The 144179-nt window shown below is 35.7% G+C and overlaps 1 protein-coding gene across 1 annotated transcript; it reads left to right on the forward strand.

The window, feature by feature from the left end:
- Window positions 1-44017: 44017 nt before the first annotated feature.
- Clvs2 (clavesin 2) lies at window positions 44018-103936 on the forward strand. The gene is made up of 6 exons (XM_070015361.1): window positions 44018-44452; window positions 45149-46018; window positions 62112-62286; window positions 92158-92268; window positions 97937-98157; window positions 102788-103936. The coding sequence occupies exons 2-6, from the start codon at window positions 45630-45632 to the stop codon at window positions 102873-102875; spliced, it is 984 nt and encodes a 327-aa protein (XP_069871462.1). The 5' UTR covers window positions 44018-44452; window positions 45149-45629; the 3' UTR covers window positions 102876-103936.
- The last annotated feature ends 40243 nt before the right edge of the window (window positions 103937-144179 follow it).

The following is a 144179-nucleotide window of genomic DNA, read 5'->3' on the forward strand; positions in this document are numbered from 1 at the left end:
ACTTATCACTGTCTGATATTTTAATTACTTAATTATTCATGCATGTGGGTCGATTACCTCTGTTCTCTTGCTAGAATATTTTCAAGAGAGCATGAAAGTTGTTTTGTTTACTATGGTACCCTGTAAGGAAAATAAATTAGCCAATGTTTTATTCATGAAACATTTATTAGCTTTGCATGCTCCATGCTTCTATGTGCTCAATACTAGATATATGAAGATGCTCATGAGATTCTTGTGTCCTTAGAGCTCCTAAGCAACAGTTTATGTATTCATTTACAAACATTCACTGAGCTTCTGCTATGTGAAAGGCATAAATAGGGAAGACAGACTATGAAACATAAATTAGAAGATACTGACAGTTTTGATAACAAAGAAAAGCTTAGAGACAATGCCAAGGACCTGAGTTCAAGTTCCAGGACTATCATAAATGCCAAAAAAAAAAAAAGCTCCATAATTCAAAAGTTTCAGAAGACTTATCTCACACTACAAAGGGAAAATTCCATACTTGCTCCCACAAGAAAGGTCTTGGTCAAAATGCAACCACACAAAAATGTCACACAAAATCACCTTCAGTCCATGCGTTTATGAAATAGAAATAAATTTTATGTTTAGACTTGGGTTCTTTTCTTCCACAAAATACTTTGTTATTTGATTGCACATAGTTCCAAATCCTAAAAAAAAATATTCAAACTATAATACACTTCGGTTCTGCAACATTCCGGCTAAGGAAAACACAATGTAACAGGTATTGCAGAAATACAACCTGGGGCTGAGCGTGTAGCTCAGTGGTGGAAGTCTGGATTCATTCCCTAGCACTTTAAAGTTAAGTATGAAAAGGGGGAATTCATTGTAATAATAGAGTCAGGAAATTACTCGGATCGTTAAATTCATTTCAGAAATACCGTCTAGTATTCTGTCATAAAATTAGAAAATGAAGTGTGTTTATTTAGTGCTGTTCTGATGCAAGAATATATCTCCTTCCTTGTTTCCCACCAGAGAGGCCCACATTCAACAATAGAATCAGGTCAGAGAAATGAAAACTTAAGTTGATTTTTTTAAACAATAATAACCAGTTCTAAGAAATATAACTGTGTGTTTGCTCATGTCCTCATTTTTTCCCCCATGGGAAAATAAAATTCTGTAAGATATGAAATAATGATTAAACACTCTTAAATAAACCAAATGTCAAAGTTAAAAAATATTATCCTAAATAAATAGAAATGAATGCATTTAATCATCTGAAAATAACTTTAGTTAAAATTATTTATGTGCCTGATCTTGATAAAATTATTTTGCTTGCCTATGGCAAGTTTGATATTGAATGACAACATAGAATTTTTAATTCTGAGATGTATGTTAACAAAATGTCTAAAGTAGTCTTCACAAATGCTTAGTGATACTTTATTTCCTTCAGACCAACAAAATCATGAGTGAATTTTATGAAGGGCAGTTACAACAAAAGTTATTTGAAGATCATTCTGTGTTTTAGAAATTGTCCATGAACTAGAGAGCCAGAGCTAACTCATTATTGCCCTCCCCTGACCTGTTGTGAAAATACACCTTCTTTTAGAGAAGGAAGATAAATTCAATTCCAGACTTCAGACTTTACTACAGAGCTATAATGACACAAACAGCTTGGTACTGGCAAACAAAATAACACAACAAATAGTCAACAAAACAACAAAAATAGGTCTTAGGACCAGTGGAACAGAAGACCCAGAAAGAAACCCACAGATATACAGTCATCTAATATTTGATAAGGGATCCAAAAACATAGGATGAGAAGAAAAAAAAAAAAACAAAACAGCCTCTTCAACAAATGGTAATTGGAAAACTGGATGTCTACATGCAAAAAACTGACATGAGATTCCCTATCTGTCACCCTGTACTAATACCAATTTAAAATAGATTAAAGACCTCCATCCATGAAACTACTACAAGAAGAAGTAGGACAACCCTTAGAACTTTTTGGCACAGGTAGAAACTTTCTCTCTGAAGTTCCAATGGCTCAACAAGTCAAAGAGAGAATTGACCTATGGATGACATCAAATTAAGAACTTTTTACCCATCGAAGGACATAGTTCACAACCTAAAAAGACAACCTACAGAATAGAAGATCTTTGCCAACTATATGTCAGACAATGGCCTGATATCCAGAATATGCAAAGAGCTCAAGTAACCAAACCCTCAAAGAATCAACACCTCCATTAATAAAGCTAACTAGAGACTTCTCAGAAGAAGTAAAAATGGCCAATATCTCTGACCATAAAGGAAATGCAAAAACAAACAAAGAAAACACTGATATTCTATCTCAGTCCAGTTAGAATGGCCATCATCAAGAATACAAACAACAGATACAGATGTGTATGTGGAGGAAAATGAAGATTAATACAGTGTTGGTGGGAATGTAAACTTGCTCAATCACTGTGGAAAGCAGTTGAGAGATTTCTCAAAAAAAGCCTAAGCGTAAAGCTACTCTATGATCTATCAATTCCAGTCTTGGGCATTTGTTCAAAAGATTAAGATGAGGATACAGTAAAGCCACCAGCATAACCATGTTAATTCACCATAGCCAAGATTTGGAAGCAACTAAGGTACACCTCAGTGGATGAATAGATCAAGAAAATGTGATACACACACACACACACACACACACACACACACACACACACACACACAAAATGTGGTTTTACTAATCATTAGGAAGAATGATAGTACATCATTTGCAAAGAAATAGACTTGGAAAAGTCATGTTATTTGAAGTATGTCAAACCAAAGACATAGGACATATATTTCTTTCATATTGGGAAGATCTAATTTACAAGTATACAATTAAACACATGCAGAGTTGCATGCAACTGTACAAAATGTACACAGCCAAAATACTATATTTGCAGGGAAGAATTCAAATGGTGTAATTCTTTAGAAAAACGAACTCACAGTCCAGGAATGAATACCAGGAAATTGGCGTTTGAAAGGAACATGGATGGTCAAGAAGTAGAGAGGAGTAGACAAATATAGAGAGGAAAGGGTGGAGAATGCAGTGATAATATTCAGCATGCATCCTGTGAAACCAAGAAAATCAAGAGAAGAGGTTGGTTTGGGAGCGATGGGGGAGAGCGTTAAAGGGGATAACATCAATCAAGACTCATCAATCAAGACCTGATTTGTTGAATGGTAACCCCTTATCTACTTTAGATAATAAAAATATAAAAATTGTAAAAGAAGACAATGAATTCAATCTTCTCATCTTATTAAATTTAATTTCTTCTTTTCCAAGAGGCAGTATTTTCTACATCCCAACGTCTTTTTTATTTTATTATCCTTAAGTAATTGTACAAAAGAATTGCCATTTAGAAACAAAAGTTCATGAATATAGTGCATCCAATAATGTCCCCATATCCCACCTTCTTTACATGAACTTTTCCCCAAAAGTAATAAGCAGGACAGAAGCCACAGCTCTGAATCCATGCTCTCTCAGAGCCTTGCGTCTCTAAAGCAACACTGACTTTACTAACCTTAGAGGTATTCCTCATTGTTCAAAGGACAGAGTTGGGATAATTAAAATACCTTGCTGCACAAAACAGTCTTTCTATGAATGCCTGAGTCATTTTTATTGGATCCTAGTAGTTCCATTACAACTTCATGGAAAATTCACTTCCTCTATTTCATTTACCTAGGTGATACTTTTGTTGTTGGTGGTGGTAGTGGTGGTGGTCATGGGGCTTGAACTCTGGGCTTGGGCACTGTCCCTGCACTCTTCAGATCAAGGTGAGCATGCTACTGCTTAAGCCACAGCACCACTTCCAGTTTTCTAGTGGTTTATTGGAGATAAGAGTCTCAGAGTTTCCTTCCCCGGGCTGGCTTTGAACCATAATCCTCATATCTCAGCCTCCTGAGTAGCTAGGATTACAGATGTGAGTCTCCGGCGCCGGGCCTAGGTGATACTTTTTAAAAATTTTTTTATTTTTATTTATTTATTTATATTTATATTTTATTTTATTTTATTTATTTATTTATTTTTGTCCAGTTGTGGGGCCTGAACTCTGGGCCTGGGCGTTGTCCCTCAGCTCTTCAGCTCAAGGCTAGTGCTCTACCACTTGAGCCACAGTGCCAGGCTTTTTTCTTTTTTCTTATGTGGTGCTGAGGAATTGAACCTAGGGCCTCAGGCATGCAAGGCAAGCGCTCTACCACCGAGCCACCTTCCCAGCCCTACTTTTTTTTTTAAGCAGAAGAGAATAGTATTTGTTTTAGAATCATAGAATATTAGTATTAGAACCAGAAGTGAACCAGTGTTAATAAATCTAGTGATAACCATTAAAATACACGGGAACTGAGGTCCAGACGGTGAAGTGAGCCTCAAAGTGTCCTATTGGAAAATAGAAGCTGCTTCTGCAACCTCTGGTTTTCTCCCTGTGGGCAATCTGATTTGGAAAAATTATCTTCTCTCTCACGAATACTCCTCCCAGCGTCCATCATTAGGCATCTAATGCTGTTCTACTGCCCTCTGGTGACAGTGATCCTGTATTACAGAGGCAGATCTTCACCCCAGCGGGTTCCTCCTAGCAATCATTCCATCAACAAATACATATTGCAATTTGCAATATGTCAGCTACATTCTAGACATTGTTTCTGCAGTTAAAATGAAATATAACATCACAGTTCTTGTGGAAATTACATCTTTATGTAGAGAGAAGACTGTAAACAGGTGATACAATAGCGGATAGGGAGATACTCATGGGAACAACATGGCCCAAGGCATAGCAGAGAAACTTAAGATTCCCAAGTGGAGTGATAGGGGATGGGCGGGGAGGGAGAGAGGGGGAAAGAGAGACAGACAGACAGACAGAGAGACACAGACAGAGACAGAGAAAGTATGTTTATTTACCATCTATTCATAAAGCCCTATATCTAGCTAATTGTTTAAATAAGTATGCATGCTAATATTTCTTTCTACTTCTCTGTCATTGTGTGTTTATCATAAAGTCTGTTATTCATGGAAGAAAATACAAAGAAGCAGTGAGTTTGTAACTCAGTTTTGCTTCTCTACTTTCTGTCCTGAAAAGAACAATAAACTTGGTTTAAAAAATATCAGGTTCTAATTAACTTAGCATTCAATGTTTCGAAAAACCTGAACATTGATGCACTCTTTCAGTGATCAACAAGAAAAACAACAACTCTCTCTGTAAATGGCTAAGCCAGAATGAGGCATTAGCAGCCACTCTTTAAATAGAAAATGTCCCAGTACCGGCTCTCTCCATTTATTATAGATTTTATGCCTTAAATATATTTATAATGTATTACAATGTTAAAGTTCATACCTCACTTATTCATATATTTAATATCTATCCTCCCGAAGGATTGTGCATGGCTGAAGGCAAAGTTATATTTCTTCTCAATAATAATCAAATAATAAAATGTTACCCATAAAGGCAGCTCACGATGAATTTATGGCTGCAGCCAGGATGTATTTCAAGTTGCAATAATGATGCTTCCATTCCCCCTTCAGCACTGCATCTAGCACCCTTACTCTTTTGCTTTAAGATTTTGTAATAAAAAGTCATCTTTTCAGAAGTGGCATTTTCAGTTTTGATCATTAAAGTGAGAAGGGAAAAAAAACAGATATTCTGGGTAATGAATATCTTAAGGAAACCCCAAATCTCTAATTACTATGATTGAATACCGAGTGGCAAAAATGTAACTAATATAAACTCTCAGAGTTTTTCTACTAAAAAGCATATCAGCAAAATGCTTCCAAGACGTGCAAAAATAGGAGAGCTCTATAAGGAAGGATTGTAAGTCACTGGACAGAGCATGAGGCTGTTTGGGGGAACTGGGTATATTCTTTTTCTCACTTTTGGTGCTTGTTTGTGGAGGATGTTCATTTTGTGAAGTTACCTTGTCTTATGGTTTGAACTTCAAAAGAAATGCTTACTAGGAAGTGGCGCTGTGGCTCAAGCAGTAGAGCGCTCGCCTTGAGCTGAAGAGCTGAGGGACAGCGCCCAGGCTCAGAGTTCAGGCCCCACAACCCGATCCAAAAATAAATAAATAAATAAGAAAAAATTAAATTAGATTATTGAAAAAATTATAAGAAAAAATTAATTGAAAAAATGAACTCTTCAGTAGTTGAAAATTTCACTTGCATAAAATCATATATATATATATCCAATTATCTGTTGACTTAGAGAATCTGCTTATTTCTCTTTTGTTTTTATTTTATTTTATTTTATTTTACTGCTTCATGAACAAGATATATTGTACTTAGGCCCAGACAACCTCTTCTTTTATTCACTGCTTCTGGTACATTCTCTTCTGCAGCAGACCCTGCTTCTGTTGTAGCAAATTCAAGTCCATTTAGGGCTGCTGTCCAGCAAAAAGCCACGAGAGCTTTTGTTTTTTATGTAATAGCAAAGTTATTGTCATTTGAAGGCTTTTGGTAATGGCCTTGGGGATGTTGATTATTTCCTTCAATTTTTTACCTGAAATACTACTTTAGAGACAGAACATGACACACACAGAAGTTCCCCAACTCAAGATGGCTCAACTTACACAATTGTTTTCAAGCTTCTGATGAGTGAAAGTGATGCAAATTTCGTAGAAACTGCAGCTCAGATTCTGAATTTGATCTTTTCCGGGGCCAGCGATCTAGAGTGTGATGCTCTCTGGGATGCTGAGCAGAGGTAGTTAGCTTCAGCTCCCTGTGGGTCCCTCGTCTTCAGGATAATAACAATAGGGCATAGTGAATGAACCATAGTACTAATCTACAATGTTCGGTTGGTTATATGTACTAAATACATTTTGACTTGAAAGTATTCTCAAATATACTTAGAAATCATCTTATTTATGACTATTTGGATGTAACACTTTTATACATCAAGAACCATCTGTACACAATACATTATTTTACTCTATAATAATGCACACATATTATGTATGTTACGTATATATATGTGTTTGTATACTGCTTCATTCAGTAATAGGACACATAGATATGGGAAGGATTGCAAGTATTATCTACTAGTATGTCTCTGTGAAATAGTTTATTAGGTTGTGTCCTGTAATCTGACAGTTATCCAATGATCATATATAGGGATGTTAGGGCTGAGATTAAAAAGCCCAAACTTTCTCCTTTTAACTGTAATTTACAAATTCATGCAAAACACCTGGTTGCTGGTGAACGAACCTATTTTGTCCTTTCATGAGGGATTTCTATGGGAATGGATAGTAATTGGAGAGGTGAGGATGGATTTCGCTCTTTAGTTGCCTTTTGGGATTTTTGTTGTTGTTTTGAGACAGGTTTTATTGCAGTCTAGGCTGTCATTGAATCTTAATCCTTTTGCCTTGGCTTGCTGCATGCTGAGATTATAAGCATATGCTACCACATCAGGGAACTGGAGATGCTCTTTGCTTTGCCTGAACTGATACACTAGTAGGCCAATGGACTCTTTTCCAACACCCATGTTGGGTTATGCCAGGTGCCGCTGACTGCTGAACAGACAAATGATTAAACATTTCAGTCCATAAATTAACAAAAGATATGTTAGTAGTTTATATCTATTGCTTTAGATTAGGTTTCTACAAATGAATGTATCCATTTGCATTTAGGGTATTTAATCATGCATTCACATTATCATGCTTATAATGCCAATCTAAATATTGCCATACCTTCTCAAGTAGCCAAAGCAAGCATATGAACATATTATGCTAGCATAATACTTCTTCACTTGGCAAAACTGAAATTTTGAATGTAATGATGATAAATCAGTTTTAGTGCTTCCTCTATCTCCATTCTACAGTGAACATCTAAAAGTGAGTATCTGCAGAAAAAGAAAATTACAAGGTGTCTTCTGAAAATAATTTGTTCCTTAATAATAAGGCAGAGGTTAGTTGCTGTAAGAAATAAAAGGTAAACTAATTGATTATTGCTTTGAAATTTCTGGAAGCTAAAGAGAATATAAAAATGCAAGCCAGGGAGATAAGTAAATCTTGGATGTGTTTCTGGATTGTACTGGCTATCTTTTTAAAAAGGGCTCTTATGGATCCCCAGGTATTTTGCAAGAAAAATAAAATTTAGAATATTCTCATCTAACTTGTGGACACATAATAGCATTTCTGCTGACCTAAGGAGAGAAAAAGGTTTGAAGGGGGGTAAGGACAAATTGTTTGCTACTAGGTTAAGAGATATAATCCTTTAAAAGACTTGAATGATAATAGTAATTGTCATTCAGTAAGGAAACTGTAGGTTTCTATACCTTAAAAGGAACAGAATGCTAGGTTAAAAAAAAAAAGATTAGGAATCTAAATATTTGGGCCAAGATTCTACCATTTACTACTTATATGACCAAGCCTATAGCAATCTGAGCAACAGATTGTAAAATTATCATAAAGGCCAACAGATATTATAAAAGATTACGAAGCCCTTAAGAATTGTATAATTATGATTAATATAGAAATTCTAGGCACTTCCTCTGTGTTCCTGGAATAAAGGTTGAAAGTATTTTTACAAAGTGACAATTTTGAGCCATTTTTTTATGTTCTTCCTTTATTCAAGGCGAATTGAGTGGGGGGGGGCAGAGGGGGAGGATGGGAAGGGATGGGAAGGGGAAACAAAGGAGGAGGTTACAATGCTTGATCAGAAATGTACTCATTATCTTGCCCATGTAATTGTAACCCCTCTGTACACTATTTTTACAATAAAAAATAAAAAATAAAAACATTAAAAAAAAGAAAACCAAATTGCAGGAGCATTTACAAAAAAAGGAATGGATTGATTTTAAAAACTGATTACAAGGGCTGGGATGTAGCTCAGTGGCAAAGCGCTTGCCTAGCAAGTGCAACGTCCTGGGTTCGATCCCCAGTACCAAAAAAGAAAAGACAAAAAAAATACAGTTAAAAAAAACTGATTACAAGGGAAAAATATACAAGTCTGAATTTATTCTGTAGATGTTAACAAGGGGATTGGAGAGAAGGGTGAAGTGTTCTTCAGTCTTTATCTCTTTAGTGTCTATCCTGTTTTCGAATTAGCATCTATTAGAAAAGGAAAAAGTCTATTGCTCAGTGCTTTAAAAAAAAAGAGAGAGAGGACTGGGAAGGTGGCTCAGTGGTAGAATGTTTGCCTTGCATGCATGAGGACCTGAGTTCTTTTCCTCAGCACCACATAATCAGAAAAAGCTGGAAGTGACACTGTGGCTCAAGTGGTAGAGTGCTAGCTAGAGCTTCTTTTGCTCAAGGACAGAGCCCAGGCCCAGAGTGCAGGACCCATGACTGAATAAGATAAGATAAAATAAAATAATCTGACCAAAAAATCCATGTCAGCGAAGAAATCAAGTGTTGTGGCAGGGAGGAGGAGCAGAAGGTGGGTTAGGGGTGGAGGCTCCCACTAATGCTCAACTATAAAAAAAGGTTGAAGAGAGACAGATTCACCAGGATGTAAAGCAAAGCTGAATATTTCTTTCTTTCTTTTTTAAATTGGGAAGAATATTTATTTGCTTGTTTGTTTTAATAAGTTCTTTATTGTGAAAATATTGTACAGAGGGGTTACAGTTACATGAGCAAGGCAATGAGCACATTTCTTATCAAGCATTGTTGCCTCCTCCTTTGTTTTTCCCCTACCATCCCTGTCCTCCCACCTCCTCAACTACACTCTCCCCTACTCCCTGCCTAATCTGTAAAGGTCATTTTTCAACATAGTGTCTTCTACATCTCATTGTTGCAATGGGTCAACCTCTTTCCTTATTTAAACATTTTGTTTTTTCCCTTCCCCTCCCAAAATTATACCGACATCAAATACAGTGAAAATATGGGTTATACTGTGGGGGAGGACATACAAAACAACCAAAAAATCACATGGTACCTTATAAATACATTAGAAACAATAGCAAGAAAGAAAAAAACACTTGTGTCCTTATCTTGGGGTTCATTTCTCTTACTTTCATCTTATCTGCTCATATGTACAGAGTTTTTGAACTTTTCTACTTGTTCCAGACATATACTAGTTATTGCAAATAAGGGAATCTATAGGATCTATGTTTCTTTGGGCCTGGCTTACTTCACTTAATATAATTTTTTTTCCAAGTCTTTCCATTTCCTAACAAATGGGGCAATGCCATTCTTTCTGATGGAGGCATAGAATTCCATTGTATATATATACCACATTTTCTTGATCCATTCATCTACTGAGGGGCATCGGGGTTGCCTCCATATCTTAGCTGTGGTAAATAATGCTTCAATAAACATAGTTGTGCTGGTAGCTTTAGTGTGGTCTTGTTTGTAAACATTTGGGTAAATGCCCAAAAGTGGGATTGCTGGGTCATAGGGGAGCTCTATGTGGAGTCTTGAGGAACCTGCATACTACTTTCCAAAGTGGTTGAACAAGTTTACACTCCTACCAACAATGCAGTAGGGTTCCCTTCTGTCCACATCTCCTCTAGCATTTGTTGTTTATTAGAGTTCTTGATTTTAGCCATTCTAACTGGGGTGAGGTAGAATCTCAATGTTGTTTTGATTTGCATTTCTTTTATGGCTAGGGAGGTTGAACATTTCTTCATGTGTCTATTGGCCATTCTTATTTCCTCTTCAGAGAAGTTCCTCTGTAGGTCTTTAGCCCACTTATTTATTGGGCAGTTGTTTCTTTGAGGATTTGTTTTTGGGGATTTAAGTTTTTTGAATTCCAAGTCTATTTTAGATGTAACACCCTTGTCCATTGTATGGCTAGTGAAGATCTTCTCCCAATCCTTGGACTTTCTATTGATCTTGTTAGCCATGTCCTTTGCCATGCAGAAGCTCTGCAGCTTCATGCAATCGCATTTGTCTAGGCTTTCTTTGATTTGTTGTGTTTCTGGGTCCGTATTAAGAAAATTTTGGCCTGCCAATAGACACATGAAGAAAGGTTCAAGCTCTCTAGCCATAAAATAAATGCAAATCAAAACAACATTGAGATTCCACGTCACCCCAGTTAGAATGGCTATGATCAAGAACTCTAATAACAACAGATGCTGGAGGGGATGTGGCCAGAAGGGAACCTTACTGCATTGTTGGTGGGAGTGTAAACTTGTTCAACCACTTTGGAAAGTAGTATGGAGGTTCCTCAAAAGACTCCACATAGAGCTCCTCTATGACTCAGCAATCCCACTTTTGGGCATTTACCCAAATGATCATAAGCAAGACCATACTAAAGCTACAAGCACATCTATGTTTACTGCAGCATTATGTACCATAGCTAAGATATGGAACCAACCCAGATGCCCCTCAGTAGATGAATGGATCAAGAAAATTATATATATATATATATATATATATATATATATATATATATGAATTCTATGCCTTCATTAAAAAGAATGACATTGCCCCATTTGTTAGGAAATGGAAAGACTTGGAAAAAATGAAATTAAGTGAAGTAAGCCAGGCCCAACGAAACACAGGTCCCATGGTTTCCCTTATTTGCAATAACTAGTATATGTCTGAGACAAGCAGAAAAGGTCAGATAAGTTGATGTTAGGTGAAATGAACCCTAAGATAAGTTTTCAAATGATTTTGCTTTCATGCAATTGTTTCTAACATATTTATAGGATGATTTCTTTGTTGCTTTGTATGTCCCTTCCCCATGGTATAACCCTTGCTTTCACTGTATTTGATGTTGGTATAATTTGTGGAGGGGAAGGGAAAAAACAAATCATCTAACTAGGGATACAGGTGGACCTATTGCAACAATGAGATGTACAAATTGTTATGTCCAAAAACTACCTTTACAGCTTTGGTGGTAGAGGGGGGAGGCTGTGGATGGGAAGGGATAGGAAGGGGAAACAAAGGAGAAGGCAACAAAGAAATGTACTCACTATCTTGCCCATGTAATTTTAACCCCTCTGTATGGTATTTTCACAATTAAAAAAAAAAGAAAATTTCGGCCTGTGCCAAGGAGACCTAAGGTTTCTCCAATTCCATCCTGTAATGTTTTCAGGGTATCTGCTTTGACTCTGAGGTTTTCGATCCATTTGGAGTTGATTCTGGTGCAGGGTGATATATAAGGATCTAGCTTTAGTTTTCTATAGGTGATTAACCAATTTTGCCAGCACGATTTACTGAAGAGGCTGTTTTTCTTCCATTCTATTTTTTAGCTCCCATGTTGAAGGTTAGGTGGCTATAGGTCTGTGCGTTCATTTTTGTGTTTTCAGAAAAGCTGAATATTTCTTAATGCTATTTTGGGTAAGATGTAATGGAATTTATTGAAGATTTTCTGAGACTCATATCTGTCTCTAGGTGTTCTGAACCTTTTTTTCTGGATCCATACATGCTTTAATTTGGGACTTGCTATTTAAAAATGTTTCTCTATGACTTTTGTCAGAAATTCTAAATAAAAAAATCATTTCTTGCTTGTAAGGTAATATATTTGCTGCTTATCCGCACCCATCTGCTTCTTTGTCAACCTATTTAAAATACTTCACCATATTCTATAATTTTGCTGATGAAATGTTCCTTACCTGTATTTACCTTTTCCTGCTGTTGTGGTCTAGACTGTGGATCATCATGGCTGTGTGGCTGGGTGCAGTTTTTCCTCTCCATCTTATTCTCTCATCATTCTATTCCATCGTCTCCACTTCTAATTCTAAGAGGTAAACTCTTAGGTATCTTTTCTACTTCCTCTGTACTTACCATAGTAGGTACACACTCTTCTGCTTTTCATTGATTTTATTTAACTCATTTTTAGTTCCATACTATTCACATGTACAGTTGTATATAATCACAGGTACAATTAGAATGAAAGGGAGTTTCATTACTCTTCCAAAGCCCTTTGGCTCTTTCTGTAAAGTTACACCGTGATATTATTTTGAGAATATTCCACAAGTGGACCTATGCTATTCCTTTCAGAGTATGTGTGCATTTCATTCAGCATGGTATCTTTGATATGCACTCAAGTTGCTGTGTATTTTTACAGCTTTTACTTGCTACTGCTAAGTGGTGGTCCTTGGTATGTCATAGCCACCATGATTCAGGAAGCCGTCACATCTAGTCTGATGTGGTTACTTTTTCTGGTTGTAGGCAGCTGCCTCACAAAGGAATTACTAATGCCATCTATGAAGATGCCATCTTGGTGAACTCATTACTTCCCAAAGGCTCGTCTCCAAGTGCCATTGAAGGTGTTGAAAAATAAGCTACAACCTCTGAATTTGGGAAAGTATCTTAACATTCAATCTCCAGCACTGGAAGAGGACAGAAATGTTGTAGAAATTGTTAATATTTAAATCTTTACAGGGTGGCTCATTAAAAAAAAAAAGACTGGTGAAAAAGGAGACAATTTTTTGGATCCTAGCGCTGTGTGTCACCTGTGTGTGTATTCGGTCACCTAAAAGTGGGTGTCACTCCCAAGGGAATCCAGCAGGGTGCACTCAGAGGCCAGGGGAAGGGAAAGACCTGAGACTAAAGCTTGTAAAGGGGATCTGCATTGTTCCTACAGTCCTGTAGAATTTATCATGTCCCAGTGGTTTATTTCTTCTTCTTTTTTCCACACAGTGTGTTTGCTTGTAGATTTAGAGATACAGTCTATATTTCTTTGCATCTGGCTTATTTTGCGTAATAAATTTTTTTCTAAGGCTTCCCATTTGCTTACGAATGGTACATCATTCTTTCTGATGGAGAAGAATTCCCTTGTGTGTATAGATGACATTTTCTAGGCATTCACACACAGGGAGAGTGAATGAGGATCTTCTTAAGAGAGGAGCACAAAGACATAATAGCTATGTGCATCAGATCATATAAAATAAATTTGTATCACAATGAACTCTAGGAAATAGAATTAAGAAGTGTTTTCTTTGTTTTTTTTTTCTTTGTTCTTTTTCTTGTTTGTTCACTTATCTTTCTTTGGGAAGGTAAAGGGAGCACCAAAATGGTGGGACAAAGGGTGAACAACTGTGGCTGCAATAGTCGCTATGCTGAAAATGAATTTGTGGGTAGGGATGGGAGGAGAAATCTGGGAGAGAGGAGGGAAGGGGTGACATTGTTCAAAAAGAAATGCACCCATTGCCTGACTTATGCAACTGTGACCTCTCTGTACATCACCTTTATAATAACAACACATTTTTATATTGTAAAAATACTGTAGAGAGGGGTTACAGTTACATGAGTAAGGTAATGAGTACGTTCCCTATGGAGCATTATTACCTCCTCCTTTGATTTTCCCCTACCATCCCTTCCTTCCCCACTTCCCCAACTCCTCCCTCTCCCCACAAGTTGTAAAGTTTATTTTCAACAGAGAACAACATGTTTTTAAAAAATAAAGATTTATATAATTTGAAGTCGGTTGTGTCCCTCAATGCAAAATCACCAAAGTGAGGGCAAAGAGATATTGGGACAAAAGAATAGTCTGACATTACTGGGAATGCAACAGTCAAAATCTCATATTCAAGAATTTGTCAGGTACGAGATATCATTTTAAATTTCAATGTGTGCATTTTGAAAAGCTGTGCCTTTCTTCCACTTTATCACACATACAGAAGTAGATAAGCACAGTGGGCATAGCCCCCTCAAATATATTGTAAGGCTTTCTTCCCAGGATTGGCTACAGCCCAAAGGGGCTGTAGCCAGCCAGTGTTGTTTTGGGCACTGGAAGTCATATGCTAAAAGCAACTCAGTAGCCTCAAGAGCTACTATTTAGATATGTCTACATGCTAACCCAGCCATACGTTAATTCTCCTCTTCTCTGTACTCTTAACACTGAATGTTAAATCTGAGAAAAAATACAAGACTCATGTCTGAGAACAAATGCTCTTAGGAGATCAGAATCCCAGCCTAACTCAATGTTTTTAGCTTCAGAACACCCTGTGAATGGTGGGTCCGGCTCAAACTAGTTAGTTAATGTCTTGATCTGCTTCATGATAGAGAATTCAAGGTCAGCAAGAGAGAGTATTTCTTGTTTGCATTAAAAACAATTAGACCAAGGGTTTAGCATATGTAGATATACGTGTCTTGGTGCATTTAATTGTTCTTTATTTCCTGTGTCATTTTCCAGTTCCAAGAATAGAATAAAGACAACGACATAATACAATATCAAGAAACAACATAGGACTTCAATAATGTTGAAATAGGCAGTCTTGGAGAGGCTTGGGAACTACAGTCCATACCTCGAGTTCTATGAATTACATCTATAAATTATTTACTTCAATCAATGCTTGAAAAGAAACAAGTCAGACCAAACTAAGTTCATCACTTTTCTTCAAAGCTTTGGTTAACCGAGAAATAATAGGAAAAGTCAGAGGGGAGCAGTTATTTAAATTTTTTTTTCTCACTGAGGACAAATGTAATCTTCCCCATATACTGACTCATTATGTATCTCTAAGTCTGTGTAGATATGAATTTATTCCATTGATTTATTTGCCTGGTTCTCTGCCAATACTACTCTGTTTTATTTTTACTTTTTACTTATTTCAACTTGTTTGTTTTTACTTAACAAACATTTGGGTAACACCATGTACCAAAGATATTCTTAGTGATTTAGAACTACTGAATCATTTTTTTCTTCTTTATGGAGCTCTATAAAATGGGTCCTATCTTTGAATTATTTCAAAGATTAAGAGACCAATGTACTGGGAGGGGTGAATTGAACTCTAGATCCTTAAACCCAGATTTAGCAGAACTACCAGTGCTCTTAAGAGTTCCAGGAATACCAAAGGGCTCATTTCCTCATGGTAGTTCTTTGATGCAATTTTATTTTTCCTGTGAGCTTACCATTTTAATCATGTTTCACTTCACAGAGCTGTTCTCTGTTCCCTGCCTTGTGCTTAACATGCTAAGAAAAACAACCATATTTTTCATTATTGTCTCTGAAACACTTCTATTCCCAGAAGGCTTTTAATGTTATAGTCTAATGGACATCTGTTATTACATTTCCAATTTTAAGAAAGATCTTCAGCTCTCAGGGATATTCCATTGGCTGATATTTTTCTAGTTTTCCGTTCCATCTGTCTGTCTGATCTATGTATTATTTTATCACTCATCATTTTGTTTCTTTCTCTATATATTTATACACACATACATATATCCCTTCTTCATTTTCCTATCTGTACCAACCATACTCCTTTCTCTCTCTTGTTTTGTTTTTTTATTTGTTTCAAAAATCAAGTCCATAATGATAAATTTTACATACAAAGTGTTCCAACTAAGGTACTTGGGAAATGAATGAAATGGGCCTATCCTCTGGATTAGAATTATGCCCCCTGACTAAGCTGCCAAAACACTGTGAGAAATTTTAGCCTTCCCTTGGAACTGACCCCACCTTCCTCATCAGAAAGCATTGCTTGAGAATTTATATTTATGTGTAGTAAACATAAAGGTATGGACTGTGAAGACTGATTAAAAAAATCCATTGGGTATGAGGTTGTTGAGATCTTCTATTATACACCAATAGTTCTCAAACTTAGCAGCACATTAGGATCTCCTGAGAACTTTAAGAAATATTATTGTCTGCAACAGTCATAGGTATTCTGATTAAATTAGTTCAGGATTTGTCTGGCCTCCGGTGTCTTTAAAAATTTAAGCTCCTAGGTCATTCTAATATAAGCCAACTTGAGAATCATTATTATAGATGTAGAAAATAAGATCCACACACAAGATCAGAGACAGAGTTGTATCTAAATTTAGATACAATAGAGTTGTGTTTAATTGACTTTTGCTGTCTTCTATCTCTCCCTCTCTTTCTTTCTCTCCTCTCTCCCTCTCTCTCTTTCTCTCATTCTCTCTCTCTCTTTCTTTCTTTCTTTCTTTCTTTCTTTCTTTCTTTCTTTCTTTCTTTCTTTCTTTCTTTCCTTCTCCCTCTCTCTTGCTTATCTCTCTTCCCTCCTTTTCTTCTTTCCTTTTTTCTTGTCTTTTATTACTTTCGGTAAAATTCTAATAGTTTCCTAAGTCACTAAACACACCCCTTATATGTTGTCTTGGTTTGAAGTTGGCATTATAAAGTACAAGAATATATGTGCATGGCTCACTGGAGAGTCTCTTAATTTTCTATGGTGTCACTGTTGACATCTTAAAATTGATTATTTACTCTGATTTGAAGTGATAAAATAAGGTTTCTTTTATCTAGATACATAAAGAGAAGAGAAAAAAGATGTGATATTAGAAAACAGTTCTTAACATTTTGTAAAGTTGCATGTGCTAAATTATTGCATATAATGGATTATCACAAACTCATGAGTGTTAAGCTGGAAGTCTCACATGGGAAGGTGGGTTTTCTGTTCAGGGTATCACAAAGCTGGAACCACAATGTTGGCCAGATGAGAACAAAAGCTCTTACAAGCTCACTCTGACCACTGGTGAAATCCAGCAAAACAAAACTCAGTTCCTATTTGTTTTCAGATTGAAATTTCTTTTCTGATGGCTGTCAGCTGGGGGCTTTTCTAGTGATTATGCCACTTCCATCCCTTGGTATTGTTCAGTCCACTTTTAAGCCAACAATGATGTGACAGTTTGAAGTTTTGACTTTCTCCTCTGCTTTATGCCAGAGCAAGTATTCTCAAAGGACTGTTGTGACTTGGTCAGATTCATCAGATTATTTCCTTAAGGCTGACTGATTTGGAATATTAATTACAGTTGCAAACTCCTTCATAGAATTGACTAGATTACTGCATGTCTGGGTCTCATCTAAGAGATTTCTATTTAATTAGTACAAAAACTAGGTAATGAAAAAGTCACCAAATGATTCCTCCTCTAGTCCCTGCTCTCCCTCCATCTGCATGTTGTGAGTGTGAAAGTTCAAAAGTGTTTCTAATACTTTTAGATTTGTTTTTAGGAGTTACCACGTATCCCTGATTTATACAAAAGCTATTGATGAGAAACTGCATTTAAACATATTGAGGAAGTACTAAGAATAGCTTGGTAAAAGATTCTTAGTAAGAAGTCATCTAACATCAGCAGTAATTACATCTAAGATCTGATGATTGTAAAGCACATGAAGGGAGATATCTTTTTAATGTTATATATAGTGTTACATATATATAGTATCATATATATACATATATTTGTATACACATACACTAAGGTTGTGTACATACATATAAATAGACCCATAGTAGGAAGACTTCATTTACTATGTTTGTTAACAAGAGCAATAGTTTAATTATTATATGAAATATTTGTGTATTATTTCCTTTGTTCTAGTATTTGTTGATTTCACGTATTCTTCAATTATTTTTATACTTTTGTAATTCAATTTTGTATCAATTCAATTTTATGTCAAGCACACAGTTCAATAATAGTAATATAATGATAATGATCATACAAGATTATAAACATTATATTCTAGATACATTTAAATATAATGTGTTTTATCCTTAATAATCCCTAATCTCATTAAATCATTATAATAGTCCAAAGAAATAAGAACTATTACATTCCCCATTCTAAAACTAATGATGCTAGGCACCATAAAGATAGTAAGTAGTTCGCCCAAGGCTGCATAACTAGTATGTACAGAGGGCAGAGGCTAACTTGTTCCTGACTTCGTACTTTATACTATTGTACTTCATCTTTCAACACATTTTAGATCTTAGAAAAAGAAGAATGACATGCTTACTAGCATGTGAATTTACTTAATGATACACAAACATTTTTATAGAACTCTTTCTAGGCAGAGGCTCAAACATGCAATTTGTGATCTGAAGATTATGGCTCAAAAGCCAGCCCCAGCAAGAAAGGCCAGAGATTCTCATCTCCAATATCCACCAAGAAGTTGGAAGTGGAGCTGTGGCTCCAGCAGTGGAGACACATACACACATGGTATCTTTAAGTTTCTTTTGTTTGATTTATGGCTTACATGATTGTTAACCAGATGAGAACAAGGTAAATACTCTATTTGTAGAAAGATAGGAACATTTATTTTGTGTCCGGATACTATGTATCTCCACTTTTCTCTGCCTTCTAGGAATTCAATTAAAATAATAAAATGGTGCTCTCATTGTTTGCCCTGTCATGCTGATAGTAAAATATAGCAGTGCAAAATTACTTCCTTCTATCCACAGAATTGTCTGTGTGCATGTCTGTGTGAGATGCCAGTTGTATCAAGAAAGAGCATTGAACTCCCTGCATAATCTGTGGGATTGGTTTGATGTACAGCCATGTTTCAAGTTTCAACCACAAATATCTGGGAAATGCACAGAGGCACAGGAAACTGCCTTTGCTGAGGATCTTGTTACCATGGTTTCTGGGTCTGAAGGTGGAACAGTGGTGGGATGAGAGTCTCCAGAATGCAAGCCCTTATACTCAAGGCAGGATGCTGAATGCTAGCAATAATCTAAACAGCTCTCACCACACGAAGCAGGGGTAGGTTTCCCCATCTCTGGGGGTTATCTGGCTGATAACGAAATCCCTTCCTATTGTCTGGTCGATCTGTTTCTTGCCCTTCATAGAACTAGTGGATAAGCAGCGGGCAGACAGCGCTGTGGTTTGATGTGAAAACCAATCCTCGCTGAGCGTTTGAGAACTTCTGCTTTTCTAATAAAGCCTATCGGGTTCTTTGTGTTATTTGTTACATATGAACTATATTTTACATAACCGATGCATATATTTTAGCTGTTGAAACGGCTGGACTATAGAAGTAAATTGTGAAACATGGTATTAGTGATCAACTCACTAATAATCACTTCAAAAGTTTATATGTAAATTAGTTGTTTAGAGGACCTCAGAAGATTTTTCATAGAGAATAACAATTGGGTTGCTTTCTTTTTTTATTTCATTCTGTGAAAACATATTTAATCCTAGGTGTTCTTGAAGAATGTTGCAGTTTATGTTTCCTACAACCTTGAGTTTATTGTAAGAGTAGAAGAAACCAGCAGTATGAGGGAAGGGTCTATGGGTAGTAGTCAGTAGCACATTCTTCCCACAGCCTCTGTCACATTGAACTGGGCCCAGAGCACTTGCTCAGGGTTAAAGCTATCCCTCATCTCTGTTCAGGCTACCATGATACTCAGGTGAGTCTTAAGCTTTCAGAAAAACTGTATTTCCTCACTTTTGGAAACAACTTTCTGGTCTGCTTATCAATTAAAAATAAACACACACACACATAAAGAGAGATTGAGAGACAGAGAGTCAGTACAAAGAAGTGCATCAATACACATAAGGAACACATAGATTGCTTTCCTTCCTTCCTTCCTTCCTTCCTTCCTTCCTTCCTTCCTTCCTTCCTTCCTTCCTTCCTTCCTTCTTTCCTTCCTTCCTTCTCCCTCTCTCTCTCTCTCTGCCTGTCTTTCCTCTCTCTTTCTGTGCTACTGAGGTTTTGCATTTGTTAAGCTGGCACTCTTGCCACTTGAGCCATTTATCTAGTCCTTTTTACTTTACTTATTTTTCAGGTGTGATATTGTACTTTTGTATAGAGAAGACTTGGACTGAAATCCTCTCACCTCTACCTTCTTCATAGGTGGATATACTGGTATTTACCACATCTGCTTCTGTTCACACACTTTGATGTTTGCCTTGTAAGACTCAGTAATACTGTAAGAGGATACATTTATTCTGTTTTAAACCATAAATGAGTTGCAATTTGTCATAGCAAAATGGGAAACTTATGTGTCCAGTCTATTTTTCTCCTAAATGTCTTCCAGAATAAGACTACCCAAAGTTAAGAACATTTGTTTTGATATCAGACAATCCCAGAGCATGAGAGGAAAGGGGCATCCCTGGGAATCACACTCAACCATGAAATGTTACATGAAACTAGTTTCAGTCAAGGTCCATTAGTCACAAAGATCAGAACCACAACTCATACAGTTTTAATCAGAAAATGAATTTACTGACAGGATATCTAGGACATCAAATAAACCATATGGTCTGAAAAACAGATAAGAACAAGGAAATCAGGTATGAGCTGAGACCAGGCCAAAAAGCACTTCACAGCTGAGTCCTTTAAGACACCACTTTGCATAGTATTCCCCACCCTGGCTCACATGCAATCCCTCAAGTCCAGCACTGCTTTGGTCTTGTGATCTTCAAACCTCTGAAAACCCAATGGTTTTCCTAGTTTTGCTAGCTGTGTCCCTAGAATGGACTTTTCTTGGCTTGTGAATTCCTTCAGAACTTTTCATTGTTTGATTTGGGTAAGTTTGGTTGATCAACCCTGGATCATATCTGCCCATAAGTTTGCTGCAAATGAAGCTGGGAAAGGGAGCCCAGGGAGAAGTTACCCTGTTTCTCAGTATAGTGAATAAGACATTAATTTCCATATTACACAAAAGGTTTTCAAATGATGGGCTGCTTAAAAACATACAAATGATGGTAATCATTCATTGGTTAATAGTCATCTACGCCTATAGCTTGATCATTGTGATAATGATATTGTAACACTGGTTTTCAGGTGACTCTATTGTATACCCTGGAAAGGCACAGCTGAGTCATAGAGTAGTTCTAATTTTAGTGTTTTGAGGAAACTCCATGCATATTCCCAGCTGCTGAAGCAGCCGCTGTAATTTTATTTCCACCAACAGTATATGTTATTTTCTTTTTTTTCCTTGTTTTTGTGTATGTGTATGTATATATATATATATATATATATATATGTGTGTGTGTGTGTGTATGTGTATGTGTATGTATATGTGTGTGTGTGTGTGTGTGTGTGTGTGTGTGTGTGTGTGTGTGTGTGTGTATGTGCCAGTCCTGAGGCTTGAACTCAAGAGTGTGGGGTGCTGTCGATGAGCTAATGTTCTTTAAACCTAGCACTCTACCACTTCAGCCACAGCTCCACTTCTGGCTTTGTTGGTAGTTTATTAGAAATAAGCATTTTAGGGATTTTCCTGGCTGTGCTGGCAATCCTCAATTCTCAGCTGCCTGAGAAGCTAGGATCACAAGCATGAGCCACTGGCATTCTGCTCTGTTGTTATTTTCTTAATGAAGTCATTGTGACTACAAAGAGAAATCCAAAGTGGTTTTGATTTGCATTTACTTTATGGCTAAGGATGTTGATGTTGACACATTTCTTGATCAGTTCTAGACCATTTTTTCATGATTCTGCTCAGCTTATCTGACCATTAGTTAATTACTTACTTGCTTCTTTGGTATTTAAGTTTTTGAGCTCTTTACACATTTTGGATATTAATAACTCTCATATGATCAATGGATGGCATTAGCTACTAGCCATAGTTGTCTAACATGGTCTCTGTTTTTTTATTTTACTTCAGCTTTGCTTTAGATATTTCAGAGCTTTTAATGCTTTCATATAATTTTTAGTATTGATTTTTCTATTTCTATGTTTTTATGTCCAGTAGTGTTTGTTTTACGAAATGTGGTATCCTGATCTTCGGTGTGTATATGTTTACAATTATTTTATCTTGTTGACACATTGCTACTGTTATCCATATGAAGTGCCCTTAGTTTCGTTTAATCCTAGTTTGAAATCTGCTTTGTTATTTATGAGTATAGCTATTTCTGCTGGCTTTGGGGTTCCATTTGCTTGGTATTTCTTTGACCAGTCTTTCAATTAGAGTATGTGCGTGTCTTTGACAGTGATGAGCATATCTTGTAGAGAACACATGTTTGGGTCTTGTTTTTAATCTGATTTGCCAATCAATACTTTTTGGTAGGGGAATTGGGACTGTGCACATTCAGAGTTATTATTGAAAGGTAAATAATAAGTGTCTATTATTTTCTGTTTTGTTGCATCTGGTCCTCCCCTAAACCTTATTTGCGCATGTGCTTATCTAATGGGATGAATGGTTGTGTTTATTTTTCTTTTCTTTGTGTAGGATTTCTTTAAATATTTTCTGTTTTACTGGTTTAGAGGTCCTGAATTCCTTTAGTATTTTAAAAATTATTATTCTGGAAGATTTTTATTTTTCTTTAGTTGTGCTTCACTGAGTTTTAGAGACCTGCTGTTATTTTGATGGGTTTGAATTTACATGTCAGTTGGTGATTCTCTCTCCAGCTTTCAATATTCCTTTCTAGTTCTCTATACTTAATATTTTACCAGTAATATAAGGTTCAGAGTCCTTTTCTCATCTTGTCTGTTTAATGTCCTAAAAGCTTTCAGTGGCTGGATGGCCAGCTCTTTCTCAAGATTTGAAAAATTTTCTATTCTTACTTTATCATCAGAAACATGTAGCCTGTAAAATTCTAACCCTGTTACCTAAATCTAAGTTTGTCTGTTTGTTTGTTTTTACTTTTTTTGTTTTTTGTTTGGTGATCTTGAGATTCAATCTCAGGGGCTTGTAATTGCTTAGCGGATACTCTACCACTTGACCTATACTTCTGTTTTTTGTTTTGTTTTGTTTTTGCTTACTGGTTATTTTGGACAGATACTTTTGTAAACATTTCTGTTCTATTCGAGCTTTCTTTGAATTTTGAGCATTCAGATCTTAGCCTCTTGAATAGCTATGGTTACAGGCATGAGTCACCAGTGCCTAGCTCTAGTGACTTGATTTTTGTTGTTGTTGCTGGTACTGAGGCTTGAACTCCGGGCCTGAGTACTGTCCCTGAATTTCTTTTGCTCAAGGCTAGTGCTCAACCACTTTGGCATTTTTGATTTTCTGGTGATTAATTGGAGATAAGAGTTTCACAGACTTTCCTGGCTTCCCACCCAATCCTCATATCTCAGCCTCCTGAGGAGCTAGGATTATAGGTGTGAGCTACTGGTGCCAGGCTTTGATGTTTTAACTAGAAAATAAAGTATTATTTTCTTATACTAGAATTAATAATTGTGATTAATGGTTAAGGATAGAAAATTATTTCCACAATTTATTTTGGGTTTAAGTTTTCTATGTTTTCCTACTTTTTAAAACCTTATGCTGGTTTGATTTAAAATTTTAATTTGTAGCAATATTAATTTGGTTCCTGTTATGTAGAGCCACTCTCCTAGGTATTTAGAATGAAATGGTAACCAGAAAAAACACAAATTTATTCTTCTTGGCACCTCTACTCTCTTGTACTAAAAGAGCTAACAACAAAATTTAGCAATAATACCATTTTGAATCTTATGTGACTTAAATATAATTACTTCAGAGTAGCCTCATGATGTGTATGCTATTAATATGTTCATTTTTATCAGTAAAGGGAAATGACCCACAGATAGATTAAATTATTGATTCAGGTAATAGTTTCCTTTTCTTCAAGGAAGCTTAGTATGTAATGCAATTCCATTTGTGAATTCTTGCTCTTATTTCCTGTGTAATTCAAGTCCTTCTCAAAAAGTTGTAGCCAACACATATATCTTCAAATATTTTTCTTTTGATTTCCTCTAGTAGTTTAAAAGTTTCACATCTTATATCACAATCTTTGATTTTTTTAAGATTAGTTTTTGGAAAAGTTGAGAGATAGTGATCTAGTTATAGTGTTAAACATGAAGAAATCCAATTTTCCCAACACCTTTTGTTGACATATGGTGCTATTTAGTGAATAAGAGGCCAGATGGTAGACCTGGTAGGTCACAGAAGACAACTTCATTGGAAACAAAGCTCCACTCATTTGCATATTGTAAAACTGTGTAATAGAATGATTCCAGTAAAGACCAGACTGCCCAGAAAGCCTCAAATATGTACAATTGGAGTCTTTTATATAGTTTTTAAAGTTCTCTTTCATTTTACAAAAGATTTGCCATTAAACAAAGCAGTTAATGAATACAATGCATCTTGATCACTGTCACTCCTTTCAACACTCATCCACCCCTCTTCAACCCACCTCTTCCCTTGCTTTTCTTAATTTTGTAGGCTGTCCTTTGAATTTTTGGTGTTGGATTCTCCCCTTTTCTCCTCTTCTTCCTCTTTCCCTATGTCCTCACCCCTCCCCTTTCAAACATCTTCCTGGTGTTTATTTTGTTGAACTTTGATTTTGCCTTTCTAAGGAATTACACTATTTGAATTCTCCTTTGAGTCTACCATATTTCAGATAATACATTTGTATACACTTGCATACCACACAAATATATTTACTTATAAGATCATATATAGCTTCTACATATAAGGGAAACATCCTCCTTTGTTTACTTATAAGATCATATATAGCTTCTACATATAAGGGAAACATCCTCCTTTGTTTACTTATAAGATCATATATAGCTTCTACATATAAGGGAAACATCCTCCTTTGTTTTCCTAGGCCTGACTTACTTCATTTGCCATCACTTCTTCCAGGTCATTCCATTTCTTTACAAATAGTACAATATCATTATGCTATTGGGTTTTTATAGGACGAGTTTTCCAAGTTCTGCTTTACTCCCAAAATGTTTAAGCAAAGTAAAATAAAGCAACCCAATTTTAGTAATTTATCACATGCAACATAATGAGTATTTTACAGTGCATTAGATGCAGTCCATGTAAATATGTATGTAACCTACAGCTGAACATATGAAGGTACACATGCAAATATAATAACATGGATTACAAGTATATTGTATGTTATAAAATATAAACATATATTGTGTAAGTATAATATATAACTATATTGTAATGTATTTTAATGTCATACATATGGATGTGGTAGTCTATGATGACTTTTTTCTCAACTGAATCCTTAAATAGAAACTCTACTTGGTAACTTTTACTCTCTTTAACTTACCTGATGCCCAATTCCTTACTTGTCAATCTATTATAACATTATAATCCTGAATTGGGTATTAATATTAGGAATCTAGAAGACACATATGATACAAAGTAAAATGTGTGATAAAATGTAAGTCAGTAATTTCTTGCCACAATATCTATTTTCTTATGTTACAAACACATGGTCTTTTGTGAGTTGTGAGTTATCTAATACACTTTCATTCTAGTTCTGAATCAGAACTTTTTGCTTTACACTTACATGCTTCTTTTTTTTACTGGAGTGTGGGTCAGTTCTAAAAGGTGCAGATATTGATGGGTTAAAACGTAATATGGCTAATATAGCTTGAAACTCTTTAGTCTTAAACTGCTTCTATTAATTCTACGTAAAGCAGTGTAGCTTAAAAGAAGAAAAAACAGGTAGGAACGTGAAATTACTTAGAGGAAGCTAAAACCATAAAAGCAATGATGTGTTAAGTTGGATAAAGAGGGCTCTAATGTGTTCTGAAACTAAAAATCTATAGTAGAGTGATATCAGAGCTAGCTTGTCTTTTCAAGTTTATGTCACTTACTGTGTAGAAACTTTAAAATACCACAAAGATTGTCTGATAACACAGAATACGGTGGACACTATTCTTTTTAGTGTCATTTATCCAATGGCTTCACAGCTCATATAAATGATATAGCTCATAAGTAAACAAATCCTTCACAAGGGAACATGGAATACTCCACTTTATGGTATCAGCTTAAATCTATTGTAGCCCATTATCTGGCCTGGTATCCATCTGACTGATAACACCAAGAGTCTCCATGAGAAGAGATGGAAGCTAAAACCACAGCTTGCTCTAAGGAGGATACTGAATTCATCACAAATATCAACTATAAATGGTGAGCTGTAGTACCTCAAGAGACTCAGTACTTATTATTTTTAGGTATCCATTTTTACTTGACTTGAACCCAGTGGTGCAGTCAGTGTCTCCTATTGTTTTCCCTTTTCTCTTTGTTCACTTTATAGATTGTAGACTAAATACAATTGGTGGAGTTTGTAGTGGAACACTGCTCCTGGTCTTACATTTGTATCATGAATCATGAATCCTAGGTTATATACATTTATATCAATTTTTTATAATAATGAGCAATATTTCTGACAGGTATGTAAAGTTAGCATTTGTATAAAATTGAGGTTGGAGTCTTAGGGTGAGTCTTTTTTTTGTTTGTTTGTTTGGGTCCAGTCGTGGGGCCTGAACTCTGGGCCTGGGTGCTGTTCCTCAGCTCTTCAGCTCAAGGCTAGCACTCTACCACTTGAGCCATAGCGCCACTTCTGGCTTTTATCTTTTTGCTTATGTGGTGCTGAGGAATCAAACCCAGGGCCTCAGGCGTGCAAGGCAAGCACTCTACCACTGAGCCACCTTCCCAGCCCCCTAGGGTAAGTCTTGAAAAGAGCTTTGAACTGGAAACACAAGAAAAAAAGAAACATTTTATTCTGATAGTGGAATTAGATCATTATATCTTTCCTGCTGGGAATCATGTGAGATTCATTTCTATCCCCTTAGGAAGTGAGAAACTTAAAGTACTCCTCTCAGTAACTCTAAGGGGTTTGGGGAAAGAAATGATGAATCACATTATACAAGGAAGGAGAGTAAACGAATACTTATTGAGATATAAATATGCATGCCACCCTAAGAGAGGTTTTTTTTTTTAAATCATCATATTAGATAAGATATCCTACAGTGATAAGAATCCTACAATGAAGAACTGCATCTTAGAGATGAATATTTTGCTTCAGTTTATCTCATGAATAAAGAACTTTTGGTATACATACATATAGTCAAATATTATTTAATCTTAAAAATTAAGGAAATCTCATCATTTGTGACAACACAGATCATCCAGGAAAGGAGGGGGATTACTGTAAGTGAAATAAACAAGATACATGAAGGAAATTTTGAAAATGTCAAACTCATAGAAACATAGAGTAGCAGGCTTGTTACTAGAACTTGTCAGGAAAGGAAAATCGGTATATGTCAACTCAAAGAACAAACTTCAGGTTGTAGGCTTAGACTCATGATCTCACACTATAGTGTATTTTTTTCTGCTAATGACTGAGATTCTTCCATGGGAGCCATGTCTCTAGTCTAGTATTTTAGAGATGGTTAATTAGAGATGATATCTTGGTTATTTTTCTAGTTGGTCTGGCTTCAAACTTCAGACCTCCTGAGAAGGTAAGTTTACAGCCAGGGAACCGTGGCACCCAGCCTAGCTATGATATTAGGAAGTTCTAAACACCTAATACAGAGCTCAGCAGCTACAGTTGGTAACAATGAACTATATACTTGAATTTTTTTTCCCAATGATCCTGGGATGTGAACTCAGGGTCTTGTACTTGCTAGGCAGCCATAGTAACACCTGAGCTACACCTCCAAAGTGAGAATAGATCTTAGTTATTTGAATCACATAAAAACACACACACACAAAGTAGACAATTATTTGGGGTGATACTTATATTACCTTGTGGAAATCATGTCACATTATGCTTAAATAGCACATATGCATATCATGTGCATTTTGGTTTTCCATTTATGTCTCAATATAGCTGAAAAAATAATTTCAACTTGAAAACAAAATTAACGGGTTGTCTGAGTCTGAAGGATTGGGGCCATTGAGTTCAGTAGTTTCAGTCAAACAAGATGAAAATATCCTAGAGATTGTTTGCATAATTGTTTGTAATCATTAACAATACTGTACCATAAATTTACACTTCAAGTGAGTAGATTTCATGTTATATACTTGTAACTACAATCAAAAAGTTAAATTGATTTATTTCAGAATGGAAGAAGGGAGATAAAACAGATGTTCAGAAAGTAAACCATAGAATCTTTGATTCCTGTGGAACTGAGTGCATTTCAGTATCAGTGGTTACTATGTCTTGGCTTATGACTGACCAGTTTTCACTGAAAATAAAAAGAAAAAATACGGTATTATAAAATGTATGCTTATTATATTGTGCATGACATTTTTATTATCTGCTAAGTACTGTGTATATATTACATGTCAAATTCTTTGCTAAGCTACCTTGAAAACTAAAGTTCAGAGAGATTAGGCAAATTCTAACAGAGAAAGGTTTGAAAGAAAAATTCAAACGCAGACAGCACAACTTCAAGAACTGACTCCCTTAAGATATTCAAGAGAAAAACCAGAGTGTTATAAAAAAAAAAAAAAAAAACAAAACCTGGCTTAGAGTTTCTTGTGGTAATTGACAGAATCACTGTAGCAGCTTAAAAGCAATGATAAATGTTAACACTGATTTGCAGCAGCTTGTGTAATTTCTTGGAGGCTAAGGGGAGAGTGTGAAACATTAATATTAATATTTTTCAATTTAATTTTATTTTGTTGCAGAGATGATGTCCAGAGTGGTTACAATTCCATAAGTAAGCTAATGAGTACATTTCTTGTGGACCATTGTTACCTCTCTTTTGTTTTCTCCCACTATCCATCCCCGCTTATCCCCCCCCCCCGCAGTTGTAAAGTTCATTTCCAATCTACTGTCTTGTGTATCACTGTTGCATTGGTTCACCCTTTGTCCTTGTTTCACCATTTTGTTATTCTCCTTCTCTTCCCCAAATCAGATAAACATATCTACAAGACACAGGGTTATCAGAATCACAAACAGTAACTACCAGGATAAACCAAAGGGGGACGGGAAGAAAGGAAGAACTTGATACAGTACATTAACAACATCATCATCAATAACAACAGCCAAAAACTCTTGTTTCTGTATCTTGGAGTTCTTTTGTATTAGCAACATTAATAATTATAATATTTTATTCTTCCTAATGGGTCTCCAATTTGTGTGCTTCCCCTCCTCCCCTCATTGTTTGTTTAAGTGTAATATGAGTCTGGCTTATTGACAGAAAACTGTAAATCCATTTGGCCTGAGTTAATGTATCAACAGGTCAGGACTCTGTGTTTCTACTCTTTCAACTTCTACCTGCTTTGTTAGCCACCATATGTAATTACATGTTAAAGTAGTCAGTTACTCTACAGAAAGTCAGATCTGTGTCTCTTTAGAACTTTAACAAATTGCTTTGTTTGACCAATACTTACAGATTCTCTGGGACCATTTCATCTCTTGGTACTGTGTTATTTTTCTATTACTATGTGTAGAAGCAAGCCTAGTATTTCTTATTTCTAAAAAAAAAAATTCTTTGTGTTCTCAGATGGAATGCCGAGTACAGTTGCCAATCCATTTGTGTTGCATTCATCAAGAGATAGTAGTCATTTGCTCTCAAGATTTTACCACCTAGGAGTCCCAAGAGAAGCTCTCAATATTATGATTATTAAGATGAACTATTCAATTTTCTTTACAATGCCATATTAAATCTCATCATGAGCTTGCCTTTAGTCTTGTTTTAAAAATGAAAAGTCTACCATAGTACCCCCCATCTATTAGATAGAATTTGAAAATACTCTATTCAAATGGATTTTAAAATAAATTCTCCTTCAAATATATTTCACATTCATAATTCTGAAGAGAATTTCTTCTTTCAATCTTGGTTGCACTCAGGGCCTGGGCACTGTCCCTGAGCTCTTTTACTTAAGGCTAGATTTCTACCACCTTGAGACACAGCTCCACTTCCATTTTTCTGGAGATTAATTGGAAACAAGAGTCTAACTATGGACTTGCCTGCCGGGTTAGCTTGAAACTGTTGTCCTCAGATCTCAGCTTCTTGAGTAGTTAGGATTACAGATGTGAGCCACCAGTGCTGGAGAGGAATTTTAATTTTTGTCTTCTATACCTAGTTTTTTACCTTAAAGTATTGCTTTGTTTGGTTAATCTATAAAGTGTTTTCTTTCTTTTTTTCTCCTTCCTTCCTTCCTTCCTTCTTTTCTCCCCCCTTATTTCCGTTCTTCCTCCCTCCCTCCCTCCCTCCCTTCCTTCCTTCTTTCCTTCCTTCCTTCCTTCCTTCCTTCCTTCCTTCCTTCCTTCCTTCCTTCCTTCCTTCCTTCCTTCCTTCCTTCTTTTCTCCCCCCTTATTTCCGTTCTTCCTCCCTTCCTCCCTTCCTTCCTTCCTTCCTTCCTTCCTTCCTTCCTTCCTTCCTTCCTTCCTCCCTTCCTCCCTTCCTTCCTTCCTTCCTTTTCTTCCTTTCTTTAACAAAAACACTCATTTAAGTGCTTTAAAGAATATATTGTTCATTCAAATGGGATGAATTTAAGTAGAAACTCCAGGTCTGAATTTTCTTAGTTTTGGACTTTTTCCAATATTCTTTGTTGTCAGCAACCAGGAAAAACCATTTACTTGAATAATTTACCAGCTATGCTCCCAAGTGAGAGCTTCAGGAGTCTCTTTATTTGCTTTAACTTTTTATTATGGGGATTTTCATATGCACACAAAATTAGAAAGGATAACACCATAAAGCCATATATACTCATGACCAGCTCCAACTATTAGTAACATTTTTCAAACTGTTTTTAAAATTTTTACCCACTTGAGTTATCGTAGAAACAAATGCTGTGTTATTATGAAGATAAAATACATAAAGTATGGAAATTTTCTTGAAAATATTAAAAATAAAGTACATTTTATAAATGTTTGAGCATTATAAGAACCATTTGAGTGCATGTTAAATGGAACATGTATATAAAAATGAATTAGTCATTTTCTCTATGGGCCATATGAAAATTCTGAATAGCTGAATAGCTTCAACAAATATTAGCTCAATTACATTAAGTTGTAAGCAGTGTAGAAATATTAATTGAATACATAGTGTGTATAAAGTATACTATTTGAATATATATTATTTTAATCATTATCTTTATTTTTTGATATTTTAATCGTTATCTTTATTTTTATTTTTATCTTTATTTTTAATCTTTATCTAATTGATAGTCCTTTTTGTTTTTCATTTCGGTGCTTTCTTGTCTTGCAATAAGAACAAAAATGTTCTGCATACTAAAGTTTTCATTAAATGTCAGATTTTACTGATAATTTATCATGTGTGCTTGGGCTATATTGCTAACAGAGTCACTAAATAGATCTCCTTTCTTAGACTCCTATTGATATATGGTTATTCCTAATGACCTCTACAATTCTTTGCAAGCAAAATATATTTTTTTTCTAAGTGATAAAATGGCAAGATTATTTTTAGTTAGTTAAACTCCATTTGGCTTGACACAACATATTGAATTTTCTCTTTTTTGGAAGTTCATTTGTGTGTGTGTGTGTGTGTGTGTGTGTGTGTGGTCGTGAAGAATTAAAAAGGTCCTGATCAATAATAGCTATGTACATATGACCATAGGAAATAAGCAAAATGAACTCCAAGACATGGAAAAAAATATCTTTGTGTGTGTTTATGTACTGTTTGCAGTTATTTCTTTTTCTTTCATTTTTATATTTTATCTTCTGTTGTCACTGTTTTGATTTTGTTATCCTTAGTATACAAGTTTATCTGATTTGGGGAAGGGAAAGGGAATCACAGCCATAGTGAGACAAAGGACAAAAGGTGATACTCACAAGACACTGTATTGGAAATGAACTTTACAACATGAGAGGGAGGGAGGTTGGGGGTGGGGAGAGGGAAAGTGGGAGAAAATGCAGGAGGGTAATGCTGTTCAACAAGAAATTGACTCATTTCCTTGCTTATATAACTGTAACCCCTCTTTATCACCTTTATTACAATAAATTATTTTTTTAAAAAAGGCCCCAAACACTGCTCCAAACCAGTGTACTAACCCTGTCATGAAGGAAAGCATGCCAAAAAAGATCTGCTAGAAAGAAGAACATAAGAACATTACTAATGATACAAATAAATGAAGACAGAAAAAGAAGCTATTAAAATACTACTGTAATCCATTGCAGGATCAGATAGTTGTATGAAAAACAGTAAGCTAGAATGATAGAAGGCTTTTTAGTCAAAGCAGTAGTTTTCTTTATTTACATGTGGGTTACTAAACTCATACCACACAAGGATCTTTCTCAGGCACAATGTGATTACTCTTGTTTCATTGCACTGTTGTCTGTATAAACTGTAAAAGCTTCACAGCATCTAATAAATGGAGTTGGCAGGATTTAAGGCCTTCACTCTCCCCATTCTAGTGGTAGGTAACAAAGCCTGTGAAGCTCAAGAATTTCTTTATTCTGTTTTCAAAATGCCACTGGAGAATCTTTATGTGCATACTCATTAGAGGATGAGGTGTAAAATTCCCATTGGAGTGAGCAGACATCAACACACATCACTGTCAAAGCTCATATAGTATGGTTTCCCCTACATGGATTTGGCTTTAGTGTCCGGAAGCCTCTATTTTTCTTTCCTCTACCAGTTATTTCCTTTAGTAAGGACTTTTTTTTTCATGGCAAAACCATAGATCTCACCATTCCAGAGTCTCTCTACAGTTCTTCCTCTGGCCAGCTGGCAGCTAAGGACTTTTATGTAGGCTTGTGTCTGATGTTTGCTTGGATGCATATTTTTGGGTCTCTTCTTCAGCTTTCTTGAATTTCAGTACAACACTATATAATGTACAGGGTATTTACCTCTTTCAAGAAATCTTCATGGATCTATTCTTCAAGAGAGTGAGGGGAGGGTTCTCCCTCACTTATTATACAGATAGAGCCAATAAATTTCCATTCAATGTGAGTCATACTTGCTTTAATTGGTACATAATCAATGTCCATTTTACTAAGACAATCAGTCTTCTCTTATGATGAATTGCTTTAATTTTGCTCTGGCAGCTTGTGAGTAGATTCTCAAAGATGATATTACCTTGTTCATCTAAAACTGCAGATTCAAGGTAGAGTCACATGGCAATGTTCTGACCTTAAATCAGACTCATTTGAGGAATTACAATACTAACATTTTGAATGCTTACATGTCTGACTCTGTTCTGCTCTAATCAAAATTGGTTATGCATGAAAAGATGCTAATAAAACACACAGAGTCAGGGAAAAGGTCTATTCATGTGGTAGGTGAATTTCTGTTTAAAGTTGAAGCATAGTGATTAGGATTGAATTGGTAGAGTAGCTTTAAGTGGACTTCAAGGTGTCATTTATAGTTGAGACAAGTTAATTTTCACTTCCATTTTGTTTGAGGATGAAAATTTCAATTCATAGCAGAACTACAAAACAATTTATCAGAATGTTAAAGACATTTATTCAACTACTGATGTTTCAAAGATATATATTCCTACTTCTATTTTATAAACCTGAATAGATATAAATATATAACTAGTTAAAAAGCCATAAAAACATTTGATTCTTATATAGAGTCTACCTACATTCAACATCCTTATCAGATTAAAGGGTTTTAAATGTAAAAGAAATCCAAAACCACCAACCTGAGAATCATGCTTCACAAATAAAAAAATTGTTAATAGATTTTTGAGTAACCTAGCCTTGTAACATAGCATTGAGAAGACCCATTTAATATATTTTTTCTTGACTTCTACTAATACAATTTTTAATCACATAATTTATAAAGCTATTTCTTATTTTTTTAAAAACAAATGCTATTAGAATCTTTCATTTGATATACTTAGTCAAGCTTTTGAATTCTTTAAGAAATTTGGTATAGAAAATTGACTGTCTTTAAATGGGCAAGCCAAATTATGTTATTGATTAATTTAACAGATATTTATTTTTTAAAAAACCCCAAAGTAGCATTTTACAGAGCTTATAGACACTAGAAAAAGAGAGAACAGGTAAATTAGGTTGTAGATGATAAATGATGAAATAGAAAGATTTTTGTACAGTAGTTTAAGAGGGATGGATTGAAATTGGTCTGTTCACAAAATGAGTTGGACTTCAAGTTGAATTATGAGTGATTCATAGTTGTTGCCACTGTTAAGGGTTAAGGAGAACAGAGGGTAAAAGAAGCTCAGTGCCCAGGCCCAGAGTTCAAGAGCCAGACTAATAAAAAAAGGGGAGAAAGAAAACATAACAAGAAATGTAAATGAAGAAGTAAACAGAGACTCAATGATACTTGGATTTAAAACTCTAGAAAATAGAGGTTTGAGAAAATATCTCAAATAGGAGATACAATATTTGGAATTATTGCAAGGTAAAGACAAGCACTCCTGCAGCCTGGAATTCTTTTTTTTTTTTTTTTTTTGGTCATTATTTTCATGTTTAAAATTATGCAATGGCTCCCATTTTCCTTCAGTCTGATTCTAGTTTCCTTACGATTTGTGAAGACCCGCCTTTGTTTCTTCCTAAATAATGGCTGTCCTGGGATATAGTGTTCCATAATGAGAAAACTGGACTCCGGTTTATTAAACACGGTCCTTCTTGCCATGGACACTCCGCACTTCCTCTTCATCCAGTCAGCTCCTGCTTCTATTTTAGCTGCCAGCTCATGCCACTTCTTCCACAAATCCTGTTCCTCCTATATAAGATCACTAAGAGTATTTTTTAAAGATGCACACACATATCTGAGGGAAGCTAAAAGGAGGATACAGAACCAGAGGGAAACAGGGGAAAATATACAACAGAGGGGTCCACCAGCTGCACTGGACATGGATGAAAACGAACTAAGCAACTCAAGGGCAGCGATGGGAGGGAGGGAATGAGAGGAGAAGAGGGAACAGCTGACACTAAACAAAAGGAAAGAAATGTACATGTCACCCGATGTGGAAGAAATAGTTGTATTACTGTCAAAGCTCATAGAATTCACAAACATTATAGACCATGATAATGACACTTTGCCTTGTGAAGGTTAAAATGTGTTTGTGACTTTAAGTATCACTATCTCACAATACTGTGAACTTTGTGAAATTTATGTAATCATTTAATCTCAATAAAATTATTTTAAAAAGATTCTATAGTATACAGTGTTATACGAAATAGATATAATGAAGTTAACACAGAAGGCAGCAGAAGTTGTTATTACAGATTTACACATTTTCCTTCTTCTTCTTCTTCTTTTGTTTTTTCTTTTTGCTGGTGCTAGGGCTTGAACTCAGCACCTAGTCACTGTCCTTGAGCTCCTTTGGCTCAAGGCTAGCGCTCTACCATTTCAGCCACAGCATCACTTTCAGCTTTTTCTGTGATTAATTGGAGACAAGAATCTCACAGACTTTCCTGCTAGGGCAGGCTTCAAACGAGATTCTCGGATCTCAGCTTTCTGCATAGCTAGGATTACAGGTGTTAGCCATCAGTGCCTGGTCACATTTACTCTCTGTAAATTCTGCTCAGCAAACACCCATATTATGAATAAGAAGTTAGAATGGTATAAAACTGGGATAGTTGACAAATAGAAGACAGTTATAGATGTGTTCAGAGCCTGACCTGGGGAATGACAATGCCCCAGTAGAAAGATTCACAAGCTACTCCCGAGGGACAATGATGGGATATTTGTTGATCAAATAGATTTCTGATTCTTTTTTCTATTTTGTGCAATAGCGTAATCAATGTATAAGACATGGGACAAGAAGCCCAGAGGTCTTTGGTGGATGACTTTGGATTTATGTGTGCTGCATTTAGGAAATCATAGAATCTGTAAATATGTCCAAGACTGTGTAAGTCTTGAGTTTTGTAGAATAATTTGGCTAGAAATGCATAAATCATTTGTATGGGTAAGGAGAAGGCATAGAGAGTATTTTAAAAGACCTGAGAGAGGTATCAGCCTATAAGAACACAAATATTTTATGACTGGGAAAAAACCTTGAAATATATGGTGAGCTAATAATAATAGTTAACATTTATTATAGGTTTAAACCCATACTAAATCAAGGCCAAATGTATGTTATTTAATCAAATTGCTGATACAATGATGTCTGTTATATCTCTTTTTGTCACATTTTCTTTCATATTTCATAGGAATCAAAGCAATATATGCTTATACAAAATTCACAATGACATAAATACATAATTTAGGAGATAGCTACACTATATAATCCATTCCACAAGACAACTTTGGGAAATGAGTATTATGTCTTCCTCTAGCTTTGCTTACTCTTTATATACTTTGGCAGTTCTTTGGTCATCAAAATAAAGGATTGTGTTATGTTTGTACCACTTACTTTTTACAGATGGTCAAAGATGCTACACTTTATATTTTAGAGCACTTACCAGAGCATGAACTGTGTGGGTGTAAGTAGTCTAAATAAATAATGCTATAAGTAATCCTTTCAGAGAAGAAAACCAGATTTCCACCTAAAATTAGGCTTAGAACAAAATGGTCAGGCTGAAAATGGCCAATAAATAATGACAAGAGCTCAAAATAGAAAATGGAAATCATTATTGTATCATAGAAGCCTGAAGATGATAATGGAGTGTTTCACAGTATAAATGCTGCAGATTTTAAGAAAGATGTAGCAAGACTTTGTTAATTATTAATAGATGAGTACAAATTTTATTGCATCATTGAAAAGCATAAAGATGACTAAGAGAAGATGTATAATTTGCACAGCTTTTTCCAAATGGTTAAAAAAGGACAAGAAAGAGACAGGTGGTAGAAAGACTTATGGAGCTTACAATCTATATCATTTTGGTAGACATCAGGTTTCTAAAATGTAAAACCATTTTGATATCTTCTTTAAATAGACAATTGGATGAGCGTAGAAAAATCAGAGAGGATGAAGGATTATATGTCTAATCAAAATCAACACAAATCATATTAAGTAAACTTGCACTATGTACTCTAATACTATTGGTAGGTTGTCACAGTCCCTATGATTGAAGTACTGATTTCTTTTTTTCTTATGAGTTTATCATGGAATGCTTAACATATAGGAACAAAATATTATCTGGTAAATCCTCATACCCCGAATACATTAAAAAGAGAATAATATCTGCTACCAACTAACAACGGTTTATAACCAAAGGTTCATGGGCAAGAATTTTGGATGCTCGTGAGGTGGTGAAACCATGATGCAGTGAGACCAAGTAGAAGGTAATTAGGTAGGAAGAGACCACCTCCATCAGGGGGAATGCAGTTCCCATAAACTAAGGTCTGTTGACAGTAGGTGAAATGAAGTTACTTCCAGGCTCTCAGTCTCCTCTGCACTTCTGCTTCGCTGAACTGTTGTGATGCAACCAAGGAAGCCCTCATCAAATGCTAACACCATGCCTTTTGGATTTTCCAGCTGTCAGGATTATGAGTCAGTTAAATCTCTTTTCTTTACATATCACCAAGTGTTATGGATACTGTTAGAGCAACACAAACAAACCCATCAAGATTGAACAAATTATTTAATGTCCTGATACATCAATTGTAGGTATAACAATCCATTTTTATCCCCTTGCTTTTAACAGAATAGTTATGAAATTTATGAATTTGGTGAACCTGTTGCAAAAAGTTAAATTTTCTTTATTTTTGTTTAAAAAACAATTTATCAGTCATGGGGCTTGAACTCAGGGCCTTGGACACTGTCTCTGAGCTCTTTTGCTCAAGGCTATGCTATACCACTTGGAGCCACAACACCACTTCCCATTCTTGAGTATTTACTTTGAGATAAGAATCTCATGGAGACTTTTCTGCCAGGGCTGGCTTCAAACCACAATTCTCAGATCTCAGCTTAGGATTACAGGTGTGAGCCACTGGTGTCTGGTTAAAATTTTCTTTCTAAGAATACACCCTAATTTGCCACTTGTGTGGATATAAGATTGGATCTAGAACTTTATACTTATTAGGTAAACATTTCCACCATGGAAGCTACACTCCCATCCTTGTTTCTTGCTTGTCTAAAACTCAAATATATTTGTGTATTTTCTCCCCCATCAATCATGCAATCTTATTTCCAGCTAGCATTAGAAAGCTCAGGTCCTAAGGGAGCACTGAGAATTTGGCTTCTGGATATTAATCAATCTTTGTCACATTGTAGACAACATTTATTACTCTGTTATTCCATAGTGTCCAGAGTATAGAGTAATGTGTGGCACTGGCAGAATGTATATGGTGATTGTAGGGGCACAATTAATCCACTTGCATGAGGTAAGGGATATTGCAAATGTTTAAATTGCAAAACTTATTCCTGATTTTATTTTCAGGGATTTCTACAGACATACATAGTCATTATTCATTAATTAATTTTGAAGTCATGACCTTAGTGTTTTATTTCTTCTATTCTAAAATGAATATAAATCAAACTCTTTTGCTCTTCCTTTCTAACTTGAACTCCTGAAAACACAGCTATCTTTGCTGGCAGTATTTTTTTTTTTGTTCTTTAGAGGATTATAGGATTAGAAGATGGAAGTAAAATATGATTTGAAGTGATTAGTGTTCTAAAAGGAAATACCTTCGAAACACTAGTTGGAAAAATTGCTACTAACCATTTAATGATATTATTTTTGTTCTTATGCTTTCCCTTATGTGAGAACTGCTTGTGTTTTTTCCATAATTACATGATAAGCATAGGGGATAATGTTGCTGAGGTATGGGGAAATATTGAGGGTTAGTATGCCTGTTAACCTTTGCTACACAAACTCTGGAAATGGACATCTAGAAGTTCAGCCATGATGCCTTTTTACATGGCAGAATTCCTGACCTGTGATTAACTAATAGTTTTCCATCCAGTAGTCAACCCCAGATCCACTATAGTTTGTTGCAAGATAAAAAGAAACATATATAACATACAGAAAGGGTGAATTCTGACCTATTCAAGGTCTAGTCTTCTCTAAATTATAATCTTGGTGGAGTTGGAAAAAAGGTTCCTGGCTAAAGGATGAAATATTGAGCCGTGCATGCTCTCTAAGTTGCTGCTAGCCTCTACCAGTTTGTATGGAGGGGATGTAGTTTTGAGATGCAACATCAGAGGACAGACAGGGTCCTAGCCATGACCTTAGTAGCAGTAGATCTTAGGATCTGGCTGCATGTTCAGGTAGGCAGGGAGTAAACTGTTTTCAGACTGGTAGGAAAGCACTCAGAAGCACTGTGAAGAAATTTTCACCTGATGACTTATGTCTGCTTTTAGATAAAAAGCGATGTTGTAGACACAGGGTAAATGACCAACATGAAGAAAGCAGAATAGCAGATGGCTTGTCAGCCTTTAAAGGTTCTACGAAATGGGCCCACCTGTAGGTCAGTTAAGGAAGTCTGAGGTACTGTGGCTTACCAATCACACAGATACTATGCGTAAGGCTAACTTTCTGACAGTCGTGTTCCAGGGAGTTGACGGCTTAAGTGAGGTATAGGAGACTTCAGTGCAGCAATACAATTTGTACATTCAGCATCTGTACAAGTCCCTAGAATCTCATTTTTGGAATAAAAAGGGATCCGTTTTGGCAGAAAATATTAATGTTAAGGTTGCAAATTGTATGTTAAGTGAAGTAAGTCAAGCTCAGAGAGACAAAAGATTTGTGTTTCCCTTATGTGTGGAAGCTAGATTTGGCTTATACATGTATAAGCAAATACATCAGGTATTATGTAGGTGTATACACATGTGTTAACTGAAATACAAAAGATTCAAGGGAGAACTCAGTGTAATTCCTTATAAAGTCAAAGTCAAAGTCCAACAAAATAAATCCCAGCAAGTGGGTACTTGAAAGGGATAGACAAAGATGCAGTGTAGAATTCAATGTACATCCTACAGAAGTAAGAAGACTGAGGGAAAGGGCAGGCAGGGGAGGGATTGAGCATATTGAAAACTGCTTTGTTAAATGGCAACTTATGTACAGCTACATAAAGATAATAAAAAATAAATTAAAAAGAAAAAACACATGAAGAACCTGGCAGACTAGTAGATGTTTTGCTAGCCTATGCTGTGTGAAAATAAATCAGGACTCATAGACGCTGTGGATGCTTTCCAGTCTGTAGTTTCCACAATTGCCAGCATTTTCTCTGACCTACTACTGGCTGCATAACATTTTAAGAGACACTGCTAGGTCCTTCATGGCATGCAAATTTGGTGCTTTTGTTTACATATTTCTTTGATTCTGGAAGTAGAGAAGGTTTCAGGGTGGCCAACATTGGATTTGGCTATGGAGAGCTATGTCACTCAGAAGCAGGGAGAATAAGGAAGGTGCTAACACCATCAAAGAGAAACCTGTCTTCAAGAATCATCATGCAAGGGCTCTCTATGGGCTTATGGAACAAAGTTCTCACATGTACTATTATGGAAATAGTAGAGAAAATCTATTTAGAAAGGTCATGGGAAACAGATTTTAAAAGGGTTTTAAAAGATACAATTTGGTCACATAATCAATTCAAAAGCCACTATATCACTTGTAGCAGTCATTAGCTTAAAGGATTTTATTTAAATTTTTACCTATCTGACCACCTTAAACTATAAACTATAGCAGTGTAATGTTCAAATGATATTTTTAGGGAAAAACCCTGATATTTCAAATAATTTGTCTGCCATATGTTTTATAATATTAAGTTAAATAAGAAGCAGAGATGATTGGGGCTGGTAAGGTGGCTCAGTGGCAGAGCGCTTGCTTTGCATGCATGAGGCCCTGGGTCTGATTCTTCACTACCACATAAGCAGAAAAAGCCGGAAGTGGTGCTGTGGCTCAAGTGGTAGATCGCTAGCCTTGGGCTGAAGAGCTGAGGGCAGAGCCCAGGCCAAAAGTTCAGGCCACACGACCAGACCTGCCCCCCACCAAAAAAAAAAAAAAAAGAGAGAGAAGAGAGGGCTTATAGTGTGAGTTGTTGAGAAACATTTGTTGAAAGAACACATGGAGGAGCGAAGGACTGAAACTCCATTTACATTTTTTCTTTCTTTTGTTTGAGACATGTTTTCACGGTGTAGACCAAGCTGGCCTTACACTTGGAACCTTCCTGTCTCTGTCTCCCCTGTGCAGGAATTACAGCATGTGCCACCATGCAGTGATTCATAACGCAAACAAAATTCCCTCCGGGTACGTAGCTTCTATATATCTCTTTTTCAAAGGAGAGGTTCTAGTTACTTAAGTCAGGTAATGATGATTACTTTTCCTTTTGGGCAATGTCATCCTTTCCCTCGCTCTCTACAGGTTTTTTTCCTCCACTCCCACCCATACATTGCAGAGCTCATTTCAACATCGTGTCCAATGAGTCCCACTGCTGGATTTGTTCACCCTTTGTCCCTCTGTATCTGTGCCTCCCCTTAAACTCTCAAAGACAACAACAAACAAATAGAACAAAAAGGAAAGAAAACAAAAACAGTAAAAAAGAAAGGAAAGCTCTTGGTTTCAGTTTTTGGAATTCATTTTGATAAATATTATTTTGTATCATCAGAGGAATTTCTATATATACCTTAATTACAGATTTTTTAAAGATAATTTATATGCAGAGATTATGCACTCTACATTAGCGTACAGTCATGACCTAAGCCTTCATAATCAGTCAGCCCTTACTAAATGTCCTGTAACTCTATTCATGGAGAGTGCTCTACACAATTGTGTCGTTTGTTTTGTTTTGTTTTGTTTGTCAGGGAGCTTGAAGTCTGGGCCTGGGCTCTGTCTCTGAGCTCTTCAGTTCAAAGCTAGCGCTCTACCATTTGAGCCACAGCGCCACTTCCGATTTTCTGGTGGTTTATTGGAGATAAGTCTCATGGACTTTCCTCACTGGGCTGGCTTCTATCCTCAGACCTCATCGTCCTGAGTAGCTATGATTACAGGTATGATCCATCGGCATCAGGTCACAACTTTGAATTTTTTTATTGTACCTTTCTTATATTTAAATACACAAATATGTATCATTGTGTTGGTCAGCATATTTTTGTACAGTAATATATGTACAGTATATTTGCAGCCTAGGAGCAGTTGGCTATATAAGGGAACCTCCATGTGTACTGTGCTATGCCACCTGCACAGGTTTTGTCCCAGTGACAAGATCATCTCACAACATAATCCCCATATAGTATTTTTAGTAGTAAGGAGTTAATACGACATAGAGAAAAAGCTGCAGAGATAATAAATTAGTAAATAATAGAGTAGATCTAATGAAGACTCAGATTTTGAAAGGTTTTTATTTTTGTTGTTGTTTTAGTACAGAGATTTGAACTTAAAGCTTCATATTTGCTAAGAAACTTACACTACCATTTTATCCACAATTCTAGACCTGGAGATATTAAAGACTAAATTATCAAGCTTCTTACAACCTAAAGAATGTTTATCTATATGTCTCTGTATGTATCCATTACAAATATCAGAGTGAAAAAAAATCACAATAATTAAAGTTAAAAATTCAATAAAGTGAGAGCCAAAAGAGAAAACAGCATATTAGGAAGAGATGAAGAGAAATTTAATCAACTTAAAACAGGTTTGAGAGAACAAAAGATAGAAAAAGAAAATGATAGAAAATTTAGAATCATACATATTATATCAAATGGAAAGATGAATTACCAGTATATATGTATAGCTGGAATTCTAGGAGTGAAAGAAGTGGAGCAATACTGTTGAGAATCATGGATGTTCATGTGTGTGCACACTTGTGTGTGTGCATGTTTGTGACTTACTCTTTTTCTGGTCCCTACGTTATTCTGCGTCAATTTACCTTAAAAAATGGTGTAGGCCTGTCACACAACAACAGCAACAAAAGATTGTGTCTGTTATTTGAAGTTCTAACGGTCTAATGGTCGTCAGTGCATGGCAACACTCTTTCAGCTTTCCAGAGCACCCTCTTCACATAATCTAGAACTGTGCAGCACTTACCGTGGGGTGTTGACTGGAACTCAAGACCCTTTCTTTCTTACAGCTAGTCGTCTTTCAATGTTCCTTAATTCATGCTGTGCTTTAAAATAGGAAAAAAACATGTCCTTCCCCCATTTCCAGTGACCATAAATTCAGGCTCTTCTTTATTTATGGTGTTTCCAGTATATAGCTGCATAAAACTGAGAATAATATATATACATATATCTTCAGAATTGCATACTTTATTATAAGATGAGAAATGTGTCCTGCCTAATTTTCTTTTCATTTGACAATAACTTTTCTTTTGCCCTGGATCACTTGTTCATCCTCTTCCATGGGCATCCTCTTCACAGGGAGATTTATGATTGAGAAACTATTCATATAAGTTCTTCCAGAGGCTAGCTTCATCACCAACAATGTGCTGGGACCACTCTCCACTCTTGTCTAAAATTAAACATCTGTGCTTGTAACGAAGGCAGAAAGTACGACATGTTTCCGTATGTCTCCCACCTCCGACTTACCTCCTACGGAAACCAGAAAACGCATCAGTGCGAATTAGCACCGGATTCAGAGCTACTCCAGGCCACTGGGGGGGGGGGGTGTCTTGTCACACAAAGGGTGAGCGAGGGGCGTGGGGGAGGTGGAGGGGTGGGTACCCCAGCCTGGCCGCAGGAGAAGCCCCTTTCAGCAGTTTGCTGGGGGAGAATGGGGACCCAGAGCAGGCTAAACTTGGAAATTGGGATATTTGAATGCCACCAGCATTGCAACCCTGCCCCAGAGCTGCTGGGAGAGGAGGAACGGAGTGCGTGCGCGAGAGCGGGGAGCTTACGTTGCAGCGATCTGGGCTGGGATAATTAGAGGAGACTTGGGCTGCGTCGAGTCCTCTTTTAGCAGCAGCAGCAGCAGCAGCGGCAGCAGCAGCAGCAGCCGGGGAGTCGCAGCCGCAGCCCGAGGGGCGCACAGAACTCGGGAGCTCCGGAGCGCACGGGGCGGGGGAGGCCGCGCCCACCGCCCGCGCTGGGGGCGCACAAAGGCACGGGCGGCTGCTCCAGGGGCCCTCTCCATCCTGGCGTTCGGGTCCCCTCCCACCCTCTCTTCTCTCCCGAAGACGGAATGGCAGGGCCGGGAGAGGACCTGGGACGCTGGTGAGCCTAGCTCCGTGGGGCTCCCAGGCTGGATGTGAGATCAGCCCCCACCCCCACCCGCCTAGGTGCCTTCGGAGGATGTGGTCCAGGCTGCTCCCCAGCGAGTCTTCGGCCCGGGCCGCCCCTGCCGCCGCCTCTCTCGGTTGGCTCCAGCCCACCCAGCGGAGTTGATGTTGCTGTCGCCCCCGCCGCCGCCAAAGCCAGGGCTGATGGATGCCAGGGAGTGCCGCATTGCTTAGCGTCCCCGCCTCCGGGCTTGCTGGTAGGACCAGGTTGCTCTTTCTTCTTTCTTGCTTTAGGGGTTATAGAAAAGATACAGAGATTTAATTTTAATATAGCTAAATAATATGTCATTCTCCACAACTCCCTCCACCGCCCCCCCTTCTCATTTTTGATACGTACATCTCCAGAGAGCCATCCTCTCATCCCCACCCTGACGCCCACCCCCGCGACAAGTCCCTTGAAATAAAGAGATAGAGCAAGGCAGAAGTTGGGGGTGGGGGTAGGGGTGCCCACATGAGTGCCACCGACACCCCAAACCTTGCTGATGTCTTAGGAGATCAGGGTGTATCTAAGAGGGGTGAAGGGAAGGCGGACTGCCTGCAAAATCGATCCTAATTTTATCAGGAATCTTAAGTAAATCCTACAAAGATATCTTTTAAAAATAGCATCTATGAATAAATAAGAGAGAGAGAGAGAAAGGGAGGGAGGGAGAGGGATAGAATAAGCCTCTCTCTCTCTCTCTCTCTCTCTCTCTCTCTCTCTGTCTCTCTCTCTGTCTCTCTCTCTCTCTCTCTCTCTCTCTCTCTCTCTCTCTCTCTCTCTCTCTCTCTCTCTCTCTCTCTCTCTCTCTCTCTCTCTCTCTCTCTCTCTCTTTCTCAGATGCTCCCCGCCCTGGAGCTCAGCGGTGAAGAGCCACCTTATTATTAATCAGAATTCTTCTCCTTATCCTTGGCAGGCGCCTCGTTCAGCCAGGGACCGCCGCAGAACCCAAAGCGCTGGGGCTGAGATGTGCGTGGGGGTTGTTTTTGTTACATCTTGGAAGACAGAAAAAGAGGACAGAAGCAAGATCAGAGGTACCCGGGCGAGGTAGGCTTAGAGTTGTTTCGTTTGGAGAGAAAAAGGACCAGAAGAGACAAGGCTTCTTGAACCGACGAGAGATTCACATCTATTTAAAGGAAAGAGAGGAGGGAACAAACGTGGGACGCTGATTTTTAGGAGCTTGGGGTAGAAGTTTCTACCCCCTCAGTGAGACTGTGAGAAAGCACGAGCAACAGGGTACTTTGCTGGAGGTGAAGAGGAAGCATTTCTTATAAAGGACAGGGAGCAGGCAGCAAGGAGACCTGGGGCTGGAAGGTGGCCTGGCCAGGGCCAGGTTTGTAGGAGGACAGTCCAGTCCATTGGAGTTTCACAGGGAAAGGCTCAGGAAGCATAGAACAATGACTCACTTACAAGCTGGTCTCTCTCCTGAGACTCTGGAGAAAGCTCGCCTGGAACTCAATGAGAACCCAGACACATTGCACCAGGACATCCAGGAGGTGAGGGATATGGTCATCACCAGGCCGGACATTGGTTTTCTACGCACGGATGATGCTTTCATCTTACGCTTCTTGCGGGCCCGGAAGTTTCATCACTTCGAGGCCTTCCGACTCTTGGCCCAGTACTTTGAGTACAGGCAGCAGAATCTGGACATGTTCAAAAGCTTCAAGGCCACCGATCCTGGCATCAAGCAGGCTCTGAAGGATGGATTTCCTGGGGGCCTGGCCAATCTGGACCATTATGGAAGGAAGATTCTAGTCCTTTTTGCTGCCAACTGGGATCAGAGCAGGTAAATGCTGAATCTAAACTTGTGCTAATCATCTCTCTCTTCCAGGCTTTACTCTGAATATTTCCATAATTTGTGATTTTTGATGAGTTTTTTTTTCCTTTTCAATTGAGAAACCAGAAGTGAATTGGACCTCTAGGAAGAGAATGGTCTGTATCTGTACTTTAAAAAACTCTCCCTTCCCACTTAGTTGCTACTGTAGTTTTAAGTGCTTCCTGAACCACATTATTATGCTGAGTTAAAAAATAGAAAACAAAATTTCTTAACTTCTAAATAAAGATGCCCAATTTTTCACCTCCTGAGGAAGTTAATTGGTATAGCAAAATGTGTAAAGAATGGAGGCAACTTTTCTACTTTCTCTGAAAGAAAACGTTAAAGTAGGTTCATCATCATCATCATCATCATCATCATCATCATCATCACCATCACAATCATCATCATCACTCTCCTCCTCTTCCTGCTCCTCCTCTTCCTCCTTTTCCCTCACCTCCCCCCACTCCTCCTTCCATCTTTAGTACTGGTATTTTCACTGCTTAGAATAACCTAGTGCTCAATCAAGGATAAGTAGTTTTATTGCTTGGGAACTTTTCTGTTTGTGATATGTGGATGAAGGCATACTATATATGTCACTTCAGTGAGAAGGAAGAGTTGTATCTTCTGTCACCGAGCATGCCTAGCAACATTGAAAATGAAGGCTGACGTGTGCGCTTGTTCTACACCTGTCACTAATCTAAAGAGTATGTTTCTGTCTGATGTGATTTTTCATCTTTTGGAAGGAAGTAGAAAATCTTCAAATAGATCAGCTGGTAGGCTTTTAAGTTCATTTGCTGTTTAGTAGAGGAGAAATTATTTTCTCATTATTACAGAAAAATGTAGACGATGACACTTCTTCCTCAATCAGAATTATTTTCTGAGGATGAAAGACATAAGAAATTAGAAAAGGCTCTTGGGCAAAGGAAGTTAAATACACTTATTGTGACTTAAATGAATGCTACCAAGCTGAGTGTTGTAAGAACTAGTTGTTAAACATTAGTGTATTTTTAGTTCTGTTGATGGTGACTTTGGCTGCATCTGGTTAAATTATCTCTGGAGCAATTAGAAGTGACTTTTACAGTTCCTGAGAGCTCTTTATCTTCCCAGATAAGTTTCAGTTCTTATGATGTTATACATTGAATTAAAATTTTAGTTTTCTTCTTTTGATTCATTACTTTGCTCCAATAATTCAAGGTAGAGAACTGTGATTTTTTTTAAAGCTAAATATATAGACAAACTACCACCTTTCTATAATGTTAAGAAACTTGTGGAGAAAATTAACCATTGAGAGGAAAGGGAGTTTCCTTGAAAATATTTTCTTTTTTTTTTTTTAATCAGTTAGAAAAGTTCAAAGGACTATGAAATCTAGTTCACTGACCACGTTATGTATGCTCATTTTTCTTGAGAAGTACAATGAAGAGTCATGTGTACCAATGGTTGTTCATATCAAAAATTGAAAATGAAATTGGGCAAAGAACCTATTATTCCAGATAGAGTAGAACTATTTCATTATTGAACTATAAGATAGAAGAACTGTGGAGATTATAAATTAAAATATTTGTCTTGTAGTCTATTGGAGATATCCTTATTCAAGCAGATTTCATTCAGACATACACACACATAGGTCCGAACTATTTTAGTTTTCTAAAAGTGAATCAATATTCATGCTGATTTATAATCCAGATTGAGATGAAAGTCACAGATACCCTGTTAGGTGAGGTAGTTACTCAGGATATACTAAAAAAAATCAAATTTCAGTTGTATATGACATACAATTTATATAAAAGACAGGATATTATGGCTCAAAGCACATGAACACATCTAAGAATTCTGACAACAAAATTCCTGTGCTTGTTGATATATGCTCATAAAAAATGTAGAAAAACACACAGGTTACTAAAAATAAAGCACCTTTCTAGAAATCAATAATGGGGATAGTTATTGAATAGTTTATAGATTTTTTTATAAAACACAAAATTATAAATATTAAAATTTTGCACATGGAAGTGAGAATTGGAAGTGAGAATTCAGGTCCTATGGATATATGTTGTCATGACTTATAAACTAATAACTGAATTTTATTTCTATGGTGGCAAAGGAGCAATTATAATAAAAAATTATAGGACATGAGTACAAGATGAAAATGTAAGTGATTTAGAGATTGTCTAAATTTCAGTTATTTCTTCCCCTTGTATATCAAAACCATAGTTCCTTCCTTCTATCTACCTATCCCATATTCCAAATCCACAAATACCAACTGTCAAGGAGCACTGGGTGAACAATTTGGCTGCATTGGCATCCTACGTCAACCTGCACATTTATGATATGTGTATAAGAATTTCTGTGGTCTCCGCACTGAAATTAGTAAGATGGTAACTTCCATGGAAGTGCTTGTGCATCCCCTGCTCTTCTCAGAGTGAATCCTGTATTTCCACTGCCTAGTGTCAAGGTGTATCTAACTTGAGTCCTACAGAAATCTCTGTCACTTTCCTGCATTATTAATACCTTGCTATTATTGCTGTTACATATGTATGCTATCAGTTGGGTTCTCTTCTCCTTCTTTTCCTATTTGTCAAGTCTGATAATCCAACCTGCATCACCCAGTCCAAATACCCATGGGTCTCTGGAGAAAAGTCATATTCTTAGTCTTAAACAACTTTATTTACAAAGTAGAGTTGTTGCAAAAAAAAAAAAAAAAAAAAAACCACCCACAAACAGTGGGTTTAAAGCATAAGTGATTACATAAGAAAATTCCAAAAATGAAGTAGAAGAAAACATTCCTTTTTATTTGTAATAAAACTAATATACAAATTCTGAAGCATAAAAGAAAACCATGATTTGAGGACTTTTGATCAAAACAAATTAGAAAGTCCTCGGAAACAACCAATCTGTATGATGAAAAGCATGCTACAATATTTATAACAGCACTTGAGCTGGAATAGAAATTTAAGAAGAGTTTAAATTGTATTAAGAGTTATAATGTTTTGATTATTTTTGGTACTGAGATTTGAACTCCAGGTCTTTGTGCTTGCTCAGCAGATTAGGTGCTCTACCAATAGCACACATTTTTAAATGAAGCTATTGTTTCGGTAATTTCTTACATTTTTGCATTTTGTCTGGAACAGCTTCAGACCTCAATCTCAGCTCCCCTTCTATGCCTCCTGAATAACTGGATTAAAGATGTACACCACCAAATTTACTTTGTTCTTTGAGAGAGAGCCACCACTATGGCTTTGAACTAAGATCTTCTTGATCTCCATCTCTGAAGTAGCTAGAAGTATAAGCAGGCACTACTGCACCTGAACCAAAAGCTATGCAGTTGTTTTTTTTAATTCCAAGCAGGAATTGTAGGACATTTTTTCTGCTCTTCAGGACTCTGAAAACAGGAAGGTACATAAAAGTATAAATAGAAATAAAATAATACTGTAAGATTATTATAAAAATTGGGTCATTTCTATAATTTTTATGAGACACGGAATCATAGGAAGACTCAGGTAAAATTTTCAGTACATTCACTTTCTAACTAATCAAAATATGATGGTAATTCTGAAATGTCAAAATGATTTTTACTTTGGCCTATGGTTCTTTAAAAAGCATATAACACAGGCTCAAATGATTTGCTTAAAGTCATTGAGCAGGTGTAACTTGGAAAAGATTCATACAATTTTATCTTCTTCCTTTCGGGTTGCCTAACAAAATTTCTGAAAGCAGGTATAAACAGCACAAAATTATAAACAACCTGATAATCTCACTGCATGGCTGGAATGCAGTAGACATGGAGCCCATATTTCCTTCCTCCCTAATGGTTAGTCCACTTGGCTTTATTAGCAGTGTTGGGCTAATGGGCCATGTAGCTAAAAGAGAAATTGCCCCAAGTGAAAAGGAAAGTTTAGAATTAAAGGCGATAGAAGTCTAGGTCCAAGTGCAAAAAAGCAAACATTTGTGAAGTTGAAACTCACTAATACAAAATTATTGAGTGTTCATAAGTGAAAGAGTGTCAAGTGATACATAAGGATGATGTTGTATGAGAGTTGGACTCTAAATTGTCAGCCTGCTAGTAGTAGTTTATTTCTCTAGGTTTCATTAGAGTGATAAAGTTTTCTCTATAGTTTACTGTACCTTATTGGAATCACTTATTTGGAACCTGGTTAATAGTAATCAGGAAACAATAAAATGTAGCAGGAGTCAAAGAGATTCTTAATGATGTGATGATTAGGAGACCAATGACCACCCTGTCGTATCTTTGGCTTGTCATAATGAACATTGATGGTCACCTCACAGAAAGTGACAGTCTCCGTAAGAGGATGAAAACAAATCAGTTAGACACAGTGGCTGCTTGTTCCTTTTGTGTGACTTTTTCAATAAAAAGGAAATATATAAATTGGCAAGTATCTGTGGCTTCAGTTTGAATTATGATCATGCTCTGATTTAACTAAATATTGTGACCATTCTTCAGAATCAAAGATTGTAGCAAAAGCCTACCATTAAAAAAAAGAACAGACTATACAGATTTGCTTTGATGACAGCTATTTAGTTTTTTTAAAATATAAGATAGATTAAGACTGGATTAAGATAGTTAAGGGAAATTAACTAGATAATTAGGGGGAAGAATTCAAACTATGTAATCTTAAAAAAAAGGAAAAATGTTTTGTTTTGAGTGTTTTAAAAAGACATCTCAGTTTATTAAAATATACTGGAGATATTGTTAGGTGATTGATTCTATGGCTGGATTTTATGTTAAACCTAGCAATGACAAGTGCATTTATTTTGGATTTCTGTCCTAACAGAGCCTTCATAGTGCAAGGAAGCTCTTTTAACAAGTAATCTCGGAACTTTACTGTATCCCACACTCTACTCATGGGCTAGCAATAGGAAAATGAAGGGGCAAAAAGAAAAATGTCACTGAGAATTGTATAAATCTCAGAGAAATAGGACAGTATGAAAACTGGGGCAATTGTGCATTAATTAGTGAAATAATTCTGAAATAATAGCAAACAAGCAAAGAGGCAAAGACACAAATGAGGAAGACTAACCTTCAGTAAGATACCAATTAGGTCTAGCTTGACCAGGCTATTGTCATGTTTCAAACGTGCAACTTGAAGAGAATGAGGGATTTCAGCTTATGACAGTGCCCTGAAAGGTTGACTCAAAAGAAATGTTCAAAAATATTTTAAACTCTGAGACAACAGTAAACCCAGAAGTCATCCTTAATAAATTAATATACTTCCTCCATTTTGGAGAAAAAGATTAGACTTTAACAATTTCAGCCAAGGAAGTTGGTCAATGTACTTTCATAATTAGCAGCATTATTGACAATGAGGTGTGATGAGGTATCAGATACAGCTGCTATGTATTAGATCCCTTAGACATCAAATAGCCAATGGAGAACTTAATCTTTCTAAATAATTAATTAGCAAAGAAGTGACAAATGTTTGAGGAGGCTGTTGTTTATTAGAGCTTAGGTTTCAACGATGAGCTACTCAGAAGAAACATTGCTTATTTGGTTCACTTAAGTAAGTTTTTAAAAATTATTAGTCTATGTCATTCATTCATTCTAAAACACTTTTGGCTCACAACTGCAATCCTCTCAGAAGGCTGAGAGAACTGAGAATTGTGATTTGAAGCCAGCTTGGGGAGAAAAAGTCCTTAAGACTCTTTTTATAAAATTAATTTTTTATTTTATTGTAAAGATGCTGTACAGAGAGGTTATAGTTACATGAGTACATTTCTTGTTGAACATTGTTACCTACTCCTTTATTGTTCTCCCATTATCTCTTCCTTCCCCTACTCTCTGCAATGGCCAAGTTGTAAAGTTCATTTCTGACATAGTGTCTTGTGAGTATCATTGTTGCAATGGGTCATCTGCTGTCCTTCTTTCAGCATTTTGTTATTCTTCTTCCCTTCCTCAAATCAGATAAATGTATAAACAAGGTGGAGGGTACCTGAATCAAAGACAGTGATTCCCAGGGATAAACCAATGAAAAAAGAAAAATGAAATAAAATAAGAGGAAAGAACTCCCCTATGATCCAGCAATCCTACTCCTGGGCATTTATCCAAATGATCACAAGCTAAGCCACACTAAAGCTACTAGCACAACTATGTTCATTGCAACATTATTTACCATAGCTAAGATATGGAACCAACCCAGATGCCCCTCAATAGATGAATGGATCAAGAAAATGTGGTATATATCCACAACTGAATTTTATGCTTCTATCAAAAAGAATGGCATTGCCCTTTTTGTAAGGAAATGGAAAGATTTGGAAAAAATCATATTAAGTGAAGTAAGTCAGACTCAAAGAAACATAGGCTCCATGGTTTCCCTCACTTGTAGTAATTAGTATACACCTAGGATCATCCTGGCAGAGAATCATAATAGCTCAATAGCTTTGTACATATGACCATACAAAATGATGTTAATTGAAATGAACTCTAAGACATTTAACAACTGTTTTTTTTTTTGTTTTTGTTTTTTGGCGGTTAACCTTGTTGTCCTTGAGTCTCTTATCTCCAATTAACAACAACAACAAAAGTTGGAAGTGAATGTATGGCTCAAGTGATAGAGTGCTAGCCTTGAGTGAAAAGGAAAGAGAGTAGGATTCTGAGTTTAAACTCCAGTACCAGCTCAATAAATAAATAAGAATAAACACTTCAGCATCATGTGTCATATCAGTAACTATTTCTCTACTGATCATATGCTTAGTAAATGAGTCAGTCACTTGGTTTAGTGTACAGTTGCCAACCTAAATCAAAGGGAAAAGAAATATAATTATATAACAAATTAGGCCCTTATAATGAAAACATATTTGGGTTCAAATATCTTGGTTAAATATCAAATTAAAGACACGAGACAAAATTAAAGCAGGTTAGGTGTGCAGGCACACAGATACAATTCCATCACTTGGGAGGCTGATGAGCTAGCAGAATAGAAAGTTCTTATATAGCCTAGACTATATGGTGATTTTGAGACCAGCCTGGTATACACAGTAGAGAGCCTAAGTCCTTCCTTCCTTGCTTGAATTAAAATTAAGGAAGAAAGAAAAGCCAAGTTTTTTTTTTTTAAGACAGAGACTTTTGTTATCATACTTGTAGAAGATTTTGCTCTGATAACTTGTCTTCCTAGTGTGCTTACATTTTTTCTAGTACAAGTCAGCCTGTTATAGATTATTTTTATTTTTGTCAAGAATAGGTGCTCTTTTTTTGTCCATTTTTAGGTAACCTAATTTTGTTTCTAGATGTTTCATTTCCAGTGATTATCTTTTTCCCACTCACCTATGTTACCACAGCAGAGAAAGTAAAGCAAGGGGAGACAGTTCATCCATGCTCAGTGATAGAAGCCAATGAACATTTCAGTTATCATTTCCTGCAGGGTTTGTAGATGAGCTGTGTTCCACAATTACTGTCATGAATGTCTTAATGTTTTCCTTCAGCCTGTTCTGTGGTCAGGCTGAAGCATAAGTAGTACAATGTCATGGTGCCATAGTAGTTATTGATCTTCTATCTTCTGACATACATGCCACTGAGAAAATGCAGTTGAGCTATACATCTAATTCTGTTCCAGTTATGGGGAGAAGATCATAGAACTATTTGATATCAGAAAGGTTTGACTTGTAATGTAGGCTCTCTTCTTTTCTCCCATGGTGATTCAAGGCAAATTCTTTAAATTCTCCCAGACTAGATGCCCTCTGTAGAATAATAGGAACAAAGCTCATTCATCGACTCACAATTATTTCGAGATTAGAATAATACAGTTGAAATTGCTTTGAAAATCATAAACTGTTACACAAATGGAGGTATTATTATCATTACCATTCAGTAATATAAAACACCTAGGTAGGTTCATCAGCTTTAGCACTAATGATACCCTGAAGCATTACAAAGTGTAATTCTTCTCCTTTGTTTCTCCCCCAAGTACCTTTCCAACTGAAAGTGCTTTAGACATTAGAAAATGTGGTTTAATGAAAACTGAGGTTTGGGGCAGCCTTAATGAAGAATTTAATAATGGCTGATTGATTTAGTGACAAAGGGAAATGTCTGGCTTTTGTGCTCCTCATTGTAATGCCAGTGTCCCAGTGTTTCCGCTGTCCTGCTGGAAACGTTGGAAAACAATAGGATATGACCTGTTGTGATCTAAATTGATCTTTGCACTTACTGTAAGTCATGCTACAGCCTGAGAGATGAACTCCAATAGAGACACATGAGTCCGAAAGCCTCTCTCAAAATTGTATGGCTACTGGTAGGAGAAGAAGCTCCTTTGGTCTTCTTAAGTATTTTTGAAAACATATTCAACATTTCATTCATTAAAATACCTTCTTTTTAAAGAGAAATAAAGTGATCTCCTAGTTGCAGATATTTCCCGTTTACAGTAATGCATGGCAAGACCTCAGTACCTCTCTTTAGTTTACAACAATTTATCTCTGTTTGGGTGAAATAGGAAGCTTAAATGAATGATGTAACACAGGAATGATAATAAAGTATGGTACTTTGACATCCTTTGCAGGAAGGATGTGAAGAAGTAAAGCATCATCAGTTTGTATCCTTGGGAAATAATTTTATTCCAGCACATACTATTGCATAGCTAAAATGTGTACTATTGGGTAATGAAGAGAAAAAGTGATATTTAGCTAGTGAAATATGATTTATACTAAGCTTACATGTTTTTAGTTATGAAATAAACACACAAACTTAGCAGTCCTAGAATGTGAGCAAGCAGTCAGGATTGACAGAGAGCTTGTTGGAGGTGAAGGTAGTGAAGGCTAGAATTTAGAGAAAGAGAGGAGGAACTGTTAAAGAAAGAGGAGAGGAATATACTTGTTAGTTGGGGAATGGGTGTGACGAAGTCTTGGCTTGACAGACTGGAATGAGTCTATATTAGTCTTGTAAAGTAAGAGGTGTGGTTATGAAGAAAATGCAGTTTAGTCAGGATCTTGGTGAGTAGTACTATGCATAGTCTTTTAGAGTACTCATCTCATAATAGGTTAGGAAAGATTAGGAATGATTTTCAAAAGGGCAAGGAGGAGAGAAAGAAAAAGAGTAATGCAATTGTAGCAGGCAGTAAAACTGGTGAGTAAATGCAGAGAGAAAGAAAATGGTATCTCCAAAAGTGAGTCTTTGTTAATTGAATAATGAAGGCAGTCCCAGAGGAATATTTCAGGAAACAAAGATTTAGTAAAGTCCTAATAGTTACATAATAGCTGTAAAAATGAGAATATTGCTTAGGAAGGACATTGGATCTGGGCATGCAGATGGTTCATTCACCAGTGTATTGGCTATAGGTGCTGTATAGGAACACAGTCACAAGAAACAGAGAAGCCACATTTTGAGAGGTTGAATTGAGACTATTTACTGGACAGCTGGCATCTGCAGATGGACTCTTGTCACAAAGACCTGCAGCCTCTTGAATATATTTAACACTGTTAGAAAACTGAGCCATGAGAACAAGAGAGGAAGAAAGAGTAGACCAACTCCAGCAGAACACCATGGTGACCAAAGGAGAGCCAGGAGCCAGGAGACAAAGAACATGAGGCATGGTGCAGTGTCACCTGAGCTGACCAGGGCCTAAATAGTGTCAGGGTAGGGGTGCGGGTACGGTCACAGGAAACTCAAGAGTCTCCCAAATTCAAGGCACAGGATTGAGAGGTCCAGTAACCTATCATCCAAGTATCCACCTCTGCCTCTAGGAATTCAGGCACGCCCATCATATGGGAGTCAACTTTCCCAGCCTCTATCATGAAGACAAGATGGCACCAGTTAAACTCAATTGTCTATCACCACCATGTGGCCAAGATGGCACCGGTTAGACCCAGTATCGTTATTTCAAAGGGTTGAGTCATGACTAGAGGTCACTGGGATTCTATGTGAAGAAAACAGCAGAACAAATCAACTTCTATATTTATGTGATTGGAAGAATGAAGAGCAACAAGAGTAAAAAAAAAATTGAGTGTTCAGAAAATAAGAAATAACTCAATGTGGAAAGTTCAGCATGGCATCTGGGAATCAGATACACTAAAGAGTTTCAATAGTAATGATCCTAGCAAATATGTTTGCAGGATCTACTCTAATCTAAAACTATTTAAAACTTTGCATGCATTATTTTTTAGATCATTTCCATTTTTATCTTTACAACAATCTTGTGAAGTTAAGAACACATGTTTGAAACATATAAAAAATAAGAATAGCATATATGATGGTAGGAGGAAGAAAAGTCATATAACTTCAGCAATCTATTAAGTCAGCATTTGAAGTGTTTCCTGTGTGCTAGGCATTGGACTAAATATTTCACATTGTAGTCCATGAGGAAACTATTACCCGAACTTTTTAAAGAGAAAATAGAGATTTAGCAAAGTTCATTATCTTCTTTCAAGTGTAAATGGGATATATATATATGTATATAGATATATACATATAAATATACATATACATATATATATATATATATATATATATATATATATAGTTCCCTTTGTGTTTGTGTCTGGTATTGCTCTAAGTTTTACATTAAAAATACATTTTTATCAGGTTCAATAAAAATGCCCCAAATGATTAATTCATGAGCATACAATCTACTTTGCAAGGAAGGATGATTTTATAACTGACAAATTTCAGAAGGGATTAGATGTTTTCCTCTTGATTATACAGTGAATCAGTAGGAGCCATGTTGTCAACATTTTCTCCACCAAATTTTTCCATAACAGCAGCTCTGATTTCTTTCAAAACAAATCATCTATCTGGCCTGGTATCAGTTGTAAAATGATCTGTTGGTGTTGTGATTCCTCCTTCCTATGGGTTGTGCATCATTCTTTCCACAAATTCAAGCTTTAGTTAATGTTATTTTGGGAAGCATAATCAAGAGTCAAGAGCTGCAAAAATATGCTAGTTTTTTTTATTGTGAGAATATCGTACAGAGGAGTTACAATTACATGGGCAAGATAATGGGTACCTTTCTTATCAAACATTGTTGCCTCCTTTTTGTTTCCCCCTCCCCACCTCCCCCCACCCGAATCTCCTGCCCCCCCCCACCAAAGTTGTAACATTCGTTTTTCAACATAACATCTTGTACATCTCATTGTTGCAGTGGGTCCACCTGTATCCCTAGTTAAACGATTTGTTTTTGCTCTTCCCCTCCACAAATTATACCAACATCAAATACAGTGAAAGCAGGGGTTGTATTTATGACTTTCTTCCAATGTGCCAAGGAAGAATAGCAATGGAGGAGCTCATCCAGCATGAGTACAAATCCCAAACAGGAACATGTGAAATATCTTACATATTATAGTGACCCCCAACTTGTAAGTTATAGCCTTTGAAAATAACTTACAAGAAGAAAATGATAGTAGGCTTCTTCAAGAGATAAAGTCATAGATACAACATTTCTTTGGGAGGTATGTTTTATAGACTTTGGTAAAAGCTTCTATTAATAATGTTCTCCTAAGGAGTAGCTTGCTGAGCTGCTAATGGTAATAATATGACGTGTTTGACAACAGGTCCACGGGAAGTCAGAATGCCCTTTGAATGCAGCTAGCTGGATTTTTAAAAAATGTTTCTTTTCTTAAATGAACTTGATTTTTTAGAAGACCATTTAGTTCTGTTCTTGTAGAAAGACACTAAAATTTTAAAACTAGTTGGACTTACTCTTGATAGCTTTGCAAAACTGCTTTCATTTATTTTGTTTCCTTTAAAGTAATGATGCAACACCCCCATATACATGTCTACACACATACACACAAATACATTTAAATAGAATTGATCATAATTACAATGTATAGTACATATGTGTGCATATATGTGTGCAGGCATGTATATATGGATATTTTTTCTTGATTTTCATAAGTTAGAATGTGTTATTTAAAGCAAATTGCATCATTTAACATGTATGTTGATCCACACTCTCCAAGAAAAGTCAGAAGCAAAACATTGAATTTCTCTTGCATTCTATCCTTACTGGTCCCATAAGTTTCTCCTCTATATACAAAAGCATTTTTCCTCTAAAGTTAGTTTCAAATTCAAGTTATATTTTTATTTTATGAATTGTATTGGATAGTCTCATGATTAACAAAAGGATAAGTAGCTCTTATAATGAGGGAACATTTTGGGTTAGACTTTTTGTCATGATATTATTGTGAATTTTAGAAAATAAAATGACTGGGATTTACCTAATTCTAACCAGAAATATAGACTTCCCACCCCAATTTCCCTGCATTTAGCATGATGTTTCAGGTCACAATACTAAGTGAAGCTGTTATACTTACAATGAGAATGGACCAGCCATGATGTGATATTAAAGACATTCAAACATGTGTATTTTACAAATCATAAAAACAAATAAATCTACAAAAGTTTTCTAATGCTGTATATTCAGACAATATTCCTATATCATGTCTGTAGGCCTGTAATTGTCTACACATCTCCAAAATGGGTTAAAAATAATCATTTGGTCTATTTTTCAATATTAATAGCTTATCCCAAAAATGATCATTACTTTTTCAGGAAAATACTCTTTAATTCTGATAACACCTATTCAAGTATACTATATCTAGGGCTCCCATTGCAACAAAATTTAGAGTCTACATATCTAGAATTGTGTGCATGCTCTCACTAGAATCATTTCTTTGACTCTCAACTTCCCCTTTCTCCACCAAATGTGAGATCAAAGAGATGGCTACAGTTACTACTGTTTTCTTTTTGATAAAGGTACCTAATTTCACAATTACAAATCAATGACATACCAAGGACCACAGGTAATGAGGGGGAAGGGCAGAGATTCCATCTGGCTGTCTGACATCACGCATATGCTTGGGTGATGCTAGAATCCTAAAGGATATTCTGTCCCAAACTATAGGTTTTACAGAGGGGAAAATGAGGTCTTGAGAAGGTGAGAAATCACTTGAAGTTCCAGTATTCATTAAGTTTTCTACTCTGAATTACTATGTTTTGCTCATTTGCCTTCAAATGTTTTTAGAAGTAAAAATAGAACTCCTCCCTCTTAAGCGGTCATTGTATCATTCCTATATAATCCACTTATTCTGCATTCCACTTTTTCCCTGAGGCCCAGATCTCTTTCTGGCTTTTCCTAGGCATTTCAACCCAAATGTCTCAAGACAAGAAATATGACATGTTGGCTGTATGAAAATTGATATTATAAACATCCTCCATTAATTTGCTGATTCTACTAAAAATCTAGGCATTCCTACAGATTTTCTCACTGTTCTCTCAGCTCTGACTACATTGCCTCATTCATTTCCTGGGAGTTAGGCCCTATGTGGTTCTGACTGAAGAATTTCCATTTTTGAGCTCTCTCGGGAGTATAGTTATCTTTGCAGGTATACTGCACATACCTCAACTACAATAGGTTCTAGCTTCATTTGCAGACATTGTCAATGGTATCTTTTCTCAGCACTGCTGATTTCAATGAAAGACTTTATCACTTTCTCAGTCTCTGAAGCTGAAATTCGCACCAGCCTTCCTTTTTTAAAAAATAATATCTTTGAGTTGAATTAAATATCAAATTTTTAATCATTTTACTTCTAAAATGGCTCTCATATTGATGTTATTTTTGTTTTTTTTTCTTTCTTTCTTTCTTTTTTTGGGGGGGTGGTCCGGTCATGGGGCCTGAACTCGGGGCCGGGCACTGTCCCTCAGCATTTCAGCTCAAGGCTAGCGCTCTATCACTTGAGCCACAGTGCCACTTCTGGCTTTTTTTTTTTCCTGCTTATGTGGTGCTGAGGAATTGAATCCAGGGCCTCATGCATTCAAGGCAAGCACTCTACCACAGAGCCACCTTGCCAGCCCCTTTTTCTGTCTTTCTTGAGGAAGTAAGTAAGTTAAAGCCAGTGTTGACACTCTAATCTGGGCCCATGTTTATAGGAACAGGTAGAATTATTTGGTTTTTAGAATGCTAAGGAACAGTAAAAGAAAAGTATCCAATCTCTAATTTTGGAGGGATTGTACTACAATAGATAGGTAAAGTTTTATGACTTCCCCCCTTTGGTTACATTTATATTTCACTCATTCTATACCTCTAACTTGTCTTCTTTCATCTTATTGATACAAACTACATAAACGTCATTTGATTTTGGTCTACGTTCTTGTTCACTCTTAAGACTCCTTCAAACCTCATTCTCAAAAATTTCCAACATAGTTGTCTTAGATGCTTAAGTTCCTTATATAAAATGGCAAACAATTTGCATACTATTTGCATACTCCTATATACTTTAAATATTCTCTACTTAAATATCTCTTGATTAGTCATAATGCATAATATAGTAAAAATGCAATGTTTTTGTACTGCTTTTGTTAAATAGTATACATTCTGTACATATATGTGCATTTTAAAATACTCCTATTTTTACTGTATTTGATGTTGGTATAATTTGGGGAGGGGAAGGGAAAAAAACCAATTGTTTAAATAGGGATACAGGTGGACCCATTGCAACAATGAGATGTACAAGATGTTATGTCGAAAAACGAACTTTACAACTTTGTGCAGGGGGAGGGGGTATGTGGGGAGGGGTAGAGGAGGAGGCCACAATGCTTGATAAGAAATGTACTCATTACCTTGCTCATGTAATTGTAACCCCTCTGTACCGTATTTTCACAATTTAAAAAAAGTAAAAAATAAAATAAAAAATAAAATATTTTGAATTCTCCCTGGCTTGAATGTACAGATTTAATCCTCTTAGACATAGAAAGACAACAGAATCAAGAAGCATAGTATCAGTTTTACTGAAGGCATTCTTAAATCACTTAAAAGTGCAATGCCAACTTTTGAGGGTAGTTGAAGTGAGATTTTTGAAAAATCACAGGATGTCCTAAGAGAAAATTAAATGATTATAAAATTTGAAACAAAATGTACTTTTGAAAGCCTTGCTATTAATTGGAGTGAAAGATATTAAGAAATTAAAATTCTAAGATATTAAATTCTAATATGTCCCAGAGTCCACATAAGGTAAACGTCTTTTTTTTTTAATTTAATTTTATTTTATTTGAGAACATACTGTACAGAGGGGCTACAATTACATGGGCAGGATAATGCATACATTTCTTACCAAGCATTGCAGCCTCCTCCTTTGTTTACCCTTCACCTCCCCTCCCAGCCTCCCCCCTCCCCCCACCCAATTATACCCCCCTCCCCCCCCACACCGACATTGTAAAGTTGGTTTTGACATGACATTTTGTACTTCTCATTGTTGCAACAGGTCCACCTGACTCCTTAAACGACTTGTTTGTCCCCATCTCCTCCACATGTTATACTGACATCAAATATAGTGAAAGCAGGGGTTACACTGTGGGGGAGGGACATACATAGCAACAAAGAAATAATCTTATAAATGCGTTAGAAACACATGCATGAAAGAAACGAAAAAATTAAAATACATATTTAAGGGTTCATTTTCCTAACATCACATTATCTGACCTTTTCCGCTTGACTCATACCTATACTAGATATTGCAAATAAGGGAAACCATGGGACCTATGCTTCTTTGGGCCTGGCTTACTTCACTTAATATAATTTTTTCCAAACCTTTCCATTTCCTAACAAATGGGGAAATGTCATTCTTTCTGATGGAGGCATAGAATTCCATTGTGTATATATACCACATTTTCTTGATCCATTCATCTACTGAGGGGCATCTGGGTTGGTTCCATATCTTAGCTATGGTAAATAATGCTGCAATAAACATAGTTGTGCTGGTAGCTTTAGTGTGGTCTTGTTTGTAAACATTTGGGTAAATGCCCAAAAGTGGGATTGCTGGATCATAGGGGAGATCTATGTGAAGTCTTTTGAGGAACCTCCATACTGCTTTCCAAAGTGGTTGAACAAGTTTACATTCCCACCAACAATGAAGTAAGGTTCCTTTCTGTCACTCCAGTTAGAACAGCAAAAATCAAGAACTCTAACAAGGTAAACGTCTTTAAAACAGTTTTTCACACAGGTATCTTTTCTTCATTATTTCTGAAATATTTTAAAGGTAATCAATGTGCTAAAAAAGAAATGGAAACTTTTGTATGGTTTCTACAAAAGTAGTTTTCAAGTTTAATTCAGAACTTCTCTGTTGCTGTTAGGTACACATTGGTGGATATTTTGCGTGCCATCTTACTTTCTTTAGAAGCTATGATTGAAGATCCCGAGCTTCAAGTAAATGGGTTTGTTTTGATCATAGACTGGAGTAACTTCACCTTCAAGCAAGCCTCTAAACTTACACCCAGCATGTTGCGACTAGCCATTGAAGGCTTACAGGTAAGAATACATGGATTGCTATTTTTAGATTTCTACTGTATGTGTCATAATACAGAATGTCCCATAGAATAACAAAATACAAGAAATTATAGTTTTGAGCACAAATTCTAAAACACTACATCAACAAAGATTTGTATAAAGCTGACTTTTATGTGGACATGACACATGAAACATTTTTTTAGATTTGCATTATGAGCTATTTGTTTTTGTCTTCTTATTTCTATATTTATTGACTAAATATTTGTTTCATTACTCCATTTAACCTAGTAAACTTGGTATGTATGGATCAGTAATATATTCACATTGCCTAACGCTAATCAATATGTTTTTCTTTTTTGCTCTCTAGGGTATAAAAGTCACTGTTTTGAATTATTGACTTGTTTCTTCACACTTAATTGGGGTGTTTCATTTTGTCACATAGAATTCATATATAGTGCATTTTCTAGGGAATGATAACTAACTGCTTGGGAATATTACAAAGAATAAAAAAAGTATTATGTGTCATGTCATATTCCTGCTACGGTGAAGTTCTTGTATAACTTTTAGAATGTGCTTCTGCTTTCTCTATACTACATGCTACTTTGTTTTTAATGCTTAAGGGATTGATTTTGAGTTCCTAGAAAGATTTGCAAGTTTACCTGAGTGATAGTATTGTTCATGGGGCCTGAACTCTGGGCCTGGGCGCTGTCCCTTAGCTCTTCTGCTCAAGGCTAGTGCTCTACCACTTGAACTACAGTGACACTTCTGGCTTTTTCTGCTTATGTGGTGCTGAGGAATCAAACCCAGGGTCTCATGCATGCAAGGCAAGCACTCTACCACTGAGCCACCTTCCCAGCCCCACTTGAATATTTTATTATAAAACAAATTAAATTACTGTGTCAGGTATTTTTAACAATGAATAATCCAGTTCTCCACTCCAGAGTAATTTCTAACCAAGTTAAAATTGAGGACTGCTGACCCTCTAATAGTGAGTCACTCCTCCTGATGAAAGAACATCTCAGACAAATCAAATGCAGTTTGAGTTTTGCCTGTGGACTAAGATTCACAGATCTTTCTTTTCCACATAGGCTTTATTTGATTCAAGAGTTCTGACTTGCTCTTGGTGAATCAACCTCACTCCTGTCTTAAACATTTTTTTTATTAACTCCAGAGACAATTACTAAGGATTGAGAGAGGGTAAATATGTATATAATCTATGTAGCTTATTTGCCGCAATTTTTCATAAGGCATATTTGTCTAGATGTACATTGTTTCTTTATAATGGGTGACCACCTACTATGTGATGAATTATAGTTGATTGACTTTGGGAGTCTGAATGCTCGTATTCTAGATTTGTCCATTGTATTTATTTCCTATCACATCTCTATGGTTAAATAAAGTCTAGATATTTACACACTGGATTCTGAAGAAAATATGCTGTCACTTTGGAAACTAGAGATAAAAGGAGATTGCTTCTTTGCTAACATTTAATATTAGTTTTTTTTGAAAGAAGCTCCAGACCTAGCTGGAAAGGTGGTGGTGGTAAAGATGTCGTGGGCTTTGAGAACTGAATCAAAGTTTGCTTGCTGCGGGAACAAGTGCAGGAAGAGGCTTCAGACATGGGGATTTGGGGAATACTTTGGGCAAATACAGGACTATAGGAGGTTGGGAACACATCATGAGTCTGCTTTGTCATGGCTACCATGAAGAATGAATCCAAGGAAATAAACAGAGATGAGTCTGGGAGGCCAGCCTCAGATCTCAGTGTATGAGATGGAAGATTGCTTGTTGCACACTCTGGCTGTGGTCTTCAGGCATAGGAAAGAAAGTTCAGGACAGGATGGTGTAATGACTACTCTCCCGTTTTGGAAAAAAAAATCTTTTGATAAAATAATGGACTTGTTCAAGGGAGGAAAAGTTGGACCTAGTGAATTCCAAAACTACCATTAACTATATCAATTTCAGAGTTTAAGATACTTAGCCAAGTTTTCCCAGTACATGGTAAGGTTTGAGTCTGGGTTGTCTGACTCCAAAGACCAGCGTATTTCATGAATGTTGTTTTGGTTGATTCCTGGTCTGTCCCTAAGGAAAGATGGCTAAGCTCCATTTATCTCTCAATCCTCATAAAGGTCATTTCCCTATTTGGATGAGCAGTGCATATTAAACTAAAAAATCATGGTAGCTGGCCTGTGGCTGTACACTGTTGACAGCAAAGGTCCCCCTATTGTGAGCAGCCTCTTTGGTACCCTGCTTCCTAGTTCTCTGGGGTCAAAGAGAAGATTTTTTTTTTGCAGGTAGCTGAAAAGATCTATGTAAACACAAGTATGAACTGATAATCTACTGTTACTTTTGATCCAAGGCAATTCTATGCCTCCTCAGTGCAGAATCTACAAATATTTTCAAAACATGAAAGGTACCAGCTATTTTAACAAACTTAACATATTTATTGATGGGTAAAAAGTAATATCAGATGCTTTGTTGTAAAAAGAAAATACTTCAACTTCATTGGAGAAGGAGAAAATTGTCTTTATACTTACAAGAAGTTAATTGATGAGGGTCGTCATAGAAACAGGAAGCTTCTTACAAAATCAATATAAGATTAACTGAATGTGACTTGTCAACTGTAAGATGTCTGCCCGGGAAGCATGAGTGTTCGGAAATACCTGAAACACAGTTGAGACTGTAAATTTTTGGGGGTTAAGTTGTATACTTTTGATAATTTTGGTTTCTTTGCTGTATTTTTTCTATTGTTTTCTTGTAAAATATCTTGGAAACTTCTTGAAATATGGAAACTACATTTTTCAGAAGGTAGAATCTCCCAATTTGTAAATTTTGAAAGTTTATGCCAGTTTTACCTGGGTTGTTTGTTGCTGTTCTTTGTCTTAGTGTGGTCCTGATGGGTATTTGTGCTTTTGCTTTCAGTTTCACAGGCATCCCCTAACTCCATCTGCTCAGCAGTGTAATCCTGCCAAGACACGGCTTGCTAGCGAAGGCTTTGGCTGTGACAAGGGGTTGAATAGATCTTTGAATTGCTACATAAAACTCAGATGTAGGGCCATTGTGAAGTGCCTAACATCATGCCAGATATTCTAAGAGCCCTTACTAAGTAAGACTTGCGAAAGAATAAAGAATATGTAATCAATTCCCTGGCCCTTTCATTTGACTCAAGGGCCCAGTGTTACCAACAGCATTACAATCTGCTGGTTCTGAGAGCTTGGGGCATTCATGTGGATGGAAAAAAAAAAGTGCTGCAGCCACAAATTCTGGCTCTGACTCTTTGAAAGGCCAGTTCTAGTTTGGGAATCTTGCCAAAACAGAGGACATGGTAATGGCTTGTATCATCACTGTTTAAGGCTAGTAAGTAAGTAGCTGAATTACCTTCAGTCTAGCCTTAGCTTATTCAGTTTTCCAAATCTGACTTGTGATTTCTAGCAGCTCTGTAATTGTACATGTGTTTGTGAGCATATAAGGTGGTTATGGAAGAGTATAAAAAGAAACTTAGTGAGATATGACTAAATTAGAGATTCATAATAAAACTAAAGAAGTGTGTGCTTGGAGGCTGTTTTTAAAGATATATAGATAGATCTTTATACATCTCTATCTATCTATCTATCTATCTATCTGTCTATCTATCTATCTATCTATCTATCTATCTATCTATCTATCTATCTATCTATCTATCTATCTATCTATCTATCTAGCTATCTAGCTATCTAGCTATCTAGCTATCTAGCTATCGTTGTTAATCTGACAATTATTTTCAGGCTTAGAATGGTTTATGGAAGAGCAGAAACCTCTTGCTTACAAGCTACCTTTTAAACTTAAGGCATCATGGGTAAAGGTCTTGACTTGATATCTATTTTGAAAATGAGCACAACAAATTCATGATCTGTGTTCACTCACACAGCCTAGAGATGGAAATATCTATTTCCGCATTTTATATGCACAGAGAGAGCTGTGTTGAGAAACAGTGACAAGAGCAGTGTGTAAAGAAAGTGACATTTTGCTCATCACATGCGTATGTGTTTGAGCTAAGTGTGTATTCTGTCAGTTGTTCCTTAACCTAAAACAAAATGAATGAAAACCTAAAGCTGCATTATTTTATGGTGTGAAAGTGGTTTGACTGAGGGGTTTAGTAGTTCTCAAAAGTAGAACATTGTCTTTCTTAAAAAAAAACTGACACTATGTAGGCAAAAAATATTATAATATTCAGCTTAGCAAGCTGGTAAAGGCTTGTGCAGGTTTTTGTAATCAGCTAGGTCAGCTCTGTATGTAATGATTGCATTTTTTTTCTTTCCTTAAAAGTGTTATCTGTTTTCTTCAATTTGCAGGAAATGTGTTGAAACTGCCCAGTTGCTGAAGTAGGTGTTAAACTTAAAATCATTAAGAAATGTATGCTCTAAGTGATTTCATACATATTTACTAAATTAAAGACATTTAGTAGTTATCAAAAACATGTAATACTTTTACGTATTTTTGCTACTGACAAGAATATTGCTACCATTTGACCTAAGATAACAAAATAATTAAAAGCACAAAAGGAAAGAAGTGAATAGCACTTTTTTGTTTTGGATAGTGATGCATGGGTAGAAAACAATGATCTATAATAGGAAGCTGGGCCATATGAGCTATTCTGTATTAATTTTATTGGCTTTGTTTAGATATATCCTGAACTAGAGAACAGAGAGGTGTCTAGGTGTAAATATATCTTCCTTTTTATTCAATACTAATATGAATGCATCTTGATAGATACACCTTCCCCAGAGGATGCTATTTTATCAGATTTCAAATAAACACTGAAAACTGTGAACATGCATTTAAATTTTAGTTTAAACACTTGGTTTAAAATTTTAGTTTAAGACTTAAGAGCTGTCAGTTTTGGTCATAGATATTAATAAAATTGGTGTGTGATAGTCATTTCCCTTCCTAAGTGTCTTCTCATGAATCTTTAATTCAAACCTCTGGAAATAGCATTTAACATTTTTTTTGTTTTTGTTTTTGTTTGTAATGCAAAATTCAAGTAGTCTTCATATTGCTAGAGTCTTAGAGGAAAGGGATTCAATGGTCTCATCTATTATTTTCTCAATATTGTTCTGGAAATTAAAATACTATTTATCTTTCATTATAAGTATTATGAGGAGCTTTATACTTTGGGCCTGGTTTTCTCACCTCTGTAACTGGAGAAACCATAATAGTAATGCCTACTTAGACTTTATTCCTAGGCCATTTAATGAATAAGTAATACTTATATGTTTCTATCATCTCAACTGACCAGCATTTTGAAAGCTTTCAATCAATTAGAATGCTAATATGTGGATAGGCTAGCTTGCTGTGTTATTAAATACTTGTAATCCTAGTACTCAGGAGGCAGTAGGAAGATCAAAGTCCAAGTCCAGCCCAGATACAAAGTGAGATCTCAAAAAAATTATAGGCCTGTGTGTCCATGCGTGCATATGTAGATATTAGATAGATATTAATGAGAAACAGAAGAGCCTATGGTAAGTTATGGTTTAAATTCAGATTTGAAGGAAGGAAAAGACCCAGTGTTAACAGCTCAGGGGAAGAGAGATGGAGAGAAAGCAAAGAAATAGAGAATAAGAGACAGAGAAGGAGAGAGAAAGAGAATCGGGGGTTGCTTTACTGCCTATTAATTCTACTCTTAATCTTTTCCAGAGACATCCTCCCAGTCACCAAAAAGAATGTTTAGTAAAATATCAGGACACTCAAGATGACACATTAACTGTTATACTAACTATAGAGAGATTGCTGCTGCTTTGCCTTGATTTTAAGAGTAATTTGACTTGAGAATTTAATTTTCATAAAAATGAAAGCAAGAGAAAATAAGGTACCCTAACTTGAAAAACATCCACAAATGATTAATAAGTTCTACAACATATTCTTGGGTCACAACATTGGAATAATATTCTAAGAAATATTTTGTGAAAAATTTTCATACTGGAGTGAGCCTCAGAGTACATTTTCAATCCTAAAGTGTTATATAATGGTTGATTAAAATACCATTGTTCAGTGCACAAATAGTTTTGTTATTGTTCATAACACAATTGTACAAAATAGTTTGATGATCAAGTATTATTGCATGGGCAGAGATAATAGAATAACTGTCAAGATTAAAAGTGTAGGATCTGAAGGATGCACTTAATTGCCAGTGTTTATCAATTGCTTAAAAAAGTTTTTCTTTAACCATTTTTCTATATGATAAAAACATGCAGAAATCACTATATTTTAACCAATGTAAAAATGAATAAATCAATAAAGGAATTACATTATTTTTGCCTAGTTTTGTGATTATGCTGTGTACTTCAAGGAATTCATTTTCCTTGTGGAGGTATCCTAGTAACTCTCTTTATGTTATGGTCTATTTCCTCTTATTTATTAGATACATTTAGAGCTGTCACCATATTTTTTTAATTATTTTACCTTTGTGTTAGAATAACACTTTCATAGATTTTAGAGGCTTCACATATGGGATTCTTTTGTTGTTACATTTCTGTTGTTTCTTTTAAATCTGAAAGAGTATAGGGAAGGTAAAATTATAGATTGTGTTGATTCTGCTTCCATATTTGTTTGAACTTTGCTAAATAGAGAGATACCAAATAAATTTCCTTTAGTACTTTAAAATGATTATTTTGTAGTTGTTAGGCATTTTTTAAAACAGAATCTTGGGGCTTCAAGCAAATTCTTGTTATTTTGTAGGCACCTGCAATTTTCTGTAAACATTTTAGGACTTTACTTAATGTCAATAGTTACAAGCATACATCTGGGAATATAGCGTTCATGTGCTCAATACATATACTAAATGAAATCTTCAATAAGTAAAGGAAGTATTTTTTCTTCTCCATTTGTATTACTCCTGTATTGCTATAGCCCTGCTTTTCATACTGTAGTACTAGATCCTCTAGAACCCAAAGCTTTGATCATGATTTTGCTTCCTGATTGCATGTACTTTCAATAAACTTTTAAAAGATCTCATGAAAATTGCAGAAATAAAAAGATTTATATAAACTCTTCTTTTATAGTAACAACTTACAAAATGATTGTATAATATCCCTAAAAGAATATGAACTTGACACAACAAGAAAGCCTTACCTTCTTAGCCTTTACTGACATCACCCTGCTAAGAGAGGAGTATACATACATCATTATAATTCAATGAGGGCACAACTTTAGATTCTTCTTTCAAGTTTTGCGGGGTATGTGGGAAGGTCAGACCACATTTCCCCTGTATCACTGGTTAGACTAGAGAAGATATTACCTAAAATTTTGAATGCTTTAGAAACATACACTTTGCTAGTCTTTGACAAGGGAGAATACGTTTGGTTGAACTTTTATGTATAGACTCTTAAGTCTGGGAGCTTAGCATCATGCCAGTCCTTGGGTAATAAGGCTTCTAAGTAGCTTGTTTCATATGTAATATTCAGATTTTTAGTTATTCTTAGTGGGAGGAATAGCCAAAAGTATTAACTACCACGTATTCTTAGGAACAGAAATTAAAGTTACACATAGATTTCATGTTTCATAATTTTGTTAATACATGATATACTAATGTTATTATTCAGATCTGACTTTCTGTAATTGCTGAAATTTTATTTTAAGTATACTCTTCTGTGTCTTTGAAACTTGTGGAGAAAAGTAAAAAACTGCTACACATTGACTTGAAGTGCCTTAATGCCTTAAAATCAATCTTTAGTTAATTTTGATCACAAAATGATAGGGATGAAGGCCAAAGCCATATTTTTTACATTATAATGGGGGATAGAATACTGTTTTCTTCTACATGGAAATAGCTGGATGATGATGATGATGATGATGATGATGATGATGATGATGATGATGATGATGATGATGATGATGATGATGATGATGATGTGGATGATGATAGTGATAGCACAGTGGTGGTGGTGGTGAGGATGATGTGTTATGATGAGTTCCCCTGATATAAATCCTTAGAATTAATTTTTTCCTAGGGGGAACTATTGAATATACTTATTCACAAGTTCACAATTCCAAGAGACACACTCATGATTTTTGGTAACTTGGTATGGGCATACCTGATGTAAGACTGTAAGGTTTATGAAAACATTTATTTATAACTAAATAGGGTTTCAGGCAGATGCAAAACATTATTACCTGGTTTCAAAAGATAACATGAGAATGATGCCTTTGGCTATTGCATCATGTCTCCTTCTGCCTCATTTGGACATCGATAGATTTTTATAGTACATTTGGTAGTGACTTAGGGGCAGATATCTCACCATAGTAGAATACTTCTATATTGCTAAACTTTGGGAGGTAATTTAATTGTGAAAGGGAAATAAACACATTCACCTGAAAACAAAAGAGAGCTATGCTGTGTTAGAGTTTCATGAATATGGAGAACTACAAAGGATGTTAAACAAGAGTTAAAGTGACTCCACTGCTTCATGGAAACCATCAAAGTTTTAGGCTAACTTGAGCAGCACCGAGGACAGCTCCCATGAATTTCAGTTGGTTGTGCTGTTCTGTGTTGTGAGTCTGTTTTTGTTTTGCTTTGTTTTGTTTTTCCTCTTGCTATCATTGGTTTTAAAATCAATATCCCTAACTCTTAAAAGAGGCCGAGGTCACAGCAAATATAGTGGTTTTCTTCATTATCCCTGAATCTCACAGGTGAAGCATTTGAGTCATGGCTAGTTTCAAGTAGTCATAGTTTTCCTAATTAGACATTTTTTTAAAACTTCATTCCTGTCATTGGTATTGTCATATTTGTTACTAGAAACTTACATATTGAAATTGAAAATACAATTAACACCCTTATTCCTTCCACCTGGAGAATTGCCATAGTGTTATTTATTACTTAATTTTTCAAACATAGAACATTGTGCACTGAGAACAGGAGGAGAAGTTATGTACTGTGATTTATGTGTTATGCCCAAGACAACCTCTAGAAATATCATGTTTTACTTACTTGTTTTTTTCATGAAACAATTATAAGGCTATATTTAATAAAAATTACACTTTCTAATAACTTCTAGAATAGACCAGCCTTAATAATCAATCAATTCTGGACTTGACTTTGATTCCATAACATCCAGGTTTGGAAATTGAATGCTTAGCTACATCAGTCTTTTTAGTCACATATAAACATTGAAGTTATTGCCTTCCATGTGGTTTTACTATGAAAATTAAACAATATATCATATGTGAAAGATGGGCATAATACCTAGGCAGAGAAGGGTGAACTTACTTCTACCCTTCCCTGTGCTCAAGAAGCTATTGTAAGTACACTTATGTAACAAAAATACTGACCTTGAAAATAGAAATCCAATTATTTTCCAATATAATCAACTAGTTAAAGTTCATATAAAACTCATCAATTGAAGGTTGATGTGAAATATTCCCTATTATTTCATATTCCATAAATAATGCACCTTTCTGAAAAAGCATAAGCATTGCTCTTTTCTTTTTTCTGCTTATGTGGTGCTGAGGAATCGAACCCAGGGCCTCATGCATGCAAGGCAAGCGCTCTACCACTGAGCCACCTCCCAGACCCAGAACTATTCCTTAACAAATTTATAATCCTTGCCTCCTGCAGATAGTAAGACAATGATTAAAGATGATTATAGTAGTAATTTGTTACTTAAAACACATGGAACTTATTTGTTTTTCCCTGGAATATAAGATGGGACTATCACAAATATTGTCTGCTAAAACCACATGAAGACATTCAAGGAGCTATGCCTGCATCTCTCTCCTCATATTTTACATCTAGAAGGTGGGTTCTTTGTGGAAAGAACAAGACTCAGTGTTGTTCTGTAGCTCAGCAGCTGCTGAAAAGAAGGATCATACACTGTTTTTGTGTGGACTAAAGGCATATTTTAGAGATGTGATTCTTAAAACCTGCTAGGGAATAAACCAGGCTCCGGTGGCTCTTGCTTGCATTCCTAGCTACTCCACAGGCTGAGATTGAAGCCATTCCTGGACAGGAAAGTCTTTGAGACCCTTAACTCAAATTAACTACTTAGAAAAGCCAGAAATGGCCCTATGGCTCAGGCTGTAGCAAAGGAAGCTCGAGGTCAGCATCCAGCTCCCCCCCCCCAAAAAAAAACTTGATAGGGAATAAGATGGGATTATGTTAAGAAATTATAAAAAACAATGGAATAAAGTGTTCAACATTTCAGCCTTTTGGAAGAGGAAGAGTAACCACAAAAGGTTATGTGATAATTTACATGGTAAAAAAATTCTTGAGCAATGAAAGTGGAGATGGTAGCTTTTAAACATCTGAAGTATGCTGAGTAAAATCACTCTAAGAAATGGTCCAGTAGGCTTACAGTACTAACACTGAGGGACCTATGGTCATTATTTTAAACTGTGTTTCATTGAGAAAGATAAGTGGGAGGATATAAAGTATTACTTTAAACGCATTCAGTCAAAAAGAAATTAAGGACTGGGAATGTAGCTTAGTGGTAGAGTGCTTGCCTATCATGCATGAAACTCTGGGTTTGATTCCTCAGTACCACATAAACAGAAAAAGCTGTTAGTGATGCTGTGGTTCAAGTGATAGAGTGCTAGCTTTGAGTAAAAGAAGCTCAGGCCTTGAGTTCAAGCCCCAGGACAGGCAAAAGAAAAAGGAAGAAAAGGAAAAAAAGAAATTAAAAGGATTAGAGCAGTTTTCTCAGCAAAAGTTAGTCTCATCCAGTTTCTTGCTCTAAGTTGTCCAACACAAAGGAACTTAAAATCTATTAACTAAAAGCGTTTCTTGCTCTACGTTGTCCAACACAAATGAACTTAAAATCTATTAACTAAAACATGTACATCCCCAAGATGGAGAACCCTACAATGTTATAGTCCACATTTCAGGAGTTTGTCTTCTTTTTGGTCATTCTGAGGTTGGAACAGAGGGATTTACAATCGCCAGGTAGGTGTTCTACGGGCAGCCCTTTTACTCCGGTTCTTTTTGAATTAGAGCTCTGCTTTTTGCTCTGGACAGTTTGGACCATGATCCTCCTATTTATGCTTTCTGCAGTAGTTGTGATGACAGGTGTGTGCTAAGATGGCCAGCTTTTTCTGCTGAAATATAGTTTAAAAATTCTTTTCCCAGGATGACTTGGAATTACTAATCCACCCAATCTCAGATTTGTGTGTATCTGGAATGATTGGTACGTATGTGTCCCTAAACTAATAACTATATTAGCTGAGATGGAGTCTCAACAAACATTTTGTTTGGGTTGGTTTTGAGTCACAGTCCTCCTGACCTCAGACTCCTTAACAGCTAGGGTTATAGGAATGAATCCTTGCAATTTGCTCAGAAGGGACCCCCAGCCATGTGCTTGGATAACTGAGCACCTGAGTAAGGAAGTTATTCAGCCATTTAAAGGGCTGTTGGACACCAGGATCAAGCTGATATTAATATCTGGCAGCTTGAAGCATCATTCCTTTTTTTTTTTTTTTTTTTTAGTCATGGGGCTTGAACTCTAGGCCTGGGCGCTGTCCCTGAGCTCTTCAGCTCAAGGTGAGCGCTCTACCACTTGAGCCACAGCACCACTTCCAGCTTTTCCTGTTTATGTGATGTTGAGGAATAGAACCCAGGGCCTCATGCATACGAAGCAAGCACTCTACCACGGAGTCACCTTCCCCGCCCTGAAGCGTCATACTTATATTCTCCCTCATCCTTTGAGTGAGAGCAACAAAATAAGTGAGTGGGGATTCTAGATGAGATTAGACTAAAAAGTAGGTCCATTGGTTGGGTTCATTTCCCTGGGCTGGGGGAAAAAATCAAAATAAGAAGGTAATGCTTTAAGACTCGTAGTTGGAGTGAGAACTGAGATGTATGATGCGCCTTTTCTGTTCTTAAATTTCCACAGTGAAATAAACCTGTGGTTTATTTTGGAAGTGGTTGTTGGTTGGATGATCTTGAAACCAGGGGAGACAAGCAGAGCAAGGAGGTGAACTGTGATGGACGGTATTGTGTGCCAGCCAAAGCCTTTTTTTGTGTGTACGTGATAACTGTTCTCCCAAGGGCTAGTTGCTTTAGCTATTGACTTACTAAGCCAAGTTCCTCACCAGGATTGCCATTGTTAATGATGACTACTTTGCCAGTGGGTTTTGCCTCTAGGGAGCATATATAAGCATAAGTGACCAGGCCAATGAAGAGGTAGAAATTTAGTGTCTCTTTGACTCCATTCTAAACAAACCAAAATGGCCACCGCATGTCCAGATCATCTTGTGGAATCAACTATGACCTTGTGGTGACTGCATTGCATATGAATGTTTCCTCCTGTCTCACTTCAGTTTCTCATGAGATTTTTTTTTCCTGACAGCACACCTTGATGAGAGTTCTGTAAGTATCTCTTGGTTTCGCAGTCTGTTATTCAAGCAACCTAACTTAAAACACAGAAATATTTATAGTGCTTATTAAACTTTGTGACATATGTTATAATAACTTTATGATGCTACGAGATGGTGGTCCATATATCAGTGTCAGGAAATAAACAGTAGGGTGACAGATTTCTATGATAGTTCTTGTTTCCATATTAGCAATAACTTTTGCAAAGGGGTTGTAAATAACATTGGAAGGTCTCTTATTTTGAACACTTGAAGACATCTGATATATCTCATTTATGTAATTTTCTTCTCCAAATGTATTTGGTTGCTTCCTCTATTTCTCTCAAGATATGGTTTCTACATAGTGCATTCTAGTTGTCTAGTTGTCTTCTTAAAAATTCATATTATGGCCATTCATTAACTAAAGGATTTATTCTCCTAAAGTTCACATGTCAAAATCTTAATATCTTAATTATATTTGGAAATAAGACCTTTAAAAGGTCATTGGGTTATCAGGATGAAACCATCATGATGGATCTGACTCTGGAAGAAGAGGTAAAAGATAACTTCCTTTGTTTTGTCTTTCCCTCTCTCCCTCCCTCCATCTCCCCTCTTCCTTTCCTTCCCTTCCTTCCTTCCTTTCTTCTCTCTCTCTCTCTCTCTCTCTCTCTTTCTTTCTTTCTTTCTTTCTTTCTTTCTTTCTCTCTTTCTTTCTCTCTTTCTTTTTTCTATCTCTTTCTTTCTCTCCTTCCTTCTTTTTTTTCTTCTCTTTCTTTTATCTTTCTTTCTCCCTTTCTTTGTTCCTTCCTTACCTCCCTTCCTCTTTCTCTGTTTCTTTTTTCTCTCTCTCCCTTCTTTCCTTTCTTACCTCATTCCCTCCCTCCTTCTTTCTCTCTTTCTTTCTCTCTCTCTATCTTTCTTTCTTTCTTTCTTCCTTCCTTCCTTCCTTCCTTCCTTCCTTCCTTCCTTCCTTCCTTTCTTCCTTTCTTTCTTTCTTTCTTTCTTTCTTTCTTTCTTTCTTTCTTTCTTTCTTTCTTTCCTTCCTTCCTTCCTTCCTTCCTTCCTTCCTTCCTTCCTTTCTTCCTTCCTTCCTTCCTTCCTTCTTGCTTGCTTTCTTGCTTTCCTTAGAGAAGACATTCACTTAATCATACTTATGCCATAATTTTGAATTTTCCAGCTCTAGAACTGTGAGAAATAAATGCTTAAGCCAACTAGTTTATAGTATTCTTGTTATAGTATCCAAAATCTAAGACACTGAGAAAGAAATAAAACTATTCTTTTTTGATCATCATAGAAAATTTTTTCATTACTAGAAAAGTATATCCTTATATATTTCATTGCTATGTTAATTTTAATTTCAAAACACTTTTTAAGTAAAGCTGGGCACCAGTAACTCATACCTATAGTCTTAGTTTCTCAGGAGGCTGAGATTTGAGGATTATGTTTCAAAGCCAGCTTGAGCGGGAAAGTCCATGGTACTCTTATCTCCAATAAACTTAACTACTAAAAAAAAAGCTAGAGATGGACCTGTAGCTCAAGTGATAGAGTGTTAAACCTTGAGCAAAAGAAGCTGAGGGACAGTACCAAGGCACTGAGTTCAAGCCCCCAAGATTGGTACACAAAAAATAACAGTAAGACATTGAAGAAGCAGAAAGGAAAAGAAAATGATATCTTACTTTGAGAAAGGACTAAGAAAAAAATATCATTGGAGGCTCTTGAAGGAATTTGAAAGGAAATAAATGCACTGTTAGAAGCATTCGGTGCTGAATGATTGCTGGTGTTGTAGACAGGAAGGATACAATTTGCTATCAGCTAAGAGGTTAATGTGGTTGTGTTCATTCAGTGCATTCCTAACGAAGAGAAGCAGAAAATAAGTTTGCAAAACTTGATGAGAACAAATAGTAGAAGGATATGAATACCACTCTAAAACACTTGAATTTTCTCTCTAAGTTTTGACTTGACAGGATGCGTATAGGTAAATAGCTTTAGGAGCTATTGATTCACCTTAAACATGTCATCAAGCATTTATGTTACCAAGATTGAATAATAGAATTCATAGTAAGGATCTTGCTTATTAAAACACAGATATACCTCTTGTCCGTATCTAACTTGTATCTGTTTGGGGCAGGGTAAGGGGAAGCACAAAAATGGTGGCATAAAGGTTAAACAAATGAATTAGTGACACTAGAATTGTTGAAAATAAACTATACAACTTGTGGGGGTAGTATGTTGACAGTGACAAACTCGGAGAAAATGAGGAAAGAGGTAACGCTATCAAAAAGAAATTTCCTCATTACCTGACTTATGTAACATTAAACCCTCTGTATATCACCTTTACATTAACGACTTAAAAAACCCACAGGCATATGAAGCAATTTTGTTAAAAGCACTGTGTGACTAGCTCTTGTGGATATCCAACATGAAGAATTGCTGTTAGATTTGAAGCAATATGCTTCACACAATATGCTGTCACTTAGTGTAATCTTATAACCTTTGTGCACTGGCTATTCACAAAGCCAAATGGAGATGAAAGTTGAAGTAGAGTAAATGTTACTGTCAAAAAATAAAGATTGAGGGAGTACAGTTTATCGCTATTACCGATTATCTTTCAATATTCTTGTTTCTCTTTTACACCATTTACCTTATGGCTTTGTAAATACAATGTGTGAATTTAGTTCTTTTTTGTTTACTTCTGCCAGTGCTTGATCTTTGATCTCCTCTCTAGCCTATTGGAGCCATTATCAGAACAGATAAGAGACTGGGTTCTCCAACTGTGTCATGTTTAATCTTCAGTAGAATCCCAGTTATGCAAAAACTTCATCTAATGTTCTTTTTTTAATGTGGTTGGCGCTTTAGCAGTGTGAAACAGGAATGAGTCATTTAGAAGTCAAACTTCCTGCCACATAAAACTATATGTTGTTTAGATTCATATATCATTACTTGCTTAGAGAATTGCTCATGCTCTGCTGGCAAAGCATAAAGGTCAGTCCTGTCTTCAGTGATGTTTAGTCTTCTCCAAATCTGCTTTCCTTTTGTCTCTATACATAGTCTTGCTAATATTGGAATGCAACTAAGCATTGCAGATCCAAATGACCATACATATTTATCTTCTTAATGATAATATCTAAGATCAAAACTACTTTAGTCCAACTAAGTGGAGTAAACATGAAGCCTTCAAATCTACTTTAGGGTGAATTCAAAATAATTTTATAAGGAGAGTTTTAATCATTTCTGGAAGATTATCATTTGGCTCATCGCCAAATGGAGGAATGGCAAATTTGTACTTTCTTAGATGCCTCTATCAAGGTACTTCCATTTGCAAAAACAAATGCTGGTTTTGTGATCATTCGGGTAAATGCCCAAAAGAGGGATTGCTAGGTCATAGGCGAGCTCTATGTGGAGTCTTTTGAGGAACCTCCATTCTACTTTCCAAAGTGTTTGAACAAATTTACACTCCCACCAACAATGCAGTAAGGTTTCCTTCTGTCCACATCCCCTCCAGCATCTGTTGTTATTAGAGTTCTTGATTATAGCCATTCTAATAGGGGTGAGATGTAATCTCAATGTTGTTTTGATTTGCATTTCTTTTATGGCTAGAGAGGTTGAGCATTTCTTCATATGTCTATTGGCCATTCTTATTTCCTCTTCAGAGAAGTTTCTCTGTAAGTCTTTAGCCCACTTATTTATTGGGCAGTTGTTTCTTTGAGGATTTGTTTTTGGGGATTTAATTTTTTGAATTCCAAGTCTATTTTAGATGTAACACCCTTGTCCATTGTATGGCTAGTGAAGATCTTCTCCCAATCTGTGGGTTTTCTATTGATCTTGCTAGCTATGTCCTTTGCCATACAGAAGCTCTGCAATTTCATGCAGTCCCATTTGTCCAACCTTTCTTTGACTTGTTGTGTTTCTGGGTCTCTATTAAGAAAATTTCAACCTGTGCCAAGGACACCTAGGGTTTCTCCTATTCCATCCTGTAATGTTTTCAGAGTGTCTGCTTTGAGTTCAAGGTCTTTGATCCATTTGGAGTTGATTCTGGTGCAGGGTGATATATGAGGATCTAGCTTTAGTTTTCTACAAGTGATTAACCAATTTTGCCAGCACCATTTACTGAAGAAGCTGTCTTTCTTCCATTCTATTTTTTTTAGCTCCCTTATCAAAGATTAGATGTCTATCGGTCTGTGGGTTCATTTCTGGGTTTTCAATTCTATTCCATTGGTCCTGAGGTCTGTTCTTGTGCCAGTACCAAGCTGTTTTGAAAATATGGCTTTGTAGTAGAGTTTGAAATTTGGTATTGATATTCCTCCAGCACTGTTCTTTCTAGTAAGGATCGTTTTTGCTATTTGGGGTCTTTTATTGTTCCATATGAATTTTTGGATTGCCTCTTCCATTTCCTTGAAGAATGAGGTTGGAATATTGATAGGTATCACATTGAATTTGTACATAGCCTTGGGAAAGATTGCCATTTTCATGATGTTAATCCTTGCCATCCAGGAGCCTGGGAGGTTTTTCCAATTTCTAAGTTCTGCTTTGATTTCCTTTTTCAGGTTTTTAAATTTTTCATCATAGAGGTCCTTCACTTCTTTGGTTAAGTTAATTCCTAGGTATTTCATTTTTTGTGGAGCTATTACGAATGGAGTTGCTTTCCTGAATTCAGCTGTACTCTTCTCATTGACATACAGAAAAACCATTGATTTTTGAGGGTTAATTTTATACCCTGCTACTTTGCCAAAGTTTTGAATCAGCTCGAGTAATTTAGGAGTGGAGTCTGTGGGATTCTTTAAATACAATATCATGTCATCTGCAGACAGGGAGAGTTTCACTTCATCTTTCCCTATTTGGATCCCCTTTATCTTGTCTTATTGCTGTACCTGGCATTCTAATACTAAATTGAAGAGAATTGGAGAGACCATACTAAAGTTACTAGCACAACTATGTTTATAGCAGCATTATTTACCATAGTTAAGATATGGAACCAACCCAGATGCCCCTCAGTAGATGAATGGATCAAGAAAATGTAACGGACAGATAGATTAGATAGACAGACAGATAGGTGATAGCTAGCTAGCTAGATCATAGTTAATGGAGTCATAGGAGGAGGAGAAATAAATTCATGTGATAAGTCTGGCATTCTAAGTCAGAGAATCATCCTCAATAAACCATCAGAGCCTCTCTAGCCTAAAAGAGAGTGTATAAATTCTATTTCAGTTAGAGAACAAACATTCATACTTGTTAGGTGTGTTAAAATCACTAGAGAATTGACAAAAAATTCTGTATAACAATTTTTAATATATTATCAATAAAATACTCTTTTTGTCTTTTGAACTACACTAAGAAAGTGGAAAAGACAATGTGCTGGTTTAGAAATTGATGAGTTAGTGTTACTGCTTTAAGATTATATAGAATATATTGTTTGTATTAAACCTAGCCAAGTTTTAATAATCAAGTTTAATCTCTTTTCCATTGACCAATGAATACAAATGTAGTAAAGTGGAGTAAGCATATTTGAAATTATGATAGAGTAAATGCTTACCATGACAAACAACTGTTTAATTAGTTAGGATTTAAAAATTGCTGTGCTATTGTTGCCTCAAGAATAAAATTAAGATCATGTAAAAAATTTCCCTAAAAAGTTAAGGTTAATCTCTAAATCAAAAACACTAAAGGAGCCACATGCTAGTGGCTTATGCCTGCAATCCTTGTTACTCAGGACACTGAGATCTGAGGATCTCATTTTAAAGCCAGCCCAGGCAGGAAAGTTCCCCTGAGACTCTTATCTCCAATTAACTACTCAAAATCCAGAAGTAGTGCTGTAGCTTAAAGTGGTAGAGCACTAGCCTTGAGCAGAAGAGCTCAGGGACAGCACCCAGGCCCTGAGTTTAAGCCCCATGATCTTTTCATCCCCAACCCCCCACAAAAAAACCCAAACCCAAAACTAAAGGATTTCTTCGTTGTCTATTCTTGCTTCAGGTACATCAGGAGTTTCATATTTTTTAAACTACTTGTTTTTTAGTTGTATTTTTCCTACTAATTTTTCTTTTCCACCTTTAGATATGTATCTTTGGTTTAGGATTATACTTGATATTTTTATTTTGACATATTTCTCATTTCCTATATTATAAGAAATATTTAATACTCATATTCTTAACTTAGAAGATTAAAAGAAAATGGCAAGCTGATTTGTCTGTTTTCCATTGGAAAGAGTTATTTCTGAAAAAAATAAACTCTTTCAAAAAGCAACCTAGGACTATATTTGAAAAACATTTTATTAAATACTAATAGTTTTTGCTCTTATTTTTATCAAATAAATATATTATATATTATATAAATAAATAACGTGGGAAATATTAGAATGTGGAACTTAGAGAACAGTACACATAGATCAGTGGAACAGAATAGAAAATTCACAAATAGACCTTCCAAATATGATCAACTGACATTTGACAAAAGAAAACATAATTAAATGGAGGAAATACAGCTTTCTTTAGCAAATGGTGCCGGAAGCAATTGGACATCCAGTTGCAAAAATAGAACCTCAAATTTCAGACTTTATAAAATCATTAATTCAAATAAGTTTGGGTATAAAATACAATAAAGCTACTGGAAAAATATAACAAAATATTTGTGATCTTGGATTAGGCAAATGGGGCTTAGGTTTGATTCTATATGTACGATCAATTAAAAAAATCATCAGATTGAACCTCTTCAAAAATTTTCTATAAGAAGTGTGTGAGAAGGGGTGAGTAATGGAGGGAGGGGTGAGAATGTTAAAAGGGATGAAACTGATCAAGATGTATTGTATTCATAAACGTTTGTTAAGTGGCAATGTCTTTGTACAACTATGTAAAGATATACAAAAAGTTTGCTATATGAAATCCTGCTAAAAATGAAAGATGAGTTACACAATGGAAGAAGATATTTGCAAAGTATGTGTCTCAGAAAAGACTTTTATCTAGGACATGAAAGACCTTTACAAATTCATAATGAGATATGACAGCCTAACTCTTAGACTGGCTTATTAGTAAAAAAAAGTGTAAACATAAAATAAATATTAGACGAGAACTATAGAATTGGGTTATCTCAGACATGAATTAAAAGTAGCCATTTTACAAAATAGTTGTAAGTTTCTTATTAAATGAAACATGAGACTATAATCACACAATTGCACTCTTGAAACATATCATAGAACAAAAATCATGTTCACCTGTTTTATACTTGAATATTCAGAGCTGCTTTATTTGTATGATTCCAAAGGGAAAACAAACAAAAATCTTAGATGATAAACAATTAAAATTCCTGCATATCTGTACCATACAACAATATTTAGCAATATAAAGTAAAAGAAAATCCAAGAATAAATCCTATTGAAATATTCAACAATTTGGAATTTGCATGTGTATCAAACACATGGCAAAAAAGTTATTCTCAGAAAGTGACATACTTTATCCACTACATACATAAAGTTATCAAATCAATAATATTTTAGAGATGGACAAGAGATAAATGTTTTTCAGAAGTTAGGAACGGGGTCAGAGGGTTAGGGTGTAACACTGAAGGGGTACCATGAGCAGGCTTTTTAGTGATAAAATATTCATGTATCTTGAATATGGTAGGTTTCATACAAAAATACACAGATGATGAATTTACATAGGAGCACATAAATACACACAGTCACAAATGAGTGCTTACAAAATTGGTAAAATGAGAACAAGGCTTGAAGATTATACCAGTGACAGCTTCCTGGGTTTGTGGTTTATGCTACTACATTGTTCCACTGGGGGAAGTTGAGTCATGGGTAAAAACAAAGATTGTTTTTGGTGATTTCCTATGGGTCTATAGTATTTCAAAATGCAAACCACAAGTAAGTCAGGTTGCATCCTTGAGTACATTATAAAAAGTTACTGGAAACTTTTTGCTTTCTATGACTGAGATTGTAGAAGGAAATGTTCCAGATGTGTCTTGATGCCCTGATAAGAATGCTTGAATAATTAAGATGTTTTTTTTTCATGTGACTTAGTAAGTGCTAATAATTGACATAGACACTCTGTTGAAGTGCAGCATGATTGAACAACTTGTTGAATGCTTTTTTTTAAAAACAACTTATTTGTCAGATGTCTTTGTAGTTGTTAGACAACTTCTAGAAAATAGCTTTGGGCAGTTATTGCTTGGCAATAAAGTCACAGGAATGTACAGAAAGAAGAAAAATTATTCTTAGGCCATATGCATTTCCTGGTGGTTTAATTTGAATTTTCTTAAATTAACCCAAGTTGATAAGTATCAGCAGGATTTTATAGTAAGTGGAAGGAAAGCACAATAAAATCTTTGAAGCACTGAATTAGAAATTCCCATTTCTTTTGCATTTAAAATTACATACATCAAGTGTTTCTGGATTTGGGGAAAGGAGTAATGACCCGTAGCGGAAGTCTTGTGCTCTTCTTACAATAGAACTAAGAGATAAGAGAAAGAAAATATTTTCTGGTTAAGTGAACTGAGGCTTTATCCTCTCTACCCCCAGACTTTACAGGAGATGTTTGGAGACAGAATAGGAACTCATCATTAGCAATACCAGGCACAAGAGCTGCCTCTAACCTGCGTTTTGGTTCTATTGTGTGCTTATGAACAACATGTACTTGAATTATGTGCTTGAAACTTCTTTAGATTCTCTCAAGCTACATTTATAAACCACTGCTTCACAATCCATATGGAGACCACACAGTATTGGAAGGAAGTGGTAAAGCTATAAGTGTCCTGGCAAATGACTGGAAAACCAGCATGCTGGCTTCAGTAATCTCTTCTCTCCAAGCTCACTTGAGCAAGTTCTATGTTATTGGTCCTTGACTTAAAATAGGGGAGAATGTATTTATTCATTATTACTTTAAAGTACACAGATTATTTTCACAGGGAAAAGGTGCATTTAAAAAATGTATTCACAGATCTGTTCTGCTTTTTCTGTGTATTTACAATAGCCAGAATTAGCACAGCTTGTGGAAATCTTCCTAAGAAAGGTTGCACTGACACTGGAAATTCAACACATCACTCACACTGCCCATTCACTAGGACCCTTTTCTGTTTCAATTTCTGCTACAACTAGCTAAGATTATGATGCAGCATCCTCCGCCCAGCAGTTCTTACCTATGCACTTCCTTCAACCAATCATTTGTATAGTTGTATAGACAATATTTTATCCTATTTTCTATAATGTCCCCTTTTACAGGACCAGGATTCAGGCTGTAGATACCTTCCTGGTGCTAACAGCTTTGATCGTACATTTTTATGGTCTTTATATATCTATATTCATTTTCCTTCTGCTAGGAATTAAGTTGAGTGGAAACAAATATGGAAATCACCAAACAAACTGGGCAGGTTAAGAGATAAAAATCTCTGTTTTTTATTCTAAGGATTTTCAACAGAAACATCCCATTTTTATCTTCCTCAGTCCCCACATCTTACTCTGTCCCTCCACTTTTTACATGCTGTGAATCTAGGAAGCTCCTGGAATTCAGATGTTGGTCCCATGTTTTGAAACTGAATGTGTCTACATTGATTTCACTAAAATATGTGTATATGTATGTATGTACATACATATACACATATACATACATGCATGTACATATATATGTCAACTTATTCCAGGATGCTTACTCCTGCTAAACCAATGTCCCTAAGACTCATCTGCACTAAAAAGTCACCAATACTTCAATTCCAAATACTATTTTCCTCATTCAACTTTTCTTTCCAATCTTTTAATCTTTATTTTCCTTTCTCATGAAATGATATGGACATTTTATTTTCTTGTTTCATATTATTATTCTCTTTAACAATATATAATCTCTTTTATGGTAAAGACTCTTTATATTCCTTTATATTTACTAAAAACTACCTAACCTTAGGTAGTTATTTATTGAACTAAGGCTTAGAGTGTTTTTGTCTTCCTGTTGATTTTTTAAAAGTGTGTATTATTTTACTAGTACAAATATTAATAAAGGTATACACATATACATATATAGAGAGAAAACATACATGGCCATTTCAGAACATTTGTAAAATATAAAATATACTAAGAATAAGTCTCCTATTATCCTAGTTAGCCAAGTTTATCTTTGAATGTTTTTCTAGGTATACTCTATTTTCAAAAATAAGTTAATTTTCCTTATTTATTAGCCTGTTATTATATTCTGAATATATTTGCAAATTTGAATTTATTTAATATAGCATATCAATGGCTCTTTAATATTCCATATTATCAAATTGTATTTATTCCTTTTTGGTGAAGTAAATTAAAGTTGATTCCAATATTTCCCAATCTTACATAAAATTTCACTCAATGAATCACAGTGTCATTATAACTGAGGCCTAGAAGTAAAGAGTAGGAATGGAAATTCATTTTTCATATTTTATAAGTCTATATTCTTCAAATAGAATGTGATAATTCCTGGTTTGCCAAACCTTTAGGGGTTGGCTTCAAACCTTTAGGAACAATCTTGGCTAATTTCACAGGCTTGATGAAGGCAACCGTGTCCTGAAATAGCCACTTAGGAACTTTTGCCTGATTCTTATTGCAATTTGCTATTCTTAGTTTCTCTAGCAGTTCTGCAGCTTAACTCCCCTTTGGCAATTTTGGATATGGGAGCATCAGCACTTCTGGTTGTGTGTTATTGAAAGCAGTTTGAAAGTCAAGTGGGAAACCTAATCCATTATTGAAATACCAGCTGAAGTAAGAGTAGGGCCTTCCAGCTGTCAGCTAATGTATAGATGGATAATATAAGACTTAACACAGGTTACAAGAAATTACTACATATTCTATTTTGTTCAGAAATTGTAGCTATTTGTCACCTTTATTGTACATTTGGTTTTCATAAAATAACCTTTGGTTAGGAACCAGACGATGTGGCATTTTTTTTGTTTGTTTGCTTTTACAAAGTGTGAGTTTTTTTACTTTTGGTTCTTTCCTGCTGTTGGATTTGACTCATATGATGCTTCGTGAATTTTGAGGATGAGTGAGGATGGCTTCTGTCATGTTCTCAAGGCTTTCTCACTTCTTGGTGGCATTAGTTAAACAGCAGCAGGGGCTGACTTAAATAAGTCTGGTGTCTTTATATGAGACTAGGGGGCTGTAACTTCAATCTGTTATCAAACTTCTCTGACAGAAAAAGCAGCTGTGAACATACCACATCTGTTTTATTCACAAAAGAGAGATGTTTGTGCCTACTTATTTAAATGAAGACAAAACAGGTTACAAATTAGTTGTTTGTGTTGAGTCTGTTTTGAGAAACACTCTGGGTCTGTCATCAGAACCTAGAAACCAAGAGTGTAATAGATTATTTCTTTGTATCTAACTAAAGTTGTCTTTTTGTATATCTGCCTGGGTAACAGAACATTTTAATGAGCAGTGAGGAGTAAATGGCTGAGATAAAACATCTTTCTAAATGCGCCTATTTTGATTTTAATCTCATGTCTTCGATGTGTTATTTGTATTTATTTAAATAGAGATCGTTATCACTTACAAGAAAGACACAAATTTCCATTAGCTGGTTATTAAATAGTTTCCCAATTGTCTCTCTCCAGTTGGTGGAAGGCACTAGTTAGAATGTGTAGGTGAAAATCCTTGTATCTGTTGTGAATGGCAGAGAATTCCTTGTCTGTGGCTAATGATGGGATACGGTGTGTTGGATCCCTCCTATAACTGCCACTGTTTCTGGTCCAGATTCTAGTGGGTAGGGGAATGGGAGTGGGAATCTGAACCTTCTAGAAGATGACTAAGGCATATATCCAAATGGTTGATACAAACTTGTAACCAATATGCACAAGGTATATAGCTGTTATACTACCTCAAAAATATACAGTGTGGTTAGCATGCCATAACAGATCAACCTTAGTAAGTTTAAATACAGCTGAAGAGTGGTGATCTTAATGAGGGAACCAGCTGTACCAGCTGTTGAAATAATCACTACAATAATCACATTTGCTGTTAGTACTGAGGCTCTCTTTTAGAGAAACTGGCACTGAGCATGTGGTCCATTAGACTCAAACTAATGAAAGGGTACAAACTCTACCTTGGTTGCACTAGGGACTGCTGTAAATGACTATTGTTAATCTTCCAGATTTTAAAAGAGTTTCATACTAGCCATGCAAAGCCTGAGAAGAGTGGAAGCTTTCAGTGGTACTTACAGTATTCCTTTTGGTGCTGGCTTGAACTCTGGGCCTGAGCATTGTCCCTGAGCTTCTTTTGCTCAAGGACAGTGCTCTACCACTTGAGCCACAGTGCCACTTCTGGCTTGAACTCTGGGCCTGAGCACTGTCCCTGAGCTTCTTTTGCTCAAGGACAGTGCTCTACCACTTGAGCCACAGTGCCACTTCTGGCTTTTTTGAGTAGCTTATTGGAGATAAGAGTCTCACGGAGTTTCCTGCCCAGGCCAGTTTCTAATCATGATCCTCAGATCTCAGCCTCCTGAGGAGCTAGGATTACAGGTGTGAGGCACCAGTGGCTAGCTAGTATTCTTCTTCTTTATGGTTGGTAAGGTTATAAATGATCTTTAATTTTTTTGTTGTTAACATTTCCACTAAAACATGTTTTCTACTCAAAGTGTCATAAAGGAATAGTGCAATCTTTCAGATCCTAGCATAACTTTAAGAATACACTCACAGAATTGGAAGTGTCATACATAACAGCTGAGTGCAACAATTTATCATGATATGTCCTTGGCTGGGATACATGTACCAGTTGAAAGAAGTAGAAGAATTCAAAGTGCTTAGATAAAAGTATAAGAAAGGGGAAAAGAAACTATTAAAATAAATTAGATAAGTTTACTTCTGGTTTTATGAGTGAGGCATATAATTTATGCCCAGTGAGGATACATAAATAAGACTGATAGAGGAACCCTAGAATTCTTACTTGTGAAATAATATACTTGTTGTGCATTTGACTTTCAGGAAAGCTCTTCTTATCCTTATTGTGGCTGCGAACTGTATCTTGATTGAACTAGAAGTTTTTGTTTGTTATATCATTTTCAATCTCATAATATATAATAATATTGCCTCGCTCAATATTTATATTTCATCAAAATTAATTTACAAATTTGAGTAATGCTAATAGTTTAGATGCTCTAGTTTTTCTTCTTAAACAGATATTGAGGCAAACATTTTTGGTACAAATACATACATAATTCACTGATATGTATATGTAATGGATATATTTGTTTCATTAATAGTGTCTGTGGTTCTAATGAGGAGAATATATAGGACTTTGATCTTTATTTTGTAAATGTTCATAATAACATTCCATTTTTGAGGAATATCAAACCTTGCATGCTTGGAGTTCCTTCCAAACCCACCATTTTCCAAAGAATGATAGTTGTTTGGGTATACTGTTAATAAAGCCTAAGAGAAATGCTGCTTCTGCTAGATATTTGGCAGACCAATTCTCCGTTCTCTAAAACATTTAGACTAACAAGCTGTGCACCAAGCACAAAGTGTTCTGCTCAAGGGAAAAATCATGATGAGACTGGATGAATCAGCACAGGCTTTTGAAGGTAGAAATCTCACTAGCTTTCATCATCCTCTTTTGGCAAGACACTCACTAACAGGAGCACAATTTTTCTGTCACTGTCTTCTGTCTAAAGCAGTGTCTCCGGCAAAGTCAATGATCAGCGTCTTAGTGGTATTATGTTCCATGGAATGCTATTTTTTTATTTTTTTGTCAGTCGTGGTACCTGAACTCTGGGCCTAGGCGCTGTCCCTCAGCTCTTCAGCTTAAGGCTAGCTCTCTACAACTTGAGCACAGGACTACTTCTCGCTTTTTCTGCTTATATGGTACTGAGGAATTGAACCCAGGGCTTCATGCATGCAAGGCAAGCACTCTACCACTGAGCCACCTTCCCAGACCCTGGAATGCTGTTTGATTGCCATGATTTGTAAACTGTGCTTGAGTGTGAGTATTGTAGTCCTCTATGTATGAAGTTTGCTCAATATATAACAGATTTTCCCATTATTAGCATTTCTATTAGTTTCTATTCTTCACTAGTGAAAATATTATGGCTCAGAGAAGAAAAGTAGTTCAGAACATTGTAAATATTAGAGTCTATTCCATGCAATGAAGTTCATTTAGCTCTTCTCTGGAAAACACACAAACACACACACACACACACACACACACACACACACAAACACACACACTATGTTAACTAGCTTGGGGAAAACAATGAATCAGGCAGAGTTTGCCTCAGTTCACTACACAAAGCAGAAATCTCTCTGGATAGTTCAAGAATATCTGTTTATTATAAGCAATAATCCTCACTGGAAGAGCTGAAGCAATGGAAGTTAAGGGAGTACTACTTCTAAACTTAAAATTCAGAGGTCCAGAAATACTGTGGCCATATTTTCTGCTGTTATCCAGAGACTTCTTACCTCCTAAATGGTACTTCAGAAATGGAAGGGAACCAAAATCAAAGACAGTGACAATAAGGGATATACTGAAGGGATAAGAACATACAAAAGGAACAGAAAAATCTCATAGTACATTCAAAAGAACAACAGAGGAAAACTTTTTGTGTCCATATACATTTACCTAATTGGGGAGGGGAATGGGAATAACAAAATGCTGAAACAAGGACACAGGATGACCCATTGCCATAATGAGAATCACAAGACACTACGGTGGAAATGAACTTTACAACTTCGCGGGGGGGGGGGGGGGGGTAGGGGAGGAGCGGGTGTGTGTGTGTGTGTGGGAGTGAGTGAGGTAAGGAAGGAACAGCAGGAGAAAAACAAAGGAGGGAGTAACAATGATGGACAAGAAATGTACTAATCACCTTACTCTTTTAACTGTAACCATGCTGTACAGCATCTTTACAATGAAATAAAATTGAAAAAGAACAAGAAATGGAAGAGAGATAGTGCACCCACATCCTGACTATCACACTGTCCCTTTGGAGAGCTAGCTTAATAGTGGCGACTACTGCATCCTTCAACAGGGACTTTAATTCTTGTTCAATGCTTCCATTTCCAAATTAATAGTTGACATGAATCCTTCTAGTACTTGTGTGGAAATGGAATCTGATCATGGGTATATCAGACTGATCATTTTAGTAGAGGTGGACATAAAAGAGACAATCTCAGGATCATCTGACAAATGCAGTATTGGATATGGATGAGGGAGAAATAAGAGAAGGGAATTAAAAAGGGCTTAATGGGGCGGGGAAGGTGGCTCAGCAGTAGAGCGCTTGCTTTGCATGCATGAGGCCCTGGGTTCGATTCCTCAGCACCACATAAGCAAAAAGGAAAAAGCCGGAAGTGGCGCTGTGGCTCAAGTGGTAGAGCGCTAGCCTTGAGCTGAAGAACTGAGGGACAGCTCTCAGGCCTAGAGGTCAGGCCCCACGACTGGACCCCCAAAAAAGAGCTTCATGGAGCCAGTACTCATGGTTCATGCTTACAATCCTAGCTACTCAGAAAGCTGAAAACTGGATAATCATTCTTAGTAATTTTTTTGTATATTTTAACTATATAAACATAATCACGATAATTGATCATTTGAAGCCAGATCAGGCAGAAAAGATACTTTACCTCTAATTTACCAGCCAAAATCTGGGTTGGAAGCATGGCTAAGGTAGTAGAGTACAGTTGTGGAAAAGCAAGTGAAGCAAGCATAGTAGACTCTGAGTTTTAGGTTTTATTTGGGTAATACAGAAGAAGGGGGGAGGTAAATATTATTAAACCTGGAGCATTATTAGAAACAAAGATCACAGAGTGGGGGGGGGAGAGAAATCAATGGTTATGTTTATGTTTTGGACCTTGATGAGTGCTTAAGTCAGAATTTCAAGCGAGATCTACTTGATTGTAAAGTCAAGGCTTTCCTTCTTTCATGTTGCCTCCATAGTGATTAAGTCATTGGAAATAGATCAAAAATTGTTTTTAAGAGTCCGTGGCATTATGTATAAGTTATGTGTACATACTACATATTGATTTTTCAGGCCATTCTGTGGCCTCCCTGTGATTCTCAACGTTTAAGAACTGTAAACAAAGATTCTGGGTTGAATGGCTTAGTGGTGAACTTAAAGACCAGGTGGTCTTTATTCACTTCTGTTTTGGAAATAAAATGCTCATTCAGGAGCATATATATATATATTTGTCGGTCATGGGGCTTGAACTCTGGGCTTAGGCATTGTCCCTGCAGTCTTCAGCTCAAGGGGAGCCCTCTACAACTTGAGCTACAGCATCACTTCTGGGGTTTTTTTTTTTGTGGTTAATTGGAGATAGGAGTCTCACAGTCTTTCCTGCCTGGGCTGGCTTTGAACATGATCCTCAGATCTCAGCCTCCTGAGTAGCTAGGATTACAGGCATGAGCCACCAGCGCCTGGCAGCAGTATATATTTGTAAAGCCTGTTAAGTAGGTTAGCTTCAGCAGTATAGCAGCCTAAATTTTTAAAAAAGATTTCCCTGCCTTAGAACAAGATCATATTAGCTACATCACAACAAAAATATTTCCAGATGCATTGTTGCATTGTTGAATTTTGAGGAACATAAGACAAGTCATCTGAGTCAAGCAAGCACAGAAACCTGGGCAGCTCTGGAGGCAAGGGCTAAAAATGTAGCCCAGAGCTTTAGAGTTTAATGGTGGATATAAGAAGTTCTTCGGTGAGAATCTGAGCTAGCATGGAGGAGAAATACACTAGTGTGAGGCCATGAATTTCTCTAGATGCTATGCACATATGGGGAGGATGTGAAGGAAAGCTCTTGTAGTCTAGAAAACCACCAAGAGTATCACTCTGCCACTCATATCTAGGCAGAAGAATCATATCAGAAACAGTAATGCTGATGATAATAGTCTTCTGTGATTATCTGATGCCATTGTTTCATGGGATTTTCAAGCATGAGATTTGAAGGCAGAGAAACCATTGGAGGAGAAATTAATGTCATACTAGGTTGCTAGGAACTAATAGCAGTCACCTAATAAATGACTACTTTTAAATTTTATAAGATCTTTTAATTTAAATATAGTATATGCTAAACATTTAAATAAACCATTTTCTCAACATGGATTTATTACGTAATGAGTATTTATTTATTAACTCAGTCTTGGGGCTTGAACTCAGGGCCTGGTTGCTCTCCCTGAGCTTTTTTGATCCATGTTAATGCTCTTCTACTTGAGCCAACTCCCTTTCTGGTTTTTTGTGGTTAATTGAAAATAAGTCTCATGGACTTTCCTGCCTAAAGTAACTTGGAACCAGGATCCTCACAACTCAGCTTCCTGAGTAGCTAGGATTATAGGAACCGTGCTCTAATTAATCTTTCTATTTGTGTTTCTGGGACTGTAATAACTGTTAACAGTTTTCAGGAGTAAAATATGACACTCCTGAAAGTGCTAACATTCTTTTCAGCCATCTATTGTTGTAAGGATTGGCTTGTCTACAAATTACCTGTTTCAGGATAGAAGTTACAATGCAGTAAAATTCTTTCTTCTTAACTGCACAGACAATGTCATTTTACTATGCAGGATAACCAATTTGAACAGTAGATGACCTTCCCTGAACTTCCTCATGCACAAAAGTCTGACTTGCCTCTCTTCCTTCCATGCTCCTCTAGGATAGCTTCCCAGCACGATTTGGAGGAATTCATTTTGTCAACCAACCATGGTATATCCATGCCCTGTACACTGTGATCCGACCTTTCCTCAAGGAGAAGACTCGGAAAAGGGTATGTGTCTTTGCTTTTCTCTTACTAAAATCACTGAATTATGAAAAATTCTGTCTGCATATCACTATGGTAAAATGTGTTTCTATGTTGTTATACAAATATTCCATCTATAAGAGGCCTTGTTAATTTTCAGCAGTACGTGCTAAATAGGGCATCTAAAAATGTCTTATCATGTCCATTGCCATGAAAATATAAAAACAATATATGTGCCATATCTGAAAAGTACACAAGCATATTCATTTTAGGATGTTCAAAGCAATCTAGGCTTATTTATCTCCTAAAGCATATAGCATGTTTTTGTTGTCATATCATTTTGTTGTCATATCTTTCTCCTACCCCTTTATCTATACATATATATATATGTATATATATATATATATATATATATATGATACTATCATTCTCTAGTTACCATACTGTGATATATTTCCTTTTATTTATTCAGCCCACAAACAAACCTACCCCAATCTCTTCCTCCTCAGCCTCTGGCGATCACTCTTCTATTCTCAGTTCTAAAGAGTAAATTTAGTAAATATTTTCTTCAAAGCTAAGGCAGTAAGTGTGAGTGTAAGTGGGTAAGTAACTTGCTTACTCATAGGTGCAGTTGTAAGGTTGTAGAGTTAATATAGAAATGTAAATCATCTTGTTCTATATTTAGAACTGTTGTTTCTTCCTTGCATGTGTCTAATTTCCAAATGATTGCTTCCACAATAAAATGTACTTACTTTGAAAGCCTATGTGGAAGATAATACTAATGTTTTCTCAATGTTAAGAAATGCTTTAGGTATTTTAGTATAACAAAAATTTCATTATGATTGTAATGAAATTGATAGGTACAAAAATTTGTACCTATCAATCGTGAATGGAGGGTTTTCTGAACTTGTTGGAAGCAATTCAGTACTTTAGGAAGAAGAACTCAGTACAGAAGTACAATTTATATTGAGAATTTTTTTTCTACCATCAAGAATCAAATTATACATATTTTAAAATTCAAAAAAGGGAGTGAAAAGCCTCACAAATGCACTTTCAAGCTTTGTTTTATGAAGGAGTGATCTGGTTATCCAAAATGCCTGCTGGGCTTTCAGTACAAATTACACCATGAATGCTTATGTAGTGTTCACTCTGTGGCACATGCTGCTCTCCACACTTTACATATGTTAACTCATCTAATCCTTGCTACAATGCTTTAGGGTACATATTGTTACTTTTCCCATTTCATAGATGGGGAAATGAGGCATACAAGTTTAAGCAATTTGCTCTGAATCACAGCTAGTAGGTTGTAGAACTGGATGTGTGTGTGTATGTGTGTGTGTGTGTATGTGTGTGTGTGTGTGTGTGTGTGTGTGTGTGTGTGTGTGTGTGTGTGTGTGTGTGTGTGTGTGTATGGAAAGTTCCCAGCAGAAAGGTTATTAAAGACAAAAGTCTTAGGTAAACATACATCTACTGAATTGTACTAACCATAAGGGGGCCAGAAAAGATGGAGCAAAAATAAACTATGGGGAAGAGTGATAGCATATGGATTAGGTTATTGTGTACCAGAACATCTATCATCTTATACCATGGCAATAATATTGGTTTTCAGTGAAGTGGGAAGTACTTGAAAGCTTTGACTGAAGAGGTAACTTGTAACAACATAATCCTGTACTGAGAAGGACTGGAGGAGATTAAGTTTAGCAAACTAGGAGAGTATTAGGTTTGGGGCATTTTGTGATTTAATTTGACAGTTTTAACAAATACCTAGAAAGATGCATTGTCAGCACTATTTCACATGGAGGGGAGGTAATCCAACCTATACTATTTAATTTAAAATTATGTGGTTTAGAAATTTTCTTTTGAAAATAATTGTAAGTTGAATGTATTTAATTTCTATTTATATAAACAATGCAGAATGCAGAATTATTGTATTTCTTACTGGAGAATAGGAAAACCAGTTGGGAGACTATAACAATAGTCTAGTTTATAGGTTGAAGGTATTGAGTTGTGGGTTGAGATGGCCAGAAACTATTTAGAATATATTTTGAAGATAGCACTATATATGGTAGATATTGAGTTCTCTTATCATAAAAGATGAGTTGAGAGTTTGGGCCTGAGTAATTGGAAAGATTGTCATAGGATTAACTGGAAATAGGGATGGAGATATATTAGGGAATGGTTTTGAGTTCAGATTTTTTTTTGTCGGTTGTAGGGGTAGGGCTTGAACTCTGGGGCTTGGGCACTGTCCCTGAGCTCTTCAGCTCAAGGCTAGTGCTCTACCACAGCACTACTTCTGATGTTTTCTGTGTATGTGCTACTGAGGAATCAAACCCGGGGCTTCATGCAAGCTAGGCAAGCAATCTACCACTAGGCCACATTCCTAGTCCTGAGTTTAGTTTTTGATCTGTTAAGTTTGGGATGCTCATGACCACTTAAATGGAGTTGTCAGATAGAAAGTAGATTTTAATTTATAGAGTTCTAGGTACAAGTACAACTTTAAGACAAACATCACTGGTGTTTACTGTTAGGTTTTTAAAGAAGAGGTAGCCGAGTAAGAACAGCACCACGCACGTGGTATTCAGGTAAGGGGTAGGTTTATTAATCATTCGGGCTGGCACCAGGCTGTCTTGGTCCTCCACGTGGTGGGGAAAGGCCTGGGAAAGAGAGCTGGGAGAGCTGGGAAAGAGGGAGCTGGGAAAGAGAGAGAAAAGAGCTAGAAAAGAACAGAGAGAGAGCAGAGAGCAGAGAGAGCTAGAAAAGAGCAGAGAGAGAGAGAGAGTCTGGGCCTAGGCTAGGCCTTATCTAGGGTATGGATGGAGAAAGGTGTGGCCACATCAAATTCAGATGTGACCTCAGCGGATGCAGATGTGACCTCTTCCAGGTGTCCCAGTTGCCTAGGTAACGCAGGTACTGGGTGGAGACTTTGCTGTGAGGAGGGTGGAGTCTGCTAGCCATCCAGGAGCTGACCTTACATTTACTAAATGAATTAAATGAATGAAATCAGCAAGGAAGAAGTGTGGTTGCAAAAGAATAGGCCCAAGCACTGAAACCTGAGGTTCTTGAACATCAAGATGCTGAGAAACTAAAAAATTTAACAAGGTAGGATAAACTTAATAATTCATTTTTTTTCCTTTGTCAGTCATGGGGCACTGTCCCTGAGCTTTTTTGCCTAAAGCTAGTAGTCTACTACATCGAGCAACTGTTCCACTTCCAGTGTTTTCTGGTGGTTAATTGGAGATAAGAATCTCATGGACTCTTCTGCCCAGACTGGCTTTGAACCAAGATCCTCAGATCTCAGCCTCCTGAGCAGCTAGGATTACAGGCATGAACCACCAGCACCCAGCTAGAAATGAAATAATTCAGGAAATGATGCTTGAATGAAGAGAGTTGTTCAATCAAAATGAAGAGTGAGGATTGGGCCCTGTATTTAGCAATGAGTTACAATCATGATAGAAGCTGTTTTTCTGCAATGGTGGGACACAAAGCCTGTTTGGATTGAATTCAAGAAAAATGGGAAGAGAGAATGAAGACAATGAATGTACTCAACTCCTTTGGTGTATGCTTCAATGGTTTGTTGTTATAGTTGCTTTTCAAATTAAAAAGATTCAGATGAAGAGGGGAATTCAGTGATTTGAGGACTACTGTTGAGAAATATAACTGAGCAGAGCACAGAGAATGAAATTTAGCATGCTGATGGCAATGTTGACCTTTGTAGAGTTTTTTGTGCTAGCAGTGTAGGCAAAGCACATGGACGCAGGTACTGGGTGGTGGATCTCATCTGGCTGCCTTGTATTCTCAGTGAAGCCAGGCCAAAGCTGAACTGATGCTGAGGGAGGAGATAACAGAGCATTAGAGAAGAGAGAAGTATAGTGCCTAGATTACATTCACCATTGTAAAGTTTTTTTTTTAACACAATTTAAATGTTTTCAAAGAGATCATATATTGATAAAGTAGGGTTGTAGGTTCTAGAATTTAGCATTCATATAAGAAATAGTGTGAGAAACAGTTCTCATGAACAGCAACTAGGAAAGAGTACGTGTGTGTGTGTGTATGTGTACACGAATGTATGTAGAAATAAATATTTGCTGCTGTAGTCTGAAGATTTCTCTGAAGATTAGCAAGGTGTGAAGTTTGTAATTAACCTACGTTAATTCTTCTATAGGCACCTGTAATTATGTATTAAATGTAGTGTTCTCCCTTTGTATTATAGACAATGATCTGCTGCCAGCTGGTTTTAATTCACCATCATTTGTTAAAATACTTGTTGAATTGCATAACCTAATCCTTTAAGTATATTCATGTTGTAGACTGAGCTGCCTTTGTTTTCCTAGGTATGTAGTTCTGTGGATTCTAAAGGTATGGAAAAGCATGCATGTGTTAGGCTGTTGATCTTAAAATTGAAGCAACAAATTAAATGACTTATGTACTATAGTTTTTAACTGTGTATTAAAAACATTTTATATCAGATGAATGAGATAGTTTATCAGAGAAGGTTGATTGTCAGTGTTAAGACCAAGATGGAAAAAGCAGTAGCAATTGATGGAGACACAATTTTTGAGTATCTTTTTGTTGTTGTTGTTGTTGTTGGTTGTGGGGCTTGAACTCTGGGCCTGGGTGCTGTCCCTCAGCTCTTCAGCTCAGGGCTAGCATTCTACCATTTAAGCCCCAGTGCCACTTCTAGTTTTGTGGTGATTTATTGGATATAAGAGTCTTATGGACCGGAAAGGGAAACAAAGGAGGAGGCAACAATGCTTGATAAGAAATGTACTCATTATCTTGCCCATGTAATAGTAACCCCTCTGTATGGTATTTTCACAATAAAAACAAACAAACAAACAAACAAACAAAAAGAGTCTCATGGACTTTCTTGCCCAGACTGGCTTTGAACTATGATCCTCAGATCACAGCCTCCTTAGTAGGTAGGATTACAGGTGTGAGCCAACTGCACCCGGTTTAACTATATATGTTGAATTCATCTTTAGCTTATTAAGAAAAGTTTCATACAGACAATGCTATCAATCACTAATGTATACATATAATATTCCATTTTTAATCCCTTATTTGATTTTCCATTTGGACAGTAAACATGGAAATCTTAAAGCACACTATTGAATACATACATCCCTGAACACAGACCTCATTCAGCCTTTCACCATGTGGCTGGCTGATAATACACTTCTCTTACTTACATCACCCTGTTTGGATTATAAAGACAAATTTCCTGCTTACAGTATTCCCACCGAAGGAAAGAGAAAGGTCTACTGATGACATCTTTTGGTTTTATGTCTTGGGCTGGCTCTGTAGTTGATGCAAAGGTCTATTTTAACAGCATTCATTATGCACATCCTCAAGTTTGCCCAACTAAGATTATGATGGGCAGATCTATTGCACATCTTATTCTGCTCATACTTTTAACTAGGACACAGGAAAACAAATTTGTGGTTTCAACTCTCTAACCCAGTAATGATCTGACCTAGAAAGTAAACAATCCTGTGCCTCAGGGTTTTTACATGAAATGTTAGGATAATAGTACCATCCCTGCCTGTTTCAACAGAGTAGCTGAAAGGGCTAAGTATTTTAACAGACAGGAAGAACTCCTATTCGTTTCTCCTGTACTCAGCTCTTCCCTGCAGCGTTTGGGTGGTAATAATTTCCTCTGTATGTTTGCCTCCAACCCTTCTTCTTTCATTTGTAGATATTTTTACATGGTAACAACCTGAACAGTCTACACCAACTAATTCATCCTGAGATTCTACCCTCTGAGTTTGGAGGAATGCTGCCCCCTTATGACATGGGCACATGGGCAAGAACACTGCTGGACCATGAGTATGATGATGACAGCGAATACAACATGGACCCCTACAGCATGCCTGTGAAAGAAGTAGAAAAGGAACTCTCCCCCAAGTCAATGAAGAGGTAGGCTAAGGGCATTCTGGGAAATGGGCTGAAGCTACAGTGGGAGACTAACTTCTTTTTTTTTCATGCGTGCACACACAGTTTTCTAGTGAGATGTTATACTCTGTTGTGCTGTCATGATTGAATGACTATGCATTTAATGTCAAAGACAAAGTCCACTTGTTTTGGTGGTGAGAACATCTCAACTTATTCTCTGTGTCATTTGCAAATATAAAATGTATTAATGTTAACTATAGTCACTATACTCTAAAATATATTGCCAGACTTTGTACCCGTTATTTGAGATTTCGTACCCTTTAACCCTTGCCTCCCCTCCTCCCTTCCCAACCTCTCCATCTCTGATTAAGCACCATTCTCTCTCTGCTTCTACAAGTTTAGCTCTTTTAGGACAACAGGAGGCATTCTCTCATCATGATGTATATTGTAATTAAATACATGTGTGTCTGACTCTTTGTCCACTTTAAAATAGAAAATTTAAACTTTATATTCTCAGAAATCTAATATAATCCTAACAAGACATCACATCCATAAGCTTTCTAACTATACTCTGAATATCCAAGGCTTTTGAAGAAATACTTCAGATCACACAGTTGAAATGGGGAATGGACTTATTTTTCCTGTAAGAATAAGAGACTTCCTTCTAGTTAGTTAATTTATTGTAAGGTGCCTCTGTCAGATTTTCTTTAAAGAAAGGGAACATACAGATAGTTACAGATTGTCACATGCATGCACACCTAGATTCAAACATTGTCACATGCATGCACACCTAGATTCAAACATTACATTCAAAGCCTCTGTACTTTTTCAATGTGTCTGCCAAATCTTGGTCTAACAATAATCTGTCTCCTTACAAGGTTAGCCTTTACAAGTTCATTGTGAAGTTAAAGCTCATTTCTCACATTGACAAATACTTGTATTCTTGTTTTCTCTTAGATAGTGTGTGGGAGCTGCAGATCTATAGAGATGCATAACAAGAAGTTGTAACTCTTAGGCCTCCCCATGTTTTATATTATCTTTAGATTGAGAGGTATGAAATTCTTCCCTCATCAAAGGTGCTATTGAAAGAGGCCATCCCAATAATAAAAGAGGCCATCCTGACAATAAAAGAGGCCATCCCAGCCCCCTTAAGTAAAAAGTTACCCAACCCCACCCTAAAGGGGACAAGGGAACAAACAAAAGGCACCAGCCCTGTTCCAGGAAACTGTCTACAAGGTCACTTTCCCATTCCAAGGATCCGTAGGCACATGCAGCTTGGCACGTATCTCTTACTAGCCCAAATTAGGACATGTGTCTCTCCTTAAGATGATTGGTAAAAGTATGTGACTCAGTGTAAAATGATTGGCTGCCTGCGTGCAGACCCTGATGCGATACTTCAAACCTATTGGCTACTAATGCGCGGGCTTTGCCATAACGGATAATAAAGTCCTATATAAGGTCACCCTCAGGGAAGCTCGGGGCTCTCAGCTGCTGACTGGTTTAAGGTCACGCTGTGAGCCCGAGCCTGCTCGAATAAAAGCCCTATGCTGCTTGCATGAGAACGGAACGTCTCTTGGTGTCCTCCATTCAGCGCGAGCATCTCGACTCTTTCACTATGTAGTTGTTACTTTGAGAGCATTGATTCGGACAGATATGGAAGATGAACTTAACTTCCTGTGTAAATCTATGGAGGGAGAGCACCGTCATGAGATCTTCTTAACAGGAGTTAAGAAGTTCATTATATTTGTCTTTCTGAACTGGGGAGTGTCTTTTTATATTTTATTTTATTTTTTATTGTGAGAATACCGTACAGAGTAGTTACAATTACATGGGCAAGATAACGATTACATTTCTTATCAAGCATTGTAGCCTCCTCTTTGTTTCCCCTTCCCATCCCTTCCCAATCCCCCCTCCCCCTACCCGATCCCCAATCCTCCCCCCACCCCTCACCAAAGTTGTACAGTTCGTTTTTCAACATAACTACTTGTACATCTCATTGTTGCAATGGGTCCACCGGTATCCCTAGTTAAATGATTTGTTTTTTCCCTTCCCCTCCATAAATTATACCAACATCAAATACAGTGAAAGCATGGGTTATACCGTGGGGGAGGAAACATACAAAGCAACATAGAATCATCTTATAAATATGTTAGAAACAATTGCATGAAAGGAAAAAAAAAACAAAAAACATTTGAATACTTACCTTGGGAAAATGTCTTTAACCTGATGCCCGCAGGACCTAGAATAGTGCCAGTCACACAACAGTTGTAAATAAGCAATATTACTTGCAGTGTGGGTTTTATTGAACATTTATTGTTACTCTAGACCAAGCTCGATTCTACTGATTCTATTGACTCATCTACTTCTTGTAGCAACTTATAAGGCAGCACTAACTTTATTTTATTAGTGAGAACAAGAAACTGGGAAAGTAAGTGATCTCCCCATGATGTCGGACCACATGGGAGCAAATTTCAATGCACAGGCAATCATGTCCCATAAGACATTTATTTAACCAATATCATTTCCACTTGCTAGAATTTGCGCTGGGACTCACAAATATAAGAGATGTTATCAAATCTGATCCTCACTATACTTGTCCCTATTATACAAGCAAGAAAACATCATCTACGTTAACTTTTCCATGATCACAGAGCTAATAGTCACAGCAACCAGAGCTGAAATTTACCTTTCTGCAAAACTTAATGCTGCAAACACTTTGATGTAGAACAATTTTGCAGCTACATAATAAACAAATACTGGATAATTAACTTTACATTATTAATTATTATTATTCATTATTGAAAGAAAGTCATCCATTGCAAAGAGAGCAAGGGTTTTACAGAGTCTCCTGAGATGTAGTAAGAGTTAATGATTAGTCTTTCTAGAATAAGCCAATTCATTAACAGTATGATATTCACAAACCATACTTTTTTTCATGAGAGTTAAAACAAATTGAATGAAATAGTTGCACAATTGACGCAACTAAATAACAAAGAAAATCTTAATCAAAACTGTTTGTGAGGCTTTTTTTTCTCTTGAGAAATTGTTCTTACAGAACCAGCATTCATCAGCCAACAATTAAGACAGCTGTAATGCATTTTTATATACAAATCAGCAATGTAATCCTAAGTCAAGAAGTATAATATAATTTTGTTAAACCTGTCATATGGTTAACAATATTTTAAATCATAGAGCATACAAGCTTACAATAATTTGTGTGTGTATGTGTATATCTGTACATGTGTTTTAAAAGGATATTATGGAAAATCATTATTCTCATTTTCTGCATTCCAAATATAAAATACTGAAATACTTTTAGTATGGAAATTATTTATTGATTAGAAATAAAGGCATTGAGGTCTTACGATGTATCATATCTTGTGTCCTGTATTATATTCTTTTTGTCTTTCTCTCTCAATCCACTCTTCTTTTTCCTTTTTCTTTCTTCTCCCTAAAAACATACACACATAGTCACCTAACAATCGCCTTTCTGAAATTGTAGATACCTAATACTTATTTAGTAATCAGAAAAAGTAGTGGATATTAGCAAACAAACCTTTTTAAAATTACTTTACCTTCATTTTCCTCTTTTGAAACAAATTCATTTAAATGAGGGAGTCAAGTGACAGTTAATCCTGTAATTTTTCTGATAATTAGTTCCATTGCTATTCTTTTTCATTAGCATGTGCAGTTTTATTTGGCTTATAGTCTTTCTTCTCAAAAGTTAATGAGGTCTGCGAAGAGGCATATTGCCACAGCAAAAGCCAATTGGCTGGAATGGAGCAGCAGGGGAAGAATTCATTACAGAGGAGAATTTTAAAAGGGCAGCTGCTTCCTTAATGCTGTAGCTATTAAGACTGCAACTTCCTGCTTCGACAGAGGCACGTTTCATTGATTTTTCTCCATCCTGCTTTCCTGTTGTTTCCTAATGATGAACAGGAATACCAGCCCCACCTGCTATGAATGCATAATAAAGGCCTTTTCAAATTATGTGTTTTCTTACCTGAAGAGCCTTGATGCCTAAACATGAGTTTCACTTTCAAAATAAAACTCTTCTGTCATCTCCGTAAGCTTCAGAAGGAACAATTTTACTGACATGTTCTAGAGGGAAATTGAACAAAAATCTTGTTTTCATGTTCCTTTCTTTTGTTGTTGTAATCATTAAAAATAAATCAAAGTGCTTAAAGAAAATTGTATATTTATGTTGAAATTGTTTGATGGATTTTTGTTAGTGCAGGAATCAAGTCACTTATCATTTCGATTCCATTTTCATCACAATTGTTTCACTGTAGTCATTTTTTCCATTTGGGGATGTTTTGTTGGAAAACATTGGTCCTTCCCTAGAACTCCTCATTACCACCAAGAGAAGACTCCTGTTCCATTGTGAAGAGGAGAACATAAGCCTATTATTTTCCATTTAGAATTCTTTCCTGCTCATTCTTGTACTTGGCCAGAGGGAATAATTTCTTCTATGTGATGCCAATCAGCACCATAAATGTTTCTCTCAATGTGCAGCATCCACAGTTCATAAATTCCTGGAGAGGAAAATCCACACGTCTGGGAGAAGCAAAGACAAAGAAAAGACAGAGAAGAGAATGCCATCTGGATAATGAGTTGGTATTAATTTACTGAGTTCAATTTTATTTTTTTCCAGATCACAATCAGTAGTGGATCCCACAATACTAAAACGCATGGATAAAAATGAGGAAGAAAATATGCAGCCTTTGCTATCTCTGGACTAATAACCACTCCACGCCACCCTATGGGTTAGAATGGGAAGTGCTGGTTTTCACAACAGAGATAGCACTATGGAGAAAGGACTATCTGGAATCCTACTTATTGATGTTAATGTAGCATAATGCATAACAAGGCATCAGGCTCTTTCATTTGTCTGAACCATGGGTGCCCTGGGCTGGATTTAACAACAAGAACAACAAATAACAAAAAGGTCGATAATTTATTCTGTAAGTGCCAACTTCTTTGTAAATACAATGTAATCTTCATGTCAAGTTTGTACAATTTTGGTAGTTATTTGATTTGGGAAAGATTGCCTCAAAAGTTCAAGCCAGTGATATGGAGTGTGACAAAAAAAAAAAAAAAAAGCTGAAAAGACAAACTATCAAAGCTAATTAAATGTAGCCCTGTTTCCTATGAAGCCATATTCCTGCTATCATAGTGAATTGTTTCCTTGTTTTTCTCAGAAAATATGTCTGTATTCAAGCATCATTTGAATGGGCCAAGGGAACAAAATAATTCTAGGAAATTACTCTGATAAATGTATTTCTATTTAGCAATTTTCATTTCAGAGATAATGTGCTCTAAGACTGTCACGTTCATAGCATTCTGGAGACAAACAGTGGCAGAGGAGCTGGTGAACTGAACACTTGAACTCTTCCATATCACTTACTTACCTAATTTTACAAAAAGACGTTTCTCCATTTGTGATGTGGAATTATAAGAGTGCATTCTTTCTAATTTGGTGTCTTCACAATGCGCTCTTTATTCATCACTCCTGATGTATTCCTGGCTGATGTACTCTAAGAAAAATGTCCCCAAACTTTTTGGCCAAGAAAATGAGAAATCATTCCATAGTAGTACTTTGGCAGCTCAATTTGAATATAACCACTTACAAAAATAAGGGGTTAATTTCTAATTATTGTGCACTTGTTGAAATGTGGATACATGTTACACATAATATATACATATATACATATATATACCACATATATATGTATATTTACTGAATTTTTATAAATCCTGGATGTGATCTGCCTATAAATTAAATCCTAAATGATTTTAGAGATCATTCTGTGAGATGTTAATTTTGGAAACTGACTTTTGCTGAAATTAATGGTGAAAAACAGGGTACCTAGTTTTGGGAATTCCAATATACTGTATAATACAATATTGAGTATATGCCACTTTAGTGACATAGGTTTTATTCTTCAAAGAAAGCAACAGGATACAAAATAGGTATGTATTAAGCAAACAGAGAAAAAACTTTTTTTTTTCTCGGAATCATGTTACTTATCCTAGTCAATTGTCCTAACCATTCCTGTATATAAACATTTTCTTTGCTAAAAGTTTGAAAGCATTGGTTGCATTCAGGAGACATAATTTTTTTTAAAAAAATTGAGAGTACTGGAAGTAGAGTATAATAGCTCAAATTTAGACTTGAAATCTCTATATAAAAGCTTTATTTCATAAAGACTATCAAAACATATTTTGAAACTTTATTTTTAATTTCAGTGTGATAAAGCAAGATTTCTTATCACCCTTCAAACATGATGAATTTTGAGACTGATTTTACATTAGAACATGTTGTTGAAAGGAAAAAAAACCATATCATTAAGAACTCTTGGAAACCAACATGGAAACCTTTAAACATTTGTAGCTTTTAGCCAAAAGTTTAAAATTATACAGCCAAAATTTATAATTATACAGCCAAAAGTATTCAAATCAAACCAGTATACTAATCTGCTGCATATCATAACTCTAATGTTTGTGAAAGTACAAAAATTACCATGAATCTCAAAGTACTTTTATAATGGCAACTTACAGTTGATAACAGGGGAATAATGGCTATCAGGATTCTGATCGGAATGAACTGGGGACTAAAGCTATAGCACTTCTTATCTTTATGGGAATCTTCACCATCAGTATCATTCTGTTTTTTGTGTATCTGGCCTACATTCTGTATCCCTGGGCCTTATAAACATGTGTTGTGCAGTGTGATCCATTGGAATAAAATAGAAACAATGTAAGCACAGAAAGTTAATCAACTGTTCATTTATACAAATTTCTCATGCTGTGCACCATTTCTAGCCAATTTCCAGAAGTCTACCTGTTTTGATGCCAGTCAGCATATCCATTTTCATTCTTCTATTGTAAAGATAGTGTCATCTATATAAATAAGTAGTTCATTCACACTCTTTCTGTACCTCACACTTGGAAATTCTGCATTGGCATTGCTGACTATCTGCTGTTCTTCAAATGAGCAGTTGAGAAATGGCTTAGATTTTGTAAAATATTTAAAAATGAAAGAATGAATTGCAATGATAGTTTTTGAAGTTGTTATATCTAGTTCAGTCTGTCAGTAACCTAATTTTCAGCAGTTTTTGAAACTGCTAAGGGTCAAGGAATATTGGTTCAACTTTCTAAATTTTCCACTCAGCACCAGCTAACTGTTTAGGCACATTTTTTTCCTTTATAGTTTTCTAGGTCACACACTTATGCCTATAGTTACATAACCTAGTAATTAAGCACCTTTGTATTCTTTTCCTTTAATTGAATAGTATACTACCACTCACTCTCAAACCCACACTGGAATGGAGTGAATTTTTCTCACCACTCTAAGTTATACACTTTACCTTTTCACTTGTCTGTGTGTGTGTGTGTGTGTGTGTGTGTGTGTGTGTGTGTGTGTGTGTGTGTGTGTGTGTGTGTGTTTTAGGGATGAAACCCTATGACATAGCAAAGTAATTATACATCATTGAGTTATACATCTCACTTCCATTTCTTCTTTACCCGTGCCTGTGACTTCTTTCATCAGTTTCAGGACATCTGCTTTAAAAGCATATAACACCACTTCTCACATTGTCAGGGATATTTGCACACATATTTGACTGCTGTCTAAAAGGAAGAAAATATAATCTCAAAAATATGAAGTGCCTTTAAAAATAGAACAAGGCAGAGATGTGGCATGCAGTTATTTTTTTATTTTGACTTCTTCAAAAATCTAATATATGCATCTATATTATAAGAGTAAATCATAAATATCATTTGAAGAAGAATCTTTAAGGTCTTGCTTTGAAGACTTTAGTACAGTATTATCTATTGTGTAAATTGAATATAGTAACTTTAATCCATGCTATTTGAAGCATATCAATATGTGAAAATAATATTCAGGTGTTAAGAGTTTCTCAAGCAAGTTTGTAAAGTGGTCATGCATGATTTCCTTTATTTCAATAATTGTATCAGGATAGGCAGAGACAGTCTTAACTGTTTTCATATAAAATGCTTCTATACTTTACAGTACAAAGATTCACACATTTACAAACTGAAAATCCAAGTAAGTATGTTCTCTTTAATATTGTTAACTAGGTCACCTTGTTAAATTAAACATTAAGGTGTCTGTAATATTTCTGAGGGAACACAAGTCAGTCTACAGCATCAAGAAGATGGAGAGCTGTTTTAGATTTGGGGAAATATAATTAGGACTCCACAAAAAGAAAGCTTTAGAACTGTGGCAGTGGGTCTTCAGGCAGGCTTCATCTCTTCTTTAAGCAACCTGCGGGCCTCTGGACAGTCTGTGATCTTTTAAGAGTTATAGCAAGCAAATCTGCAGATGGCCTGCCTATGCACTCTTCTGTTGTTTTATTTAAAGGTCTACCGTGTCTGGTTGGTTGATGATGTCTCTTTGCTTCTTTTTGTGTGTATATTTATTAATGATTATTTGACAAGTTGCTATCAGCCATGGGTACATTCTAGAAAGATTTTCCACACACAAAGTAAAATGGGTAGAATTCTGGCATAATATTTGAACTTTACACTAAGATATTTGTGTGTTTGTCCTACATACATGTTCCATTTTAAACCTATACAGATACTTAGCCTAAAACTTAGCAACACATTTTAAATTTGAGAAGCCATTAAATTCTATAAGAATAGGTAGTTTATATATAAGCACACTGGAGTAATAGAAGAATTTGTCCTATTTTAGTTGAAAACGACTATTGGAATTATGTGCAACTATTTACTATTCCAAGGGTTAGTAAATAGAAATATAAACATAACCTTAGCCATAACCCTAATAGCCTGGAAAATATAATATTTTTCACAAATTCAAGTTTTTATTCCATAAATATCTGAAATCTAACTCCACAGTAAAAATAGTGCTGTGAAATCCTTGATGTGGTAAATATGAGATTGAAAGACCATAGGAAAAGTATAGAATTTGCAATTCTGTGTAAAAAAGCATTCAACTGGGCCTTTTATTTAAAGAATACAAATAATACTGTTGAAATAAAAATATTTGAAACCAATTTATTATAGCTACAACAAATGTACTTTTACAGTAAATGTTGGGAAAATATGAAAACTTTATAAGGTGTTGTGTCAGTATTTTAAGTTTCAAGTCTCAGTTCTAATATTGTCAATATTATAAGTACACTTAGTCTAAAATATTCTTATGTAAATAAGATCAACTTGGATGAGAATCAAATCAATTTGAACAAAAATTTAAGCATGAAACAACCTCCAGCTTCTTTGAAAGTATTGTAGTGAGCTATAATTGGCTTATGTATCACAGATCGATAGCATTGCCTTATTTCTAATTCATTACATCAGGTTTTGTGATTGGTTAAAGAAGAAATAAACTCAAAATCAAATAATTTTTGTTTTCAAAGATATCAAATAAGTCTTCTGAGAAGTGTGTGTGTGTGTGTGTGTGTGTGTGTGTGTGTGTGTGTGTGTGTGTGTGTGTGTGTGTGTGTATGTGCCAGGCCTGGGGCTAGAACTCAGGGCCTGGACCCTGTCCCTGAGCTCTTGTGCTCAAGACTAGGGTTCTACCACTTTATCCACAGCTCTGCTTCTAGCTTTTTGGTGTTTTAATTGGAGATGAGAAGCTCACGGGCTTTCTGCTTGCGCTGGCTTCAAACCTCAGTGTCCTGTTGCTAGGATTACAGGCATGAACTAACAGAGTGCAGCTAATTTTCATTTTATTTTAGTTTTTAATTTTATTTTTAAAATTTTATTTTATTGTAAAGGTGTACAGAGCGGTTGTACAGAGGGGCTACAGTTACCTAAGTGAGGTACATTTCTTTTGGAACAGTGTTACCCTTTTCCTTGTTTTCTCTCACTTTCCCTCTCCCCACACTATCTTCCCCCCACATGGTAAAGCTCATTGCTAGAACAGTGTCCAGTGAGTATCACTGTTGCATTGGTTCACCCTTTGTCCCACTATTTCTGTGATTCTCTTTCCCTTCCCCAAATCTAATAAACTTATATATAAGACAAAAGATATGCAAATCAGAAACTGGAAAAAAAACAGAAGAGACAAAAGAAATAAAAGACAAAAGAAATAACTGCAAACAGTTCACAAAAAAAAAAGAAAAGAAAAACAAAACAACAAAAACATCTTTTTTCCACATTGGGGAGATCACTTCGGTAAGCATATTTTATATGGTTGCAGCTGACCCTCTGCTACAGACTATCCTAGGCATATACAAATGATTACAAATGAGGGAAAACATGGAGCCTATGTTTCTTAATACTAAATACACTATCATTTGGTGCAAATGTGACTTGTATGGTTAGCATACACTATTTGTGTTTTGCTCCATAATGTTCACTCCGATCTTTCAAAGGAGAATTTGTTAGAATATAATATAAATGGTGTTCTATAGTTTTAAATAGTGTTTTTTTTCTGTTAAATAACATGCATTTTTGCATATGATGGGCACTGAATTCAGAGACACATCTGAAATTTGGAAATTTCTAATACCTCTTCTAAAAATGACAATAGTTGTATTTAGAAAGAAATTGTTGATTATTAACATTAGGGTACCTCAACCTTCCTAATATTTGTATGTTTGATGTTAAAGAGTAAAATATGTAATTTTTCACTAAAACCACATTTAGTATACTAAATACTAAATTTTAGTATATTAAAAACCATATTTAATATTTTATACCTTCTGGAAAAACTCTCCAATGAAAGTTTGAGTAAAATTGTATATAAAAATGTAATGGTCATTAAAGAAAATCACTAAGATTTTCATGTTCTCAAGAAAACTAGATATTAAGATCCTAAATGTGAATCACAAACAATACCTCAATTGATTTAAATAAGTCCTATAAAAATAATGCAAAATCAAAATCTTAAGAAAAATAAAAATTTCAACCTTATTTAAGAGATAATACTTACATAAAAAGGCAAATATGTGATTTACTTAACCTGCGGAGAAAAGTCATGTATTCAGGTGAAAGGGACTGTAGCATAGAATAGCTACAGCTACCTTAGCCTACTAAATTGACTTCATTCCTCCTCCTCCTCCTCCTCCTTTTTCTTCTCCCTTTCCTCCTCCTCTTCCTCTCCTTCTCATCTCCCCCCTCTCTCTCCCCCCATCTCCTCTTCCTCCTCCTTCTCTTCTAATTTTTAACTACTGGGATTGGAATTTAGGGCTTTGAGTTTACTAGGCAGGTGGTTTACCACTTAAGTCAAATCTCTACACATCTGTAGTCCAAGGTTTTATGACTTCTTTTTGGCCCAAACTCAAGGAATTTTTCTGTACATCTTTTGATGTTGTACATCTTATTGCCTCTTTTTCTGACAGCTATTTCAGGGGAAATCAACTTAATAGCAGCAAGTGCAATATCCAGACTGGGAATAAATTCAGTGTAGCTACTTACAATGGTGGGTAAGGAGGGTTGACACCACAAAACACCAGTGTGGTGGAGTACCAGAGCTTCTGTCTGGACTGCCATTTAACCCTATTCACGGTGAGAGTAGTTGGTAAATGCTTTTATTTTGTTTGTTTCTAACCTCCTTTCACCTCATACTTTGACTTTTCTTAGACCATCTCTTAACAATCTCCTTTTAAATTTATTGTTCTGTTGCAAGATGATCATTCTTATTGTTTGTGCTGAGGTTGTTTATGTTACTTTTGCCTTTGACTTGATCTTCCAGGTGTGCATTGTTTATTTTTTCATCTCCTTCATGGTTTGTTCGAAGTCCTCTTCTTAGGCCTCTCATATTGTTTAAAATCAATGAGTCTTGTGGTTCACAATACTTTCTTTTCTGTTACATGTCAATAGAATTTATCACCCATGACACCATAGCTTATTTATTTATCTTATTTTGCATCTTTCTCCAATAGAATATAAACTCCATCACAACAGGGATTTTTGTCTGCTTACTGTTAGTAAATTTTTTTGTCTCTTTACTGTTAGTAAAAGAAAATTAATGGCGCCTTGTATGGTATCTGGAACTTAGAAGCCAATTTAAAACAGTTTCATGAATATCTTAATTGCTTTTAGCAAGTCATGCTACATAATAGCAAATAGTATGCATGTGTTTTACAAGAGGTGATTTTATTTGTTTTCTTAATTAACAAACTATTTTGTTATTTATCTTTCAAGAGGGGAAAAATGATGAAAGCATGAACCAAAAATTCTATCTTCTTCTTCTCAAATCTGATCTCTAAGGCTTGAGTTTCATGTCTGTTTTATTTTTGTCTTTTGAAGTTAAATTATTGAACACCATAGCTATAATATACATAACTTATACTTCTTTGAGACATTACAAAATCACCTCAGATAGACAAATCATTTTGATATTAAAACCATAGAGTTTAACATCATTTGAGCATCCTAGTTAATTTTTAAAATTGCAGCGAGTTAAATATTCTAATCCCTCCAATATTAGAAGCCAGTTTAGGAGACTACACTTCCATAATTACTTTCCTTGTAAAGCTAAAGGAAGAGGAACCGCAAGGAAGCAATTGTGATCATTTTTCTGTGTATAAGTGAAGAAAATGTCTTTTGATGATTTAAGATCCATCCATGACCTAGAAATTACAAGAAACCATTTTAACCTTCATCTTACATCAACTGTATTTTGTATTTGATATATATTTTTTCTTTAGATAATTTATATGTCTGAGATATAGCAATAGGGATTGCTCATGTTCATGTACTCTAACATGGGATCCAAACTTCTACTTTCTCCTCTGTGTAAATGTCAGCAAACTTATTAGAACCTTAACAATCTTCTTTGTTGTTCTGAATTATCCTGATTGTCACTATGTAGTGTTTGAACTGAGTGCACCTTAATTTCAGTAACTAACCTAAATTTTGGCTCTGGATGTAATGTGTTTCTCATTTTCATCTTTTCTAGTTTATCATTTTGCTCTTACCAACCTAAGTTATTCCTTTCTTCAAGAACATTATTGTGTACTTTGGTCCAATAGGCCTTGTACTAAGAAGACACTGAAAGCAAATGATTGCCAGGCATTATTGATGAAGGAAGTATAGCCCGAAGAATGCTTAAAAAGGTATTAATAAATCAGACAGGCTTTTAGTGGCTCTGGGCATTTAAAGGCTATGTTTCTCATTGTGTTCTATGCAGCACTTTGCCAATCAATAGAAATCATCATCATCATTAGTTACACAAACATATGACAATCAGTGTCAACAGCTACCTTGGAAAGTCTTCTATAGAGAATAGAAAAATGACTTTTGCTCAGGAACAAGGCAGGATTTTCTTGTATTTATAGCTATTTGATCCTTGTCAGTCTGTACAGTGGAATCAATTTGTCTCTGTAATATTTTTTCACACAAACTTTTAAGACTGCCCTTAGTACTATACTATAGATATAGAGTTCCAAAATGCATAGTATATGGAAGATTAAAGTTCATGTTCTTTCTATTTAATTTTGTTTCTTTTCATGATTAATCTTTGAACAAGTCCTAAGTATGTGTTCTTTGAAAAAATTTTATCAATTAAATTCAATTTGTGATGGATTTAGAATATCTTCTAATAAGTCATTGTTTGTCATTTTCTTAAAATCATAACACAAATGTTTCAGTTCCTTTTTAAAAAGACTATTTCAGTTTTTTGTTGATTTGTGATGATGAATGGAGCTCTGTTAAATAAACTATCATTAAATGAAACTCTAGATTCTGAAATATAGGTATGTACGTGTGCCCATTCTATCTTTAGATATTAAATTGCTAGGAATGTAGATAATGTCGGATAAAAAAATCTGTAATTTGGCTGGGCACAAGTGGCTCACATCTGTAATTCTAGTTACTTTGGAGGTTGAGAACTGAGGATCATCATTCAAAGCCAGCCCAGGCAAAAGAGTCCCCAGGAGACTCTAATCTCTAATTAACCACACAAACACTGGAAGTAGAGCTGTGGCTCAAAATGTTAGAGCACTATCCTTGAGCAAAAGAGCTCAGGGACAGTGCCTAGACCTTGAGTTCAAGCCCCATAACCAATCCAGAAAAAAGCTGTAAATTTGTCATTAACATATGAGAACAATAATTTAATGTTTGGAAGAGCAATATTCTTTCAGAGTGGACTTCATGAACACATAAGGCTATCTTGTGATGTTATTTTGAAGTTGTTGTTTATTTGATAAAACTTTTATCATCCTAAATTAGGAGAAAACTCTTGCTGATTTTTTATATGACAGAATCTCTATAAACTGCAGTGTCACCTAGAAAGTCTTCCTCTTGAAATCAGTGGAGTACATGATGACTTCTCCTTTTTAAAAAAATTAATAAGCTTCTAAAGCAATTAACTATGTTCAGAGCATAAGCATAAACAAAACAAGGCCCTGCTTTCTAAGAGTCACATTCTAGTGACAGACACAAAAGTAAAGGTGTTGTAAATTCATTGATGAGTTACAAATTGTCTGACCTATAGCACACTGCTTTATCACATCTTAATAGGGTAATAATATTTACAACCATATTAACTAAATTTTATTATGTATCCTTTTATTAATCTGGTCACTTTTTATGAAAAAAAATCCAATGTACTCTCCTTACCTAGGATGATTTGAGAAGCCTAATAGGATTTATGCTTTCTGTCTTTGCTTAGGGTTGGTGTTTATTTGGGAGATATTAAAGCAAATATACTTCATAATTATGATCTTCCAGAGTCAAATTTATCTCTTTAGGTAAATTCTGTTGTACTTTAATCCATCATACCTGAAAAGTGACCCTAGATTTACTAACAGAAAACAAGATTTTCAAAATTCTGATAGATTAGAAAAATTAATCTTTCCATTTAATCACTTAGCTCCTATTGCTAACAAGCAGAACCATGGGAAGGTTTCTGCACACTCTCTGAAGCTGTTACAGAAAGCACCAACCACTGTGGTTTCAAGGTAAGTAATTGGATATCATTAAATGGATGATTTCCTGCTTATATGCAAAGTCCATGAGAATATTTAGTTTTTGTTAAATGGCCATATGATAAAATGTCTTCATAGATATTTTATAGATATCATAGAAAAATCTAAGTATGGACAGAGTAGAAGGATAACATGATATTGACTGTAACTCATGATGAAACAAAAGTTTCTCTGGTGAAACAAAGAAGAAATCAGCAAACAACCAAAGCCTGGATAAAACATAGAGTGTCATTACTCCTGTTAATACGAATGGAGGATTCTGTTAGTACAAGCTGGATGCCATGCTTCTTTGTGAACTTAAGACGTAACTGACTTCCTTTGCTCAAAAACATTAAAACATCCAAACTTAGACTCTTATGAGTGTGTATTTTCGTGGGACACATGGTCTTTGGGATGATTTTTCTTTGAGAAAATAGATGTTCCTTCTTTAAAAAAAAATCCCTTAGCAAATGTCTAATGCTAGTATTGATTTCCATACCCTTTTCTCTGGCTCTCTTAATTTTCTTTCTTCAAACTCAGCTCTCTTTGCACAAGACCCCATTTGATTTTCTTCACATTATTTACTTACACTATCTAACATTATTTTATTAGGAAAAAAACTTCCATCAGTGAAAAGAATGGTAGCAGCAGTTGGGACCTTCAGATTAGAAGTAGATTGGACATGCTTGATTCCCAATATTTATAGGACTGTGGAAATCTATGGATTTGAAATGAGTCCAATCCAGCGCTAACATGAGATTTCACCAGGCTTACCTGTATGTCAAATGATAGCTCTCAATGAAGCCAATTATCCTGCGACTTTTCTGTGTGCCCTTTCTAATAGTCTTATTTAGCTGATGGAAAAAGGAGCAACTTGACAGCTACTTACCATATCTCTTAACTTTCTTCTCTATTTGTTCTCTATTTTTATCAGTGATTTAAGGTCAGGGTGTTTCAGATTATTGCTATTGTTATAGCTGACAAACCGCTGTGCAGTATTTTGGAGATTTGTGATACTGTAAAGTACAGAGAGGCCTTCTCATTGGATGATTCATAAATATTCCCTGATTTTGAGAATATATGACATATGCTTTTACATCAGTACTGTATGTGCTAGGATTTTAAAGAGATTAAGTTTCTTAAATCTTAAAAAAATGGAAATCTGGAGAAAATGTATCGCTCTTAATAAATTGTTTTAATCTAAGTATGAAAAAAATTTTATTATAAGGTAATACAACTCCCTCACCGCTTTTGTCTGAGATGATCTCAGCATTGCTATTGTTGCATTTGGAGAACACCGACATTGAGTTACTCAGCGAATATGATTTTGCCTAATTTCCTAAATGCATGCTTGTGTTTTTAAAAATAATGTACAAAAGCACTGTTTTGGATCTTCAATAATGATGTAAATGTCACACAGACTATACTCTTGTAATATAGTACATTTAAAGAAATCCATAGTTAAGATTCTACTGTAAGTTGAAGACAACTTATTTTAAACTTATTTTACTTTTTGGGAAAAGGAATTACAGTTTTAAACAGTATAGCTCTCTATATGTATATATATATATATATATATATATATATATATCAGATACAATATACTATGAGAAATTCAATAATGAATTTCAAATAAGAAAGAAAAGCATACCATATCAACAAAAGCACAAACGAATGCCTTTATAATCTTGGAATAGAGACTTCTTTAATTGTATTTTAAATTTCAAAATAAAAAATAAGTTTGATTAATGGAAATTTAAAATTTCTCAATGGAAAAAAATCATGATCAGAGTTAAGACAACTGGAATATTAGGAAACTGTCAGTTCATATCACAGACAAAGAATTCAACTGTCTAATATATCAAAAGGCTTCTAGATATTGATAAGATAAACAATAATTCAGTAGAAAAAAATTAACAGTTGTAATGAACAGATAGTTCAAAGAAAAGTAGAGTGGTTCTAATAATTGGAAAAGATTCTATGCCATCCTCAAACTGAGACTGATATAAATTCAAAGTATTCTATAGTTTGATAACATTCTCTTAAGGAGATAGTGATGAAAATATTTTCTCTTACATTGTCCTTACACTGATACAAGTTCTAGGAATGAAATATCTACACTTATTGAAACTGAAAATGGAATTATTTTTTGATGCCAACACTGTATATTTGTGAATTTATCCTTCACTCTTACTGGCCCATATAAAAATTACATGTACAAGAATGTTTTCAAAATAATTACAAGTAGAAAATATTTGAAGAAACTCAAAAGAGGGAAAATATATTCAATAAAATGAATGGTTATTAATTATTAAGTCACTGAGAATGCTATCTTATTACTTTACTTATTTTAATATGTAACTAATTCTATTATAAATGTTTTAATAAAGATGAAATAAGGGAAAAATATTGTATATCAAGTACTATTTTCATAAGAGGAAAAAACCTTTATCCACAGTTTACATTTCAAAAGGAAGGATTCCTTAATATGAGTTCAGAATAACAAATAGTAGAAACAAGGTTTGAAAACTTACTTAACATCTAAATTATTTTACTACAACTTCCTGCTACTTTAAAATAATAGAACGTTACTAGAAAATTAGTTTAATTAAGGTATCCTAAATTTTAAAGTCTTTCAATTAATGGGGATTTTGCAGTATAATGTGGTATAATTAGCAACATATTAGACTCAACATGATTTCTATAATCTACATTTTTAGATTATACAACTACTATTGGAATTCATTTTGGTTTTCAATAATAATAAAAAGTCTTCTTATTCAATGTAGTTTTTTTTTTTTTTGTTTTTGTTTTTCTTTTGGTCCTTGGGCTTAAACTCAGGGCCTGGGTACTGTCTCTGAACATCTTTTGATTAAAGCTAATGCTCTACCACTTGAGCCACAGTGCTACTTTCATCTTTTTCTGAGTAGTTTATTGGAGATAAGAGTCTCACATACTTTCCTGCCTGGGCTGGCTTCAAACCACAAACCTCAAATCTCAGCCTCCTGAGTAGCTAGAATTATAGATGCTAGCCACCAGCCCCTGGTTCTTCAATGTAGTTTTTCCATTCACACATTTGTAAAGTGTATCAACAAAGTCAGAACTAAAAGGAATAGAAAATGTACCCATAAAATAATGCAGTATAAGATAATGCAGTTCAACTAATTTTAGTTAGTTATTGGTGATGTGAAAATTCTAATATCATTATTTCTACATTAAATGCTAACCAAAATAAAAAATGCAAGTTGAAAATCAGGATGAACAATCTTGAAAAGGAAATTCATGTTTGAAGTTTATGTAGAAATTCCACCACTTTGAAAATAATCACCAGACAATTGCTTTTATTATTTTGGGTAAACAGTTTATTATTTTGTGATAACTGAGAACAAATGTGACATCTATTACAAGTGATTGGAGATTTTACAGATTTACTACTAGGCAAGATTTTCTTTGACTGGCAAGAAGGGAAATCTTAAGAGAAACCAGAGCTATAAACATCTCGATGTTTCTGGCCCCTGATATAGAATGAAAATATAATTATTTTTAGTAATTAAAGTGTTATATGGCAAGAAAAGAGAGAAGCCACATTTTGAAAGGTAGAATTAGGAGTCTTTACTGGAAAGCTTGCAAATGCAAGCAGACTCGTGTCCCAAAGATCTGCACCTCCACAAATACACGTAACATGGTCAGAAAACTGAGCCATGGGAGCAGAAAAACAATACCAACAAACCAGACCAGCTCGAATGGAGAGCTGAAGTGGGACTCCATGTTGACCGGAGGAGAGCACCAGGAGACAGAACATGAGCAGACAGGAGACACATGGCATGATATACCCTCACCGGAGCTGGTCTTTGCCTAAATAGGGGCAGTTCAGGGGTGAGGCTTATAGGGAACTTGAGAGTTCAAGACCCAAGACTGGCAGAGCCAAGTACCCACCCCATTCTCTAGAAATTCAGGCATGTCCATCCCCTGGGAGTCGAGACTTCCCTGCCTCCACCATGAAGACAAGATGGCACCAGTTAAACCCAATACTCTATCATCCACCGTGTGGCCAATATGGAGATGGTTAGATTCAGTATCCCTACTTTAAAACAACTTAGGCTATAATGATTTCAGGAATGTAGCTACTATTTAGATTTGAGAAGGTATGAAATTGGATGTCTTCAAACAAGTGAAAGACCAGGAGTAATTTTTTTTTTTTTTTGGTTGGTCATGGGGCTTGAACTCTGGGCCTGAGCTCTTCAGCTCAAGGGAAGCTCTCTACCATTTGAGCTACAGAGCCACTTCAGGTTTTGTATACATATATATACACACAGACACATATATAGACACACAGACACACACACATACACACACACACACACATATACATACACATATACATATATGGTCAAAACAGAAGTACCTTCTGGCAATGTTCTGTTTTCTCACTGATTGCTGTCTTTTTACTCCACTCTTACGTAGCACATGATGCAAGGAGTCCTCAAGAGCCTCTTTTATATGACTTTGCTCCAATGGTCTAAGCACTTTCCAAAGGGACTGAACATGTTAACATACAATGTTTGGGGAGAAATACACTTTGAGATTGCAGCTCTCTTTAAACACCATGGTATGTTGCTTCACAGAGGACATAAGTTCTTTTTAATGAATGATAAAAGTCAACATGAACCTTTTTAATCAAAATTCTCTTTCAAATTACCAGCAATCAGTAGAGAACAAAGCTGAAATCAGACTCTGCTTTGCCCTACATCATTTCAGGACACACTGTTCTCCGACTCATGTTTGTTGATGAGTCAGAGTGGCTGCCAACTCCATCACATACCACTTAAATGCAGAAGCCTGCCTTTCACAGAGCTGGAGCTAGCCTCTGTCGGGTCTGCCCTCCTAGGACTTTGTTATCAGATTTGGGAAGTCTTGGAAGGAAGCCAGCCTTGCTATTGAACTGGAGTGTGCTGAAGTTCAGATATAAGTAGAAGAGAAGGGCTGCTGTGGCAGTGGAAAATAACAATGTGGCCCTGGATTGTCAATTCAGCTGCAATGATTCATCTCCGAGTTGATAAACATATTTTCCAGAGTCAAATTCAGACAGACAGGATGTTGTTCTCAACTAGAGGACTTTAATCCTAAAAGTCTTAATGAGAGAAGGCACTCAGCTCATGCCCACACAATGCTGGAAATGGATTGGTACTAAGAACAGGGATTTTCCTTCAATGAAATACAAACAAAGAATAATTCTAGAAGTTTGTTTATCACAAAGCTTTATTTGATTTTAGTTTAGTATTTTATTCAGGGCTCTCACTACTAATAACGATGCTGGTTATATTCACCAGCTCACTGATGTAGTCACTGATGTAGCTACGTAGAAGGCTGATATCTAAAGTCAAGGTGTGAAGCCAGCTTAGGCAGGAAAGTCCATGTAACTCTAAACTCCAGTTTATCACCAAAAAGCTGGAAGTGGCTGAAGTCAAAGAACACAAGTCTTAAGCACAAAAGCAAAGGGACAGCCCCAGAATTGGCAAAGAAAGAGAGAAAGGGATAAAGAGAGAGAAAAGAAGGAATGAAGGAAAGAAGGGAGTGAGGGAAGAAGAAAGGAAAAAGGAAGGAAGAGGAAGGAAGAAAGGTGAGTACCAGGGAGGGAAAGAAGGAAGGAAGGAAATAATGAAGGAAGGAAAGAAGAAAAGGAGGGAAGGGGGATGTAGTTGTGGAGGTGGGAGGGAAGGGATGATAGAGGAAAAACAAAAGAGGAGGCAACAATGCTCGATAGGAAATGTACTCATTACCTTGCCCACATAATTGTAACCCCTCTGTACGGTATTTTCACAATAAAAAATTAAAAAAAAAACGAAAACACAAAAAAACCTGTGACTATTCACACAGAATGCATTTTCAATTCAGAATGGAAATATATACGAGGTCACTCAGCAGATACAGGGAAACTACCACATATATTATTAACAATCAGACATTACAATTTCTCTTTTGTAGAGTAATACAACATAAATTCATCATCACCGTCATATTTGCTGGTCTTTCAAGAATTGTCTTAAACTTGGGAGAGATAATTGGTGCTCACAAGCAAACAAAATTGGAAATTTTGCTTGAAGGGAAAACCAGACAATGTGTATTTGAAAAGATTTGTGAACAGCCAAGTACAGCTCCAAAGAGAAATGAATATAAGGTCTCTCATAGGGGTTCAGGAAATAAATCTTATAAATATTTCATTGGAGTCTTGAACATTTAGGAAACATGGTATGAAATTATATTGATTATACCTAAGTTACTTTTCATTTTATTCAATAACAGTGTTAGATAAATTGGAGGGGAATCACTTAGAATTTAATTAAGTGAATATACAACGTAATGGTGAAATTTACAATGACATTTGTAAGGTGGATTTGGGTTGAAGATTTAGAGGAAAGGCCAAAAAAGAAAAAAAAAAGTTGCTTTGAAATCATGACATAAAAGAAACAAGATTAGATGTACAAACTTAAGAAATGGGAATAATTTCAGATACGTAGATAGCCTACATCTGAATGTTGGAAAATTCCAGTAGCAAAGGATTGTTGTATGAGAAAGATGTGCATATGTCGTTACAAAAGGCAGTCAGAAAAATTAAGAGGATATCTAGAAGGATGAGAGAAGAAGAAGTCATTGGTCAATTTGATGAGTCCTGTAGAAAAGACAAAGGAGTTTTCCTAGGATACAGCATTTTGGGTGACATTGTCCTTTAGAGGAACAACTTTTTGAAGTGCTAGGGGAGGAGGCAGTTTAAGCAGGTAACAGAGAAGATCTTAAAGGAATAAATGAGAAATGTTATAGATGAACTCATTTGCTACTGTGAATTTTTCAGTTGGGTGTGACAAAGAAGAAATAACTGGGGAATTAATTGCTTCTATAAGATTGTGGCAGAAGAGACTATGAAACAGGTTGTGTGAGGAAAGATATTAGCTAAAAAAATGAGAGTTACAGGAAGAATAACAGTCTTATTCCATTCGGCTGTTATAAAAAAATACTTTCTGCTTAGTAACAGAATTTATTTCTCACAGTTATGGAGGCTGGTGTGTCTTCATATGTTAGAAAGGAGAAAAACTTCTGGATCTATTTTATAAGAGCACTAATAACTTCCCCACAGGCAGCCTTGACAATGAATACTTTGGTGTCTAAGAACCACTCTGGAAAGTAGTATGGAGGTTCCTCAAAAGACTACACATTGAGCTCCCCTACTACCCAGCAATGCCACTTCTGGGCATTTACCCAAATGATCACAAAGCTACCAGTACAAGTATGTTTATCACAGCACTATTCACCAAGCCCCTCAGTAGATGAATAGATTAAGAAAATAATAGACATATATACATTGAAATTCTATGCCTCCATCAGAAAGAATGACATTGCCCCATTTGTTAGGAAATGGAAAGACTTGGAAAAAAATCTTAAGTGAAGTAAGCCCAAAGAAATATAGGTCGTTAATTATTTGTAATAATTAGTGTATGTCTAGGATAATCTTATCAGATGAGCAGATAAGGTCTAAAGCTATGTTCATGACCATATAAGATGATCCTCAAGATATGGGCACAGGAGGTTTTTCTTTGTTGTTGTTGTTGTTTTTAATGTACTATGTGATTTTTTTTGTTTCTTTTGTATGTTCTTCCCCCTATGGTATCTCCTTTGTTGTCACTGTATTTGAATTTAGTACCCTGCATCTTGTATATACATTTATCTAATTTGGGGAGGGGAAGGGGAATAACAAAATGCTGAAATAAGGACACAGGATGGTCCATTGCAACAAGACTCACAGGACACTATGTTGGAAATGAACTTTACAACTTTGGGGTGGGGAGTAAAGAGAGTGAAGAGGTTAGGGATAGTAGGAGAAAAACAAAGGAGGTGGTAACAATGCTCGTCAAGAAATGTACTCATTACCTTACTCATGTAACTGTAACCACTCTGTACAGCGTCTTTACAATAAAATAAAAAATAAAAAAATTAAAAATTAAAAACGAACCAAATATGTGAAATTTAGAGTGACATAAAACATTTGTCCATAGCTGATACATTGACATTGATGATCTCAATGAGTTATTCTGAATAATTATTTTTTATTTTAGCGCACAGAACTGGGTACTTGAGAAATGATTGGAAGAATAGAATATTTGAAATGGGTACTTTATGAGTGTTGAGATGTCAGGATTCAGGTTGTGATTATTGGAGCAGGCAGCTTAGATGAAGTAGAAGAGATCATTGAACAGAGTCAGCATTGCAAGACGTTTCCACCATGATGCTATTGTATTCAACTGGTATGGTAACAAGTACTAAAGATGATATAATTGTGAAGAGGTGCTTAAATCTTCAAGAAAAGAAGTTCAGAAATTTGTGGTGATGGTAGTTTGAGAAGTAATTAAATGAGCTAAGAATTGGATTCTGAGCAACAACTTTATGAATATTAATGAAATAATGTATGCCTGGTCCTAGTGGATGTTGCAAGCAGGAGATTTTTTTTTTTTTTAAAAGCAGGAGATCTTTGAATAGATGTGAATCAGCTGTGATCTGCAATCAAGGCTTGGCAAATATTGTGCAGGTCCAGGCATTCATAGGACCAACTATTGTCAACTCCTTTGAGGATATTAGCCATTGTAGCAATGGCCAACTTTTCTTTATGAAGGAAGTAGATTGAGGTCATATATGGTGACAAATCTAAGTGGTTTCTGGTAACCTCTTGCATTGTGTGGGCCAACCCATGTATTGATCATTAATCTCCACTGCTTCCTAGTAGCTAGGGAGGAGTGATTCTCTGAGTCCTCACCTCAATCCTGGTGTGCTGACTCCCCTGGGACCTTGTAGAGCTTCCGAGGGTGGTTTCCACAAATACACACTTAACTCTTTGATAAAATAAGATAAAATATCTCCTTCACTATGATAAAGTGAAGATATTTTTGTATAATTTTATTTGAATTTGGAAATTAGTTGCATTACTTACAGAATGACACTGAGAAAGTCATTATCTTTTTTCAAATTCAAAAGCTTGAATTTTATTCTTCTTAAAATGAGAATAAAACAACTTAACTTGTATATTTGCATATATATGTGGGTGTGTACATGTGTATATGAACATGCAATTGTATATGAACATATATAGATGTATAATATATAGAATATCTCTATAGATACATATATAGCTTAGTTATATACGTATGCACACATACTTTTTTAATATGTTGTTTAATTGTAAAAATACTGTAAAGAGGGGTTACAGTTACATGAGCAAGGTAATGAGTATATTTATCAAGCATTGTTACCTCCTCCTTTGTTTTTCCCCTACCATCCCTTCCCTCCCACCTCTACAACTACACTCCCCCCTACCCCCTGCCCCCACCTAAATTCTTTTTTTTAAATTTAATTAAATTTTTTTGTGAACATACTGTACAGAGGGGTTACAATTACATGGGCAGGATGATGCGTACATTTCTTATCAAGCATTGCAGCCTCCTCCTTTGTTTACCCTTCACATCCCTTCCCTACCTCCCCCCCAATTCTCCCCCCCCACCTCCCCACCCCCCGCACCAACGTTGTAAAGCTCGTTTTCAACATGACCTTGTACTTCTCATTGTTGCAACAGGTCCACCTGTATCCTTAAACAACTTGTTTTTCCCCATCTCCTCCACAAGTTATACTGACATCAAATATAGTGAAAGCAGGGGTTATACTGTGGGGGAGGGACATACAAAGCAACAAAGAGATAATCTTATAAATGCACTAGAAACAAATGCATGAAATAAAAAAGCATTAAAATACATATCTAAGGGTTCATTTTCACAACATAACATTATCTGACCTTTTCCGTTTGACTCATACATATACTAGATATTGCAAATAAGAAAAACCATGGGACCTATGTTTCTTTGGGCCTGGCTTACTTCACTTAATATAATTGTTTCCAAGCCTTTCCATTTCCTAACAAATGGGGAAGTGTCATTCTTTCTGATGGAGGCATAGAATTCCATTGTGTATATATACCACATTTTCTTGATCCATTCATCTACTGAGGGGCATCTGGGTTGGTTCCATATCTTAGCTATGGTAAATAATGCTGCAATAAACATAGTTGTGCTGGTAGCTTTAGTGTGGTCTTGTTTGTAAACATTTGGGTAAATGCCCAAAAGTGGGATTGCTGGGTCATAGGGGAGCTCTATGTGAAGTCTTTTGAGGAACCTCCATACTGTTTTCCAAAGTGGTTGAACAAGTTTACATTCCCACCAACAATGAAGTAAGGTTCCCATCTGTCCACATCCCCTCCAGCATCTGTTGTTGTTAGAGTTCTTGATTATAGCCATTCTAACTGGGGTGAGGTGGTATCTCAATGTTGTTTTGATTTATTTACATTTCTTTTATGGCTAGGGAGGTTGAGCATTTCTTCATGTGTCTATTGGCCATCCTTCTTTCTTCTTCAGAGAAGGTTCTCTTCAAGTCTTTTGCCCACTTATTTATTGGGGACACACATATTTTTGATAATGACTCTATGATATATAATCCTTTTTTGATAGGATACTAAGAAGTGATATTTAAATTATTTAATCATAACTAGACACAGGAAGAGAGGTTGCCTGACCAATGGGAATGAAAACCTGTAAGAACTGAAGCATATACCAATGAGTTTTAATTCTCTTTTTGTGGTTTATTTATTTATTTTTTGAAATGAGTTCCACCTCACTGTGCAGCCCAGGCTGACTTCAGCCTCCCCAATGTACCATGCTCAGCTTGAGTATTCATTCTGAAGATACAGATGCCAAAAGCAAGTCCAGTAACCCCCGCTATTCTATTACCATTTATCCTGGTTGTGTGGCTTTGTGACAATTCACAATGAATTGACTTCTTGTTTTTACCCACTGAAATTAATAAGCACCATAAGAAGCAATAATTTAATCTTTTAGAATTTAATCTTTTAGAATCAAGTTGTAACTCTTCCAAAGTAGCAATAGCTAAAAGTAATAGATCTGTGATTTCTTCTTTGGAGAAGTAACTATTTCGAGGAGGTAGTAATATTGGTCTTAATTAAAATATAAAATACACTCCGTTTCTTAATTTAGACTTAGCTTATAAGTTGGATTTTTTTCACAATCATTATTTGAACACAAGTTCTGTGCAAACAACTGGTATTAGAATGAGAGGAAAATAGAAGATAGTCCTTTTTAAATTTGAATTTTATTAATGGAAATGTGTTTATATGCGTATCTGAACAAGGTGCTTGGATAACTAAAAATCATTTTCCTTTTGCTCTCAATAAAAAGTTGATTTAGAATTAGTACCTTTTATATAGCATCCTCAAAAAGACTATCCCTTCCTTGTCTATGACTTTCACAACTTTGATTACTCATGGTCAACCATTATCAGAAAATACTAAACGGAAAATTCCAGAAATAAGCAATCCACAAGGTTTTAAATTGTAAATCATTCTGAGTAATATGATAAAATATGCTGTGTCATAGAGTTCCTTCCCATTCTGCCAAAGACGTGACTCATCCCTCTGTTTGGCATATCCATGCTGAGTAGGCTACCCATTCATTGGTTTCTGAGTAGCTGTTTCAGTTATCAACGTGATTGTTGAGCTACTGCACACTCTCATGTTCCAGTCGCCTTTATTTTACATAATAATAGCCTCAAGGATGCTGGTAGAGAAGAGAAGTGGGAGAGTGTTGCATGACAAGGTGAAAATTCTCAGCTTGAAAGAAAAGATTCTACACACAGGTTGCTCAGCCCAACAGTGAGAACAAATCTTTGATGCCAGGAGTTGTGAAGAAAAAAAATTTATGTCATGCTTGCTGTCATATCTCAACTGCAAACTTCGCATCAGAGTTTGTGTATGCACTTAGTGAAGATGATAAATTTAACGTAGTTAGTAGTTAGTTATGATGATAAAAGACACTAAGTTTATGTGTGTACCTAGGAAAGAAAAACCCCATAGTTCATACTATGCACTGATCTGCAATTTCAAGTCTTTGCTTAGGGATTCTGGAACAAATGGGCAAACGTGGCTGCTCTGTATGAACAACAGATATCTATATTGTCTCTTTAAAATTTAAATGGACTGTAAGAGTTTCTTTCTAAACTTCAATAACAATATATTAAGGATTATCCAGCACACTATTCAAACTGTAAACTTAATGTATACTGTTCAAATAGATATTTGTTAGGAGTGGCACATAGACACATACTGGTTTATCTTTTTCTATATTTTTCTATATGAAAATGATAAACCAATATGTAATATTTCTGTTTATTTTAGTTCTTATTTTAGAGATGGGGTCTTGCTGTATGGCCCAGGATGGCCTCATATAACTAAGTTGAAGTTGTTCTCTTTTCTTAGTCTCCCAAGTACCTGGGAAATGCAGGTATGTGCCACTTGTGTTTCATTTTCTATGAATTATATATTTTTTTAGCGCTCATGATCCTTATTCTTTAAACAAAGGAAAACCACATTAATAAAATACCAGCTCTCTATTTGAGATTCTGCTCCAATCTCAAAGTGATTTATTTGTATAAATGTGACCCCCTTTTGACTGAAAGCATTTATTTCATACTAGAATCCTAATTTTTTATATGGCATCGCAATATAGGCGATTATTTTCTGGTAGCCTTCAAGCTACTCAAAGTAATTTATTTCCATGATTTAAAAGCTTGGCTCATGAGAAATTAAAGAAATAAACTCAATCTACAATTCCCTTAAATGTGTACCCAATGACTATTTATTAAATGGAAAATATGTTATTAATAGTTTAAAAATTATTATTTGCAGGTTTTTTTTTACTTATGTATGGATATCCATCTTTTTAAAGTAATGCTAGCCAAATTATAGGGAAATCCTTAAATAAACACAGCTAAGCCAATCTGTGTAGCTGGCTTGTTACAGTTCCTCTTACTTCTATAAAATAGCAAGATTACTACAGAGCTACATTTGTTGCTTTCTTTTTTTATGACCCTTACAAATTGTTGCATGATTGATTGCTCTGTTGGGTATCTAAATAAATAAAAGTAATGTTCATGGGGAGCCCAATCCACTCTTTCCTCTGTGACAAGGTTTCATTTCAATTTAACTCAACTAACACATACTGGACATCTAATATTTGGTGGGGCTCATCTGGTTGCTAGGATTGAATGTGAATAAGAAGCAGTTGTTACTCTCTAGGGCATTACAAACTAGTAAGGAAGGCAGATGCACAAACACAAGTAAATGTAATGCAGCATAAGAAAGGGAAGAATTTTCAAGTACAATGACAGCACTGTGGAAGGAGCTAATTTGTTCTGATTGAAAGTAGGGTTGGGGATGTAAAAAACAATTACAGAGTGTGAAGGTAGGAGACAATAATTATTCTTGTGTTTGAGGACTAACAAAATCATTTCCAGATAGACTATTGGAGAAAGACATTGTAAAACATGGTAAGGATGTGGAGAATGTGTGTGTGTGTGTGTGTGTGTGTGTGTGTGTGTGTGTGTGTGTGTGTGTGTGTGTGTGTGTGTGTGTGTGTGGTGATATATCACAGGTAGAGTGATCTAGTAACATAGGCTGTAGAGTAAGATTTTGGGGGAAAGCATACAAGCAAGACTGGAAAACTACACTGTGATTTATTTATGAAGTGGGGCAGATGGTAGGCAAAGTGGAGAATATTGGTGTTTTTTTTTTTTAATGCTTTCCAAGAGGAGAAACAAGAAAATGCTTTTAACCAAGAAATGGATAGCACTCAAAATTCAGTTTGTTCTTCTTTTCATCAAATTCTTTTACCTTTCCCTCCTATGTAAAATCTGCTTTTTAAACAGCTACATTTTTTTACATCAGGAAAATATTGATCTTGCAAGATGATCAGAGTTCAAGAAAGAATGTGAGAGAATAGAAAATCAGAAGAGTCATTTCTATCACCAGGAATTAAAATGAACATTGACAGGTCACTCTTCTGTCTTTGGTCTCCTGAAGCTGGAGAGTCTATGTAGAAGAAGTGGGAGTAGCATTTTTGCTAGATTTAGCAATGACAATTTCAAGATTCTTTCACAGCACACTGTGGTCCACATAATTTCAGTTCCACTTAGCAGATAAGCTCCATTTTTGCCAGTGTTTTCCTTGGACCATCAGCTTTGATACCTCAGGAAGAATTTCAGGAACCTGAATTCACTGTGCTCTCTCCTTTTTGTGGCTTTTCATATCCTTATCAGTCTTAAAATTGTCTTTCCTGGATTCCTTTTTCTTATTATTAAAGTACTGGAGTATCCTTATTTACTCTTCCAGGGCAGATGTATTCTGGCCCAGGAAACCATTTCTGAATGTTCTCCCATCTTGGTCAGCTCTTCTTTTTTTAGGTACCAGTGCTACCACGTGCATTTCTTGACTGGATTATTCTCCCAGTCACATCAAAGTTGCTTCACTTTCCTGCATGAAAATTTTGTTGATGGGCACTGTCATAATTCACTTTCTTCTTTTCTTTCTCTTTTTTTTTTCTCCCTCTACGTAGCCATTTCAAGATAGGAACAGAATAGGGTCTCAGTACCTGATTGATATCAGTGGAAGGTCTGTACACAAGCAGTAGAAATGCTGCAGAAGGGCCTGCAGCTGCCATTGGGAGCTCTCCAGGGCTTTGCTCTTGAGTGAGTCCTCTTCTGAGTCATGAGGTCAGCATCTAGCTCAAGGACTCAGGAGCAGTTGCACCAAGATATGGTAGACCTGATGTCTATGTAGAAGCTTGCAGAGGAAGAGAAAGAACATGAACAGTGCTTCCAGACTGGCTACTAATATAAGCTGGTGGTGCCACACTTTGGAAAGGCAGCCATCTGGTAGGTACAGAGATAGGAAGACAATAAGGTAGCCAGGTGGAATAATAGGTGCTCTACTTACAGTGGAAGATGGATGCCCCCAGTAGGCTGTAGAACTTGTGGTGGAAGTTGAGATATATTTCAGATTGCATTTCTTTTTTTTAAAACGATTCCAACCTTCCTTTTACTTTGTTACATAACAACAACAGCAAAAATAATTGCCTTCCCTACTCTTTACTTTTTTTTAAATTATGAAAATACTGTACAGAGGAGTTACAATTACATGGGCAAGATAATGGGTAAGATTAAAATGTTTGTTCCAGGCCAAGAGTCTTAAAAGTCTGTCTCCATTATTCCCCTCCTGCCATGTTGTAGGCTCTGAAATTGAGGTTGTCTGGGTTAGGTGGGCTGAGATGGAATTGTTCATGACTATGAACACCATCTCCCAGAGGCTGAGGGGCAGTTGCTGGTCATGGAAACCACACCACATCACCTGGAGTCTTCTAGTGTTCCCTCAGAGCAGTTACCTACTTGCGCAGTGCTTCATGTATAAGCAGAAGTCCCACTCCTGTCCACAGGGCTCATGGGAGAGGTAAAGCTGTTGCTGCAGAAGGCAACAGTTATCCAAGGTTGCTAGTGGCAGCCTTAGGCCCCATTGTTCCTCGTTGCTGGTATCCTATGGGTTATTCAGCCAATAGAAGAATTAAATCAGGTTGCTTGCAGGAAAATAGAACTAGTGATCTTAAATAAGCAAATTGCAGAAAGGCAAATTACAGATTTTTTTCTTATGTACAGAATTTAATTTTTAAAAATGAATAGCAAATATAAAACAGGTACTCTTTGAGAATAGATACCAGAAAGAGAAGCAAAGGAGAAATAATCCTACCAATTGAAAAAACGGTCAGGTCAGAGATCATAACCTCAAATGTCTTCAGTGTTTAGCAGTTTTTGGTAATGAGTCATGTGACAGTAGGAAGTGTTAGAGAAAGTGATAAATTAAAGAGTCTCTCTTCATTTAAAGAACCTAGCTTTCTTCAGTTCAAACCACTCTGCACATTTGTTAAGATTAATAATTGGGAAATGTTGTGAACTCTCTCAGCAAAATAGACCCGAGTTAAAATTTTATCTTCCTAAGTAGGCAATTGACCTCTGAAAAATTTACTGCTTTTGAAGCTTTACTTTCATTATTTATAAAATAGAGTTATTTAATAAGCTATTTATAACTCCTAGTCTTACAGTGAAGAGGAACTACAGTAATAAAGGTAAATTACTTAGGATACTGGCTACTTGTTGTAGGATGCTTTCCCTCCTGAATATGAACAGTAAGTTTTTGCATTAAATTATGTAGTTCTATCATCCACCTTTACATAATTTCTGTATTTAAAGTTCTCATGATGAACTCCACCAAATTCAAATGTCATATGGAAAGCTTATTATTTTAATAAATGTATATAGAAGACAATAAGGAGGTATATAGTGCTAGTCAACAGAATGAAAGAGGCCAAGTGCATTTCATAAGTCCATGACAGGGCAGAGAACAGAGAACAGGTAAGGTATGGTGCAGCCTGGAGAATGAGGGCAGGATGGTGAGTGTGGGAGCCCTCCTCTGCCTCCCTTATAACTATATGGGAAGGAGTGATACATACACACACACACACACACACACACACACACACACACACACACACACAATCTACCTACCTACCTACCTACCTACCTACCTACCTACCTACCTACCTACCTATCTAAAGAGAGAAAGAATTCATTAGCATCAATGTACAAGGGAAAATTATTCCTATTTTACCTGGTAGACAAATTAAGGTCTGCATATTGCCTTTAACCAGGACTGATATGAATATCATGTATAAATAGTTACAGATAACTTAGGATTTCTTATTAAAAGTGAGAGATATACATTCAAAAACCTGATGTTCTCTTTGGAAATAGTGCTTTCCTAAAATGATAATATAAATACACACATGAAAGGCAAAAGCTGTAAGAATCATCTCTGCAGAAAATCATTCTTGCATTTAGAAATATCCAATGGTATTGTCCTCACTTCATTTTTTAGGGCCCTCTATTGTATCTACAATGAAAGCTTCTCTGTTTTGTTGTGCATCAGAAAGAGATGAGACTGTGCTCAAGGGAATTTGATCCAATTAGTGTTATATTGCTGACCTTGAGTAGAATACAAAAAGGAATTCAAAAGAAATGTACTTACCAACTTACATATGTAACTGTAACCCTTTGTATATCACCTGACAATAAAATTAAATTTAAAAAAAGGAATTCAAAAATAAAATGGAAAGAGTTTGGTTACACATTAGGCATATTGTAAAAGATGAAGAGTATCAAAAACTTAACTTTGTAATTACAAACAATTGAATTATAATATTTTATAATCTCATCATTCATGGCTATAGGGAATCATTTCAACAAATTATTCTTAGGGGAAATGCAGCCAAATGAAGCTGAACCATGGAACAAAATTAACAGTATGCAGTTGGTAAATTTTTTCCTTCTAACTGTGTTAATATAATCAAAGATACTCTCTTCAACTCCCTGCAGAAGCAGTTACAATGTTCAAGAGTAAATCTCATCATAGTATTTCAATTTGTGTTATTATAGAACTTCTGCAATTATCTTATAAATTATCACTTAAGACATTATCTTGATAGTCATTAGAAATGTTACACTGTTATCTGGTGTGTCTTTAACAAATGAAATCTTGAGTAGATACATTAGCAAAAATATGTATCTGCAAAATACAGCCAGATTAGTTTTTGTTCCTTATTGGGGTCAAGGTCATGGTAATATGATTTTCACCAACTTGAGAATACTACATTGGAAGTAGGACATGAACATTCATTTTGAATACATTATATAAAACAGGATAGACTTGGAATTGAGTTGAAGAGTTTAACTCATATAGATCATATTTTACATAATAAAGTGGTCTCAAAAACTTGGTGCATATGATTTGCCTTTTCATTATATATATATATATATGATTAATATATAGTTTGGAATAAATTATATACGTGATAACTGAACTTTTGCAAGTGATTAATGTTTTTCTCATGCAATACTACTTACAATGCTTACATTTTCCAATATAGCCTTGCCCTTGCTACAAAAATTTTGAGACATAATATCAAATTCAGAGTCACAGAGGACAAAGAATTCTGTTCCCCTGAGAACAATGAAAGCTTAACAATGTGAAACTTTATTTAGAGTACATCCGCATTAAATTAGTAGTGCTAAAACAATATATTAAGGATTTATAGTAATACCTGGAAGTTCCTTTTAAAGTATATATAAATAGAATCACAGAAGTTTTTATATTAATAACTGCTTTATTGCTTTATAGACTGAATAAACCAAATGAACACTGAATCTCCAGACCAAATCTCATGCTTTATTTCTAAAGTATGTTTTCATTTTCAAGGTAAACTTCTGACTTTCCTTTAGCCACATTCAAGAAAATTATGTTTCAATTTTGAATGTTGATTCTTTTTACCTTGTCCATTAAATTTCAACTGATTTCATATTAAAATTCATTATCTGACCAACACACCACAGGTTTTTCAAACCAATCAAAATTGGAACTCCTAATTTTTTTATGTCAAAGTATGGAATTAGTATATTTCATGAAAAAAATTTTTTTGTTGTTGTTGATATACCAGACTTCTAGGGTTGTGCTGAGAAGATGCAATCAAAAAGTAGATTTTCTGGGCACCAGTGCCTCACGCCTGTAATCCTAACTGTTCAGGAGGCTGAAGTTCAAAGCCAGCCCTGGCAGGAAGTCCTTGAGACTCTTATCTCCAATTAATCACGAGAAAACCGGAAGTGGCACAGTGGCTGCAGTGGTAGAGCGCTAGCTTTGAGCTGAAGTGCTCAGGGACAGTGCTCAGGCCCAGAGTTCAAGCACCATGACCAAAAAAAAAAAAAAAAAGTAGAATTGTTTCTTAGTTTGAATTATATACATACATACACATATGTCATACATGTGCGTGCATCTGTGTATCTTATAGCTGTTGTGTATTATTTACATATTATGCATATATAGATATATACCTAGAGAAGAGAAAGAGAGAAATGGAACAGAGCTCATGCTATTGACATCAGGGAAATCTAGCTTATTTGTGGTACTGGTGGGATTTGGAGAGCCACGATATTTTCTTTGAATAGGTCTATGTGGATAGAAGCAGTTCCAGAAGTATCTAGCCATCTCTCAGCTAGTGTCTAGGCCACTGACACATAGTATATCCAGATGCTAGGTATGCATTGATCTGCTGGCTTTAGGAACCCATGTACAGCCATCATAGCCTGTTTCATGAGATCCCATTGGGAGGTTCTATATATTATATAAAATATATATGTATAAGGAAAATATACAATATATTATATAGAAATATTATACATAATATAGAAAGACTTTTCTATATATAGTCTTTTATATATATATAAAAAATATATATATATATACCTTCCATTATTTTTCCTCATACTTCACTTTAAGTATTTGTCATTGCCTGAATACAAACCAATAACAAAGATGATACTTTTGTTATTATAAAAGATAACTTTTGTTATTATAGTTTTTATTTTAGAATGCCACTGCATAATCTTTGTAAATTCTTTGTAAATTTCAACAAAATTTTCCATTTTATTATCTAATTACTCTAATGTTTTAATCATTTTAAAGTTTTCATCTGATAACTCTAAATGTGTAGTCCTTCAGTGGTTGTCCAGTTTTTTCTTCCTCCTTTTTTGATTGTCATGATAATATTTTTACTGATTGTCAAAAATAGATTGATGTAAATATTAGAGACTGGGTACTGAACAAATGATTTTCTTTTAATTTTTGTAGTCAAGATAGAAGGCTCTATTATTTTGACTTTATATTAAATTATTAAATTTGAGATTTGGGCTTTTGTGAATGTGATACATCTTGTTTCTCTTCACGTTTACAGTATGGATAACTCGTTTTTTCTCCCCTGCAAGAAAACGTTTATCTTAAAAAACGTTTACCATTGTAGAAGAGTAGTGACACAGCATACTTCTGAGTAGTTTGAAATTGGTTGAAATGACTATGAATAACTTCTTAAAAAGAAGACAGCTACTAGAATAGAGTAATCTTAGCTGAAGTACACAGTAGTGAAATGCCCAGTCCTCAAAGACCACCGGACAAAGAAACATAGGTCCCATGGTTTCCCTTATTTGTAATATCTAGTATATGTATGAGTCAAGCGGAAAAGGTCAGATAATGTGATGTCAGGAAAATGAACCCTTAGATGTGTATTTTAATGTTTTTTTTTCTTTCATGCGTGTGTTTCTAACGCATTTATAAGATTATCCCTTTGTTGCTTTGTATGTCCCTCCCCCACAGTATAACCCCTGCTTTCACTATATTTGATGTCAGTATAACTTGTGGAGGAGATGGGGAAAAACCAGTTGTTTAAGGATACAGGTGGACCTGTTGCAACAATAAGTACAAGTTGTCATGTCCAAAACGAGCTTTACAACGTCGGTGGGGGGGGAGGGGTGGGAAGGAGAAGGATTGGGATGGGGGGGAGGGGGGAGGCTGGGAAGGGATGTGAAGGGTAAACAAAGGAGGAGGCTGCAATGCTTGGTAAGAAATGTACGCATTATCCTGCCCATGTAATTGTAACTCCTCTGTACAGTATGTTCACAAATCAAATTAAATTAAATTAAAAAAAATAAAGGTAAAGCAATGAGACAAAAAAACAAAACAAAACAAAACAAAAAAAAAAAGACCACCGGAGACCACCAGAGACTCAGACACTCGAATTGCAAAACGCAAGGTTTATTCAGAACAAGCCTAGGCTCGGGCCTCTTCCCATACACTCTGACGCAGCAGAGGAAGGGAGGAGACCCCGAGCAACATTTCAGTAGGGTTTATAAAGGCAAAAACCACAAAGTCACAAAAAGATACATTAACCAGGCGTTTAAGCAAAATTACATATGAGTACAAATCTGATTGGCTCAGGGCTAGGGGTAGCATTCCAGGGCGGTTAGCATCAGCAGGGAATTACAGAACCAGATGGGCCATCTGTTTGGTGGGGGGGGGAGGGTAGTTGTGGTCTGGTGGTTTCGGTAATTTGTGCAGGTTCTGGTCAATTTCAACACATAATAATACCTCTCAGCACAATGACACTTCTCAGAAACATCTTGGTCAACAGGGCTTAGGACAAAGGCAGAAAGTTAAACATAAAATGTCGCCTGAGCAAGATAGAGTTACTCTTGTTCTCTCAGCAGTACTACATCAAAAGACTTTTGTTTTCTCCAAAGGGTAAATAAGATTGTCTGGTATTGTGAGAATCAAGAGAAAATTCAAAGGAGAAGCTCTGATGGAGATTTTAAGTATACATCAGAGATGAGGATGACAGTTGCTGTATTCCAAATTGAATTATAGCTGTATCTTCTCAAAAGACTCAGGAAAGGAAACCTGAGTTTTCTCTTCCTGCGATTGTTAGAATAATTCTACTAGTATGCATCTATAACACTGTATTGTTTCAGAAGCTGTGCAGAGATAATAAGTGGGGCTTGTAGAGCAAGTTATAGCTTGTTTTATAGGGCATATCTTCCTTAGAAAATGACCTGTTATACTGTTTTATTTAGAAAAATGTGATTGCATGTAGTATGTTTGTGTCGGGGGCAAGGTTATGCTTTGTCTGTTTAGAGAGAAAAGCAGCAAGACCTGGGAAAGTGATAGTGTTAGTCTAGGCTTTATCCACATGCAAAATCTCTGTTGTTGGAGTGTAGCAATGAAAATAGTTTCTCTGCCCAAAATTCAGTACAGAAGCACTAAGGATAACAATAATTTTCTCTTACAGATTTTTTTTTTGAATTTCTGGAAATGGAAGATTCTTTTGGTCAGCAAGAATCTTTATAATACTCCTGGGCAATGTTATGATTGAACAATTGGAATTTTGAGGGCAAATTCTAACTTCTTTAAGTAGTGGAACTAAAGGGAACATTCTCTGTTGGGACTGGAAAGAAGTGTATCTCAAACAGAATTATTATGATGGGAGGAAAAAAATGGCAAAAAAATGTGCTTAAGGCTGACTTTGAAAAATAGTCTGTTAGTGACACATTGTAATTCTTCAGCCTTAAAAGATACTTTTAAAGAGAAGATGATCATAAATCCAAGAATTCTCTACTCTTGGGTTTGTGTCAAGGAGATTTTCCATTTTTATTTATTTATTTTCTATATAGAATTAGAGTACATCTGCCCCATTCTCTGACTTCAGAGGTATCACGACTTACACAAAAAAGGACATTACATTCTCCTGGTTAAAGAACCATGCTTAAACTCACCAAATATATCCTATACTGTAATTTATTTAGTGCTTCTCATGATTTTATTTTCATCACAAAATCAACAGCTTTCTTCTTTTGATTTTAGCTAGAATGGATACTAATGATCTTCCTTCCTCTGCCTCCTAAGTAGGATTATAGACATACACTACCATGACAAACTTCTGATTCTATTTTAAATTGACTCAATTTCTTTCCATAATCTCACCTTAAAGACCTACCTAAGTTGAATTTTATAAAATTATAGATGAACTCATTATAAAATTATATAGTTGAAATAAAATTAAAGATAAATTATATATAATTATATATATTGATTACATGAAAGTATATATATTCATAATTTGTTATCATTCTAATATATCTATGTATAGTGACAGAGACAGCATATAATTATATAAAATACAGAAATATTCTGTGAAACAATAGAATATTTCATACCATATTTTAGCAAACATTGTTATTATGCAGTTTTTTAGAAGACTAACATTTTACTTAAAATATATGTTAATATGTTTGAATTTTTTAACTTAAACATCAAGTTATAATTGGAACTGTGTATCTGAACAGCTGGAATGTCTAGATTTAAGCATAACTAATCCCTACCATCATCATTTTTTAGTATTTTTTTCATATTTAATATTCTACCATGTAAAACACAATACAGAGAGTTAACCTATTTATGGTATATACCACCAATTTTAAAATGAAGAAAATGGGAAAGAGAATTGAAGAAAATTGTTTAAAATCACACAGGTAATTAAAGCCAGAGTTTATATATTTTTAATCAAAATTTGTTCCATGTCCATAATATTAACTACACTATACTTTGCATCGCATTACTTAAAGCAGTATCCAATAACTCTTCTTGTATTTACAAGTATATTTCACCTCAGACAGAGAATAACTTCATAGTAATATGAAAATTCATGTTTCTGAGCCACAAAATAATGGTAATAATTTAAAATATAATTTGTAATCAGGGTTCTCTTTTGTTTGCAAAATGAGCTATCAATCTTTTTTTAAAAAAAAGTGGATGAACAGAAGTCTCGGTTTATAACGTGATATTTTCACGTGTATGTCTTTATCCCTCTGTCAACACACTTAATTATTTTGACTTAAATTTAGTACAGGAGGTAATTTTCTGAATTTAGCACTCTGTAATTAGTGACCAGAATTTTTCTCAAGGTGCTAATTTTCCATTAATGAGCAATCACTGTGCTTGATTGGTTTTATAAACTAAAGCTTGTGCTTCTAAATTAGTTAAAAGACCTGATTATGGTCCTCTCAGAGGATAGCACTAAAAATCTATTGAAATTATATATAGTTTTTAATAGTTACGTTGTTGATAACATGTACTCCTCACCGAGAGTCATACATTCATTCTCCTCACTAAGTGAAATCTTAGGGATTATAGAGAAAAATATACATTATATATGTAATATATATAATTTTTGCTAAGCACTCTCTGAATTCATAGATTTTTCAATATGGAGCTCAAAGTAATGAGTAATCAGGCTCTTGCACACTAAAACCTACTTTAGTGCTTTTTTGGGGGAAATTGCTACATTATTTTCAATCTTTGGCATTGAAAAATGGAAGCTACAGGAAGATTTACTATATATATATATATATATATATATATGTATATATACATGTATCTTATATGGCCTTGTACATCTTGTAGAAAGAGAAGTGGACCAAAACAGTTATTGAATCAGAAGCCCAGAGTTGAACACAATTTGAAACTTACCCTGCAGTAGCGAGGCTGAAATATAGCCAGTTCTCCATTAGCCAAGTCCCTTTCAATGTGATGATATTCACCTCTCAAGGTCTATTTTTCCCCTCATGTAGCATGACTGAAGTCTCTAAAGATGCACGGTAGGAGCATCCTCATTTAACAAAGGTTGGAATAATGTAAAGCCTGGTGACCATGGATCGGTGGTATCATAAGACATTCATGGCCAACAATATTTTGTTTTCAGCACTTGAAATATGTGCTGCTTTCTTTTCATTCTCATTCAAATTACTGTTTTCTATGAGTAATTCATTGGTTATCTATGAAAGCTTTTCATTTTCTGTCCTTCAATTTTGTGAAGTTTAATTATGATGTATCTCTCTGTAGAATTCTTTAGGTTTATGGTAATTGAATTCACTCATATCCTTGAGTCCATATGATTTGGTCTTTTGACAACCTTGTAAGGTTTTGAAGCATTATTTCTTCGAATATCCCATCCTTTTTCTTCCCCAAACTTTTATAATAACAAAAAATATTGAACCCTTTATTTTTGTCCAATGGTTCCCTGAAGATCAGTCATCTCTTAAAAATCTATTGTTCTTCTATTAATTGATATATTCTACCTCTCCCCAAATTACCTCTGTAATCTCCATTTTACTATTAGGAAAATACAAAAGTTTTTTTTTCTTTTTTTGTTATTTTATAATTAGTTCTATAAGTTTTATCTATTTCTCTTTTTATGTTTACCTGCTATATAAAAACTTTACATATTAATGGGTATTATGTGATGTTTAGTACATGTATGCATTGTACAACATCTGTCTTCCTAAGCATTAATGCTTCCTAATACTCTCAAAATCCCTTCTAGCTTTGGAAATACATAATATACTATTTTAATTTATAGCCTCTACCATGCAATAGCACACCAGAATGTCTTGCTCCTATCTACCTGTAACTTGGTACTATTGAGCAACATTTCTCCATCTCTCCCTTCCTCCTATTCTCTTCTGCCTCTTCCACCTCTGCTAGCTGCTAGTCAATACTCAGCTACACGGAAATCAAGTAGTATTTAGATACTACTTATAAGTTAGATAAAGTGATATTTGTCTTTCTGTTTCTCATTTATTTCACTGTATATAATGATATCTAGTTCCAATTGTACTGTTTCATCCTTTATGATGCCAATAGGTATATCATGAACTCACTAGCGAAATCCCTCTATTCACACTGAGAAGATGAATCAAAAGTCTTATTTTATCTGAGAGGATGTTAGACATTTTAGAAAAATTATTAACTGACAGTGTATTTTTTGCCCAAACAGCTAAATTAATCATTCTCTAGAATCTAAACCTTTTGAATACAAATTAGAAAAGTATGAAGCACCTTAATCTATAAACATAAATCTCTATTTATATCCTTCAAATTTTGTACAAGTCTAGTTATAACAAGTTTTAAAACAAGGTCTATCACATTACATCAATGAAGCCAAAATGCTGCACCCTGTCTGTCACATGGTAGGTATCCATCTTTTTCTTTTGAATTACATGTTTCTGAATTTTACACATACACTAAAATAACAGTATTGGCTATCTGAGAGAGTAAAACAACTATCTAAATTTACAACTATCTTAGTACCTGTTAGGATACATATATGATTAATTATGCACTGGTGGATATCTGGAGATCGCTACAATCATTTGATTTGTACAGTTGATCTGGGGGGAAGAGAAGAAAGCTGCTTAGTCTTGTAGAGTCTATGGAGAAACGTAAATACTGAACATGGCTCAGCATTGGAGGTCATTAGAATGGCACTTCAAACTCCTGATAGTAACCCAGGGTTATTGAACATTCACTCATATGTATTTCTTGGATACCTAGAATGTGTCTACACTTTAGCAGAGGCTGAAATAGAGTGACATAAGAGATGACATAATAAGAGAGTGACATAATAAGAGATGACATTTTTCCCCCACACCATCATGGTTGGGAGGAGGAACAAACATCCTGAAAATGAAGAAGCAAACAAATAACTCTTGTTGGGCTAAAGGTATATTTTTACATATATTTCCAAGGAGAGTTATAGTGAAAAATGATATGCAAACAGGAACAGCATGTGCAAAGTTCTTAAAACACAATATGGAAGGACATTAAGCATTCCGTTATAATAAACTTTAAAGAATGGTTAAAAAGAGAGCTTCTATTATGATTTTCACCCAATTCTCCCTTCATTTTCCTCCTCCATTCTGAGGGATGTCACACTTACTCTTTGATTTACCCCACAGAGTTGAATTATGACGCATCTTCTCACTTATTATCACAGCTTCACCATATGTCACTTAAGGCACATAATACAAAAGCAAAGCCAGAGATAGTATCATGTTGAAGGAAATTTCCAAATGATCTTTGTTCAAGTGATGGAACTTTTGGTTAATTTGTAAGTTCTGTGAAAACATATTTTTAAAAATATATTCTCTCCAATCAAAAAAAAAAAGAAATTATTCTCTTCATCTCTGTCTATAAAAATATAGAATGGACTATAAGTGAGGATATATACATATATATGAAATTAAATTATATAAAACTATAAAACTCTCAAAAAAGGAAGGCCTAATATATAAGGACAACTAAAATGACAAGAGCAAGTAAAATTAAACAAATAAGACAAGAAAACTATAGTCTCATTAATCCCATTATTTTATAGACAAGCAAGGATTATAATGCCAGCCATAATACAAGCACATTTTCTTTCATTCTCTATACACTCTCCCTCTGAAATGATTTAAAATGGCACACCATATTATCAATTTTTATAACAAAATGACCTCAAAAGATTCCTCAAGAGAACCCAAAAGGTACAATGTCCACACATTAAAATAATCTCCATCTCTTTATTCTTTAAATTAAAATAATTGCTCTCTTTACAAATAACATCTGGCTCAACTGCGATTTTATTGAAAGGATACTTGATCATCCGCTCAAAGCCAGCCAGGCAGGAAAGTGCATGGGACTAAAATTATTCCTTCTTGAAAAATTTAAGTACATGTTTTTTTTCTTAAAGTGAATGAGATTTTTTTTTCATTATTTTTACAAGTATAGATCTAGGATGAGATATGCATGTGCTCAACTGAAAGAGATTCCTAAAATTTGAATACTGGAAATCCTAGAGTCTATACCTCTGTGTTTTTATTTATATTGTAAATGGGGAGCTTAAACTTCCAAAATGATACACTGAATCAGCTGAAAATCAAGACTTAAAGTGAATCTTTGCTGAATATTAATTCTAAACCCAATCATCATCTATAAAATGGGTACAAATATTCAGCATTTTGTGACAAAATGAAACTATATATGTAGCATCATGATCCAGATATTTAATTCTTTAATAACTGACAACTAGTATTATATTGCTGTTTTAGTTGCAGGCTCTTCCCCTAATTTTCATTGAGAATAATATAGGTGACTCTCAATAATGGACAAAATTATCTACTTTTTTCCTTTAGGTCTATTATTTTTAAAAAGAGCTCTTTGGCTCATGCCTGTTGTCTCAACATTATTTTTTTCTTTTCTTTTTTAGCTTACATTAGTTATACAGTATGGAATTTAATTATTACATTCCACAAATTTTAATAATAGATCCCAATCATTTTCATACCTCTGTCATTCTCCTTTGTTTTTTCTTCTTACCAAAATAACCTTAGAAGTTTCATTGTTTTATTTTCTCTCTGCAAACAGTTGAGTTAGGCCATAGTCATCCTCCTTTCATCCTCACTGTTAGTTTAATCTCCTCCCACTAGTGCTCCTCCCATGGAGAATATTTCTTTTTCCTGCCCCAATCTCCATATTGATTTAAAAAACTATTATTATTAATAATACTTTTTGTTAACCCCTAACGTTTTCTTGTTTAGATAATAAGTTATATAGTCACTGTAAATTTAAAACAAATATATACAATCAGCCTGACACATGAGTGTTCTGTTTTGGATTTTCATATTTCTTATCTGGAGTATATCACAAGAAAGAAGATAACAACAATAGTATGCTTTCATGAGCAGGAAACAAAGTTTATTAATAATGTCAATTCTTCTAAGAGGCCAAGTATGTATTGAATAGAACACAGGTAAGTTTAAGAATAAAAATGTCTATTGAAGGTTTATTAATGGTGACATTACAGTTTTTAAATTAAAACTTGAGTGATAAGATCCCTGCATACAAAGAATCTTCAAAATCAAATGGTTCATTAGTATGTAAGTACCTTGAGCCCAAATATGTGCTGAACAAGGCTTTTTTTGAATTTTCTTTTTAACTGACAGTTTATTAGCTACAGCTAAATATCTGATGAAAGCTACAGAATATGCCTTCGGGTTATAAGCTATTAATAAATGAGGTGTTGCCAAACAAAGACAAATTAACTTACCCATTTTTATTTTACTCAATGGTTTTCTTAAATACTTCGTTCTTTCTCATAGATCATTAGAAAGGTAAGTAAGATGCCACCCTCAGAGAAGTTGGAGCTCAATGTCTTACTGCCAAGTACATAATTAGCTAAAGAATTATTCATGATTTGGAATAAGTCTTAGATCTGATCTGTACATGGAAAAATGAACACATATTTGTACAAGTGGTTAGGGGTATTTTTTTAAAATTTAATTTAATTTAATTTGTGAACATACTGTACAGAGGGGTTACAATTACATGGGCAGGATAATGCGTACATTTCTTACCAAGCATTGCAGCCTCCTCCTTTGTTTTACCCTTCACATCCCTTCCCAGCCTCCCCCCCAATCCCAATCCTTCTCCTTCCCCCCCCCCCCCCCCCCCCCCCCGCACCGACATTGTAAAGCTCATTTTGGACATGACAACTTATACTTCTCATTGTTGCAACAGGTCCACCTGTATCCTTAAACAACTGGTTTTTCCCAATCTCCTCCACAAGTTATACTGACATCAAATATAGTGAAAGCAGGGGTTATACTGTGGAGGAGTGGTTAGGGGTATTTTATGCTTATAATTACCTGACAGTTATCTCTATTTCTTTCTTTCTTTTTTGTCGGTCATGGGGCTTGAACTTTGGGCCTGAGCGCTGTCCCTTAGCTCTTCAGCTCAAGGCTAGCTCTCTACCACTTGAGCTACAGTGCCACTTCCGATTTTCTAGTGGTTCATTGGAGAGAAGAGTTTCACAGACTTTCATGCCCAGGCTGGCTTTAAACCGTGATCCTCAGATCCCCAGATCCTCAGAGCCCCAGCGCCTGGCTAGTTATCTCTTATTTCTTTACACATCTCAAGGAGAACTTTTAACAATATCCTTCAAATAACTTTTCCAAAAGCAAGTTTGTCCTGTTTGATTTCCTCTTCAATATAAAGTTCACTTTCTGATTAAAATTAATAATGATATGCAGAAATGCAAACAAAAATGAAGTTGTGGGGAGTATAAATTTTCTACAAGTTAGATGCCTGTGAAACTGAATGATAAAAGAATGAGCAGTGGAATAATAGTGTTTCCAATGTGAAAAGTCAAGAAAATGATTCCAGGAATTATAGAGTTGATCTCTTTCATTTTTTCAAATGATAAGGCAAATTTTAATGTAGCATAATTAATAATAACAATTTCAATGATGTCATACCCTCGAGTAGCATTGCACTACTACAGAGGACCTTCAGAATTGATTGGAAAGTTTTTCTGTATTAAGAAAAACTTGAGCAATAGGTCAGTATCACAACTTAATTTTCTAGCAGAGATGGAAGCTCCCAGGCCCAGAGCAATAATGGAGCAAACTAACATCCAATTTGGAGTCTTACCTTGGGCTTCCTGGATAGGGTACCACAGTGAAGGTCTTTTTCCATTCTTACATCAGCATTAAGTAGAATCAGGCTGTTCTGTTCAGCATAAGGATTATATAGACAAATTCCCAGTTCTTTCTCCAAATGTCAGTGCTTCATTTATCAGTTGCTGAATTTCTCTCATTTATTTAAGTTTCTAGTCTGCCCAGCAGAGCTGTCAGAAGTTCTATTTTAAAAGACCACATTGAAATGGGAAAGCATGAAACCAGAACAATTAAATCACCACCTTTAAAAAAATCATCAGAAAAAGAAATGATCTTAATGATCTTAGAACAGTTAAATAAAAAAGACATTTTCTCTCCTTCCAATAACAGATTTACTTACACATAGTTTTGTAACTAAAGCTTGCCTGTGATAATGAATTTTTAAAATAAGGTTGTAATTAAATCATGCATATTGAAATAATTTCTGGAATATATGATACATTAATTCATAGTTTGAGAATTAGAAGTATATCCTGTGTGCGATACCCAAACTATGATGATTCTGATCTCTGATAGATAGTGCTACCATGTTGCTCTTTATGTTTCACTTCCATCTTTGGCATCTATGTTCTTTTCCATATGTTTCCTCTTTTCTCTCTTATTGTGAATGTGACCATAACAAGTGTAGTTATAGTCTAAATTACATTTAAGATATCCCTGAAGTATCAACTTCCTAATTATAGAGAGTTGATGAGGATATATCAGCCAAGACTTCCAAGTGGGTAGGACTCTGTCATTCTTCACTTTAAACATTTTCTATAGGTGATCATTGTCAAAGACTCTGAACATTAGCTTGATTTTTAAAATTGTGTGTGTGTGTGTGTGTGTGTGTGTGTGTGTGTGTGTGTGTGTGTGTGTGCTGGTCCTGGAGGTTGAACTCAGGACCCACACACTGTCTCTGAAATTTTATGCTCAAGGTGAGAGTCTACTACTTGAGCCATAGTTCCACTTCCGGCTATATTGGGTGGTTAAATGGAGATAAGAAAGTCTCATGGACATTTCTGCTTGGTCTAGCTTTGATTCTAGATCCTTAGATCTCAGCCTCCTGAGTAGCTAGGATTACAGATGTGAGCCACCAGCACCCAGATTTGTAACACCTACGTTTTCTTTGGGGGGGGGGCAGTTCTGAGTCTTGAACTCAGGGCCTAGGCACTATCTCTGAGCTCAAGGCTAGTATTCTACCATTTGAAACACAGTACCAGTTTCTCTTTTTCTGAGTAGTTTCTTGAAGATAAGAGTCTCACAGGCTTTTCTGACTGGGCTGGCTTCAAATCATGATCCTCAGGTTTTAGCCTCTTGAGTAGCTAGGATTATAGGTATGAAGCACTAGCACTGGGCTTATAGCACTTAGTTTTAAGTATAGTACTAGAACTTCTCTCTTTTCCATTTGCATTCATTCCCATGAGGTTAAAAACTATGTGTTTTATTCACTAGAATATTGGT

The sequence above is a fragment of the Dipodomys merriami genome, unplaced genomic scaffold, assembly GCF_024711535.1.
Source record: "Dipodomys merriami isolate MVZ:Mamm:240054 unplaced genomic scaffold, mDipMer1.0.p SCAF_112, whole genome shotgun sequence".
In the NCBI taxonomy this organism is placed as follows: domain Eukaryota; kingdom Metazoa; phylum Chordata; class Mammalia; order Rodentia; family Heteromyidae; genus Dipodomys; species Dipodomys merriami.

Coding starts and splice junctions, on each gene's coding strand:
- Clvs2 (XM_070015361.1), top strand. CDS start 45,630: ATGACTCACTTACAAGCTGGTCTCTCTCCTGAGACTCTGGAGAAAGCT. Junction 46,019..62,111: donor GCCAACTGGGATCAGAGCAG/GTAAATGCTGAA, acceptor TGTTGCTGTTAG/GTACACATTGGTGGATATTT. Junction 62,287..92,157: donor TAGCCATTGAAGGCTTACAG/GTAAGAATACAT, acceptor ATGCTCCTCTAG/GATAGCTTCCCAGCACGATT.